General features: G+C 37.6%; 2 protein-coding genes and 1 pseudogene across 6 annotated transcripts; 1 reads left to right on the forward strand and 2 right to left on the reverse strand.

Annotated features, from left to right (window-relative positions):
* Window positions 1-52,438: 52,438 nt before the first annotated feature.
* Window positions 52,439-73,803, reverse strand: FAM76B (family with sequence similarity 76 member B). 4 transcript variants are annotated; one of them, XM_053560202.1, is made up of 10 exons: window positions 73,247-73,803; window positions 72,347-72,411; window positions 70,981-71,035; window positions 69,771-69,926; window positions 67,248-67,450; window positions 64,015-64,062; window positions 63,739-63,819; window positions 62,964-63,096; window positions 60,081-60,182; window positions 52,439-55,150 (listed from the first exon to the last, which is right to left on the reverse strand). In XM_053560202.1, the coding sequence occupies exons 1-10, from the start codon at window positions 73,331-73,333 to the stop codon at window positions 55,061-55,063; spliced, it is 1,020 nt and encodes a 339-aa protein (XP_053416177.1). In that variant the 5' UTR covers window positions 73,334-73,803; the 3' UTR covers window positions 52,439-55,060. The 4 variants fall into 4 exon arrangements, with proteins under 4 accessions (XP_053416177.1, XP_053416176.1, XP_053416175.1 ...); XM_053560201.1 differs by having other exon boundaries at window positions 62,964-63,099; XM_053560200.1 differs by having other exon boundaries at window positions 72,718-73,525.
* A 159-nt stretch (window positions 73,804-73,962) lies between these two features.
* On the forward strand, window positions 73,963-121,666 carry CEP57 (centrosomal protein 57). Of its 2 annotated transcripts, XM_053560197.1 has the most exons (11): window positions 73,963-74,581; window positions 82,329-82,485; window positions 93,091-93,270; window positions 93,612-93,733; window positions 96,120-96,236; window positions 97,179-97,256; window positions 112,345-112,452; window positions 112,763-112,840; window positions 117,728-117,969; window positions 118,975-119,119; window positions 121,161-121,666. In XM_053560197.1, exons 1-11 carry the CDS (start codon window positions 74,537-74,539, stop codon window positions 121,395-121,397), a joined length of 1,509 nt encoding a protein of 502 aa, XP_053416172.1. In that variant the 5' UTR covers window positions 73,963-74,536; the 3' UTR covers window positions 121,398-121,666. The 2 variants fall into 2 exon arrangements, with proteins under 2 accessions (XP_053416172.1, XP_053416173.1); XM_053560198.1 differs by lacking the exon at window positions 112,763-112,840.
* Window positions 79,989-80,556, reverse strand: LOC128564654 (40S ribosomal protein S23-like; annotated as a pseudogene).
* Window positions 121,667-121,896: the final 230 nt, after the last annotated feature.

Consider the following 121,896-nt stretch of genomic DNA (forward strand, 5'->3'; position numbering starts at 1 on the left):
ATATTCAGCACAGCAGCCGGGTCTCCTGGAGCCTTGGGGCAGCAGCTGCACTGCCATACAGCCCAGCTATGCAGGAGGCTGTGCCATGTGGGCTTATGTAAGTACACTCTCCGATGTTTTTCCAGAGTACTTCCCAAAATACTCCACTATTTTGTACTCCCATATCTAACTTATGAGTTCCTGTACCTCTACATTTTGTCAACATTTAGTATGGTCAATCTTTTTAATTTTAGTAATTATAGTTGTTGTGTGATTTCCACATAAATTCTATAATCAAATGGATAATTATACAAAAAAGTATGCCATGATTGAGATAAAATTCTACATCTAATCAGGTAGAATTTTAACAATATAGAGTCTTCCAGTCCATGAACTTGGTATATTTTACCAGTTATTTCGGCATTCTTTCATTTCTCTAAAAAAGGTTTTATAGTTGGCAGCACCTGTGGCTCAAAAGAGTAGGGCGCCGGCCCCATATGCCAGAGGTGGCGGGTTCAAACCCAGCCCTGGCCAAAAACTGCAAAAAAAAAAAAAAAGTTTTATAGTTTTAAGGTTTTATAGCATACAGTCTTAATATCTTTTATTAAATTTATCTTTAATTATTTTGTGCTTTCATGCTATTCTAAATGCAATCACTTTTGTTGCATTTTACAGTAGTGTACAGATAGAACATAAAAATACAATTGTCTACTACTTTGTGACCTTGCTAAATCCATGTGTTAGTTCCAATAGTTTTCATATCAATTCCTTGAGATTTTGTATATGCATGATCACATCATATATGAATAAAAACAACTTTACTTCTTCCTTTCTAATTTGTCTATTTGTTTTGGCCTTGCTCCATTTCATAGACTAGGACCCCTGTAATGCTGAACACAAGTGGTAAAAACAGACATCCTTGTTACACCCCCAATCTTACATCGAGTAGTTTTTTACAAGTAAGTATGATGTTAGCTGTGATATATTTTGTAGATGCTCTTCATTAGGTTAAAAATTTCTCTTCTATTCCTAGCTTTCTGAGATACCTTACCCTGAATATATGTGAATTTTCCCCGTTTTTTCTAATTCAAATGATGCTTATGTAGTTTATGTTCTTTATTCTATAGATTTAGTGAACAAAAATGAAAGTATTTAATTTTTTAATCTAAATCAACTTTGAATTCCCAGAATAAACCTTACTCATTTATTTTCTATTATCTTTTTATTGTATTGCTGGATTCCATTTGCTTATCATTTGTAGGGTAATTTTGTGTCAATATCCATGACAGACATAGGTATATAGTTTTCTCATGTTGTGTGGAAAATCATTTGTAGAAAAGACTGGTCAAGGGCAATTCAATACACCACACGCACGTGCACACACACACATATATACATGCACACACACTAATTGGTCTTGTTTTATTATCAAAGTAAGGCTCATGCTGTTGTTTGTTTTTGTCACCTCCAAAATTCATTGAAATTTAATCTCCAATGCAACAGTTATAAGACGTGTGGCCTTTAGGAGGTGATTAACTAGTTCCCTTATAAGAGGGCTTGACAGATCCAGCCTTATCCATCAGTAATCTCAACCATATTAAAAAAAAAAAACAAAAACAGTTCACCCCTATTTTTGCCCTTCTGCCTTTTTCCATATGAAAATGCAATCAGTTTTCAAGGCACCCTCTTTGAAGCAGAAACAGGCCCTCACAGATAGTCAACCTGTCCACGCTGTGTTCTTGGACTTTCCAGCCTCCAGAACTGTAGGAAATAAAGTTCTGTTCTTGAATGACGGTTCAATCATTCTGTCATGTCAGCATAAAAAGGACTAAAAGACAGCTGGCCTCATAAAGTAAGTTAAGAGATATTTCCTCTTCTGCTATTTTCCAAATAAGTTTGTGTGGGATTTGTATTAATTATTCCTTAAATGCTTGATGTCATTCATCAGTGAAGCAATCCAGCAGATCTGTAGCATTCTCTGTAAGAAATATTTTATTTTTGAATATATTTTTAATAGATATAGGGCTATGTAAATGTTCTCTCACTCTCTCCCTCTCTCTCATCAGCCAAACTTATCAATTGTATTGACTTTTTCAAAGCAATCACCTTGTGGTGATTTTCTTGGTCTACTTTCTATTTAACTATCTTTCCTTCTGTTTAGTTTGAGTTTTATTTGTTCCACGTATACAATATGCATTTTTCTTAAAATAAAAAATTTGAATTGTTTTTTTAATTCTGATAATAGTCTGTCCTGAGTCTACTTTAATATTAGTATAGCTACTCTTCCTTTTGTTTAGGGCTTTTTCTGGGTAATTTTTCATTCTATTCATTTTAACTTAGATTTTAATATTTAAAGTAGACTTCTTGCATGTATCACAGAGTTGAGAATTGCCTTTTTTATCAAATATGACAAACTTTGACTTTCACTTACAGACTTTAGGCCATTAACATTTCATGAACTATAGATATTGTTGGGTTTAAATCTATGTTCTTGCTGTTGTTCTTCTTGTGTGTTATTTATGCCAATCTGAATAAGTCTTCTTCCATTTCTGAAGAATATTTTTCTTAACATAAAATTCTAGGTGAGCAAGTCTTTTTATTTTTCTTTCAGCACTTTTCATCTATTGTCCTAGTACGTATTGGCTTGTATTATTTCTGACAAGAAGTCTGATTTCCTTTTATCTTTTTTCCCTTTTACATAATATAGTATTCTCTTTTCCTATGGCTGTTTTTAAGATCTTTATTATTGATTTTTCAAACATTTTATTAAGATACAGTTTGGTGGACTTTTTCATTTTGTTATACTGTTTGTACATCTGTTAATTTTATAATTGTATGTTTTTTTAATCAAATTTGGAAGTTTTTCTTCCCTTATTGCTACCAATAGTTTATCATTTATCCCCAAAGCCACAAGAAAAGAATGAGAACAAGTGGTTTGAGGACAAGAAAATAGAAGTTTACTGATTTGCTGGTAAATGAGGAGGTTGTCAGACTCCCATCTTAAAGTACCAATGAGCTCCCTCGGAGCAGGATTACAGAGCTTTTAAAGGGGCGTTTTTCAGCTTCAAGCTATTGTTTATATTTGACGGTTCTAATCCATCCCAATTGCCTTAGGCCATCTCCTGTTGTACAAAGAACAAAATTCCCCCAGAGTAGGAGAAGTTTTAAAGACACAGAAAACCTATATTCCCTTTTTTAGGTCATTCCCCTATTGCATTGCTTAATCAAATACTTTTTTTATCCCTTTCCTTTTTTCATGGATTTCAATTATATTCATGGTATGTAGAAAACTTAAAATTACTGCTGAGACTCCATTTATTTTACTTGTTTTCTCTTTCTCTGCTTCTATTTGAATAGTTTCTATTGCCACATCTTTAATAACTTATCTTTTATTCTACAGTGTCTAATCTCCTCCTGTGTCCACCTGATAATATTTTGACTAAAGATGTCAATTTTTTTATCTTTAGAAGTTTCACGTATTTTTCTTTTTATTTCTTTCCTCTTGAACTTCACAATTTTTAACAATCTTGAAGCACATTTGTTACAATAATTTTAACAAATACTTAAAGCCATTATATATTAATTCCATTGTCTTTTGTAAGTTTGTTCCTACTGACATTTTTCTGCTTCTTCACAAGTCCAGAAATTTTTATTGGATAGTAGGAATTGTGAGTGTTACACTGTTCAGTGTCTAAATTTTGTGGCATTCAATTAAAGTGTCCTAAGTTTCTTCTGGATCATCTCGATCTTTTTGAGGTTTGCTTTTAAGCTTTTAGGAAAGTCTAGAGTGACTTTCACGCTTGGGCTAGTTCTGCTACTAACGTGTGAGTCTTCTGAGGTCTCTAATGTTTAATGAAGTTTCACTAGTTAGGCCAGCTGTATCTCAAATAGATTTCAGTCAAGTATGATTTTATTTTACAGCTCCCTAGTAGTGCCTTGCTTGGCCTTGAGGAGTTTTTACCTCCACATGTATAACTTAGTACTAAGCAACAGGTTCAAATGGACCCCACACAGAGTTCTGGGGCTCTCTCTCTGCACAGCTCCCTACTCTCAGCCAGATGCCTCAGCCTCTCTAACCTTTTGTTTTCACATCTTCAACACAACATGGTCACTAAGCTCTGTCTGGGATCTCCCTATGTGTGCTAACATCCTTAAAGTATAGGAGGCTAGGGGCATCACAGGGCTCATAGTGTTTATAGTCTTATACTGCCTATGGTCCAAATTAAAGACAGATTAGACAGATTGTCCAATTTTCTAGTGTTTTTGGTGACAGGGCAAGTCCAATCTCACATCTAGAAGTGGACAACTTCCACCTCACTGCTACTTTACTTTAGGTAAAATTGCTTTCTGATTTTAGCAAAATTCATGCTAATCTATAAAAGACTCAGCTTTCCCTGTCAAAGACCATAATAATCCCCTTTTGCCATTGAACAGACTTTAAGGAAGAGCAAAAAAATAAATGATCAACAAAGCCAAAGGTGGTTGTTTTGGCAAGATTGTCATGAAAGAATGTTTTCTACCCTTTTCACTTAGCAACAATACCCTTCCTAACCACACTTACTCACATGCATCCTTGGTTTTGGATACCCCACGTAGGACACTGTGCTCCTACTTTTTTCAAAATGTCTCTCAACAGAATTTCCTGCCTAATTATCCATCTGTTCAGAGTCCAAATCCCCATTCAGGGACTACATAGATGGGCTGCTCTCCAGCAGCAGTGGGGAGACCAGCTCAAGGGTGATGGCTTTCTAAGGAGGTAGCACCTGTTCTTTCCAGCAAATGCCTTTTGGAGACAACAGTTTTGCCTTTGTTAACTCAAAATAGAACATCTAATCAATCTAAGTAGAAGATCAATCGATTCTCTTGGCCAGTCATTGGGAGTGAATATTGTAATTAGGTGAGGAATTAAGTCTCCAAGAAGGTAGTTAATAAAACTGGAGAACTTTTAATAACATTTAACCAAAATAAATCTCTCTCCTCTGGCCTCCGGAAGAGCAATAAAAGGAAATATTCGAAACAATTTCTACTTAATTGGCCTCTAAGGGATGATATGGTTATACTATTGACATGTTTTTTTGTTTTGGTTTGGTTTATTATTTTAATTAATTTATTAAATGGATGTCTGGAGATACTTATTTATTAATTTAAGAAATTTTTATTTCACTCTTACTATGTGTCATGCCCTGTGATAGCCATTCCCTAGTGATGAATGTATACAATGCCTATCCCCCAAAAGCTCACAGCCTCTTGAAGGAGCAAGATATATAATTTAATTATAAAATGTGAACTCATGAAGGAGGCGGAGCAAGATGGCAGCCGAGTAACAGCTTCCTTGCATCTGGGCACCGTGAGTCTGGGGAGATAGGACTCCAGGCATCTCTGGCTGGTGGGAACTGCCTATCATCACTCCTATGAAAATACAGGGAGTCAGCGAGAGACTTCTGGACCCCAAGAGGAGGACTAAAACAGTGGAAAGCCGGCAAGTGGTCGCGTGTGTTCAATCCGTCTAAACCCGCCCACAACTGTAAGTTCAGTAGCAGCGAGACTGCAAACCAGAAAGGCCTTACCTGTGAACCGTTTTGATGTCCTTGGACTTGGCACTGAGTTGAACTGCCTTGGGGAAGGCCTGAGCGGGAGTGCGGAGAACTTTGGCCGTTGTCTAGGGCCCCAGTCTGAGCCGCTGAGCCAGACGGAGCTGATAGTGTTTGGTGGTGGGTCACACGGATCCATTGTCAGTGATCTGCCCCGGCAAGCTCTGCCCTCAGGGTCGCAGAGCTAGAAATGGGTGGGAGCTGGTAACCCAGCAACCAAGTAGCCTAAGGGTGGGGTCTGAGCCGCCTTGCAGCCCTAACCCTCAGTGGCAGAGTGAGATCGGTTTTGGCACACTGAGTAAGTGCATAGCCACTTCAGCAGCGATTCCAGCGAGAAAGCTGGGAAAGCTTCTGCTCAGCAAGTTTACAAGTTCAAAGTGCCTTTTAAGTAGGCTGAAGAGAGATTTAGGGTGTCTACCTGCTGGGGTTTGAGAAATCAGCAGCCTCCAGTCGTATCAGAACTGTGACTAACATCTCATACCCCAGAAGACCACGTGTTGCCCAGACAATATTCAATAACATATACAAACTGCTTTGTTTTTGGTTGTGTATTTTTTTCTTCTTTTTTTTTTTTTTGGTTTGGTTGTTTTTTTTGTTTGTTTATTTTGACGTTGCTGATGTTCTTTTGTTTTTTTAATTTCAATCTTTTCCACACAGATCCCTTTTTCTTTCTCAATTTTCCTAGTTTAATTATAATTTCCCATTGCTGCCTTTTTTAATAACTTCAACTTCATTTTTGTTAGTGTTTCTACCGATATAATTTGGTTTTTCACCCAATTTTATCCCCGTAAAGTTTTCTGTTTGCTTCTTTTGGTTTGATTTATAGCATTTTTGTCTTTCCTCTCTACTTGGTGGAGGTGGGGTACTGTGTCTGATCAGGTTAGCAAAGAGCTGCTGACCTCAAGGGAACCACGCAACTGGGCACCCCCAGAAGGTGGGGTTTTTTTAAGGTTGTGTCAAAGTACCCTACTGTACACCTATATTGCCCTGTCTCCCTCTTTCTGTGCCTCTCTTCTTTTTGTCAATATTCCTTATACCCACCCCCTCTCCTTTCTCTATCTTTCTTTTTTTCTTATCACTCGGTCCTCCTTTCTTTCATCCCCTTTTTTTGCTCTTCAACCTTCTCACCCTTCTGGTCCTATAACCCTTAGTCCACAGGCATAAGAACTTAAAGAGCAAGAGGAAGTGAAAGGAAAATTAGGGCAAGGAAACAGATAAAAGAAATCACTCATGAGGAAGAATCAGCAGAAAACTCCAGGCAACATGAAGAACCAGTCTAGAACAACCCCACCAAGGGACCATGAGGTAGCTACTGCAGATGATTCCACCAGTATAGAAATGTTAGGAATGACAGAAAGGGAATTTAGAATACACATGTTGAAAACAATGAAAGAAATGATGGAAACAATGAAGGAAATTGCTAATAAAGTGGAAAATAACCAAAAGGAAATCCAAAAACAGAATCAAATAAGAGATGAACGATATGAAGAATATAAAAAGGATATAGCAGACCTGAAGGAACTGAAACAGTCAATTAGGGAACTTAAAGATACAATGGAAAGTATCAGCAACAGGTTAGACCATGCAGAAGAAAGAATTTCAGAGGTAGAAGACAAAGTTCTTGAGATAACTCAGACAGTAAAAGAGGCAGAAAAGAAGAGAGAGAAAGCAGAACATTCACTGTCAGAATTATGGGACTTTATGAAGCGTTCCAACATACGAGTTATAGGAATTCCAGAAGGGGAAGAAGAATGCCCCAGAGGAATGGAAGCCATACTAGAGAATATTATAAAAGAAAATTTCCCAAACATCACCAAAGAGTCTGACACACTGCTTTCAGAGGGATATCGGACCCCAGGTCGCCTCAACTCTAACCGAGCTTCTCCAAGACACATTGTGATGAACCTGTCCAAAGTCAAGACAAAAGAAAAGATTCTGCAAGCTGCCAGGAGTAAGCACCAGTTGACCTACAGGGGCAAATCCATCAGAGTTACCGCAGACTTCTCTAATGAAACTTTCCAAGCAAGAAGACAATGGTCATCTACCTTTAATCTACTTAAACAGAACAATTTTCAGCCCAGAATTCTGTACCCTGCTAAGCTAAGCTTCAGAATTGACGGAGAAATCAAATCATTTACGGATATACAAACATTGAGGAAATTCGCCACAACAAGACCAGCTCTACAGGAAATACTTCAACCTGTTCTGCACACTGACCACCACAATGGATCAGCAGCAAAGTAAGAACTCAGAAATCAAAGGACAAAACCTAACCTCCACACTGATGCAAAAGATAAAATTAAGCAATGGACTCTCACCAAATAAGACGAATAGAATACTACCACACTTATCAATTATCTCAATAAATGTTAATGGCTTGAATTCCCCACTGAAGAGACATAGATTGGCTGACTGGATTAAAAAACACAAGCCATCCATTTGCTGTCTGCAAGAAACACACCTGGCCTCAAAAGACAAATTAAAGCTCCGAGTCAAGGGTTGGAAGACAATTTTTCAGGCAAACGGAATTCAGAAGAAAAGAGGAGTTGCAATCTTATTTTCAGATACATGTGGATTTAAAGCAACTAAAGTCAAAAAAGACAAAGATGGTCACTTTATATTGGTCAAGGGAAAACTACAACAAGAAGACATTTCAATTCTAAATATTTATGCACCCAATTTAAATGCTCCCAGATTCCTGAAGCAGACCTTACTCAGTCTGAGCAATATGATATCTGATAATACCATCATAACAGGGGACTTTAACACACCTCTTACAGAGCTGGACAGATCCTCTAAACAGAAATTAAACAAAGATGTAAGAGATTTAAATGAGACCCTAGAACAACTATGCTTGATAGATGCATATAGAACACTCCACCCCAAAGATAAAGAATATACATTCTTCTCATCACCCCATGGAACATTCTCCAAAATTGATCATATCCTGGGACACAAAACAAATATCAACAGAATCAGAAGAATTGAAATTTTACCTTGTATCTTTTCAGACCATAAGGCACTAAAGGTGGAACTCAACTCTAACAAAAATGCTCAAGCCCACCCAAAGGCATGGAAATTAAACAATCTTCTGTTGAATAACAGATGGGTGAAGGAAGAAATAAAACAGGAAATCATTAACTTCCTTGAGCATAACAACAATGAAGACACAAGCTACCAAAACCTGTGGGATACTGCAAAAGCAGTTTTGAGAGGAAAAGTCATCGCTTTAGATGCCTACATTCGAAAAACAGAAAGAGAGCACATCAACAATCTCACAAGAGATCTTATGGAATTGGAAAAAGAAGAACAATCTAAGCCTAAACTCAGTAGAAGAAAAGAAATATCCAAAATCAAATCAGAGATCAATGAAATTGAAAACAAAAGAATCATTCAGAAAATTAATGAAACAAGGAGTTGGTTTTTTGAAAAAATAAATAAAATAGATAAACCATTAGCCAGACTAACTAGAAATAGAAAAGTAAAATCTCTAATAACCTCAATCAGAAACGATAAAGGGGAAATAACAACTGATCCCACAGAGATACAAGAGATCATCTCTGAATACTACCAGAAACTCTATGCCCAGAAATTTGACAATGTGAAGGAAATGGATCAATATTTGGAATCACACCCTCTCCCTAGACTTAGCCAGGAAGAAATAGACCTCCTGAACAGACCAATTTCAAGCACTGAGATCAAAGAAACAATAAAAAAGCTTCCAACTAAAAAATGCCCTGGTCCAGATGGCTTCACTCCAGAATTCTATCAAATCTTCAAGGAAGAGCTTATTCCTGTACTGCAGAAATTATTACAAAAAACTGAGGAAGAAGGAATCTTCCCCAACACATTCTATGAAGCAAACATCACCCTGATACCAAAACCAGGAAAAGACCCAAACAAAAAGGAGAATTTCAGACCAATCTCACTCATGAACATAGACGCAAAAATTCTCAACAAAATCCTAGCCAATAGATTACAGCTTATCATCAAAAAAGTCATTCATCAAGATCAAGTAGGCTTCATCCCAGGGATGCAAGGCTGGTTTAACATACGCAAGTCTATAAACATTATCCACCATATTAACAGAGGCAAAAATAAAGATCACATGATCCTCTCAATAGATGCAGAAAAAGCATTTGATAAAATCCAGCATCCTTTTCTAATTAGAACTCTGAAGAGTATAGGCATAGGTGGCACATTTCTAAAACTGATTGAAGCTATCTATGACAAACCCACAGCCAATATTTTACTGAATGGAGTAAAACTGAAAGCTTTTCCTCTTAGAACTGGAACCAGACAAGGTTGTCCTCTGTCACCTTTACTATTCAACGTAGTGCTGGAAGTTCTAGCCAATACAATTAGGCAAGACAAGGAAATAAAGGGAATCCAAATGGGAGCAGAGGAGGTCCAACTCTACCTCTTTGCTGACGACATGATCTTATACTTAGAGAACCCCAAAGACTCAACCACAAGACTCCTAGAAGTCATCAAAAAATACAGTAATGTTTCAGGATATAAAATCAATGTCCACAAGTCAGTAGCCTTTGTATACACCAATAACAGTCAAGATGAGAAGCTAATTAAGGACACAACTCCCTTCACCATAGTTTCAAAGAAAATGAAATACCTAGGAATATACCTAACCAAGGAGGTGAAGGACCTCTATAAAGAAAACTATGAAATCCTCAGAAAGGAAATAGCAGAGGATATTAACAAATGGAAGAACATACCATGCTCATGGATGGGAAGAATCAACATTGTTAAAATGTCTATACTTCCCAAAGCTATCTACCTATTCAATGCCATTCCTATCAAAGTACCTACATCGTACTTTCAAGATTTGGAAAAAATGATTCTGCATTTTGTATGGAACCGGAAAAAACCCCGTATAGCTAAGGCAGTTCTTAGTAACAAAAATAAAGCTGGGGGCGTCAGCATACCAGATTTTAGTCTGTACTACAAAGCCATAGTGCTCAAGACAGCATGGTACTGGCACAAAAACAGAGACATAGACACTTGGAATCGAAATGAACACCAAGAAATGAAACTAACATCTTACAACCACCTAATCTTTGATAAACCAAACAAGAACTTACCTTGGGGGAAAGACTCCCTATTCAATAAATGGTGTTGGGAGAACTGGATGTCTACATGTAAAAGACTGAAACTGGACTCACACCTTTCCCCACTCACAAAAATTGATTCAAGATGGATAAAGGACTTAAATTTAAGGCATGAAACAATAAAAATCCTCAAAGAAAGCATAGGAAAAACACTGGAAGATATTGGCCTGGGGGAAGACTTCATGAAGAAGACTGCCATGGCAATTGCAACAACATCAAAAATAAACAAATGGGACTTCATTAAACTGAAAAGCTTCTGTACAGCTAAGGACACAATAACCAAAGCAAAGAGACAACCTACACAATGGGAAAGGATATTTGCATATTTTCAATCAGACAAAAGCTTGATAACCAGGATCTATAGAGAACTCAAATTCATCCACATGAAAAAAGCCAACAATCCCTTATATCAATGGGCAAGAGACATGAATAGAACTTTCTCTAAAGATGACAGACGAATGGCTAACAAACATATGAAAAAATGTTCATCATCTCTATATATTAGAGAAATGCAAATCAAAACAACCCTCAGATATCATCTAACCCCAGTGAGAATGGCCCACATCACAAAATCTCAAAACTGTAGATGCTGGCGTGGATGTGGAGAGAAGGGAACACTTTTACACTGCTGGTGGGACTGCAAACTAGTACAACCTTTCTGGAAGGAAGTATGGAGAAACCTCAAAGCACTCAACCTAGACCTCCCATTCGATCCTGCAATCCCATTACTGGGCATCTACCCAGAAGGAAAAAAATCCTTTTATCATAAGGACACTTGTACTAGACTGTTTATGGCAGCTCAATTTACCATTGCCAAAATGTGGAAACAGCCTAAATGCCCACCAACCCAGGAATGGATTAACAAGCTGTGGTATATGTATACCATGGAATACTATTCAGCCATTAAAAAAAATGGAGACTTTACATCCTTCGTATTAACCTGGATGGAAGTGGAAGACATTATTCTTAGTAAAGCATCACAAGAATGGAGAAGCATGAATCCTATGTACTCAATCTTGATATGAGGACAATTAATGACAATTAAGTTTATGGGGGGGGAAGCAGAAAGAGGGATGGAGGGAGGAGGGTGGGGCCTTAGTGTGTGTCACACTTTATGGGGGCAAGACATGATTGCAAGAGGGACTTTACCTAACAATTGCAATCAGTGTAACTGACTTATTGTACCCTCAATGAATCCCCAACAATAAAAAAAAAAAAAAGAAAAAAAGAAAAAAAAAATGTGAACTCATTTGATAGAGACATGCATAGAGAGCTATAGGAACACAGAAGAGAGATTAATTATCCATGCCATAGAGAAAGCTTCCCTGAGCAGGTACTATTATGTTTCAGTAATAGATTGTGGATAGTCTACCCAATTTTCTCAGAAAGACAGTTTTGAATGCAAATTTGGTAGCGGATACAAGGGGCAGTAAATTATACATCGTAAATGGCTATCCGCGTGTCCTGTGAGGAACTGGTGACTTAAGGCCAAGTGTGGGCACCCTTGTGCTCATTGCTCAGATCGTTATCAGGAAGAAAGAGAGGAGGCAAGAGTGTGGAGTCAGGGCAGTTAACTGGATGAGGGAGTGACCAGCACTCTGTTAGAAGGCTGGGGAAGGACAGCCGACAAAGGAGAAATGTAATTGACTAACAGGCACACTCTTCAAGAGCAGCAACACTTAACCTGAAGTCCACAGATGGCTCCAGGAGTATTGGGGGAAATAAACCTCCCCACTCCTGAAATCGTCTCCCCGTTTTGGGATGTTTGCACATGAGCATTTTTCTGGAAAGAGTATCTATTGTTTTCATTAGTTCATCAAAGCATCACACACACAGCCCTACATTTTAAGACCCACTGCTGCGTAGTATGATAACTTACCATATGATGGCAATGGATTATAAAGCCAAAAGATTCAAATGTGAGACTTGGGTCTTCTGAATACTAGCTGTGTGACCTTGAACAAGTTCCTTTATGCCTCTGTGCCTACATCCACCATCTGCCTACCTTGTGGAATTACTGTGAAGGTCAAAGTATTTGATAAAATGTTAAGTGTTATACGGTTGTTATTTATAAAAATACTATGTAACAACCGACTTAAGGAAATGCAAACATAATTTATTAGAAGTTCCTTGTTGCTCTTTTAAACACAGCAAATCCACTCGATAAGCTAATATTTGTTTCCACGTGTGTGTGTGTGTGTGTGTGTAAACTTTCAAAAGTTTTTCAACGCAAAAGTTTCAAGCATACAGTATGAAGAACGCCCACCTAGCCCTCACTAATTTTCATATTATCAACATATGGTCAACCTTGTCTCACCTCTACCCCTTCTCTTCCTCTTTTTCTCTCTGGATTATTTTGAAGCAAAACCAAAACATCATATTACTTATGTTTCCTAAAAAGTAAGGACCCCCTTTTGTAAAAAAATAAAATCCAATTATCATTTTTAACATGACAACAGTATCATTATCAAACCCAAATATTACAGTAAATCCTCAGTTTCATCAGTGTTCAAATTTCTCTGGTTGTCTTCTTGAGGCGAGATCCAAAAGTTCACACTACACCTTTGGTATGTAGGGCTGCAGAGGGTCTGTCCATCCCAACCTTTCTAGATCCTCCCAGCTTGGCCCCTGAAGCTCATAATAGCCAGAAATTACAGCAGCAGCCTTGGCCACCAGCAGCTGGATTCAAAAATGCTTCTTGTTGCCACAGCCCTTAACAACTGGAGCTCAACCTTTTGGCTTCAACTGTGATTTCACTAATAAGCTCCTGACTCTGTGACTATTGCTCTCATGACTGTCTGCACTGCTTTTAAAACCTGGCTACAAATTCTTTGACATTCCTCCCATTGGGAAGTGATGTCTGTACAACTCGATCAACAGAACACAGCATAAATGATACAATGACTTATAAGCCTAAGTCATAAATGACCAGGGAGCATCTGTCATCTTCCTGGAGCAGTTCACAGTGCTGCGGGGAGCCCAGACCACACAGAGGGCCTGCAGATAGGCATTCAAGTTCCCAGTCCTTGCGGAGCCCAGTCTTCAAGCCATCTCACCAGTCACATTCAGACCATAAGCATTTGAGTTACCAAATGTTTGAGTCATCCCAATTGAGATACCAGGTGTTATAAAGCAGAGAAAAGCCATCCCCACTTAAGTTTTATTAGAGAGTATGCCATCTAAAATCCTGCCCTAAAAAATTAGCTTAATAAAATGGTTTATGTTTTATGCCACTAAATTGTGGGTTGGTTCATTATACGACATTAATAATGACCTTAGTTCTTGCCATGCCTCTTTCTTTGCAGAGATAAATCCCACAAACTCCTGCCTCAGCGCACTACACTAAGCATTTGTGATTTGGGAGTGCAGCTAGAAGCAAGGACTGAGAAACCTTATCAATCATTATAAAAAATTTTAACATAACCTTCATTTCTAACAAAGTGACTCACTCTGGCCCTAGGCGGGGTCTGTCATTACTAAGTTCAAGGAGTCTTGATTTAATTTGTCTGAAGAGTCAACCTTCAGATGGCTGGCTTTCTGGGGGAGGAGAAGAGGTCGATTGTTCTAAGTTTCAGCAAGCCTTCTTCCTTCAGCCCATTTTCACCCCTGGGTCTGTCTTTCCTGGGTCTTACAGAACAAGTTGACTGCTTTGTTGTTGTCACTCCCTCTGCAGACGCCTGTATTTTAGCTGTTTTTACTCTGCTAAGTGGAAACCACCCACCCATCCATTAGCTTTCTCTCTTCTAACATACGTGTTGGCATCTCACATCTACTGAGATCACTTACCTTCTTTTCTCTGTCCTTGTGTATTGTACGTTGGTTTATTTATTCTCAGGCTTTGGCATCTAGAACAGGATGAGGAAAGTGGCTGCAGGGCCTGTGATGTTTTCAGTATATGGACTTTCTTTTTTCTTTAAATTTCAGAATGTTACAGTAGTGCAAACGTTTTGGTTACATGCATGGCTTTTGTACACTTTGAGTCAAGGTTATAATTGTATCCATCCCCCAGATAGCATGTGTCCTCTCCATTAAGTGTGTATTTACCCACGCCCTTCCCCCTCCCTGCTCAGTCCCTGCTTCCCACCGGCCTCTCATCCTAGCCACACATTAGGCCTGCTATTGCAGAATGAAAGCTTTGTTTGGTACCTATGGTGCATTTTGCAAGGGTACATGGTAAATCTATTATGTGTAGAATAGAAATGTCTTAACACAATAATTAAGAAAGTGAGGTGAAGGGTATCTTAACCAGTGTGATGTAAGCATTCCAAATTGTATATAACACCAGCACATTGTACCCCATTAATACATTAATGTATGATTTAATAAAAAATAAATAAATAAAGCTTTGTTTGGTTTGTTACAGACTTTCAAAGGCACTTCCTGTTTCCAGCACTATGCCTCATTCCCACCCGCTGTGGTTCCTGACAGCTCCCGGTTGTGAGCCTTGCAAAGTGTCCAGGGTGTGGGGGAGCAGCTGCTGTCAGTCTCCCCCTCACCGTCTCCTCCACTCTGCTCAGTTGTTCACCCCCCCACCTGCAGCTGCCGACATTCCTGTTTTCTTCTTGAGTACCACTCTTGTGATACTCTTCAATATAATTGATCCAAAAGCTTGAAAGAGGAACCGTAAGAAATCTTCGTTATTCAGAGTTGACGCACAAACAACATCTAACATTGTTAGATGTTCCTTTTGAGTCTTTAGTTTTAGTAAGGTCTTGAAAGGAATAGGATATAAATTTGCGTGGTCAATACACCAAGTTTAACAAAAATCAGCACTGTTTACTTATAAAGTCACCAATGAACAATAAAGTTGACTCAGGTAAAAATCAGCGTTGGCAGAAATCATCAATAGCAGTTGAACAGTTGCTGTGTTGAATCACCCTCAGTCTCCGATTTACTCCTTTATTTTTATTGGATTGCAGAGTATGAAGAAACCTCTCATTCAAAGAGAGAAATTGTTGCAAATGATAATGTTTTTAACAGATTGCCTACCACTTTTGTGATACTCTTCAATATAATTGATCCAAAAGCTTGAAAGAGGAACCGTAAGAAATCTTTGTTATTCAGAGTTGATGCACGAACAACATCTAACATTGTTCACCCTTTGTCCTTTTCTCCTTGGTAAGTGTTCAGTTTGGATTGAGTTGACAGAACAATTTCTTAAGCAGTATATAATTGGCATCACTAAGAGATACCCAAAATGTTTCTTAAATCCTCAGTAAGACTTCTTTTTTTGAGAGAGAGCCTCCACTGGGTAGAGTGCTAGGGCATCATCACAGCTCACAGCAACCTCAAACTCTTGGGCTCAAGCAATCCCGTTGCCTCAGCCTCCGAGGTAGCTGGGACTACAGGTGCCCACGACAATTCCTGGCCAGTTTTTTGTTTGTTTGTTTTCTATTTTTAATAGAGACAGGGTCTCCATCTTGCTCAGACTGGTCTCAAACTCCTGAGCTCAAGGAATCTACCCTCCTTGGCTATCCAGAGAACTGAGATTACAGGCACAAGCCCCCATGAGCTGGGATTACAGGCTGAGCCACAGCTCTGGCTTCGCAGGAGGACTTCTGGTCAAGAGAATAAATGGAGCACACAGGCCCCTTTGAAATGACAATAAGCAAAAAAGGGAGGAAGTTCTCTAAGAGCTAAGACTGGGGGGCATCAACATATTAAGGTCATGGGTAAATTTCCCTAAGGCAGAAACTAGATAATGGGACCCTGGGTAAGCAAGAGCAGGCGCTGCTCCAGCAGTGTGCAGGGCAAGCAAGGCTAAGACAGAGGGGTACTTAGCTGTGGCTGTGGTGCCCCACAAGGCAGAAGCTGATGATTACCATGAGTTACGATTGAATGGTTATTCCATGCCAAAAACTTACTAGCTCTGATCGCGTTTCATGCTCACAGACATCTCATAAAACTGAATATATTTCAAATTTACAGCTGAGGAAACTAAGGTACAGAAGAGTCGAGTGGTGTGCTTGGCCTGCACAGCCAGGGCGGGACACTGCACACAGAGGTGGAGGGGTGTGCCTGGGGCTGCACGGCTCTGACAGGACACTGCACAGAGGAGTGGAGGGGTGTGCGCAGGGCTGCAGGGCTATGACAGGACACTGCACAGAGGAGTGGAGGGGTGTGCCCGGGGTTGCAGGGCTATGACAGGACACTGCACAGAGGAGTGGAGGGGTGTGCCAGGGGCTGCAGGGCTATGACAGGACACTGCACAGAGGAGTGGAGGGGTGTGCGCGGGGCTGCAGGGCTATGACAGGACACTGCACAGAGGAGTGGAGGGGTGTGCGCGGGGTTGCAGGGCTATGACAGGACACTGCACAGAGGAGTGGAGGGGTGTGCCAGGGGCTGCACGGCTATGACAGGACACTGCACAGAGGAGTGGAGGGGTGTGCGCGGGGCTGCAGGGCTATGACAGGACACTGCACAGAGGAGTGGAGGGGTGTGCGCGGGGTTGCAGGGCTATGACAGGACACTGCACAGAGGAGTGGAGGGGTGTGCCAGGGGCTGCACGGCTATGACAGGACACTGCACAGAGGAGTGGAGGGGTGTGCCCGGGGCTGCACGGCTATGACAGGACACTGCACAGAGGAGTGGAGGGGTGTGCCCGGGGCTGCACGGCTATGACAGGACACTGCACAGAGGAGTGGAGGGGTGTGCGCGGGGCTGCAGGGCTATGACAGGACACTGCACAGAGGAGTGGAGGGGTGTGCCCGGGGCTGCACAGCTATGACAGGACACTGCACAGAGGAGTGGAGGGGTGTGCCCGGGGCTGCACGGCTATGACAGGACACTGCACAGAGGAGTGGAGGGGTGTGCCCGGGGCTGCACTGCTATGACAGGACACTACGTGTGGAACTCAAGCCATCTGAATCCAGAATCTCATTATTGCTTTGCTTTGCTTTTCTCGAGTGATTATATTTATTTTGTTTAGCACATACATTTCAAACTTTAAGGTTCACTTTATCCTCAAAATGTTATCTGCACTTTTGAGGGAAATGCTGAAAGATTAAATTATAAAATTGAGTGTGTTCAGCTTATTAAAGACAGCATTAGAAACTCACAAAGGCTATATCTATCTGTAACAAAATTAAAACATGTGGTACCCATTCATGTTTTTCTTAGAAGTGTCTATTTCTCTATTAAAATGCCATGAACCCAAGGGAAGCCTCTGAGTGTTACATAACATTTAATTGAGGACAGCATTTGTGCATGCTTTGCTGTACTTGCTAGTATAACTTCATTAGACAATATACGCCCCCATTCTGAATTCAAAAAACACTTGGGTACCAACCTGAGCATATAGTAAGAACTCTGTAAGTTGGCTTGGCGCCTGTAGCTCAAGCAGCCAAAGTGCCATCCACATGCACCGGAGCTGGCAGGTTCAAACCCAGCCCTGTCCTGCCAAACAGCAATGACAACTACAACCAAAAAATGGCCCAGCATTGTGGTGGGAACATGTAGTTCCAGCTACTTGGGAGGTTGAGGCAAGAGAATGGCTTGGGCCCAGGAGTAGAATGTTGCTGTGAGCTGTGATGCCACAGCACTCTACTACCCATGGTCAACAGCTTGAGGCTCTGTCTCAAAAAAAAAAAAAAAAAACCTATGTAAGTTGACCACCCGAGGGACTGGAACAGACTAGTCAACATATGGAGGTGATCCACTTGGGCTTACTGTACCAATATGTCCATGGTGCATGTTTGGTCTATGAAAATTAGGTCAGTTCAAGGTGGGGATCATTGTAGGGAGGTTGTCAACTATGGAAGGTCCATTGTAACACATTTGCTTTTTCAAAAAGTACAAATATAAAAGCTATCAGAAAAATTTTCTTCCAAAATTTGCTCAAGATCAAGTTAAACTAGCTATCCCAAGTTAGCAGATAATTTGTGATCCCCAGATTACAAATTATGCAGGGTGTCCCAGTGCTGCTCAGAGCATCCCTTCTCCGTGGGTGTGGGATCCCAGCAGCCATGTTTACAGGGGAATCCCGGTGCCACTCACAGCATCCCTTCTCCGTGGGTGTGGGATCCCAGCAGCCATGTTTACACTGCGTGAGTCAGTGCTCTTAGCCACAGCTAGTTGTACCTGCAGTTTGCACTTGGCTCCCTTAGCCAGTTGATTTCCCTTTCTTAAGCATTTGGGATTGGGACCACAAGTTGAATCAGTCTCTGAAGATATATATGGACTCTAAGGCATAGGCCTGAGGAGCATAGAAAGCAAATCTTCAGAGAAAAAAATAAAGGAACACACAAAAACGAGAAATCCAAGGTCCTACTGTCCTTCATTACCTGGTTTAAATCCCCTCCTGAGATCTGGCTACATTGCAGCTCTTTGTCTATGAAAAAGTTTTGAGTCTTTCAAATAAACTGTTTTGCTTTAGCTACTTACTTAGAGTTGCTGTCAATTACTTGAAATCATAATTTTAATTTACAGAACTGCTATGTGTTAAAATTTGTTATATGTACACAGGTCTGTTTCTTGCTTCTTATTCGTTTTGAAGTATTCAAAGTATTTTAAATTAACTTTTACCATATTTACGGACTCTCTCAGCTTCTGCGGAGCACAGCATGAAAATCTCTAGTTAAATGCCCCCCAGAGTCTGTAAAAGGAGGGAAGAGTCTGACCAGGTCTGAATGACAGATACCTGCCCATTGGCAAGATGTATAAACTGAGCTTCCACTTGGTCAGATTAGCAAGGCATTTTGTCTTCTGGAGATGTTTTCTTGTATCTGTTGCTGCTTTGGGCTGAATGCAACTCAAACAGGAACCTAGAGACCCAAAGACTCTCCCTGCTGCCCTGGAGATTGGTGCCTCTGCCCTCCTTGCTGCAGACGCTCCCACCCCACCATGAGAAGCAGCTGCTGTCTTTACTGGCTTCTCCTGACCTGCCATCCTCACAGCCTGCAGCTTCTTTCTACCTGGGCTTCTTCAGACCCACCCCCACCCCCACTCCTCAGAGACCATGCTCAGCTTACAGCCCTGGAAGGAAGACCAAGCCCTTCCCTCTTCCAGACTTGGTTCCACCTGCAAGGGAAACCCCCTCCCTTCTATCAGGTTCCACAGGGTCCCATGGCCTCAACAAAACAATCACAAAATAATTGGCTCATGGTAGATTTTCCCAAATTTAGACTTTTCAGTTATGCGGATAATCATCTTGTCATCTTTAAGGAGTTGGATCTACTGGTTGATGGATTGGGATAGTAAAAATATAAAAATAAAATAAAATAAAGCACTTTCATGGGTTTCAGATGGCCAGGAAATTCAAGCTACTTATTAACATAGCAAAAGTAGAAAGAAAAAAGCAAATGTAAAAAATCAAAAATAGCAAAAAAAAAAAAAAAAAAAAAACCAAACAAAAAAAAAGAAAGAAAGAAAAAGAGAAATAAAAGATCAAAAAGAACCGGTCAGAGGGTGGGAATATCAGAGGCTAAAAGAAGCAAAACAGATAGTAGAGCTCCTGGGACAGGCTGACACAGTAGGAGAGAAGCCATGACCAGAAGAAGAAAAATCCTGTCGCGCCTGTGATCCCAACACTCTGGGAGGAGGGTGGATTGCCTGAGTTCATGAGTTCAAAACCAGCCTGAGGAAGAGCAAGATCCCGTCTCTAAAAATAGCCAGCATTGTGGCAGGCACCTGTAGTCTCAGCTACTTGGGAGGCTGAGGCAAGAGAATTGCTTGAGCCCAAGAGTTTGAGGTTGCTGTGAGCTGTAATGCTACAGCACGCTACCAAGGGTAACATAATGAGACTCTGTCTCCAAAAAAAAAAAAAAAAAAATCTGCTCCATGAAGATCACTAGAAGTGTTCTTGACATGAAGGCAGCCCTCGTAGACCTCTCTCTACGTTACTGAGAACTTGCTGCGTCTGGAAGGACATTCCCAGAAAGGACATGCAACCTGGTCACCTCAGCAGCTTCTTCCAGCACAGCAGAATCAGATGGTGCCATAGGTTCCCTGGAAAGCGTTTGCTGCACGGTATGTGATAACAACAATATTTGATGGCAATTGATGAAGTAAGGAATTTTCATAATCATGACCTTATTGGATCCTCCCAGCCCTAGGAGTTGATAGCTGCAGCAGGATTATTATGACATGTTAAAAGTGAAAAAACAAAATGCAAAAAAAAGGGGGGGGGGGTATTTTCAAGGTTTCCTGACTCCACACGTCGCATTTATTCCTCTCCATCACAACAGACTTCTATTCAATGATTAATTTAATGGACACTCAGCTCTGAAAATCAGGCAATTGCATGGATATTCCTTCTTTTATTGAAAGAGGCAAAAAAAGGAAGTAGATAGCAAGGAATTTTTGATCGGTGGAGCAGGTTACTGTGTCCTATTTAGTCTTACATTTTCCTTTGTAGGAAATAAAATCCATTTACCGAGCACTCACCCAGGCAATGGGATTAGAATTTTGCAGGCCTTATTTGGGATTTATATTCATTTTGGCAATGAGGAAACTGTGGTTCAGAGAGGTGAAGTGACTCTTCCAGTGTTACACAGCCCTGTCATGGCTGAGTCTGAGGCTCTAACCTGAAGCCTCACTTTTCAGCCCTCACGCTTGTGGCCTCTCTATGCAGCACTGTCTTAAGTCTAATGACAGGTGTTGTCTTTGAGTTACAGAAAAGTTAAATTCTTTCTAGCAATCATCACTTATAGTACCAAGAAGTGTTATATGTATTTGGGGTGGAAACTTTTCATTCAAAACTAGTTTAAATTTTTTTACTTTCAATTAAACCCTAGTGATCTGGAGAAATTACTTTCCTGAATTACTCCTTTCCCTGAAACTCTGCATGTTTGATTTGTTATTCTACCTTTACTTTGTATATCCTTGCTAAAGTTTATCATTATTATTATTATTATACAATTATCTTTCTTTACACAAAGGGTTTTTCAAAATATAAGAAGTTCTTGAGTAGTAGTTTTTCAGAATCCCCCATTTAATTTTTACGTATGTGTAGTGTGATTACATTCATGCTAGACACTTACAGCATAGCCCTGACTTTGTTTTCACCTTCCCTTTCCTTCCAACTACTCCGCGTCACTTGCCACTTTGTTTTTCCTGTAGTTGTTTTAATGGTGTTTCCTTTTCCTTATTTTTACTGGTTTGATCAAGCTGCTTTCAGTCCGGATTTTCCCCTGATATTTTGAAAGCTCTAGCCCCTTTTCATTTCATGAATGGCTACCTGCCCTTTCCTGTTCCTGGGATCACACTCATGTTTTTCTATTTTATTTGAAGAAATAATAGCATCTATTTTTCCCAATCCAGGGGGTCTTGTTTTCTAATTTCTCCTTATCTCATTAAGTCTAATCCTTTAAAACAGAGCATTTTCCCTGCTGCCCCTTCACTCACCACAAAACTCTGGAGATGGAATTATTTAGTCCTCTTTCCCATTTCTAACTCATAGATTTTGCCAAGATAGTTCCAAACCTTTGATATGTCCCTTGTTTTTTAAGAGTCTGTACTTACGCTCAGTGATCTTAAAAAATTCCAGGTAACATTGTTTGAATTTAAGGACATGTATATCCTGCTTCATTGCTCACCACTGTCTGCTCTTCCTTACCTCTCCATACTGAAGTTTTCTTTTCTATTTCTGTTGCTGGCATCCTTTCTAGAATACCTTCCTCATATGGACAACATGAGTGTCGTAGTCTCTGATTATATCCGTATCTACAATTTAAGCTCTTTTATTTTGATGGTATTTGGCCGGTGGAGGATTCTTAGGTGGCAGGTCTTTTTCTCTCAGTAGTTTATGGGATATTAGTTCACTGTCTCTTCTAGTGTTACAGACGAGAAGTCTGACTCCTTTTCCTTTGCAGGAAAACTATTTGTTTCTGTCCAGAAGCTTATAAGATTTTTATCATCAGCCTTGGAATAAACTCCCTCTTGCGATCCTGTCTTGCCCTCAAAGGTGTGGCACACACCAAGGCCCCACCCCCCTCCCTCCTTCCCTCTCTCTGCTCTTCCTTTCCCCAACGCTCCGTCCTTTTTCTCTCTCTGCTCTCCCCTTACCCCACCCCCACTGTGACCTTAATTGTCCTTAATTGTCCTCATATCAAAATTGAGTACATAGGATTCATGCTTCTCCATTCTTGTGATGCTTTACTAAGAATAATGTCTTCCACGTCCATCCAGGTTAATACGAAGGATGTAAAGTCTCCATTTTTTTTAATGGCTGAATAGTATTCCATGGTATACATATACCACAGCTTGTTAATCCATTCCTGGGTTGGTGGGCATTTAGGCTGTTTCCACATTTTGGCAATTGTAAATTGAGCTGCAATAAACAGTCTAGTACAAGTGTCCTTATGATAAAAGGATTTTTTTCCTTCTGGGTAGATGCCCAGTAATGGGATTGCAGGATCAAATGGGAGGTCTAACTTCAGTGCTTTGAGGTTTCTTCACACTTCCTTCCAAAAAGGTTGTACTAGTTTGCAGTCTCACCAGCAGTGTAAAAGTGTTCCCTTCTCTCCACATCCACGCCAGCATCTGCAGTTTTGAGATTTTGTGATGTGGGCCATTCTCACTGGGGTTAGATGATATCTCAGGGTTGTTTTGATTTGCATTTCTCTAATAGATAGAGATGATGAACATCTTTTCATATGCTTATTAGTTATTCATCTGTCTTTTTAGAGAAGGTTCTATTCATGTCTCTTGCCCATTGATATGTGGGATTGTTGGCTTTTTTCATGTGGATTAATTTGAGTTCTCTCTAGATCCTAGGTATCAAGCTTTTGTCTGATTCAAAATATGCAAATATCCTCTCCCATTGTGTAGGTTGTCTCTTTGCTTTGGTTGTTGTCTCCTTAGCTGTACAGAAGCTTTTCGGTTTAATGAAGTCCCATTTGTTTATTTTTATTCTTGTTGCAATTGCCATGGCAGTCTTATTCATGAAGCCTTTCCCCAGGCCAATATCTTCCAGTGTTTTTCCTATGCTTTCTTTGAGGATTTTTATTGTTTCATGCCTTATCCATCTTGAATCAATTTTTGTGAGTGGGGAAAGGTGTGGGTCCAGTGTCAGTCTTTTGCATGTGGATACCCAGTTCTCTCAACACCATTTATTGAATAGGGAATCTTTCCCCCAAGATATGTTCTTGTTTGGTTTATCAAAGATTGGGTGGTTGTAAGATGTTAGTTTCATTTCCTGGTTTTCTATTTGATTCCAAGTGTCTATGTCTCTATTTTTGTGCCAGTACCAAAGCTGTCTTGACCACTATGGCTTTGTAGTACAGACTAAAATCTGGTATGCTGATGCCCCCAGCTTTATTTTTATTACTAAGAACAGCCTTAGCTATATGGGCTTTTTTCTGGTTCCACACAAAAGGCAGAATCATTTTTTCCAAATCTTGAAAGTACGATGTTGGTATTTTAATAGGAATGGCATTGAATAGGTAGATTGCTTTGGGAAGTATAGACATTTTAACAATGTTGATTCTTCCCATCCATGAGCATGGTATGTTCTTCCATTTGTTAATATCCTCTGCTATTTCCTTTCCGAAGATTTCATAGTTTTCTTTATAGAGGTCCTTCACCTCCTTTGTTAGGTATATTCCTAGGTATTTCATTTTCTTTGAAACTATTGTGAAGGGAGTTGTGTCCTTAATTAGCTTCTCATCTTGACTGTTATTGGCGTATACAAAGGCTACTGACTTTTGGACATTGATTTTATATATCCTGAAACATTACTGTATTTTGTGATGACTTCTAGGAGTCTTGTGGTTGAGTCTTTGGGATTCTCTAAGTATAAGATCATGTCGTCAGCAAAGAGGGAGACTTTGACCTCCTCTGCTCCCATTTGGATTCCCTTTATTTCCTTGTCTTGCCTAATTGTATTGGCTAGAACTTCCACCACTATGTTGAGGAAAAGCTTTCAGTTTTACTCCATTCAGTAAAATATTAGCTGTGGGTTTGCCATAGATAGCTTCAATCAGTTTTAGAAATGTGCCACCTATGCCTATACTCTTCAATGTTCTAATTAGAAAAGGATGCTGGATTTTATCAAATGCTTTTTCTGAATCCATTCAGAAGATCATATAATCTTTATTTTTGCCTCTGTTAATATGGTGGATAATGTTTATGGACTTGCATATGTTAGACCAGCCTTGCATGGCTGGAATGAAACCTACTTGATCATGATGAATGACGTTTTAATGATAAGCTGTAATCTATTGGCTAAGGTTTTGTTGAGAATTTTTGCATCTATATTCATGAGTGAAATTGGTCTGAAATTCTCCTTTTTGGTTGGGTCTTTTCCTGGTTTCAGTATCCAGGTGATGTTTGCTTCATAGAACGTGTTGGGGAAGATTTCTTCATCCTCAATTTTTTGGAATAATTTCTGCTCTTCCTTAAAGCTTTGATAGAATTCTGGTGTGAAGCCATCTGGACCAGGGCATTTTTTGGTTGGAAGATATTTTTATTGTTTCTTTAATCTCAGTGCTAAAAATTGGTCTGTTCAGGAGCTTTATTTCTTTCTGGCCAAGTCTAGGGAGGTGGTGTGATTCCAAATATTGATCCATTTCCTTCACATTGTCAAATTTGTAGGCATAGAGTTTCTGGTAGTATTCAGAGATGATCTTTTGTATCTCTGTGGGATCAGTTGTTATTTCCCCTTTATAATTTCTGACTGAGGTTACTAGAGATCCCCCCCCCTCGGGAACTGCTTTTTTTTTTCTTTTTTATTGTTGGGGATTCATTGAGGGTACAATAAGCCAGGTTACACTGATTGCAATTGTTAGGTAAAGTCCCTCTTGCAATCATGTCTTGCCCCCATAAAGTGTAACACACACCAAGGCCCCACCCACCTCCCTCCTTCCCTCTTTCTGTTTCCCCCCCATAACCTTAATTGTCATTAATTGTCCTCATATCAAAATTGAGTATATAGGATTCATGCTTCTCCATTCTTGTGATGCTTTACTAAGAATAATGTCTTCCACGTCCATCCAGGTTAATACGAAGGATGTAAAGTCTCCATTTTTTTTAACGGCTGAATAGTATTACATGGTATACATATACCACAGCTTAATCCATTCCTGGGTTGGTGGGCATTTAGGCTGTTTCCACATTTTGGCAATTGTAAATTGAGCTGCAATAAACAGTCTAGTACAAGTGTCCTTATGATAAAAGGATTTCTTTCCTTCTGGGTAGATGCCCAGTAATGGGATTGCGGGATCAAATGGGAGGTCTAGCTTGAGTGCTTTGAGATTACTCCATACTTCCTTCCAGAAAGGTTGTACTAGTTTGTAGTTCCACCAGCAGTGTAAAAGTGTTCCCTTCTCTCCACATCCACGGCAGCATCTGCAGTTTTGAGATTTTGTGATGTGGGCCATTCTCACTGGGGTTAGATGATATCTCAGGGTTGTTTTGATTTGCATTTCTCTAATATATAGAGATGATGAACATTTTTTCATGTGTTTGTTAGCCATTCGTTTGTCGTCTTTAGAGAAAGTTCTATTCATGTCTTTTGCCCATTGATATAAGGGATTGTTGGCTTTTTTCATGTGGATGAATTTGAGTTCTCTATAGATCCTAGTTATCAAGCTTTTGTCTGATTGAAAATATGCAAATATCCTTTCCCATTGTGTAGGTTGTCTCTTTGCTTTGGTTATTGTCTCCTTAGCTGTACAGAAGCTTTTCAGTTTAATGAAGTCCCCTTTGTTTATTTTTGTTGTTGTTGCAATTGCCATGGCAGTCTTCTTCATGAAGTCTTTCCCCAGGCCAATATCTTCCAGTGTTTTTCCTATGCTTTCTTTGAGGATTTTTATTGTTTCATGCCTTAAATGTAAGTCCTTTATCCATCTTGAATCAATTTTTGTGAATGGGGAAAGGTGTGGGTCCAGCTTCAGTCTTTTACATGTAGACATCCAGTTCTCCCAACACCATTTATTGAATAGGGAGTCTTTCCCCCAAGGTATGTTCTCGTTTGGTTTATCAAAGATTAGGTGGTTGTAAAATGTTAGTTTCATTTCTTGGTTTTCAATTCGATTCCAAGTGTCTATGTCTCTGTTTTTGTGCCAGTACCATGCTGTCTTGAGCACTATGGCTTTGTAGTACAGACTAAAATCTGGTATGCTGATGCCCCCAGCTTTATTTTTGTTACAGAGAACTGCCTTAGATATACAGGGTTTTTCCGGTTCCATACAAAATGCAGAATCATTTTTTCCAAATCTTGAAAGTACGATGTTGGTATTTTGATAGGAATGGCATTGAATAGGTAGATTGCTTTGGGAAGTATAGACATTTTAACAATGTTGATTCTTCCCATCCATGAGCATGGTATGTTCTTCCATTTGTTAATATCCTCTGCTATTTCCTTTCTAAGGATTTCATAGTTTTCTTTATAGAGGTCCTTCACCTCCTTCGTTAGGTATACTCCTAGGTATTTCATTTTCTTTGAAACTATGGTGAAGGGAGTTGTGTCCTTAATTAGCTTCTCATCTTGACTGTTATTGGTGTACACAAAGGCTACTGACTTGTGGACATTGATTTTATATCCTGAAACATTACTGTATTTTTTGATGACTTCTAGGAGTCTTGTTGTTGAGTCTTTGGGGTTCTCTAAGTATAAGATCATGTCGTCAGGAAAGAGGGAGAGTTTGACCTCCTCTGGTCCCATTTGGATTCCCTTTATTTCCTTCTCTTGCCTAATTGTATTGGCTAGAACTTCCAGCACTACGTTGAATAGTAACGGTGACAGAGGACAGCCTTGTCTGGTTCCAGTTCTAAGAGGAAAAGCTTTCAGTTTTACTCCATTCAGTAAAATATTGGCTGTGGGTTTGTCATAGATAGCTTCAATCAGTTTTAGAAATGTGCCACCTATGCCTATACTCTTCAGTGTTCTAATTAGAAAAGGATGCTGGATTTTATCAAATGCTTTTTCTGCATCTATTGAGAGGATCATGTGATCTTTATTTTTGCCTCTGTTAATATGGTGGATAACGTTTATAGACTTGCGTATGTTAAACCAGCCTTGCATCCCTAGGATGAAGCCTACTTGATCATGATGAATGACTTTTTGATGATAAGCTGTAATCTATTGGCTAGGATTTTGTTGAGAATTTTTGCGTCTATGTTCATGAGTGAGATTGGTCTGAAATTCTCCTTTATGTTTGGGTCTTTTCCTCGTTTTGGTATCAGGGTGATGTTTGCTTCATAGAATGTGTTGGGGAAGATTCCTTCTTCCTCAATATTTTGGAATAATTTCTGCAGTACAGGAATAAGCTCTTCCTTGAAGGTTTGATGGAATTCTGGAGTGAAGCCATCTGGACCAGGGCATTTTTTGGTTGGAAGATTTTTTATTGTTTCTTTAATCTCAGTGCTTGAAATTGGTCTGTTCAGGAGCTCTATTTCTTCCTGGCTGAGTCTAGGGAGAGTGTGTGATTCCAAATATTGATCCATTTCCTTCACATTGTCAAATTTCTGGGCATAGAGTTTCTGGTAGTATTCAGAGATGATCTTTTGTATCTCTGTGGGATCAGTTGTTATTTACCCTTTATCATTTCTGATTGAGTTTACTAGAGATTTTACTTTTCTATTCCTCGTTAGTCTGGCCAATGGTTTATCTATTTTATTTATTTTTTCAAAAAACCAACTCCTTGTTTCATTAATTTTCTGAATGATTCTTTTCTTTTCAATTTCATTGATCTCTGATCTGATTTTGGATATTTCATTTCTTCTACTGAATTTAGGCTTAGATTGTTCTTCTTTTTCCAATTCCATAAGATCTCTTGTGAGATTGTTGATGTGCTCTCTTTCTGTTTTTCGAATGTAGGCATCTGAAGCGATGAATTTTCCTCTCAAAACTGCTTTTGCAGTATCCCACAGGTTTTGGTAGCTTGTGTCTTCATCGTTGTTATGCTCAAGGAAGTTAATGATTTCCTGTTTTATTTCTTCCTGCACCCATCTGTTATTCAACAGAAGATTGTTTAATTTACATGCCTTAGGGTGGGGTCGAGCATTTTTGTTAGAGTTGAGTTTGACCTTTAGTGCCTTATGGTCTGAGAAGATACAAGGTAAAATTTCAATTCTTTTGATATTTGTTTTGTGTCCCAAGATATGATCAATTCTGGAGAATGTTCCACGGGGTGATGAGAAGAATGTATATTCTTTATCTTTGGGATGGAGTGTTCTATATGCGTCTATCAAGCACAGTTGTTCTAGGGTCTCATTTAAATCTCTTATATCCTTGTTTAATTTCTGTTTGGAGGATCTGTCCAGCTCTGTAAGAGGAGTGTTAAGGTCCCCTGTTATTATGGTATTATCAGATATAATATTGCTCAGACTGAGTAAGGTCTGTTTCAAGAATCTGGGAGCATTTAAATTAGGTGCATAGATATTTAGAATTGAAATGTCTTCTTGTTATATTTTTCCCTTGACCAATATAAAGTGACCATCTTTGTCTTTTTTGACTTTAGTTGCTTTAAATCCACATGTATCTGAAAATAAGATTGCAACTCCTCTTTTCTTCTGAATTCCATTTGCCTGAAAAATCGTCTTCCAACCCTTGACTCGGAGCTTTAATTTGTCTTTTGAAGCCAGGTGTGTTTCTTGCAGACAGCAAATGGATAGCTTGTGTTTTTTAATCCAGTCAACCAATCTATGTCTCTTCAGTGGGGAATTCAAGCCATTAACATTTATGGAGATAATTGATAAGTGTGGTAGTATTCTATTCATCTTATTTGGTGAGAGTCCATTGCTTAGTTTTATCTTTTGCATCAGTGTGGAGGTTAGGTTCTGTCCTTTAATTTCTGAGTTCTTACTTTGCTGCTGATCCATTGTGGTGGTCAGTGTGCAGAACAGGTTGAAGTATTTCCTGTAGAGCTGGTCTTGTTGTGGCGAATTTCCTCAATGTTTGTATATCTGTAAATGATTTGATTTCTCCATCAATTTTGAAGCTTAGCTTAGCAGGGTACAGAATTCTGGGCTGGAAATTGTTCTGTTTAAGTAGATTAAAGGTAGATGACCTTGTCTTCTTGCTTGGAAAGTTTCATTAGAGAAGTCTGCGGTCACTCTGATGGAATTGCCCCTGTAGGTCAAATGGCGCTTACTCCTGATAGCTTGCAGAATCTTTTCTTTTGTCTTGACTTTGGACAGGTTCATCACAATGTGTCTTGGAGAAGCTCGGTTAGAGTTGAGGTGACCTGGGGTCCGATAGCCCTCTGAAAGCAGTGTGTCAGAATCTTTGGTGATATTTGGGAAATTTTCATTTATAATATTCTCTAGTATGCCTTCCATTCCTCTGGGGCATTCTTCTTCCCCTTCTGGAATTCCTATAACTCGTATGTTGTAACCCTTCATAAATTCCCATAATTCTGACAGTGAACGTTCTGCTTTCTCTCTCTTCTTTTCTGCCTCTTTTACTATCTGAGTTATCTCAAAAACTTTGTCTTCTACCTCTGAAATTCTTTCTTCTGCATGGTCTAACCTGTTGCTGATACTTTCCATTGCATCTTTAAGTTCCCTGATTGACTGTTTCATTTCCTTCAGCTCTGCTATATCCTTTTGATATTCTTCATATCGTTCATCTCTTATTTGATTCTGTTTTGGAATTTCCTTTTGATTATTTTCCACTTTATTAGCAGTTTCCTTCATTGTTTCCATCATTTCTTTCATTGTTTTCAACATGTGTATTCTAAATTCCCTTTCTGTCATTCCTAGCATTTCTGTATAGGTGGAATCCTCTGCAGTAGCTACCTCGTGGTCCCTTGGTGGGGTTGTTCTGGACTGGTTCTTCTTGTTGCCTGGAGTTTTCTGCTGATTCTTCCTCATGAGCGATTTCTTTTGTCTGTTTCCTTGCCCTAATTTTCCTTTCACTTTCTCTTGCTCTTTAAGTTCTTGTGCCTGTGGACTAAGGGATACAGGACCAGAAGGGTGAGAAGGTTGAAGAGCAAAAAAGGGATGAAAGAATGGAGGACCGAGTGATAAAAAAAAAAAAGATAAATAGAGAAAGGAGAGGGGGTGGGTAAAAGGAATATTGAGAAAAAGAAGAGAGGCACAGAAAGAGGGAGACAGAGCAATATAGGTGTACAGTAGGGTACTTTGATACAACCTTAAAAAAAAAGGCCACCTTCTGGGGGTGCCCAGTAGGGTGGTTCCCTTGAGGTCAGCAGCTCTTTGCTAACCTGATCAGACACAGTTCCCCACCTCCACCAAGTAGAGAGGAAAGACAAAAATGCTATAAACCAAACCAAAACAAGCAAACAGAAAACTTTACGGGATAAAATTGGCTGGAAAAACCAAATAATAGCGGTAGAAACACTAACAAAAATGAAGTTCTAAGTATTGAAATAGGCAGCAATGGGAAATTATAATTAAACTAGAAAAATTGAGAAAGAAAAAGGATCTGTATGGAAAAGGTCGAACTTAAAAAACAAAACAACAATCAACAACATCAAAATAAACAAAAAAAAAAAACCAACCAAACCAAAAAAAAAAAAAAAACACAACCAAAAACAAAGCAGTATGTATATGTTATTGAATATTGTCTGGGCAACACGTGGTCTTCTGGGGTATGAGCTGTTAATCACAGTTCTGATACTACTGGAGCCTGCTAGTTTCTCAAACCACAGCAGGTAGACACCCTAAATCTCTCTTCAGCCCACTTAAAAGGCACTTTGCGCTTGTTCACTTGCTGAGCAGAAGCTTTCCCAGGGAAGTGCTTATCGCTGGAATCACTGCTGAAGTGGCTATCCACTTACCCTGTGTGCCAAAAATGGTCTCCCTCTGCCCCTGAGGGTTAGGGCTGCAAGGTGGCTCAGACCCCGCCCTTAGGCTACTTGGTCGCTGGGTTACCAGCTCCCACCCAATTCCAGCTCTGCGACCCTGAGGGCGGAGCTTGCTGGGGAAGATCACTCACAATGGCTGCCTGTGACCCAGAGCCAAACACTATTAGCTCCGTCTGGCTCAGCGGCTCAGACTGGGGCCCTAGACAAAGGCCAAAGTTCTCTGCACTTCCGCTCAGGCTCTCCCCAAGGCAGTTCAGCTGAGTGCCAAGTCCAAAGACACCAAAACAGTTCACAGGTAAGGCCTTTCAGCTTTGCAGTCTCGCTGCTACTGAACTTACAGTTGCGGGCGGGTTTAGACGGATTGAACACACGTGACCACTTGCCGGTTTTCCACTGTTTTAGTCCTCCTCTTGGGTTCAAGAAGTCTCTCGCTGACTCCCTGTATCCTCTCAGGGGTGATGATAGGCAGATCCCACCAGCCAGAGATGCCTGGAGTCCTATCTCCCCAGACTCACGGTGCCCAGATGCAAGGAAACTGTTATTCGGCTGCCATCTTGCTCCGCCTCCCTGAGGTTACTAGAGATTTTACTTTTCTATTTCTAGTTAGTCTGGTCAATGGTTTATCTATTTTATTTGTTTTTTCAAAAAACCAACTCCTTGTTTCATTAATTTTCTGAATGATTCTTTTTTTTTTTTCAATTTCATTAATCTCTGATTTGATTTTGGATATTTCTTTTTTTCTACTGGGTTTAGGGTAAGATCGTTCTTCTTTTTCCAGTTCCATAAGATGACTTGCGAGTTTGTTGATGTACTCTCTTTCTGATTTTCGAATGTAGGCATCTAAAGTGATAAATTTTCCTCTCAAATCTGCTTTTACAGTATCCCACAGGTTTTGGTAGCTTGTGTCTTCATTGTTGTTATGCTCAAGGAAGTTAATGATTTCCTGTTTTATTTCTTCTTGTACCCATCTGTTATTCAACAGAAGATTGTTTAATTTCCATGCCTTTGTGTGGGGTCGAGCATTTTTGTTAGAGTTGAGTTCCACCTTTAGTGCCTTATGGTCTGAGAAGATACAAGGTAAAACTTCAATTCTTTTGATTCTGTTGATATTTGTTTTGTGTCCCAGGATATGATCAATTTTGGAGAATGTTCCATGGGGTGATGAGAAGAATGTATATTTTTTATCTTTGGGATGGAGTGTTCTATATACGTCTATCAAGCACAGTTGTTCTAGGGTCTCATTTAAATCTCTTATATCTTTGTTTAATTTCTGTTTAGAGGATCTGTCCAGCTCTGTAAGAGGAGTGTTAAAGTCCCCTGTTATTATGGTATTATCAGATATTATATTGCTCAGACTTAGTAAGGTCTGTTTCAAGAATCTGGGAATATTTGAATTAGGTGATAAATATTTAGAATTGAAACGTCTTCTTGTATTTTTCCCTTGACCAATACAAAGTGACCGTCTTTGTCTTTTTTGACTTTATTTGGTTTAAATCCACATGTATCTGAAAATAACATTGCAACTCCTCTTTTCTTCTGAATTCCATTTGCCTGGAAAATTGTCTTCCAACCCTTGACTCGGAGTTTTATTTGTCTTTTGAAGCCAGGTGTGTTTCTTGCAGACAGAAAATGAATGGCATGTGTTTTTTAATCTAGTCAGCCAATCTATGTCTCTTCCATGGGGATTTCAAGCCATTAACATTTATGGAGATAATTGATAAGTGTGGTAGTATTCTATTCATCTTATTTGGTGAGAGTCCATTGCTTAGTTTTATCTTTTGCAAGAGTGTGGAAGGTAGGTTCTGTCCTTTAATTTCTGAGTTCTTACTTTGCTGCTGATCCATTTTGGTGGTCAGTGTGTAGAACAGGTTGAAATATTTCCTGTAGAGCTGGTCTTGTTGTGGTGAATTTCCTCAATGTTTGTATATCCGTAAATGATTTGATTTCTCTGTCAATTTCAAAGCTTAGCTTAGCAGGGTACAGAATTCTGGGCTGGAAATTGTTCTGTTTAAGTAGATTAAAGGTAGATAACATTGTGTTCTTGCTTGGAAAGTTTCATTAGAGAAGTCTGCAGTCACTCTGATGGATTTGCCCCTGTAGGTCAACTGGCGATTACTCCTGACAGCTTGCTGAATCTTTTCTTTTGTCTTGACTTTGGACAGCTTCATCACAATGTCTTGGACAAGCTCAGTTAGTGTTAAGGCAACCTGGGGTCCAATATCCCTCTGAAAGCAGTGTGTCAGAATCTTTGGTGATATTTGGGAAATTTTCATTTATAATATTCTCTAGTATGGCTTCCATTCCTCTGGGGCATTCTTCTTCCCCTTCTGGGATTCTTATAACTTGTATTTTGGAATGCTTCATAAAGTCCCATAATTCTGACAGTGAACGTTCTGCTTTCTCTCTCTTCTTTTCTGCCTCTTTAACCATCTGAGTTATCTCAAGAACTTTGTCCTCTACCTCCGAAATTCTTTCTTTTTCACAGTCTAACCTGTTGTTGATACTTTCCATTGCATCTTTAAATTCCCTAATTGACTGCTTCAGTTCCTTTGGTTCCACTATATCCTTTCTATATTCTTCATATCATGCATCTCTTATTTGATTCTGTTTTTGGATTTCCTTTTGGTTATTTTCCACTTTATTAGCAGTTTCCTTCATTGTTTCCATCTTTTCATTCATTATTTTCTTCCTTCATTGTTTCCATCATTTTGTTCATTGTTTTCATCATGTGTATTCTAAATTCCCTTTCTGTCATTCCTAACATTTCTTTATAGGTGGACTCCTCTGCAGTAGCTACCTCATGGTCCCTTGGAGGGGTCACTCTGGACTGGTTCTTCATGTTGCCTGGAGTTTTCTGCTGATTCTTCCTCATGAGTGATTTCTTTTATCTGTTTCCTTGCCCTAATTTTCCTTTCACTACCTCTTGCTCTTTAAGTTCCTGTGCCTGTGGACTAAGGTTTCGATGAGTCCTTTTGTTACAGGACCAGAAGGATGAGAAGGTTGAAGAGCAAGAAGGGATAAAGGAAAGAAAAAGAAGGAAAGAAAGAGAAGAAAATAGAGAAAGGAGAGCGGATGGGTAAAAGGGAATATTAAAAAAAAGAATAGAGGCATAGAAAGAGGGAGACAGAGTAATATAGGGGTACAGTAGGGTACTTTAACACAGCCTTTAAAAACCCCAACCTCTGGGGGTGCCCAGTTGGGTGCTCCCTTGAGGTCAGTGGCTCTTTGCTAACCTGATCGGACACAGTACCCCACCTCCACCAAGTAGAGTAGAAAGACAAAAATGCTATAAATCAAAGCAAAACAAGCAAACAGAAAACTTTACAGGATAAAATTGGGTGAAAGGGAGGAGACAAGATGGCTGACTGAAGCCAGCTTTACACAGAGGTTCCCATCCAGTAGGGGAGTTAAAGGACAAAAATTCAGCAAATAACCTGGTGGATTTGAGCTGCACTAAGAGAGAAGGTTGAAGAACGCACGTCAACCCCGCTGAGGCAAGCTGCGACCACAAGGATACAAACAAAAGGTACAAAATCCATCACCAAGTGGATGTGAGTACCCTCCCCCGTAAGAACGGCTCAGAGTGCCCCACAAACAATCGGGCAGAGTTCAAAGGTCCTCCCACTACCTTCCATGGGACAGACTCTCTAAAAACTGGACCTACCTCCCCTACAAGGTTGCCACGGCAACCTCCTGCCAGGCATAAAACTGTGTAAACTGTATATAGTCTCCACCTGGAATTCTGAGCTCCCAGCGCTCACATTGAGGTCTGGAGACCAGTCCTCCAGGAGTTCAGAGTCTTGGGTGATTTCTCGAGGGGTGTGGATGGGGTCTCGGCTGCAGCTGGTTGGTGCCGGCTCCGGGGCATGGGAATGAGGAGAGGACGGTCAGTGGAGAGGGGACTGCACAGCAGCAGCAGTTCCCTGAGGCACAGTGCGACAGCCGTCTTTTTTGTATTGTCACAGCCAGTCATAAAACTGTCTAAAACTATGTGTGTTCTCTGCCTGCAACCCAGGCTCCCAGCGCTCCCCACGCTCCCCTCTGCTCTTGCTCCAAGGTCTGGAGGCCTGTCCCCCAAGAGTCCAGAGTCTTGGGTGATTGCTCAAGGGGTGTAGAAAGTGTGGGGCTGCAGCCGGTCAGTGCAGACTCTGGGGCACAGGAGTGGAGAGAGGACGGTTGGCCAGAAGGGAGCTACACCGGAGCAGCAGTTGCCTGAGCCATAAAACAGCAGCCCTCTTTTGCTAGCAATATGGCTCACTACCAAATATTCTGAAGCCACACCCCCTGTCTCCCTGGGCAACCAGAGACTCTGAGTATAGGATTTGCCTGAGGCAACTCCAACTTGCAAACTGGGGAAAAGCCCAGGGCTGAGCTGACCCAGAGGTCCGCTTTACTGAACCTAAGACGCACCGGGCCCTCAGGGGATCGTCAGCCTATAAACAATACAAGAGCAAAGACAAGCTGATTTGGAACTCAATTCCGCTTCTCTTCTGCAGGGGAACCGCAAAGTTGTCCTGTTCTGTTCTGTCAGTAACATTAATCAGGGGTGAGACTGAGTGAAAACCCCCCAACCTTCATCAATTTCCTGAGGTTGTCAGGCCTCACCTCCTCCTGCTAGAGATAGGCAGAGCACAGCGGCCTGGCAGACTTCCTTGTGATTCAGGCAGGTGCAAACTCCTGGAGTACCGAATCACTACTGGCAACTGGGTCAGCCAACTGCAGGGCTATCAGTGACTGGGTGTGACAGTGGTGCAAGGTGGGGAAGGAGGCAGCAACCTTCCCAGACTGATCTCTTGGCTGGGTGGCTCCTCCTGACTCCACACAGCACTGGAGCAACCACACCAGAGTAGTCACCAGACCCCTGTGATCCAGTTCCCAGAGACCTCTTAAACTCTCTCACCCGAGACAGGTGCAGACTGAGACAATTGATTTGGATGATTTCAACTGAAACAATCACCTGAGGACAAATCTGGTGGTGCCCTGGGTGCACAGTGGTAGGAAGGTTTTATTTTCCTTTTCCAATTGTTTGCTGGTGGGGGGGGCAGGGTGACTTAATTGCCGATATTTCTCCACAGCTGAGACTTCAATCCAAAGTATCTGTTTCACTAGGGTGGAACAGAAACCAGCTGAGAACAAGACAGAACCACTTAGCCCCACCACACCAGACAGGGCCCCAGTTTCTCAGGCCACAACACTGTACGGGCCCTCGACAAAGCCCCAGGGGAATAAATCAAAGGGAGTAAAACAACCGTGGGGCGGAATCAGCGGAAAAAATATGGTAACATGAATAACCAGAATAGATCAACCCCCCCCCACAAGGAAAGATATGGCCGATGTAATTGAAGATCCCATTCATAAACAACTGGCTGAGATGTCAGAAATCGAATTCAGAATTTGGATTGCAGACAAGATTAATAAAATGGAATTAGGAATTCAAGGAGAAATTCAAAAGTTGTCTCAAGAATTTAACGAATTTAAAGACAAAACTACCAAAGACTTAGACACACTGAAGCAAGAATTTGCAGCCCTCAAAGATATGAAAAATACAATAGAATCGCTGAGCAACAGAATGGAGCAAGCAGAAGAAAGGATTTCTGACATTGAAGATAAAGCCTTTGAACGCTCCCAAACTCTCAAAGAAGAAGAGAAATGGAGAGCAGAAATGGATCATTCTCTCTGAGAGCTCTGGAGTAATTCGAAGAAGGCTAATATCCAAATCATTGGAGTTCCAGAAACAGATGAAGTGGCCTCACTGGGCACAGAGGCCCTTCTGCATGAAATTATGAAAGAGTATTTTCCAGACATGCCTAGAGATTCTGAAATTCAGATAGCAGACAGCTTCAGAACCCCAGCACGACTCAACCCCAATAAGACATCCCCCAGGCATATCATAATTAACTTCACTAAAGTTAATATCAAGGAGAAAATCCTCAAAGCTTCCAGAAGAAAGAAAACCATTACCTTCAAAGGGAAGAATATTAGAATGACTGCAGATCTCTCTGCTGAAACTTTTCAAGCCAGAAGAGGGTGGTCACCGACTTTTAATCTCCTACAGCAAAATAACTTTCAATCCCAGATCTTGTATCCAGCTAAACTGAGTTTCATTTATAATGGAGAAATTAAATACTTTAATGACATTCATATGTTGAAGAAATTTGCCATAACCAAACCAGCTCTTTAGGATATTCTCAGACCTATCCTCCATAATGACCAACCCAATCCTATACCACAAAAGTAAACTCACTCAGAAACTTTGGATCAAACTCCAATTTCCACACCAGTGAAAGGATTAAAAATGCCCACTGGACTTTTGAAAATCTCGATACCCAAACTTCACCAGACTTATCAATATTCTCCATTAATGTGAACGGCTTAAACTGTCCTCTAAAGAGGCATAGGTTAGCTGGCTGGATACAAAAACTCAGGCCAGATATTTGTTGCATATAAGAGTCACATCTTAACTTAAAAGACAAATACAGACTCAGGTTGAAAGGATGGTCATCCATATTTCAGGCAAATGGTAATCAGGAAAAAGCAGGTGTTGCAATTTTATTTGCAGATACAATAGGCTTTAAACCAACAAAAGTAAGGAAGGACAAGAATGGTCACCTCATATTTGTTAAGGGTAATACTCAATATGATGAGATCTCAATTATTAATACCTATGCACCCAACCAGAATGCACCTCAATTTATAAGAGAAACTCTAACAGACATGAGCAACTTGATTTCCTCCAGCTCCATAATAGTCAGAGATTTCAACACTCCTTTGGCAGTGTTGTATCGATCCTCCAATAAGAAGCTGAGGAAGTTAACAACTTAATGGGACATCTCAAGCACCTGGAAAAGGAAGAACATTCCAACCCCAAACCCAGTAGAAGAAAAGAAATAACCAAAATTAGAGCAGAATTAAATGAAATTGAAAACAAAAGAATAATACAACAGATAAATAAATTAACAAGCTGGTTTTTCAAAAAGGTCAATAAAATAGATAAACCTTTGGCCAACTTAATCAGGGAAAAAAGAGTAAAATCTCTAATCTCATCAATCAGAAACAACAAAGATGAAATAACAACAGACTCCTCAGAAATCAAAAAAATCCTTAATGAATATTACAAGAAACTTTATTCTCAGAAATATGAAAATCTGAATGAAATTGACCAATACTTGGAAGCACGTCACCTTCCAAGACTTAGCCAGAATCAAGTGGAAATGTTGAACAGGCCCATGTCAAGTTCGGAAATAGCATCAACCATACAAAACCTCCCTAAGAAGAAAAGCCCAGGACCAGATGGTTTCACGTCAGAATTCTACCAAACCTGTAAAGAGGAATTAGTACCTATACTACTCAACCTGTTCCAAAAGGTAGAAAAAGAAGGAAGACTACCCAACACGTTCTAGGAAGCAAACATCACCCTGATCCCCAAACTAGGAAAAGACCCAACAAGAAAAGAAAATTATAGACCAATATCACTAATGAATATAGATGCAAAAATATTCAACAAGATCATAACAAACAGAATCCAGCAACACATCAAACAAATTATACATCATGACCAACTTGGTTTTATCCCAGGGTCTCAAGGCTGGCTCAATATACGTAAATCTATAAATGTAATCCAGCACATAAACAAATTAAAAAACAAAGACCATATGATTCTCTCAATCGATGCAGAAAAAGCTTCTGATAATATCCAGCATCCCTTCATGATAAGAACACTTAAGAAAATCGGCATGGAAGGGAAATTTCTTAAACTGATAGAGACCATCTAGAGCAAACCCACAGCCAATATCATATTGAATGGAGTTAAATTGGAATCATTTCCACTCAGATCAGGAACCAGACAAGACTGCCCAGTGTCTCCATTGCTTTTTAACATTGTAATGGAAGTTTTAGCCACTGCAATTAGGGAAGAAAAGGCGATCAAGGGTATCCATATAGGATCAGAAGAGATCAAACTTGAAAAAACAATACTTCGTTTTATATGGAATCAGAAAAAACCTTGAATATCCAGGACATTACTCAGAAATAAAAACAAAGCAGGAGGAATTACGCTACCAGACCTCAGACTATGCTACAAATCGATACTGATCAAAACAGCATGGTATTGGCACAAAAACGGAGAAGTAGATGTCTGGAACAGAATAGAGAACCAAGAGATGAATCTACCTACTTACCATTATTTAATCTTTGACAAGCTAATTAAAAACATTCAGTGGGGAAAAGAGTCCCTATTTAACAAATGTTGCTGGGTAAACTGGCTGGCAACCTGTAGAAGACTGAAACTGGACCCACACCTTTCACCATTTACTAAGATAGACTCTCACTAGATTAAAGATTTAAACTTAAGACATGAAACTATAAAAATACTAGAAGAGAGTGCAGGGAAAACCCTTGAAAAAATCGGGCTGGGCGAGTATTTTATGAGGAGGAACCCCCGGGCAATTGAAGCAGCTTCAAAAATACACTACTGGGACTTGATCAAACTAAAGAGCTTCTGCACAGCCAAGAACACAGTAAGTAAAGCAAGCAAACAGCCCTCAGAATGGGAGAAGATATTTACAGGTTATGTCTCCGACAAAGGTTTAATAACCAGAATCCACAGAGAACTCAAACGCATTAGCAAGAATAGAACAAGGGATCCTATCACAGGCTGGGCAAGGGATTTGAAGAGTAACTTCTCTGAATAAGACAGGTGCGCGGCCTTCAGACATATGAAAAATGCTCATCATCTTTAATCATCAGAAAAAGGCAAATCAATACTACTTTGAGATATCATCTAACTCTAGTGAGACTAGCCTATATCACAAAATCCCAAGACCAGAGATGTTGGCGCAGATGTGGAGAAAAGGGAACACTTTTGCACTGCTGGTGGGAATGCAAATTAATACATTCCTTTTGGAAAGAGATATAGAGAACACTTAGAGATCTAAAAATAGATCTGCCATTCAATCCTGTAATCCCTCAACTGGGCATATACCCAGAAGACCAAAAATCATACCATAACAAAGATATTTGTACCAGAATGTTTATTGCAGCTCAATTCATAATTGCTAAGTCATGGAAAAAACCCAAGTGCCCATCGATCCACTAATGGATTAATAAATTGTGGTATATGTACACCATGGAGTATTATGCAGCCTTAAAGAAAGATGGAGACTTTATCTCTTTCATGTTTACATGGATGGAGCTGGAACATATTCTTCTTAGTAAAGTATCTCAAGAATGGAAGAAAAAGTACCCAATGTACTCAGCCCTACTATGAAACTAATTTAGGGTTTTCCCATGAAAGCTATAACCCAGTTACAACCTAAGAATAGGTGGAAGGGGGAAAGGGAGGGGAGGGAGGGGGTAGGGGGTAGAGGGAAGGGGATTGGTGGGATTACACCAGTGGTGCATGTTATAAGGGTATATGTGAAACTTGGTAAATATAAGTGTCTTGGCACAGTAACTGAGAGAATGCCAGGAAGGCTATGTTAACTAGTGTGATGAAAGTGTGTCAAATGGTCTGTGAAGCTAGTGAATGATGCCCCATTATCATATCAATGTACACAGCTATGATTTAATAAAATAAATAAATAAATAAAATTGTGTGAAAACCAAATAATAGGGGTAGAAACACTAGCAAAAATGAAGTTATAATTATTGAAAAAGGCAGCAATGGGAAATTGTATTTAAACTAGAAAAATGGAGAAAGAAAAGAAAAAATCTGTATGGAAAAGGTTGAAATTAAAAAACAAAACAAAACAACAACAAAACAAACAAACAAACAAACAAACAAAAATAACCAAAAAGAAAGCAGTGTATATATCTTGTTGAATATTGTTTGGGCAACAGGTGGTCTTCTGGGGTATGAGATGTTAATCACAATACTGATACAACTGGAGGCCTCTGCTAATTTAGGCATCCACCCTAAATCTCTCTTCGGCCCTCTTAAAAGACACTTTAAACTTCTAAACTTGGCTAAGTGGAAGCTTTCCCAGCAAAGTGCTGTCACTGGGATCACTGCTGAAGTGTCTATCCACTTACCCAATGTGCCAAAACTGGTCTCACTCTGCCCCTGAGGGTTAAGGCTGTAAGGTGGCTCAGTCCCCACCTTTAGGCTGCTCAGTCACTAGGTTACTAGCTCCCACCCTATCCTTGCTCTGCGACCCTGAGGGTGGAGCTTGCCGGGGCAGTTCTCTCACAATGGCTCCTTGTGGCCCACAGCCAAACACTATTAGCTCCGTCCAGCTCAGCGGCTCAGTCTGGGGCCCTGGACAATGCCCAAAGTTCTCTGCACTCCTGCTCAAGCTCTCCCCAAGGCAGTTCAACTGAGTTCCAAGTCCAAAAACACCAAAACAGTTCACAGGGAGGACCTTTCCAGTTTGCAGTCTCGCTGCTGCTGTACTTATAGCTGCCGGCAGGATTAGACCGATAGAACACATGCAACTATTTGCCAGATTTTCCACTGTTTTTGTCCTCCTCTTGGGGTACAGAAGTCTCTTACTTACTCCCTGTATCCTCAAAGGGATGATTATAGACAGATCTTACCAGCCAGAGATGCCTGGAGTCTTATCTCCCCAGACTCACAGTGCCCAATTGTAGGAAAGGTGTTACTCGGCCACCATCTTGCTCTCACCTCCAACTATTTCTTGTTATTGCCTCTTCACATGTTTGTTTCTCTCCATCAGCATCTTTAGTTAATTGTGTATGTATTATTTGCTCTGGTGATCTTGTTCTGCCTAAAATCAGTCCTCGGGAAGTGTCTGCGTGTTCTTTGTTGCTCGCTGGGGCTTAGGTTTGGGTTGTTGGAGTGCTCTCAGGAATAGCTGTCCCAAGAGCTTTTCTAAGAATCTGCTGGTTTAAGATTCGTATCCCTGGGGTGTGCAGTGTGGGAGGGGAAATGGAAGAAGTTAGAAGTGAAAGAAGTTTAAAAGACGTATATATAAATGCAGGATATAGCTGTTATATAGATCTGAATTTTAACAAACTGAAAACTAATCTCAGAAGAATCTGTATGCTGATAATATTAAAAATACAACTTTTAAATGCAATAATGAAATTAAGTTATATTTTCAGAATGAATCCTTTTTGTGTGGAGGCAGAAACTAAAATATTTAGGAACAAAATTATATGATGATTAGGATTTGTTTGAAGATAATTGGGGGATGTGGTTATGGGTATGGGTACAAAAGAAATGAAATTGGCCTTGAGCTTGAGGAGGACAGCTGGTCTTCTCTGCCTCCATGAGTCTCAGACCCTTCCTCTCAATGTGATTTTGAGCTTCTTCTATGACAGTCTCCCATGATCACAAATTGGAAACTACCAGACCTTCCCAGACTTGGGCCTAGAACTGGCCCAGCATCACTTCCTCCGCATTGTATCCATTAAAGGGAGACATAGGACAACTGCAGCTTCAGTGTGGGCTGGAACTGAAGTTTCCATGGTGAGAACACTGGAAACCACAATTCAGGGGACTAATTTGAAGACTACTACCAGACCTGTGTATGAATTAACAACTCTACAGTTTTATAGCTGAGATGTCTTCTCTTTGCTGAGGACAGCTATATACCAGCTGTCTGTGCTGAGGACAGAGACTGTGATCTTTTCCTTCCCCAATTTGGCACATGGTCTCTTCCTCAAGCTCGCCAGTATTTCTAACTCAGCTAGTATCAATGCAAGGGGAGGGGGCGGCACCTGTGGCTCAAGGAGTAGGGCACCAGCCCCATACATAGGAGTGGTGGGTTCAAGCCCAGCCCTAGCCAAAACTGCAAAGCAAGGGGAGGCCAGAGCAGTAATAGGAGTGGAAGCTGTTACCATCATGGTGTCATGATAAGATGGCTTCGTTCTTTGGATTTGGCAAATCTTTTAGAGTTGATTCTTTTTCTTGTGATGGAAAGAGTGGCTGTGGCAGAGCTGGTGCTCTTAACATGTTCTTTTGAGGTCTCTCTTTAACTCACTAGAACTTTTTATTGTACTTTCTTCAACATGGACTAGCTACTTTCCTACCACTCGCTGTTCCCCTAAAGGCTCTGGTTCTCTTTTGACTATCTAATAAAGACTTCCTTCTGGAATGCCTCACTTCTCAGCTCCACCTGCCCAAAGCTCCACCTGCCCAAAGCCATCCTCTTGGGGCAAAATGTAGAACAACTCTAAGCTAGCTGTATCACAGTTCCGCACAACTGGAAACCCCATTCATATATGCTCAATCCAATAACTTCTGAGAGTGGAAGTTGATCTTGATGCAGTGGCATTTCCTTCACTCACACCATCAGAGAAGCCCTTATCGACCTCAAGTAAATTTATAGAAGATCTCCAAATGGGGAAAACCCCAAAACTACATTCTTGGGTGGAAAGAAAGGGCTTACAGCTTGGTTGTCTCCAAATAAGTCTTCACCATTCTCAACCTTTTTAGACCCCCATTGTTAACAAAGAGTTAATAATTATGTCCTGAGTTTCTAGGTACCTCCTTTTTTCAAGTCCCCAAGTGTGGTCTGTCTCACTGTGGTATCTAATACTATTTTCTCTTCGTGTCTCAGTCATGGCTTTGAATCTCCTATCCTGTGAACCTATTTGCAGGCACATGCTGAATTCACAGGCCTATTTCTGATTCAAATATTTGCTTTGAACACCTTTTCAAATGCTCACAAAGGTTTTCTTACTCTAGTACTTTGAGATGGGTGGATTGACACCCCAGCTATTTTAAGAACACAAAAGCATGCATTTTGTTTTAAAAATTATTTATAAACATAAAATCCTCAGGTTTCTTTACCCAACCCAAAAGAAAAACTAAATACTGTCAAATTCCCTTTTCTCCCTCTACTCTATACAGCTATGCAGATATTTATAGTTTAAGAAACAGGCCACTTTACAGACATAAATGGTCAGCAATTGTGGGCACGTCTTGGTAATCATTGGAGCAGGCAGCTGATGACCTCAAAAGCCTGTATTGCTGCTTCTATTTGCCCAGAGCTATGTTGACGGTAATTACAAGTTAATGTAAAGAAAATATTCTATTAAATGGCTTTCATTCTTTTTGAGAAGTACTTGGAAATGATATCTAAAATAAATATAGTAGAACACCCAAGGGACCACAACAGACAGGTCAACATACAGAGGTGATCAACACAGGAAGTAGGACTACTGTACTGATACGTACGTGTGGTGCTTGTCCAGTCTAGGAAAATTAGGTCAACTTAAAAAGGTGGTCAATGTAGGGAGGTGGTCAACTATGGAGGTTCTACCATATCTGAATTCTTGCAGCCATCTTTAAACTTTCAGTTGGTATTAAAGATATACCGCAAAAACAACTTACAACAATTTGAAATGACATAAAGAAGAAATATATTTGATTGTATATGTCACATACATCTATGTATATTTGCTAGTTATTACGTTTGTTTTGTTTTTTTTTTTTTTGCAGTTTCTGGCCAGGGCGGGGTTTGAACTCGCCACCTCCGGCATATGGGGCTGGCGCTGTACCCCTTTGAGCCACAGGCGCCACCTCTAGTTACTAGTTTTGACTATAAAAGTACCCAGCTAAAAGACGGCCATGCTGTGACCCCAGATGAAGTCATACTTGCATAAAAGTCATTTTAATGTGGAAAAAGTTGGATGCAGTAATTACACTGGCTTTTGATATTTGATTTATACCTGAACTCCATTTGTCCCAGTGCCCTGCCTTCCTTTCAGCTACTCTCCAGATTTCTCAGGTTACCTCCTCCTACCTGTCTCCCCCCTCCTCCCCGCCCCCGCCATTACTTTCAGTTTCACTCATTACTTTTCAGGAATCTTCTAAACTGTACAATTTTTCTAGTTGCATTGATATTAAGAATATAAAAACAGAGACTCACAACAGAAGCTGAATGGCCCAGCCCATAGGAGTTCCTAACGTCTTAGCAGGCACTGTCCCATTAATAATGAATAAGAGAGGTCTAATAACCCTCTCAAAGAAAAATCCATGTCACATGAAGCATACAAAAATGAGGAAAATCTACAATACGTGAACATTTAGGAGCCATTTAATACATGCAATAGCATGATTCAAAGCACACCATTTCCCCAGTAGTGACTCAGGCTGTCTTTCACCATGGCACAGGGCTCTGGAAGGCGCTGATAATACAAAGTTCAATAATGCAGTGTCCATGTCAAGTCTCTCTGGGAGGCAATGACTTAGTTGGAGACAGAAGGCTTCTGAATTCAGGCTGCTGATCCCTGAACCCACTATGTTTGCCCTGAGGGTACTGGATGCAGGAGCTACCTCACAGATAGGTGGAGGAGGGACTAAACCAGGGGTCCTCAAACTACGGCCTGGGGGCCACATGTGGCCTGCAGAGGACATTGATCCGGCCCTCCGGGTGTTTTTGCCACCGCTGCCTGCCCTGCTACAGTGCGCATGTGTGCAGCACTCCCTGACTCCCCTCCTCTCTTTCTCTCAACTCCTCCTCTGGGTCTTGGGATTAACTGATGCACACTTGCAATCACTTGTTACCACTATCAGTGACAAATATGGAACCAGACATTGACCATCTCATTAGCCAAAAGCAGGCCCATAGTTCCCATTGAAATACTGATAAGTTTGTTGATTTAACCTTAGTTGTTCTTCATTTTAAATATTGTATTTGTTCCCGTTTTGTTTTTTTAATTCAAAATAAGATGTGTGCAATGTGCATAGGAATTTGTTCAGTCTTTTTAATTAAAAAAAATTTTTTTTTAATTTTTAATTTCAGCTTGCTTGTTCATTCTTCTTTGTTTGAAGTACTCTTTTTTTGTTGTTGTTCATTTTCTTCTTCCTCTGGTGATGCTCTGTCCCGCTGTTTTTGATGTTAGTAGAGACGGGGTCTTACTCTGGCTCACTACTGCTCATACTGGTCTCGAACCTCTGAGCTCAGGCAATCCACCCGCCTCAGCCTCCTACAGCGCTGGGACTCACCACCACGCCAGGCCCATAGTTTTTTTCTTTTTTTTAAACTATAGTCCAGCCCTCCAATGGTCTGAGGGACAGTGAACTGGCCCCCTGTTTAAAAAGTTTGAGGACCCTAGGACTAAACAGTATGACTGGGTTTAGATGGAAAGAAATGTGAACAGAAATCCAATATAGAAATCCTTAAAGCAATGTTTAAAAATAATACTTCTAAGGTCAAAAACAACCCATACAAAAATAAATACTTTAAAACTTATTTTATTGAGCTAATTTTTTAAAATGTATGCCGGAATTGTGAAAAGCCAACTGCATCTGAAAATGCATTACCATATATAATAGCACTCTGTTACAAAAGAGAAACTGTGAGTACGCTTGCTTGCACTAATTACAGCGACGCCCACGCTATGCTGTCAATGAAAAGTGGTTAGGGTTATTATTTAGTAGTGAAGCGCTCCCCCTAGGGGACACATGTAGGAATTTTAACAAAAAATTCTAAGTAAATTTCATTTCCTCTTAGTATTTCCAGAACTAAGATAAATAGGGAATAGCTGCTTCACTGATAAGTCATATAAGAAATAGCATACTATAAAGACTCACCTTAAAGTCAAGGGATTACCATGGTACGAGTTGAGATGTAAGACAATTTTAGGGTGTTAAGTAGAGCAAGTTGGATGGTCTGAATGTTCCCCCCAATTTACATTTTGTATTCTAATTAAAAGGTATTAGAATGTGGGACTTTAGGGAGTTGATTAGGTCACGAATGATCTGCCCTCATGAATGCGATTTGTGCCCTTATGAAAGAGGCCCCAGAGAGCTGCCTTGCCCCGTTCACCATGTGAGGGCAGTATAAGGTGTTGCTGATGAGGAATGGGCCCTCCCCACACTTGGAATCTGCCAGTGCCTAGATGTTGGACTTTCCAACCTCTGAAACTGCAAGAATAATTTCTTTTGTTTATGAGGTAGAATCCCCAAAGAATGAAGATAGCACAGCTTCTCAACCTCTGCTGACACTGTTGATATATTGGGCTAACTTAAATCCTTTATTGCAGTGTTTGTCAACTTTTTTAATCTCATAGCACACTTGAACCTGTAATTAAACTTCTGTGACACACTTAAATTATGTTGATCAAAAAAAGTTAAAAGAGGGCTGGCCGCAGTGTCTTACACCTGTAATCCCAGCACTTAGGAGGCCAAGGTGGGTGGATTGCCTGAGCTCACAGGTTTGACACCAGCCTGAGCCAGAGTGAGACCTCATCTCCAAAAAATAGCAGGCGTTGTGGAGGGCACCTGTGGTCCTGGCTACTAGGGAGGCTGAGGCAAGAGGATCACTTGAACCCAAAACTTTGAGGTGGATGTTGAGCTAAGATGTCACGGCACTCTACCAAGAGTGACCAAGTGAGACTCTGACTCAAAAAAAAAAAAAAAACTTACTGTACTTTGAATTTGTTTTGAAAGTAACCTAATGACCTTTAAAAATTTTCACGGCACACCTAAGATCCTCTCAAGTAGCATCAGAGTGCCATGGCACACCAATTGAAAATCATTGCTTTATTGCATAAGGCTGTACTGAGCCCTGTAGGATGCTCAGCAGCATTCTTGGCCTTTACTCATTTGATACTAGAAGTAACTCCTCCCCAAGCCCACCAGTAGTGATAATAAAAAATGTCTCTCGGGGTGGCGCCTGTGGCTTAAAGGGGTAGGGTGCCAGCCCCACATGCTGGAGGTGGCGGGTTCAAACCCAGCCCCAGCCAAAAACTGCCAAAAAAAAAAAAAAATCTCTAGACATTGCCAGATGTCTTCAGGGGAGCAAAATTACCTTCAGTTGAGAACCACTGGAGTAGGATAATAACATGATACAACATCTTTTAATAGGATCACTCTCTTCTGTGTTAAGAATAGACATCAAACAACAGAGTAGGAGTGGAGATGGTGAAAAGTGGTCATATTTTGAAGTTAAGGCTGATGGAAATTTTCCAAGGATGACCATGTAATGAGAAAAAGAAGAGAGAGTAAAGGATAACATCAAGGATTTGGGCCTGAACAGCTAGAATTGAGTTGTCTTAACTGAGATGCAAAGTCAGGGGGTGGCGTGGCAGTTGTTTGGACTAGGGCATGTGCATAAGGAGCACAAAATTTTGGACATATTAAATATGACGGCCTTTGTTAGACACCCAAATGGAGATGTAAAATTGTGTTGAGTGTTAAGTCTAGAAATTAGAGGAAAGCTGTAAGCCGTTTACTGTTAAGTTTTAGAGTCCTTAGGGTTACAGATAATGCTTAATAAGCTTGCCTAGAAAGTGAATGTAATTTTTTTTTTCAGGTTTGAAATAATGATGTAAGTTTTAAATAAGAAGCTGAGAGCCCTGAGCAACTCTAACCATTCCATGAAGGGATATCAGAAGGAACCACAAAACAACATGAGCAGCAGCAAGGTAGGGAAAAAACAGGCAAATGTGAGGTTCTGAAAGTCATGAACCTTTGCGTATCATTTTTCTTTACACAAAATGGTTTCATCTTGGTAACTCCCTCCCCGAGGTGAGCACTTGTATCTGTACTTCATTATATTTTCTGTAATAATTTATTTACCTGGCTGTCTCTTCTAGATTATAAGCTCCTGAGAATAAGATTTCTCTTTGCATCTTTGTAACAACTAGCACAGTGATTAGACTTAGCACATATGTTCAATTGATACTGTAATGTAATAGGAAATTCATCCCTCTGAATGAAAATGTCCACACAGTAAGATGTTTATTGGGATTCTCACTTCAAAATTAGTAAAAGCTCAGATATAATTCAAGTAACTGTTGATTTTCTTTCTTTCTTTCCTTTTCTTTTTTTTTTTTTTTTTTTTTTTGAGACAGTCTCCAGTCTGTGGCCCTGGGTATAGTGCCAAGACATCATAGTAGCTCACAGCAACTTCAAACTCTTGGGCTTGAGAGATCCTCTTGCCTCAGCCTCCCGAGCAGCTGGGACTACAGACCTGTGCCACCACACCCAGCTAGTTTTTCTATTTTTAGAAGATATGGTGTTTCACTCTTGCTCAGGCTGGTCTCAAAATCCTGAGCTCAAGCAATCCACCCACCTTGGCCTCCCAGAATGCTAAGATTACAAGTGTGAGTCACCACACCCAGCCTGTGATGTTTAAATTATACAGCATTATCAGGTTTAGCCACCAGAATCTTCCCTGCTGGATCCTACTATGAAAGTGATATTGATTCTTGCCCTAACTTCAACCAGTGTCTCAGTGTCTTAACTTTATGTATTGAGACTCCAATAAGATTTTATTTTACAAAAGAAAATTGGTTCCAAAGCTGAAAATTATGAAACCATTCATCAACCCTAATATTCTACTGTTATCAGGTCTATCAAGAGACATGCTTGAAAGCTGGAGGCAGTTAGCCTTCATTTTACCTCTATATAGACTTTTGATTAAATAATTATCTAATCATATTGTAACTCTATGTGTCAGATTATGTAAAATGCTTTGTATATTAATACTTTGCCTTACTTAATGCTCATTAAAATGACATAATTAATTACGCAGACAAGGAAATTTAACTCAGAAATACTAAAAAGTATACTCCCAAGACATCTGGCTAGCCAATGGGAGAGCTGGATTTAAAACATATTTTATTCCAAAAATAATGGTATTCTAATAAATATTAAGCTCTACAGACTCATATGCATGGCTTTAACATGATAATAGTTTTTTTTTTTTTAACGTAGGGATTACTTTTGTTAGATCTAGGGAGGAAGAAAGGATAAAAATAGGAGCCAAAATTCCACTGTGGCATGTTCATAGCCACAGATCACGCTGGAAGCACACACATAGTAAAGAAACATGAATGTTTCTTCATAGAATTGTGGTCTTTTAAAAAATTTATGTTTTGTACTGTCCCTATTTTCAGGGAACGTTTGAGGTGTTAAGCTAAGTGTTAATTTGGCAGGGGTGATGGTAGTGATGTTACTTTTTATTACCAAAAAAACCCCTTAAACTTAACACAAGTTGAACAATATAATATAATGAACCACCATGTAAATATCACCAAGTTCCCAAAATCAACACATAGCCAATTCTATTTCATCCATATTCCTATCCATCTTCCTCCCTATATTACTTTCAACCAAATACCAAACATCATACCATTTCATTGTAAATATTTTAGTAGGTATCTCTAGGACTCTAAAAAAAAAAAAACATTGCTGCAATACCGTATCACATCTGAAAAGTTAACTGTAATTCCTTAATATGTTAAACTATTTTTTAAAGATTTTTGATTCAATATTCAAATCAGGTCCATTTACTGTGATTGATATCATCTAAGTATCTCTCATGCAATAGTTTCTTTCCCCTTCTTCCAACTTACTGAAGAAACAATTGCATCCTTTCGGTGTCATTCAACATGATCTTTTTGTTCTATTTCCTGTTAACTGGTAGATGCTTGATCAGATTTAGTTTTGATTCTTTTTGGAAAAATGACTTTATAGATAGCGCATTACACCATAGAAAGCACTTGATATCAGAAAATGTCTTTGTGTACTTTCAGATCTGAGGACTCATGCTAATCTCCATTAGAAGTTGCAAAATGGTGATATTATAATTTCATCCTTCCTTTTTCATTAAGCGGAATGCTTTTCTAAAGAGAAACTACCACTCATCTACTACTGTACTTACCCACCCAGGGGAATTTATGTAACTTGTATGGGAAATGCAGAAAATACTAATACTGGGTTCACAAATTGTGGGCCCTGGGCCAGAAACATTAGAATTACCTCAGAACTCAGAAATGCAAATTCTTGAGCTCTAACCCAGACCTACTAGATCAGAAAATGAAGGTCTGATTCAGCAACACATGCTTAAAAAGGCTCTCCAGCAAACTCTGATGCATACTGAATTGGAGAAACTAATGACTATACCTTTCCAATTCTTAAAATGCTCCTGGCAAAAGCTATTGGCTTCTTACTGCACCTTACAATACCAAAGTTAGGTTCTAGATTTTTTTCCTATGTGTATTTTTCCCAATTCATCTATAAAGTAAGAGAATCATGTCTTTTGACTTTTATCCTATCAAACCTAGCATTGTACTAGTCTATAAAGAATAAGTCTATAAATTAAAGGACCATTCCTTCAACTTTATTTGTCAAACATCTAGCATGGTACTAGTCATGTTCCAAAGTTTTCAAAACTTAATTACATATAGCTAGATTTATTGTTGCTTTGAAATAGCTCAATTAAATAAAAAATTATATCCTTATTAAATCTCCAGGAATATAACTTGTACTTAAAGTGGTCTAAATGAATAGACAGGAAAACAGTTTCTAATGTTAGGCCTGAATCTCTCATGCCTGTTGTTTTGGGACTTCACCCTGGAAAAAAGGCAGAAAATGTGCATGAAGGGCAGGGGGCGGTGGCTCACACCTATAATCCCAGCACTCTGGGAGACCAAGGTGGGTGAATTGCTTGAGCTCACTTGACTAGCCTGAGCCAGAGTGAGACCCTATCTCGACCCAAAATAGCCAGGCATAGTGGGAACTTACAGTCCCAGGTACTCGGGAGGCTGAGGAAGGAGAATCACTTAAGCCTAGGAGTTTGAGGTTGCTATGAGCTGTGATGCCACGGCACTCTTGCCAGGTTGACATACTGAGACTGTCTCAAAAAAAAAAAAAAAAAAAAAAAAAAAGAAACTGTAGATGAAGCCTATGGTAGACCCAATAATAATGGTCCCTCAAGGAGTCCACACCTTAATCCTTAGAACCTATAAATACATAACCTTAAATGACAATAAGGACTTTTGCAGGTGTGACTGTAAATTAAGGAGATGAGATGGGAAGATTATCATGTTCATCCAGGAGAAGGCAGATTTTAAGATGCTACACTTTTCATTTTGAACACAGAGGACCAATAAGCTCCCAGAACGCCAGGAACGCAGTTCTAGAAGCTGGAAAAGGCAAGTATTAGATCCTCCCATACAGCCTCCAGAAGGAACAAACCCTGCCAACATCCTGAATCCACACCAATGAATCTGATTTTCAACTTCAAAACTGTCTAAGAAAATTAATTTTTGTTGTTTTAAGCCACTTAAGTTGTGGGAATTTGTTACAGCAGGAATAGGAAACTAATACAAAGCCTTTGATAAGTTTTTATTGTGAAATGCTGGATTTAGAAAAAAGTACAAAATGCCAACAACAGTCAGATGTGTACAAGTACAGTATTTCAATAGTCTATACATGTGAACAGCTTACCATGTTGACTGCTGAATGCATATTTAAACCAATATAATCTAAAAAGGAGTGCAATATTCACAGGCTATTAATACATAAATAACTTGGAGCCAAAATGACCCTCACTGGTAAATGCTAATTAACAGTGGGAAACAGGCTAAGCTCACAATACAGCACACCAAAGTATCTCCTTACAGATCCACATTTAAAGAGTATCAGCTCATTATGTCAAAACACTACAGATCCAGAACAGGGACTCAATTGCTAGTTTATACAATTGCAAAAAGTTTAAGTTATAAAATAAGATCATTAAGTAAACGAGGGTATTTAATTGGGACTAAATACTGTGAAGCCACTAAAAGGTTTTAGCCTTGAATTTACAAAGCTTAAATTATTTAGATTGTTAATGTTAGCTAATATTAAAATGGAAAATTATTTACTTTTAATGTTAGAAGATAATTCAATTTTTATGTTAGCAAACATTAAAAGTAAATAATTTTCCATTTTAATGTTAGCTAAAGGGGAGGGCAACTTTGTTTTGTAGCATCTTCAACAAGGTATAAGAACTATTACATAGTAAAACCATTAATGACCACTGTGGATTGACACATGGCTATATAAAACATTATAAATTTTAAAGAAAGGTAATGACTATATTATGAATTTAGCAAATCCTAAAAACACCAAAATCCATGTTAAGGCATTATTTGTCATGGTTAAGAGTACTAAGTTTATTACATGAAGATCTCAAAAATAAACTGGTTTAATTTTTCCAAGATTCTGACCGAATCTTTTACTATCACTTGAAAATTACCCTATATTATGCTTCCAAATTGGACAAAGAACTATTTGGTATCATGTTATAATAAACTTATAGGAAGAGTCTACAGAAATACACAAATATCATGTTAAAAAGAATTGTTATATTCATGTGTTCTTATGAAAGCCAATCTTTCATGACATAATCAATGCTTGTCTAAAAAAACCCTCCAACACTGCTACATTTAATAATAGTTTATTTGAAACAAATCATCTTTGCCCATAAGCTCCTAACACAAGGGACTCTCTCATTCTAGATAGTGTACTTAGCAATGTCTGAGGTTTTAAGACTGTACTGCTATAAAATGTGAACTGATATCAAGTAGATCAATTCCATTAGAGGCTGAAAATCACTGGATCAGAATATAATTAGTCATTAACTTCACATAACCTATTCCACCCTACCTTCACCTTTTATAGACAATTTTAAAGTCTTTGAGATAATTTACTTATAAATAGTGCTAGAATCTTAAAGATTCCAATTTATTCAAAGATAATCACAGACTGGATTAAAAATTATTTAATATTTTTCAGATTTGCCTTAAATTTACAGATTAAGTATGGTATACATAAATATTAGCTTACATAACCACACATTATAGGGAAAGCAGAGAATATCATTGTAGAAACAGTATAATTTTTAAAGAATTTGTATTAAAAAAAGCAAAACAACTCAAAAAATATGAGTATGAATCCATACGACAAAAAAATAAAATTACTCTATTGGAAGTGACTTAAAGTTAAATCTTTGGGGAAGTATTTTGACATAATTAAATGAATTCAATAACCAAAAGCTTCCCTATTACAGAGAAACAAACCACAAAAATCTTCTAAAGTTGATATGCATTTTCAGTTAGTTCTTAATGCAACCTCAAACATTTCACTAGCAACTTTGATTTCCTTTTGAAATAGGTTCTGTACATATCCATTTATATACAAACATTTATTAAACATGATTTTAAAACAAACTGTATGTACAAAAGATCAGCATTCCTATAAATAAAAACATTAGGTGGCAAAAAGGCACTTGTAAGTAAAAAAATCTACAGTAGTCTTTACAATACCAACACATTTTACCTTGGATACTGTACAATAACATTAATTCCTATACCAATAATGAAAATGATAGGTTACTAATATTAATGATGTAGCTTTTAAAAACATATTTACATATATTCTGACGTTTACATTTAATAGAGCACCATGATTCTCTCCTAAATTCATGTTGATGCAAAGTAAAAACACTATTCCCAAAAAACCAGTGTTCACCACTTTGTTTAAAAGTTTTTGTATTTCTAAATTGAAAACTGTTTACCTGAAATTAGCATAGTGAAAAACAGAAAAACAACACAAAAAAACCCTGATGCTTTGATCTCTAAAAACCATATCTACTCTATTATTGCATGTTAAGTTTTACAAAGAGCACTACTCATGCACTCCTTTACAATTGCGTAATACTATTGCTGGCAAAAAAGTTCCTGGATATCAATTAATTAAAAATTCACTTCAAACCAGTTGAAGTTTTATTTGAATGTTTTACAACTTAAAAAATGCTGTATATCAGTTACAAAAGTGAATAGGAAACACGCCAATTCATTTGGTGTGCAAAAATATTTTTCCACTACACAGAATTTTAGGGCTTCACAGAATTCCCCACCCCCCAAATTTACACTTTAAGCAGAAACAATAAACAAATAACTATTTTATTCAAGGAGACGTTAGTATACTTCCACTTTTGTCAAACTTTTTACCCTTTGACAATGCTGCAACCTGTTTGAGTAGTTCTCTGTTTTTGGCCTGTGGGAGACAAAAATATTGAAGATTAAAAATGTTTAAAATATTATTGAGAGTCATGCCGAAGAAATACTTATTTCTTGTTTAAATACTTATTTAATACTATTCTTTAATGTTTAAATACTTATTTAATACTATTCTTTCCACTTAACGGAAGACTTTACCAAAACAGTAACAGATTAAATGAAAGAGTTGGTACATTTAGGTCATCTCTTTAAGGTTGAATATGTAAAAGAAAGTTCTAGATTGGTTTATTAGCCCCCCCCTTGTAAATGTCACTTTAATTGTTATCTAAAGATAATATGTATAATTGGTTGCAAAAAAAAAGGGAAACAAAGTGAACCCACTTAAAAGAAGGTTCAAATTTTAAAAAGAAAAAAAAATTTGCCCTGTCTTAAAAACATGAACTGAAAACTATAAAAAATAATCTGTATTTTAAAATGAAAAAAATCAAACACAAATCAAGTGCTCATTTGGGAGGAATACTTCCCAGCAAGCTATATGAAGTCTTGTAGAACAAGCTAAGAGGTCATTCAGGCCATTCTACAAAAAATACTCATAACTTATAAATTTGCCAAAGGCATTCTAAATGATAACTCATTTTTTTTAAAGTGCCTATCAGAACTGCCTTTGTCTGATCTTGCTCTTGGTCCTTCGATCGACGTACAGTCATTTTGCACTGGCTTTGGTGTCATTAGAGCAGTTCCCTGTCATCACTGTTCAATTTCATGGAAGCCTGAAATTTTTTTTTCTTGCCAAGATTCAATATTTCACTTTGCTAACCACCTCAACTTAATTTGTACTTCATTATCAAATGTCCTATCCATCAACAAAGACAAAGAGTTTGTCCCTGAGCCAATACACTAAGATAATCATTAAGTTCAGGGAAGATTTTCATATTCTCACTGCTTTTGCCACCTTATGTGGTCTCTTAACTGTGGAAACTGAGACAATAATGATTCCTGTATATACAAATACACTAATGATCAAGCATTTTTCTGATGTTTCTGAGCCAAAATGGGAAGAGTGATGATGATAGTTTAAAACCTGAACACTGCCCTAAAATTAACAAATTTTTGAAAGTTACCCTCTGACTTATGTTTAAAACCATTTTCCTTCACAAGTTTCAAGATTTTTTATTATCTAGACAAGACAGACATTTTTAACCTCCATGCTTCCTCTTCTAATTTGAGCTTGGTATGGACAGATACCACCATCTTCTCTGTGTGCCACCTTAAAGTAGTTTCATGAAATACCAACCTTCTACAGGCTTTGTACTTCCATTCCCCCACCCTTCTACAATCAAACTCTTCCTAATTAACACCCATGACCTCCAAAGTGCAAACATTCTCAGCACTACCTAATAGGTATAAATCAAATCATTTTTTATGTTCAAACTTCATGATATAGTTTCTTTGTTCAATGGTTATTAAATAACTAAGGTGGTAATGAAAAGCTTCTATTTTGAATTCAGTAACAATTTGCAACTTAGAAAACCATGACAAATTGCGAAGGACTATTCTCTCTTGAAAACTAAAAGTTTGAGAAACTCAGGGGACAAATCAAGTGAGAATGTACCTGGCAGTTAGAGGAATCAAGCAGCATACTCCTAAGCAGCTGGTTTATTACTCAGCTGTCTGGTCCTCGTCAGTGTCGTAGTTTAAAGTTTGTCTTTAATTGTTAACTACAGATTATTTAGTCTATAACTGTAATAAATCCACTGGCAAGTAAGAAATTTAGCAAACATAAATTTTAAAATACAAATTAATGAAGGGCATAATAAAGGCTATGTCTGTAATCTGGCCCTCAAAAGACCTCCACCAGATCTCTAAGTTACATTTATTATGCTGATATACTAAATGATTAAAAAAATGTAAATCTCCAAACTACCTTTTCTCAATCAAGAAATTTTTAAAAATGAGTTTATAATTTTCATTCTAAGTACAAAGTACAATAATTCAAATATTTTATCTTGAAAGCAGCTTTTCTATTTAACATAGCTATTTTCAATCTACACTTTAGTCCCCTAATCATATCCCTCCAATACATTTACTTTTTAACAAATAGGAAAAAAGCCTTTAAGACAGTGTATCAAGTTTTCAACGAATACAAATCCAAATCTTTCTTATTCTAATTTGAGTACATTATGAAAAAATTTCATAATGCAAATATTTAAATAAATGCACATGTAAATTCTTTTATCCTTAAATTATTTCGTTTTGCAACCTGAAAAAAAAAAATCAATGCAATTATTTAGAAATGTTGGTCTGAAAGAGTATGTATCTGGATTAAGAACTACACAGATCTTGCTTTAAGTCCTGCTCTGCCACTTAATCTGCTATGTAAGCTGGAGTATATTTTCTCATTTGTAAAATAGAAACTTCACCTCCTACCTCAAAATGAATTGAAAAAACTAAATGAATATATAAATTATATAGAAAACACTTAGCCTGACACACTGACTGTAGATAGAAGGCTCTCAAATGTTAGGGCCCCTTTCTCTTTTAGCCACTTACCTAATTAAACAGAATTTTTATTTGGTATTTTTAATATTTTACATAATTTAGGGAGTGTTGGGGGGATATTTCAGACAACTTTTTCTCATCATGTTCAGTGCTTATTCCCAAGTTTGATAGTTAAAAATATTTTAAAGACTGTTAGAGCAACATAAATTTTGTGTTGAGGAGTTCACTATCGTATAAAGCAAAATATTTTACTATGTTTATTTACCTCAGTAAAGAATCCTACTTGTTTCACTGGTTGCTAATGGGAGTTGGATAAAAAGACAGCACTTTGCTGTAACAGAATGTCTCTAGCCATAATACAAAAAAGATACACGGAAGTGGTCTGATAAGAAGAATGAAGTACCCTAAGGTGGTGGGAACACGCGTATATCAGGGGAAAGTATAGGTACACGTTAGTCAGAAGATGTAGGTTTCTATCTATGTCCCTACTTAATGTGTAACCACAGTCTCAACTATAAAATGGCCAGGCCACATAAATTGCAAAGAACAAATAGGACAGCATTTGTAAAATCATGCTAAAGATGATTCTATGTAGATATTAATTACTCTTACATTATATGAAACTTCAGCTATCAAGCAAGAGGTGAGCTTCATATACCAATCAGCTTGTCAAGAGGGTTTTCCCTTTGCTTCCAACTATGATTTTGAAAAACAGAAAATGAACTACTCTTCTGAACAGTAGGAAAAACTAAGTTAAATTATATTTAAGTACCACTCACAATTATATTGTTACCTCACTTTGGATTTACTTCAAACAGAGCTTTGGTTACATCACATTAAATCAGAGATCAACAGGTGATCTCTGATGATCTAGGTGATCATCTGGTATTAATAACTGAATGAGAAAAGTAAGAATATCCTCAATCTAAAATACTTGCTTGGTAGATGAAAAACAGTTAACATACAATAAGGCTGATATATGGCACAGGCAAGCTCTCAGGACAGAGGTTAGATAGGTATTTCCATAAATCACCACTTATTCAACAAATGATTCAAATGTCTACTATGTGCCAGGTCCCATGTGACATTCCTCTTCAAAATTCTTTGTAACAGTAAATCAGATGAGGTTTAAGACCAGGCCATCTGTATGTCAAATTTTCACAGGTTCCTAAATCCTTCCAGATTTAGGCTATTTGCAAAGAAGCACGAAGAATACAAAAACCAGAAGACAGAACAGTGTTCTCACTTGGTGTGTTTTAAAAAAACAGGGCAACCAGGATAAAGGAGAGAAATGGAGGGGGAAGAGAAGGGAGGAGGGAGGTTTGATGGAGGGTAAACAGGGGGACCACACCTTTGGAACATTATTACAAGGGTACAAGTCAAATCTATCAAGTATAGAACATAAATGTATTAACACAATAATCAAGTAAATGAGGGGAAAACTATATAAATTAGTTTGATGTAAGCACTCCAAATTGTATAAAAAATCAACACATTGCACCACACAAATGCATAAATGTATTTATGATCTATATGTTTATGACTTAATCAAAGGAAAAAAAAAACAGGGCAGTATTAATGCCTTCCTTCCAGAGCTGTAGTCTCCCATCAAATTTTGGTGGTTTTGTACTGGCAAGTTTTCCTTGCTTTTAAAAAGACTTAAAACTTCTTAATCTTAAAAACCTTGTTACTAAAGATTAAGTCTACAAAAGTCAGAACATAAAAGTCGAAGGGAGCATGTAATTAATTTAGTATGATCTCATTTCTAAATTCGTGAAGCCTAGGTGAGAATAAGCTTTAGTGAGGAAATAATCTGTATCTTTTTGTTGGACGCATGCCAGACATCAGATACTACCCTTTTTGTTACTGTGGTGACTCTTCATTTCACACTCACAGCTGTTCTGTGAATTTAAATCCTGCTGAATATACTTGGCAGTACTCAGAAGCTGAGGTGGATCACTACCCGCTGGCACGTAGCAGAACCCTATCTGGCACTGTGCAGACCACAATACCCAGATTAAGTTTAAGTCTTCTTGCCTTTCATCACTGCAGGTAGCATAAATGTCCACAACCTGAAATCCCTAAGCATTGGTTTTATACACCCAACACCTTTCTCCTTATCTGGAAAGATACAGCAAGAATGATTGCCACTAAAACCTTCTTTTCACCTTAGTTTCATTAATTTAATGTTTTTTTTTCTTTTTTCTCTAGCCAAACAATAAGTTGAACATATGTAATGTTCAAAACCCCATGTTTATGCAAAAATTTTTAGGATTAATGTACTAAATCACCTTCCAAGTGATTTCAAATAATAATTTTTAATGGGATCAGGACTAAAAACTACTATAAAGTCAAATCAAGACTGAAAGGTATAATATGTAGGAAAGAAGGACACCAACACCAATCAACATCAATGAATGTCATTACCCAAGATCAGCTGAACATTTTACATAAAAAATGTCATTTACCTGAAGTTGTTCCACAGTTTCTTTGTGAGCTTTTTCCATACTGTTCATCTTGGTTCTCAAATTTGACTCTTGGTACTGAAAGTCTGCCTTTAGTTCAGTTAACTGAGAGATTAAGAGAAATATACGTATATGTGTGTGTGCATGTGTATTGTGTACACATACACAAATGCCTCCCATTTTAAATATCCTTCATAATAACCTCATGTTTCATTATACAAGTGTAAGATGTTAATAGCAGTTTTCTGAGTTTTAGAACCTACCCAAAATTTGCTTTATGAAGAACTGTTTTACTATAATTTTACTAAGAAGAAATCAATAAAACTTGAGACATTGCCTTTTATTTTTCTTAAAAAAAGTGGCTTCACCAAAGAATTTGACAACTGGTATGCCAACAAAAAAGCTTAGTGGCTAATACCTTGGAAAATGCCTTAATTAAAATGTACTTCACACTAATATAAACAAAGTAAACATTTAAACTAGTTTCAGGTTAAAAACTATCAATATTTAAAACAAAGCTTCATACTGGGCAACTATAAAGAGGAATGATCTTATCAGCCAAAAACTGTATTATTTTAAAGTTCATGTCCAGAATTATGTACACAGTACTATCAAACCTCTGGGTATAAAAGGAAATATAATTAACCTGGCATGAATAAGGAAAGGGATACTATAAAATTTGGGCTAAATCAGACAAATACTAAGAAAAAATGAGTAGTTTGAGGTAGCAAAGAAGACTACATGACAATTTTTTCATACACATAAAGTGACATATATGAAAGTACAATCATCTCACGGCTTCAAACTAAAAAATAAGTTATACAATTCCATCATCAGAACCATGCAGGAGCAGCTTCAGATTATTTTTAAATGTCTTTCATTTTGCAAGCTTTAAACATTCGTATTTTTTTTTTTTGTAATTATCCAGGAGTTAATAAACTGAAAGACATATAAGAGCAAAAAGACAGAAAGTTGTGGTGTCTTATCCTCTTAATCTTTCCAAATTCTGTCAAATTGGAACCATGACTAAATTCTTTTTCTCTCAATTTTCTGAGAGAATTCCTGTTCCAAAATGCCACTCACATCAGATCACTTAAGACAATTATTCTATTCACCACACTTTGTGTTGCCTCCAGACTATGAAGTTCTGGAAAATAAGGATTGTGTCTTATTTTATCATCTTTGTATCCTCATGATCTACTACAGTGTCTGGCTGTAGAAGTCACTGAGTTACAGTTTATGAAATCAATTCAGGAAAATAACTTGGTTTCTTAGGTTTAAAAGAAAAAGTTGCAAATGAGTAACTATTTTAGGTTTATTACTTTCCTTACAACACTGCTTTTTTAATCCTCCTTAGTTTTTTTTTTTTAAAGAGGAACACTAAGAGCTTATTAAAAAATGCTGTCAATCAAAAAACTGTAAAACAAAGACACCTGTAATTATCCTATTTTTATCCTATATGTCAATCTGATTTTCATATACTGAATTTGCTTGAAGTGAGGTACAAATGTATTGAAATAAATGCAAGTCCACTAATGATCAAGGTGTGGGAAAATGTAACATAAAAGTTATTAGATGAAAGAAGGAAAAGCCAGATCAAACTCAAGCACTACCATGAACACTCAAGAGATGGATAATTCATATACATATTTCTAATCATGTCTTGTTCATAATTTTAAAAGTAATGCTTCTAATGTTCTCTTACTGCAAAATAGGTTAAACTACATCTTACGGGACCATAAACAAGCATATAAGTAGGTTCCACCCTTAAAGGTGACTAAACATTAATAATAGTCCCTAACAGTGCTTACGTATGCCAGGAACTGTAATAAATAACTTGCACTTTCACTGACTCATTACAACCATCCTATGAGATAGTATTAATGTTCTCGTTTTTTAAATGAGAAAACTGAGGCCTGAGGAAGTGATGAATTCAATTAAGGTAGCACAGAAAGTGTTAGAACTGGGATTTGAACCTAGGAATGGCTAAATAACTTCAAAATTGTTTCCTACTCTATGTGTGCCATACTGATTTCACAGTGTAAGAAAACTTTAAATCTGTAATTCTGTTAACATTCTTCTTTTCACTAAACAGACAATATATCTGATATTCCTCCTCACTGAACTGATAAACAACATCCCAATAAGTACACTTACTTCCTATGATCTTTGATATCTATTGCTAATCACTGTCACAGGAAATTCCCACACCATTTCTGGATTGATATCAGTACATGATCAGTATATTAAAGACTACTTTCAAGCAACATTCTTAAATAACAAGGGCTTTTAAATAATCCATTTGCATCTCATTTTTAAATTACAATATCAGACCTATTTTTTTCTTTTTTTGTAGAGACAGAGTCTCACTTTACTGCCCTCGGTAGAGTGCCGTGGCGTCACACGGCTCACAGCAACCTCCAGCTCTTGGGCTTATGTGATTCTCTTGCCTCAGCCTCTCGAGTAGCTGGGACTACAGGCGCCCGCCACAACGCCCAGCTATTTTTTTGTTGCAGTTTGGCCGGGGCTGGGTTTGAACCCGCCACCCTCGGCATATGGGGCCGCCGCCCTACTCACTGAGCCACAGGCGCCGCCCGATATCAGACCTATTTTTAAATTACAGGCTTACTAAAAACTAGGATTAAGAAATTACTATTCTAATTAGTTCTCAGTTAATTCTTAGAACTAAAATTATGAAAGATCATTTTTATTTATCTTCATCAGATAACTTGGACTCCAGTTGAGCTTTTGTTATTTGTCTCATTAAGAATCATGCACAATAAATATTAATTACCAAATTGTTATAGAAAATCTAATAAAAGGTACAAGGATTAAGCAAGAGTCAAGATGTAAATTCTACAAGGCTTTAGTGAACTGTATTCTTACCTTTTTATCTTTTTCTAAAATGGTCTGGTCTCTTTGCTGTAAGAGACGCTTAAGTGACATCACTTCTTCTTTCAGTTGACTTATAAGGACAAAATTGTCTGTTCCCCCACTATCTGCTGACTGATTTATAGAGCTACTAAAAAGAAAAAAGTAAAACACAGTTAAATGAAGTAGAACAAAAATTAGCAGTTGTTCAAATTGCATAAATTAGACAATTCCACAAACATCCTTAAGGCTAATGCAAAAAAATATGTACCTGACAGAAATGGATGCAACTGGCAAATTACCTTACTAATGGCACACATTACATACACCTGCAGAAATATAATTCAGTATTAGCTTTTAGGGGGTCAATATTTCTAGTGTTAAGCAATAGGCAGCCAATTTGTACAGTAACATCAGCAAACTTTGGCTAATGAACTAAAAATAAAGTCACGCTCATAATATTTTAAATCTAAAAACATTTCAAAGCAGGTCAATTTAAAATATCACAATTCGATTTGTGTTTCTTTGAAGAATAAAGATAATGTTCTCTATTCAGATTTCTTTTTTCAAAACCCAAATTAATTCCCCAAAAAAACTATATAGTTCAGTGCCACTTTCTTATTGCCAAAATTAAGTTAATTTTTTAACTATTATGTTTACTCTTCTCGGTGACTCCAAGAAGTCAATGTACAAAATATGTTTCTAGTCTCTCATCTAGTTATAACTGGCAATTGACCATAACTGTTCAACTGAGTTGTATTTTTATAACACTAAAGGAATTCATTTTTACCTATCTCCATTAGATGGCTTAGATTCCAATTTGGGTTTTTTCTTTGGAGTTTCATTCTGAATTGCTGCAGAGGATTTATGGCTGAAACCAAACATTAATAAGAATAATTAGAGTAAAAAGAGTAGAAAAACCAAATGGTAAGTTATTTTTCTTCCCCTAAAGTATTACTGAACATCACTAGCTCTTTTTAAAGCCTAATTATCAAAGTCAAAAGAATATCACATTTACAAAAATACACCTCCAAATATACTTTGGAAAATATATTAATGTATTTACCTCTGTTTCCATAGTCCCTGCTCTTGTTCTGGGCTTAGATTGCTGATTCTGAAAAATACATAAATGACATCTAATGACATTTATTTAATATTTAACAGCATTCGTTCTCAATGGAATCAAATTGTGTTTATAATCTTTTATTCAGAGAAGGGCATAGTTAAGTTTTCAGGCTAACCTAACACATTTAATTAATCACATTCAAATGAGATAAAGTCTAATCAAATAACTACTAGCCATTTTGAAGTCCCTCAGAAAGATGCAATGATAGAAATTTAATCTTCTTTTTAATCAGGATCTCCATAATTCTATTTAGTATCATACCAATGTTAGGGTATATGACCATGAAAATAATCACAAAAGGATTCTATAAAGTCTAGAAATTATTGTACTTTGGCTGCCCTTAATATTTCAGACAAAAAATTTCTGTCTTTAAAGTTAAGGCTTTCCTGATAACCCTAAGTGGAGATTCTTCCTTTTGAGTAATTCCCATTTCTCAGACTAGTATGCCAAATTAAGCAACAAGAAAATGTCTTTATTTCTTTGATTCTTTCCCAGTTTTCTTAAGAATCCCATCCAAAGTCTCTCACTTTAGTTCTCCAGAGAAGTGCTGAAAATAATGAGAAATTTCATGACAAATGATTTTATTTCACTTAAAATTAATACTTTAACACTTTTTGGTTTTTCCATGTAATACTAATAGCTACCTTATAATTCACTATGAATTTCTGCTCCTATTCTTGCGTGTCAATCTTTCACCAACCCCTAGTTTGTTCATTCTACATGTAGACAGCCTCTTCAGATACCACCTATTTTTATAATTTAAGAAGATGCTGGAAGACCTATAACCTTGTGCAAGTGACTGAAAATCCTTGAACCTCAATGAGTTCTTCATATGTAAAACGGATATAATGCATAGCTTATAAATGAACATTAAATGAATTATATACATAAAAACAGCACAGTGCTATCATATATAAAATAGATATATGTACATGTTTGTGTGTGTATAAAATTTACTATTGTTTTAGCTGTGTAAGTTTAATCAAAAGTAAAAAACACACCAAGTTAAAGAATCACCTGTAAGTAAATATTAAACTGGGGAAAACAGTAGCTGTAATTCTACCAACCTGACTTTCTCTTTATTTGTAAATGAATGGTAACCCTATTCAGGAATTCAGTTGTCCATGAGTTTCTTTTGCAAATTTAATTATAAGCTTTAGCAAACCTTATAATCACATATGAATTAACAGCACTAACCAGATCTTAAAAGTGAGAACGATGACATTAACGATTTACCAGAAACATTTAATTCACATCTTAGCATTCTGAGAGTTGTCCATTTCTAGATTTAGACTGACCTTAGTGCCACTCCCTCACCAATCACCATCAACCACAGCATACTCCTTATATTCTACATTCTAATCTACTGAATTAATAGGACCCTACATTATCTGCTCATCACATGATCTATAGCCCTCAAATACACAAAAGTATTTGTACTTAAGTAACCAAAAGGAAAGAAAAACTTAAAGTTAAAACTGTGCTCTCTGCCTTTATTTTCAAACCTGTCAATTCTTTCAAAAAGATTAGGTTACTATCATATAACTTGATCTTCACATACTCCAGTTGTTCCTTCCACATCATGCTACAACAAATTTCTCTGTACAGGACAGAGGAGAAAGATATTCCAGTGGCGTCTTAGGAGCAGGTCTGGCATTTGCCACTATGGCAGGCATATACTTACTGTATCATATATGTGTATATATATACACACACACATACATATATACATATACATATATATACATATATATATATTTTTAAGTAAGAAACAAAAAGAAGGGAGATTTATGCTCCTTTGTTTCTTAGATGCTCCATCAGAGCTTTCTCAATAAAACTTCATAATCTACTTGGTGCTTGGTATGTGCACACAGCTTAGAATCAATCTAATTAGACAAAAATGTATTATACTCCAAAAATAGCATGTGTTCCAAAACTTAGTAGGCATAGGTTTCCTGTAAATAAAATTATGTTTTACAGAACAATCTGAAACTTTGAAGATTCATAGAAACATTTATGAAAACACAATGAATCCTTCTAAAAAAGGGGGAGGCATCATGTACCTGTTTTTTCCATTTTATGTGTTTACATGTATTTAACATTGATTTTTTGCCATGAGGACTAAAATCCTATTTATACCACACACATTCAGACTTAAGACTACTATTATATAACCTCCACCCCTACCTCAAGTCATTGTGGAGGGCTCCTATAGTCCCAGCTACTTGGGAGGCTGAGACAGAAGATCGCTTGAAGCCAGGAGTTTGAGGTTGCTGTGAACTAGGCTAATGCCATAACACATTCTTGCCTAGGCAACAGAGTGATACTCTGAATCAAGTACAGTTGACCCCTGAACAACTGGGTTTGAATTGTGCGGGACCAATGTATTGATTTTTTTCAACCACAGATCAAAAATACAGTATCTGCAGGATATGAAACCCACATACCTACATGGTATGGGCAGGTTGATTTTTCACACATACAGGTTTCCTAAGATGACTGTGGGACTTGTGTATGTGCAGACTTTGGTATACTACGCAGGTAGTCCTGGAAGTGATCCCCCCTATAAATCGAGGAACAACTGCAGTTGTATTTGAATAGTGTTCCTAACGATATGTTTTAAAAAACAGTAAGTACAAGTAGTTAAAAATACTATTGCTCACATTTGGGGTACCTCCAAGATTAAAAATGCTTCTATCATGGTAACAAATAATAGTGTTATAATCTGTTTTCCAAAAAAAAGCTAAATGTATATTTCCCCGTCACAGTCTTAAGTTTATTTTACTAGAACAAATTAATGATAACTGAGGTAAACATAAATTTTACAAGTAAAATTCTAATAATTATCAAAATAAAAAAAGAATACTGAGGCTTCTGATGACTTAAATCACTGAAGCATTAAATCTGAAGTACTTGTATTTTGACTTCATGATACGATCATAATTTTATAGATTAACTCCCTAAATGTCCTTTTTATTATGGTAAACAGTTAAATACATTCCATGTGTGCAATTTTATGCACTGATTAAAGTGAGGCCTTAGACACTTAAGAAGCTTACAACATACAATGGAAACCAGACTAGCATGCAGTCAGTATTTGTAAGAAGGAAAACCAAAAAATGACATTAAACCGCCAGGAAGGATTTTAGAAAATATAACTTCAAATTACTTACTTGTGATGGCCACTACTACTGTGACGATGGTGATGGTGATGGTGATGGTGATGATGTTTTGTATGATGCTGGTCTTTCTCAGTAAGAGAAGAAGAAGATGAATTTGAATGTGAAGATCCCAGGCTCTTCCTTTGTTCTTTTGTCTTCTGTAAAACTCTCTTATATGATAAAGTACAAAGCCAGCATAATAATTTTCCATCAACCTTTAAAGAAAATATTTTTATTGGATTAAATGTAACCATATATTGGTTGTTCAGTTATCTCACACACAAGCAGGATACGTGAGCACATACTTTCACAGATTTTTGCAAAATGGAAGTAAAATTAAACTTTTCTGAAATTTGGTAAAATGCCAGTTTGGAGGATTATTATAAAAGTGGTGAGAATGAGACACAAGACCCTCCATTAGTTCTGAGGGTTTTTATCTGAAGAGAAAAAAATACTACCTTTGTTTTTATTCCTAGAAAGTAAGTGTAAATTGATATACTTCCAGGAATTACAGCTGGAATTCTTAAATCACTATGTAATTACTAAAATGATAAGGTCTTTCCCACTACAGTAAATACTGTGCATTTATAGAAGAAGAGAACCTCAATGACATATATAGTTGATTCTCATTATTCTTGGGTTTTATGTTTGCAAATTTGCCTACTTACTAAAATGTATCTGTAACCCTGAAAATTAAGACTTGCACGCCACTTTTGTGGCCATTTGCACATATGCAAAGTGGTGAAAATGTGTGTTACCCAACAATACATGTTCCCAGTTGAGGTGGAACAAGGTGATGTTCTCCTTTTCTTGTTTTAGCTCTCAAATATCCTCAGTCCATTTAGTGCCATATTTTTTCAAGTTTCTGTGCTTTGGGGGGTTATTTTAATGTATAAAATGGTCCCAAAGAGTAACACAGAAGTGCTGTAAGTTCAAGAAGGCTGTGATGTGCCTTGTAAAGAAAATGTATGTTAGATAAGCCTCATTCAGGCATCATTAGTGCAGTAGGCCATGAGTTCAATTAAATCAATCAAAAGTATAGTAAATAAGGTGTCTTTAAACAGAAAGATGAATAAAATAAGGTTACGTACTGATCGACTGACCAGCATGTTCTCAAAGGCAAGAATCTAATCCTGTATGTCCCTTAAGGGCAATGATTCAATACAGTAGTCCCCTATTACCCCCAGTTTCAGTTTCTCACAGTCAACCTCAGTCTGAAAATATTACAAACAATGAGATATTTTCAGAGAGAGAGGAAGAGAGACACCATGTTCACATGACTTGCACTACAGTTTGTTATAACTGTTCTATTTTGTTATCAGTTATTGTTGTCCATCTCTTTTTTTTTGTGAGACAAAGTCTCATTATGTTGACCTCAGTAGAGTGCTGTGGCATCACAGGTTCACAGCAACCTCAAACTCTTGGGCTTAAGTGATTCTCTTGCCTCAGCCTCCCAAGTAGCAAGGACTACAGGAGCCCACCACAATGCCAGGCTATTTTGTTTTTGTTGTTGTTACCACTGTTGTTTAGCTGGCCCGGGCTGGGTTTGAACCTGCCAGCCCCGGTGTATGTAGCCAGTGCCCTACTCACTGCATTGCAGGCACTGAGCCTGTTGGTCATCTCTTATTGTGCCTAATTTGTAAATTAAACTTTATCATAGGCACCTATGTATAGGAAAAAAACATAGTATAAGTATATATAAGGCTCAATACTATCTCCAGTTTCAGCTACCCACCAGGTTCTTAGAAGAAATGTATTCCTCTTGGGTAAGGGGGGAATAATGTATTCACTAATTCAGTGTTTGTGCTAACTTTATAAAACATAACTTCCCTAAATAATAATCATCAATTGGGAAAGACTTCTTTTCAAAATTACTAAGACTAAATCTGTAATAATAAAATCAAGTTTCTGTCTTTTGTTTGTCACACAGGAAGTGCTGGAGGGACATGTCTTATAACTAGGGTACATACACTGCTGTGGGAGGACCTAGGGGAGCCCCTCAAAGAGACAGTCATCCTCCAAATCAACTGAAACTGATAGATTCCTGTGTGAATGCTGATCAGCAGAGGAATGCCACATGCATACACATACTTATTAAGTCACTGTAGGTAGAGAAAAACAAACAATGGATTCAAATATAACCCCGTATCAGAAAGGCACATCACTACCTTTAATTTTATATGCTAATGTGCCACCAGGTATTTTATCACACCAGCAACTTCAGGTAACCAACAAAAGAGTAAAGAGGTGAAAGGATTTATTTAACAGTAATTACATTTCCCAATTAAATTAGAGATGACCAAATAATATACAATAGCCATCACAGAATATTTTGTAGAGTATAATAATCCTACTTGATTGACATAACTGCACATAACAAGGAAAAAACTCACTCTTCCTGTACTGTCAGCTAATTCTCTGCTTTCAAGGACTCAAAAGCTAGAACGTGTCTCAGCAGTATATTAAAATTGTAATAATTTACAACTTGTTTGGTATTTAATTTCCAAATGATGTCGTAACATAAACTAAACATACCTTTCTTCTTCCTTCCTCCTTCCGATCAAAAGCACACTGCTGTTTGCACTGTTCACAAGTCTGTGGTGGTCCATATTTTTTTTCTGAATTTGTGCAACGCTGACACTTGGTACCAATAAATGCTGCAATTATGTTACAGTACTGACAAGGTTTGGGCTGAAAAGATACACATTTTCTTTGAGACTTTTAAAAACAGTAAAAATTTGCTACATAAAATATAACTAGTAATACAGGCATGTTTCTGGGATTAAGAAAAATGACAGATAAAAAACTTTTCTGTCAAGTATGCTGCCCTGTCACATTCAACAACATTTATCACGTTTCTGTTCATTCAACTAATCTATTTCTAAAGGCATGAAACTCACTGTTATTCAACTGGAACATTTACATGAAAAACCATGAGAAATATATATGTGATTTGCATAGTATGTTATGTTAATACAAAGGCTACACATGAAAAAGTTCTCAAAGAAATGAAAATAAAGACTGGATAGAAAAGATTTATGTATCCAGAATCTAGGGAAATGGAACTTCTAATTTAATTTTCTGGTCAATTTAATAACCATATCACATATTCCAAAAAATTTCAACTTTTCATAATATACCGGTTATGACCATACAAGAAATACATGTGACACATGATTTTTCAACTTAAAAAAATTGACACAGCATATTCAATATAAACTATAAAATAAACACTTGATTTTCTTTGATACTCAAAGGACAATTCAAGATAGTATGTTATTGGTATATTCACCAATAATGACTATAATATACAAGACAATTTGCATTAGGACAATATTATGACTTTCGTGAGCAACTAAATTGTGCTGCTGCATAAAAATAATTTTGAAGAGAGAATTCTGAAGAAGAGGGGAAAAGTCTGATTATGCAGGACTTGTGGATAAGTAGATTCTCTGCAACCAGGAATTTGCTATATTTAAATCTTTCAAGAACATCATAAATTTCACCTTGAAATTCAACATACATAAAACATGTACATAATTTGAGTGTTTTTAAATGTTGTTACTTTCATATTAGACTGTGATTTGTGTAGTATGTTATGTAATACATACAGAAAATTTCTTTTATAAAAAATATTAATATATTGAAATATTTAAGAACATAGCAATACATAAAGATCCAGCTCTGTAAAAATTATTACCTGACCGATAACAGTAGCATGAATGAAAATATAAGACATACTTACTGTCCCAAACTGCTTCACATTTTGAGCACACTTCTTACAAATTGTGTTAGTTTTGCTGAAAAAGAAATTGAATGTACGTGATCGCATTTATGTAGTTTTCTGGAGCATGATATTGAACTAAGGTAAATAGGTGTCAAAGATTTGTAGTTCTTGGCCGGGAATAGTGGCTCATGCTTATAATCTTAGCACTTCAGGAGGCCAAAGCAGGTGGATCACCTGAGCTCAGGAGTTCAAGACCAGCCTGAGCAAGAAAGAGACCCCTGTATCTACTAAAAATAGAAAAACTAGCCAGGCATAGTATTGGGCACCTGTAATCTCAGCTACTTGGGAGGCTGAGACAAGGGGAGCACTTGAGACCGAGTGTGAGGTTGCTGTGACTTTAACACCACCCACACTACACAGGGCACAGAGACTGTCTTATGAAAAAAATATATTAAAAGAAAGATTTGCAGTTTTTTTTTTTTTGTAGAGACAGAGTCTCACTGTACCACCCTCGGGTAGAGTGCCGTGGTGTCACACAGCTCACAGCAACCTCTAACTCTTGGGCTTACGCGATTCTCTTGCCTCAGCCTCCCGAGCAGCTGGGAAGATTTGCAGTTCTTAAAACTTACTCCTAACATAGCCTGAAATTTTTTTCTTCAAAAATACAGATATAAGTCTTTTCGGAGTTGTTGTAATCTGAATTTACTTCCCTACCCATTATCTTAAGACAAATGTTTTTGTACATTTTTGTGTAAAAAAAACTTTTTTGTAAAGGAAAAAAAAAATCCTATCCTGTTCTTTAGTTCCAAAAGCTCCATACTTGTCACTATTAACACACTGCTTCACCTATCAGTGCCTACCAAACATTTCACTTGGCCATTCTCCATTGTTATCAAGTCCCAACTTCCTTATGAAGAAATTATTTGTTCTTCTCTTAGGCTATTTTCTGTGTCTGATTCCAGAGTGGAATCACCTGTTTAAAAAAGTATGTGCTATTTTTCCACAAGTAACAAGTTGCCAGATTTCACCCTAGAAGGCAGTTGATAACTCTACAGATCTTACCTCGGGTCCATTAGTAATTTACCATTTTTTTATAGCTTAATTGTATTTGTTTATTTTTGAACTTTCATTACCAAAGCTGTGCATCTTTCATAAAATAATTTATTCTCTATTTCTTCATTAAAAAGGCTCATGTCTAGTTCATAATAACCACTGCCTTTTTGGCAACATTCTCTCTGCTACCATATAAGAAAGGTTTACAATTTAAAATTACAGAGGCTAGATCATTTTTAAAAACTAATATAAATATGACATTACAATCCCCAAGTATTCCCTACAGACAACACTTTGTCTTTAACAATCAAAAAATGTTCAGCATACAAACCTCTCTTGCTGAAATTCTGATCTGCAGTAGGTACATTTTACAATAGGATGTGCAATCCGACATTCCTGTAATAAGATAATACATTAGTCAGTATGTTATCTCAAAGGTCCAAATCTCACTTTTCTGGTAGAAAACTATTACCGAACCCAGTCAAATTTCTAAAACACATCAATACAATCTGGCCCCCAACATAAACAATTGGACGACTTATGTAAGTAGCCAATCACAGTATAATTCCTTAGGGAAGGCATAGGTGTCTTTGTCATTATTAGATATGGGGGTTTATTACAGATGCATTAATAAAGCTGTCAGGGCCAATTTCAAAGATTGGTTAAGTGTGAAACTACTTATTATTTTGCACCGTTGCTCACAGACAGCATCCCGGCTTTAATGGGATGGGAGGAGCTCCAAATCTTAGAGCATTCTGTTCCCAAACCAGTCGCTTCGCTTTCCTGGACAGGGAAGAAGGATGCCATCAGCTTTGCGGCTTCGGATTCCTAGCAAGAAAGTGCAAAAACCGTCCCCTGCCTCCTGGTGGAAGGAGAGGACAGACCAGGCAGAAAAGAGAGATGAAAACATCTCCACCCCAGGGTCTCTGCGGCATAGACAGGTGGCTGCCTCACTATGCCCCACCCGAGACCCCCGGACGCTGAGGGGGCGCGGCCCCCTAATGGGCTGTCTGGAAGAGGACAGGAAGATTCTACCTCCCTCTTGGGGGCCTTCCCCAGTTGAAACCCAGGCCCTCAGAAAAAGGGGTCCCCGGATAGGGAGGCGAGAGCTCCAGACTCCCAAACCCCAGAGGCGCCGGGAAAGAGAGCGGGGCTGCAGTGCAGCGGCCACCCAACCCCTCGGGTTACGGCCGAAGACACCCAGCCCGCCCGCCGCCCGGCACCTACGGACCTTGCAGAGCTGCTGGCCCTGGGAGAGCTCCTCGAAGGGATAACGCTGGGTACACTTGGTGCAGGCATACAGGGCCGAGGCCGCCATCCTGCTCCTCAGTCTCCTCCTCCGCCACCACCCGCTCCGAGGCGGGGCCCTACGGGGAACTCGCGAGCCGCCGCCGCCCCGGCCGCGGACTCCTCCTCCTCCCCCTCCCCCGGCCTCGCGCCCACCACGGCCTTGCCGCCAGAGCCCAAGGCCCCGCGGACGCCGCCGCCGTCTCCCTCCGCCTCCACTTCCGCCCCAGCCCACCCAGTGACGCCGTCCCTGCCGCTCCCGCTTAGGCCCCGATAGCGGCGGAGGGAGACGAAGCGGATAGTTAGTGGCGGTTTAGCTGTGCGGCCGCGGATCCGCTTCCTTCTCGCCCTCCCTTCCCCATACCTGATTGGCTGCGGAGACTATCGCGTCACTCGGACGCTCCGCCCAAACCGAAATGCGGCTACGCAGGGAGCGCCCACAAAGGAAGGAAGTCACCGGCCAATGACAGCCCGACCCTCGCAGCGCGCGAAATCCCCTTTAAACCCGCCCCGCCCCAAAGTCTGGATCGCGGCTAGTTCTAGCAGCCAGTCCCAGGATTAAGAGAGTGCCCCGATCCAATTGAGCAAATGTTCGCAAAAAGTTCGCTCTCTGCCGCTGGCTTTTTTCCCTTTGACTTCTATTGGACCATATTAGCTCCTCCTAATGGTATTCGTTATTGGCCAAAAGGTAAGTACTGCACCTGGAGAGGCGGCCCCCCCACGTCAGACTCACGCACTCTCCAGCACGTAATCCGAGGGAACTGATGGAATATTTGTAGTTTGCATTCGATTTTATTCTACTTCAGTCTTTCCACTCAGTTGCCTCTGGCGACAACACTACGCCTCGTCCAATTTTGCTCCTCGAAAAGGCCCACCCCTTTGTAGAATGCCCCAGAGCCGACGGGTAGCCCGCGGCGTAATCGACCCCCAACCAGCTCAGCCGCGCGCTACCTTGTGACGTCACCGGAGGAAGAGGCGGGTTCTCTCCTACTACAGGAAGACGTCTGCTTTTTTGATTGGATATTGAAAACGTCCGTTAGGACGTGTCGCCCTTTCTGTGTGCTCGGGGAGCGTGGGCGTCCTGAGGGATTGTGTGGCTGGGGTTTCTAAACCCGGCGCCAGCACCCGTACCCCTTCCATCAGGGGTTGGGCTTAGGGTCGCCCCTGGGGGGCGGCTCTCGAATCTTGAAGAGCAGGGGAACGCAGGCTGCCCCCAAACTGGGCGGGCAGAAATATGGCGGCGGCGTCGGTCTCTGCGGCTTCTGGTTCTCAGTTTTTGGTAAGAAGCAGTCGGCGTTCTAATGGGCTCCGGGTGGGTCCCAGCACCTCTTGGCTTTTTGGGTTTCCGGGCGCTCTCGGTCCAGTGTCTGGCCCCGTAATGAAGGACTGCGCTGGAGCGCCCGGCTGAATCGCCCTGCGCTACACCGGCTTTCGCTCACTGCTCCTCTGTAGAGGCTGCACCTTCTGGCTTCCCGTGAAACAGTTTAGTTTTGCCCCTTTGTATGCCCCAGCCCTCACTGACGTTTCGGCGTAGCAGCCCAGGTTGGCAAGCATTGGTGAGGCTCGGGTAGGATAAATGCCCACTTGCTGGCCTGGGAATACATAGCTCCTTTGGTCACGTGAGTGTGTAACGGCCCCTGTTGGAAACTCGCCGAGACCAGGTAGGCGCGCCAGTTTATTCAGTAGACAGCCGTTGAGTACTCTGCAGTCTCTCGAGCATTCTGGTCGTTGCTTGTGCTGTTTTCTTTGCCTTCAGTGCCTCCCCTCCCATCGTCTCGTTCACTTAAGTGGATGATCGGGGAGCGCATTTTCCAGAGCATTAACAGAACTGCGATATGGAGATGCGTTTTGGAAAGGAGACCGGGAGTACTGGTCTTAAATAAATATTGTTTTTGCCTCCCCACGAGTTATCTGTCCAATTAACAGTCTCGACCGCTTAGCGTTCGGGGAACCGCGCGGCATTGAGGAGAGTTAGGAAGTCAATGTGACAAATTGAAGTGGAGCTGTTACATGCGCCTTTTAGCGAGTGCTCGGTGCCTAACATACTTTTAGGCTTTAAAATGAAACAGATGAGTAGGAAAGAACAAGTAGCCCACAAGTGCTACCAACTAGAACAATTTCTAAGTAGTAGTATTAGCTGTGCTTCAGTAAGCTAGTCCTCGCTTTAAGGAATTCCAATTTCTTGTCACAAGAACAGTGGAAAGATAAAGAGGCACTGCAGGCATTTGGGATATTTGCCAAGACAATAGGTGCTTTCAGAAATTTGACATGTTTTGGAATTAGCAGAGGTAATTGAGGTGCAGTTGGGTGAGATGAATTAAAAAGTAGGTGGAAACACTAGAAAAGAGGAGTAGTGAAGGAAGAAGCCAGGAAAATATAAGGATAAAATGATTTTTCACAAGCTAGTAGTGTAGGGAACACTTAAAGACAGCATGGTCACCTTGAGGAAGTCACGTTTCCTCAGTTTCAGCTTTCAGAGGTTAATTTGAATTTGGATAATGAGGCCAAAAATGTAACAGGGTCTGAGCAAAGTGAGGGTAACAAGTTTGCAGAGAGGTCTGGGGAGTTTAAGGAGAAGAAATGAATGAAACAGTTGGAGTTCACTGAAGAATTAGGTCAGTAAAAGGAAAGAAAAATAGTGGTATTACAAGAGTCAGTAGATTGAAAAGATTACACGGGATAAACAAACTTTGGAGAAGAGGACTTTTTACTACTGTCAGAACTTGAAGACTGAACAAGGAATGTTATATTGAGCTGCTATGCCAAGGTCATGTAATGAGCAGTGGTACTGGGATATGTTCAACCCATCTCGATCCCACCAGGACATCCCAGGTAGTTTTTTTATTTTTAGTAGAGATGCGGTCTAACTCTTGTTCAGGCTGGTCTCTAACTCCTGGGCTCAAGCAGTCCACTCTGGTAGGCCTCACTTGAGTGCTAGGATTATGGTAGTCCTTATGGTAGTCTTAAAAGAAATCCCAAAAAGTGTTAACTAGAAAAGCATACATATCTTGTGTGTTAAACTCGGCTTAAAGTTGATTAAGAGTACACGAAGAACATCTAGATCAGCCTTTCTCAACCTGTGGGTGGTGACCCCTTTCTAACAATAAAAATACATCAAAGCATTAGGAAGGTTGAGAACCACTGGTCTAGACCCTTTACAGATCAAAGCATAACAGCCTTCTTAAGTTTTAACTATTTACTACATCAAAATGTCTAATTTAGATGCTACTAGTTCTCAAAACAAAAATGACTAAGTTTAGTTTGTTTCCTGGTGCATAAACTACCGTTTTCAATAGAATTGTGAAAGCACTCTATAAACTGCAACATGAACTCCAAAGACTTCATTCAGATTTCAGTCTTGAAACATTAACAACTCCAGGTGTACATGTTTTCAACTGTATCTAACATTTGAGAAGACATTTATCAAATGTCATGGACCTACCCTGTTTGCCCGAAAATAAGACAGTGCCTTGTTTAAGGTGTACTACCAAAGATGCGCTAGGTCTTATTTTCAGGAGACGTCCTATCTTTCCTGTAAGTAGGTCTTATTTTCGGGGAAACAGGGTAGTTGTAGTAAATGGAGGTGTTTTTACTAGGCAAGGATTTTTTTTTTTTTTTAAGACGTGGCCCTGGATAGAGTGCCATGTCATCATCATAGCTCACAACAACCTCAATTTCTTGGGCTTAGATGATCCTTTTGCCTCAGCCTCCCCAGTATGGGACTACAGACTCCCACTAGAACTTCTTGGCTAGATTTTTTATTTTTAGTAAAGATGGAGTCTCCTGTTCAGGCTGATCTCTAACTCCTGGGCTCAAGCATCTACTCTAGGCCTCCCTGAGTGCTAGGATTATAGAGGTGAGCCACCAAGACCAGCCTATTAGGCAAGGATTTTTATCAAGTAGATTTTAAAATGATCTTTAGGGTGCACAGACCATGTAAATCTCAAAATGTAAACAATATGGAAATAGATAATAAGTTTCAATTGGTCTTTTTAAGTATTTCTGCTGTTACTGCAATAGCAAGTAGCATTTATTGATTACTGTGTATCAGTTCACTGGTGGAGAGGGCAGGAAAACAACTCCAGGCATAATGAATTTAATGCTGTATAGAAATATATGCAGCATAGTGTTGAAATATATAAGAAAGTCTTTTATGCCTGCCTTTTAATGTTTTTCCCCAAACCAAAAACCCTTACAAGATTTATTCTTGAGAATAATAACCCTCAAGATTTATTCTTGAGAATAATAAAATGAAAATCTTTGTGTCCCTTTTTGCATCTTCCCCCCATAACCACCCACTTTGACATTGTAGTAATATATAATATTAGGTATTTCTGAGACCCTCACAGGAATTCTGCGAGAGACCTCTGTATCCAACAGCATGTTTGTGGGAGCCTGATTTCTTTCAGATACTTAACCAAAATGACATCTAACAGAGTGAATTTAGCAGCAGATAAGAGAATGAAGTATCCTTTTAAGCCAAACCTTAAAGAGATTTACTAAAATAAAATGTAAAGCAATGCTACTCTTCACTAAATTTTTTAAAGAGTATTACGGGGTCCTAAGTGAAAAGAGTTGTGAGGAGTAACTCTAGAGCAGTGATTTTTCAAATTGCAAGCTGGTCTGTGGGGGTTCTAGAATGTGTTTAGTGTCTCAGTCCATAGCATTTTCAAAAAGGGGAGAGAGAGAAAACAGTTCATCAGATAACACATGCAGGAGAAATTGCTTCATCTTAACTTGGTTATACTAAATTGTTTCCCAAAGCGATTATACCATTACACATTTCCACAAATTAAAGTCCTCTTTAATTCTACATCTTAAATGGGTGAAATCAAATCATCCGACTTGTGGGACAGTTTTTGCTGAGTGGTGGGTGTGGCATGATATCTTGTTCTATTTGTTATTTGTGCTCCAGGAATCATTGGTGAGATGTGCCTTTCCCCCCCCAGACTTTCAGGAGTTTTTTTGTGTATTTCTTCTGTGAAATTCCTATTTATGTCTTTTGCTTCTTTTTCAATTGCATGCCTGTTCTTTATATATATATATATATATATATATATAATATTTATATGCATTCTTTTATGTATTCTGTATGTTAATCCTCAGTCTGTTAGGAGTACAGATGCACCTTGTCTTTCATATCTTTTGCTTAATAGGGATTTTTAATTTTAATAAAAATTGTAGTAAAATTTTAATAAAATTTTGGTCCTTTTTAATGATTAGTGATTTCTGTTTAAAAAAATTCTTCCTTTGCTCCAAAGCCTTGGTTATATTCTCCTGTATTTTCCCTACAAATTTTTTAATTGCAGGGTTTTTTGTTTGTTTTTTTTTGAGACAGTCTTAAGCTGTCACTCTGGGTAGAGTGCAATGGCATCACAGCTCACAGCAACCTCAAACTCTTGGGCTTAAATGATTCTCTAGCCTCAGCCTCCCAAGTAGCTGGGACTACAGGCGCCCTCCATAGCACCTAGCTATTTTTGTTGTTGTTGCTGTTGCTGTCATTGTTGTTTTAGCTAGCCCGGGCTGGGTTCAAACCCTCTAGCCTCAGTGTATGTGGCCGGTGCGCCCTACACCTACCCACTGATCTACAGGCACCTGTAGCTATTTGAGAATGACTGGTATTTTTAATATATTAAACCTTCTGTCTGTGACTGTTAATCCATTTATTTAGAACTTTAACATTTTTATAATTTCAAATCTTTATATTTATTAAATATATTTCTAGTTGTTATTATATAATATGTATTTTCATAAGTTGTATTTTCTAACTAGTATATAAAGTTACTGATTCTTACTTATTGATTTTACCTAGCAACCTTGTCAAATTCTAGGTAATTCTAATAACTGAAGATTATTTTGTTTTCTGTTTAGACATTCATAATCTTTGAAGTTTGGGTTCTTCTCTGTCTTAATATTTGTTCTCGCCATTTTCTTAATGTGCAGACTAGGAAATGCAATACATTGTTAACTAGAATTTGTTGTGTAAATAGCTTTGTCTTCATTTTAAAATTAATGTCGCACGTTTTGCACCACTGAGTATGTTTACTGCATTTTTATGTAAAACTTCATATTATAGAAAATAGTTGTTTTTAATAATGGCTGTTGAATTTTATTGGATGATTTTTTTACATTTGTTGATAATCATGTGGATTTTAACTTTACTAGGATAGCTGTTAAAAAACATAATGTTCACCCAGTTCTGCATCACTAGAATAGCCCTACCTTGATCATATTGTTTTATCCTTTCTATATAATTGATAAGATTTACTCAATTTTTTTTTTAAGATGATGAAATTTATTTGTGAGGAAATAATGGCCTATAAGTTTATTTTTTATATTGTTGCCTGGTTTGGGGATCAAGATAGCCTTATAAAATGAATGGGCTCTCTCTTTTTCTGTTTTTTTAGGGTGTTTGTGTAAGGGTTGAAACATTCCCTTGAATGTTTTGTGAAACTCAGTTGATTATCTAAAACTGTTGGGTTGATTACTCGGAACTGCTTCAAGCTCTACATTAACAAGTTCTTCTACCATTGGCCTTTGACTTAATTCTCCAATTTTACATTCTTCAACTTGTGTGCACAAACCTTTTTTCAGCTAGTGTATTCATTAACCTGGGAACAGTCGCTTTTAATACCCATTTCTAGTTTGCCTATCAATACATCAGATAGACCTATAGGTCAATCTGTAGGACTCAGCATTGATTTAAGCACTGTTAGAAATCTTCCGTTACTACAATAATCTTTTTTATTTTTTTGGCATATGAAAATTTATTACGGTTTTCATCAAAATTTATGATCTTGGTGGTTCTTCTTGCCTTTGTAAAGGGCCGAAAGAGACATTAGCTACTTCGACAACCTTGAAGCGGACTCCAGGAATCACCAACAATATGACCTTTTCGACTAAACCCAGCAACCAGAACTTTGTTTTTCTCAATAAAGTTCAAGCAGCCGTCGTTGGATACAAAAGTTGTGATTTTAATGCCATTCTTGATCAGCTGGACCTGGACACACTTCCTAATGGCAGAATTTGGCTGTTTGGCTTCAACTCTTAACTTTTTCCAGCACAGACCTCTTTGCATGGAAGCACCTCCAAAAGGGTTGGCCTCAGGGCTGTGCCCAGATGCCTTCTTGTACTGTTTATCATGCCACTTCTGGTCTCTTCTGTGACTACGGAGCTTCCTAGCAGTTCAGAGTCCATGACACATGCCCATGCTGCCGGCACCGCAGGCCTACTTGAAAGAGCTACTACAATAATCTTAAGCAAAGCTTTTGTTGCATGCATCTGAATTTAATTTGCACTTAGTCTCTGTCAAGTCGTGTTTGACATTTTCCACCTACTCTTTGTATTTGAACTTTACGTACCTAATCTATTCTAGCCATGTTGTACCTTCCACTTAAGAAGGCAAAACACATTTTTTAGTCATCCTTCATACTTAGCATTGTCATACAGAGATGTTCAATAAATATTTGAATTTGAATGTATCTAAATAGGATATTTGCCTTAAGAACATAAGCCATCAGGAAAGACAGTGATCAGGTTCTTCATTTTGCTTTTAATTCTGAAAGTGTATTTTAGAAACATATTACTTACAAAAATTTTAGTTGTAAACAAGAGAATTGCACATTATTATTATTGCACAAAAAAATTATCCTTTTCAATAAAATGAAGACCTGTAGTTCTGTGTGACAAATTATATTTAAAATCAAATTGTGCAGTAATTCCTGATCCTTTGAGAGATCTTTGACCATATTACAAAGAATTGAAAACTAATCCTGTTTTCTGGTTGCCTCTAATACTAGACGTCAGTTTATTCTAAGTTTGGAGATGACAAATACTAGGCCTTGTTGCATCTGAACACATTATAGTAGACTTTGATTTATTTGACTATTTTTGAGACTTATAACTCCTACTTATTACTCCTAAGGTCTTTGTGTTCACCATCGGTTTTCACAGCCATAATATAAGTTATACTTACATAAATATAAAATGTTTCATATTCAGTTAACTGGAGATATGTACAGCTTTTAACATGGAAGTAGAATCTTCAGTTTTTAGTAAGATTTAAATTCATGTAGGTATTTTGATAACCTTTTGTTTATTTCAGGAGTTGCTTCCTGTTATTATAAATATTTGTTCTTTTGAACTTTACTGATCACAGATTATTCTGGAACTTTATAAGCATATATAGTTCTCCACAGGTTAGAATTGAAAAACGTACTTTGCTCCAGGGGTTAGAATTGAAGAAGAAAAATGGATGTCTGGGAATTTTGAACAGCTGACACTGGTAGTCATATCTTCCGCAGTAGCCCTCAGCTTTTCTGTTACCGACTCTAGGTCCATCTAATTAATAGGATGTCGCCTTCAACAAATAAAATTCCAACAGTTAGCGTCTCATGGGCTGAGACTTAACATGTGGAATCTCACATTTAACATCTTATTCATAACAAAATCGTTTGTGGAAATGAAGTTTTATATTTGAATGTTGATAAGCCTTAATGTTTTCTAATTAACCCTTTTCCTAACTAAATATAAATTCTTTGAGACAAGGATAATGTTTTATTTTCTTTCTGGAGTTTTGGACACTATAAATATCCAGGCAGTATATTGTTGATTGAGGGTATGGAGATTTGATCATTTGTAGCAGTTTCTGGCCCTATAAAAAGACAGTAGTGACTTTTCTGAATGTATATTTCACAGTGCATAATTTAAAGATGTAATTTTTGAATTCACTGTGATTACCATATCTAAATATTTTTGCACATTATTTGTATTCCAGTTATAGGAGCATTATTTTAACAGTATCTGGCATATATATACATTCAGGCAAAGATAAAACAATTTAAAAATTATATTTCTTTAAATAATGATTAACTTCTATTTTGTATAATCAGTGGGCTCTGTTTTTCTGTTGTCTCTATTTGTGTTCATTTGGACAATACAGTTCTCATTCTTGAATATTTGTTATTTAAGTGCACTATTTGTGATTTAAAGTTTTGAAAAATAATTTGTATGTTCTTATTTTTCAGAACACCTTAGCTGAACCATCAAAGGCTAGTGGAGGTATGGTTCGCCATTGTACATCTCCATATGTAGTGTATCCATCTGATAAGCCTTTCCTTAATAGTGATCTACGACGCTCCCCAAATAAGCCTACACTTGCCTATCCAGAAAGCAACAGCAGAGGTAATGGTGCCTAACAAAGTAGATGTTATCTATGTCTGTTTACTTCTTTAAAATTCTTAATTTTGTCCTCTATTTTGAAATTAGGGGAAAGTTATTTCTCCCTTTATTTCCGGTTTTTAGCCCCCTCAAAATACTATACTTTTCTTGTGTTCCGTATATTGATTGTTGAACATCATCTTCCATGAGCTCACCAAAGCTAAAATGCTTGGTGCCTCATCTGTAATTGCTATTGGTTCTTCTTTTTGTTCTCATTGCTTTGGTTCTGTCACTCATCATGTGTTGCGTAGATATTCATAATAGACTCTAATTGATCTCCTTATCCATTTTCTCCTTCTCATCCCCAGTTAGCAACATTTTTATTGTCATCCATCAACTCTCTCACTTCAAACAAAGAAGTTTTAGTCCTCTGCATGGCTTACATAATAAGTTTTTAATTTTTTTTATAAACTGGACCTTCATCGTGGCCTGTATTTTTTTTTTTCCTTACCCATCCTTTGCTCTGACTCTTTGAAATGTATTTGCTCATGGAACCTGCCATATAGGTTGGCTTTCCTGCTGCCTTAACAAATTTACACAAACTTAGCTTTAAATAAGACAAATGTATTTATTCTCTCACAGTTTTTTGTAGCTTAGAAATCTGGGTGGGCTTATCTAGGTCCCCTGCTTAGGGTCTTACCACGCTGAAATCAAGGTGGAGTTATGTTCTTATTGGAGACTCTGGGGGAAATCTACCAGGCTCATATAGATTCTTAGCCGAATTCAGTTGCCTGTATTTGTGGGACTGAGATTCTTTTGCCTTGTAGGCTGTCAGTTGGAGACAGTCTTTGCTCCTAGAAACTGTTCTTTCTTGTTCTCATGCCTTCCTTATGGTGACCTACAGAGACAGTAGGATATTAGAGTAATCATTGAGATGTGTTTTTCATCTGTAGCCTTTAAAATATACCTATCTTACACTTTTTATATGAATGAGGGATTTAAATGAAATGTATTTGCTTTATTTGAAAGGCTGATCTATTTCTTTTTTTTTTTTTAAATTATGTCTAATACTAATGTCTAAATAATTGCAGCAATTATTTATGTTAATGATTCTATGGGATGGTAAAAGACATGTTATATAATTTTAGCCATGTCATAAGCTAAACAGGCATTTGTAAATTAGGAACTTTTTGTTTCAAATGGGATGTGTTATGAATATCTTAAAAATTAATCTGATGAAACTGTTTATCAAACTGTGGACTGATTGTATGATAAAATCCAGGTGGATTATAATATCTAAGTATAGTTACCAGTATAAATCTTAGCTCATAATGGGAGCTCAAAGTTTTTGCTGAAATAAATTTAAGCAGACAGTCTGGTATCTTTTAAGAATTTCAATACTTGATATTCACTAAGTAGAAACCTCTTGCCTCTTTTTTTTTTTTTTTTTTTGAGACAGTCTCACTATGTCACCCACGGTAGAATGCTGTGGCATCAAGGCTAACAGTAACCTCAAACTCTTGGGCTTAAGCGATTTCTCTTGCCTCAGCCTCCAAAGTAGCTGGGACTACAGGCGCCCACTACAACACCCAGCTATTTTTTGTTGCAGTTGTCATTGTTGGTTAGCAGGCCCGGGCTGGGTTCAAAACCACCTGCCTTGATGTATGTGGCTGGTGCCGTAACCACTGTGCTTTGGGTGCCAAGCCAGAAACTTCTTTTATTTATAAGATACTGCATTTCAAGGATAAAATGTTAATTTAATGGCTAAAACAATTGATAAAGGTGCTGCTCTTTAGAATGTAGAAGTTAAAGGCTTTGGCAGCTTAAAAAATAATAATTGGACGACGTTAAGACAGCGTAGATTAAAAAAGCAAAACATGAACAGCTGAATGCCACAGTGGAGCAAAAGACAGTAAGTTTCAATAATTTCTTATTTAAAAATAGGCACAAGGTAAAACAACCATATAGTAAGAGTTCAACAGGAACACAGAATGTAGGATAAGATAGTAGTCCTTCCTTTACAATGTTACATTGTAGTCCTAATCTTTACATCTATGGAAAAAAAACCTTTTAAAAAAGTTCAGAGATAGGCAGTTTACTAAAGAACAAAAAAAGATTAGGTGGGCAGATTAATTCAAAGTCAATAAATGTTTAGCCCAGTGTTTTACTAATAAAGCTAAATTTTTTTTTTTTTTTTTTTTTTTTTGTAGAGACAGAGTCTCACTTTATGGCCCTCAGTAGAGTGCCATGGCATCACACAACTCACAGCAACCTCAAACTCCTGGGCTTAAGCGATTCTCTTGCCTCAGCCTCCCGAGTAGCTGGGACTACAGGCGCCCACCACAACGCCCGGCTATTTTTTTTTTTTTTTTTTTTTGGTTGCAGTTCAGCCGGGGTTGGGCTTGAACCTGCCACCCTCGGTATATGGGGCCGGCGCCTTACCGACTGAGCCACAGGCGCTGCCCTTACTAATAAAGCTAAATTTTTGAGTGTGATACCAATAGTTTTAAGGAATAGAAGAGAGAAAGGAGAAAAGGAGATAAAAGAAAAATTAATAAGAGAAATAATAAACAGGACCATAAATAAACTTTTATGCTCTCAGAGCACAGGAATGTGAACTGTTTAAGCAGTGCCCCAGGATAATCATTACTGTTCATTACACTTCTACAGCTTTTCTTGTATTAATCCTTTCAAAGTCAGAAGGATGGACACAGAAACTATCATCGTCTTTCCTTCCACAAAAGAAAGAAGGCTATAAGGTGTGGGCAAAGGGCCAAGAGAGTTCAGAAAAGATATTTGGGGAGGGCCAGGAGAGGTATGTGTTGGGGAAACTAGAGGAGAGAAAAGATTTTCGGAGGAAGAAAGAAAAACTACATAATGTGGGCTGCAAAGATGGAGTAAAATTCTATAAGAAGAACATTTCTGTAAGAGTATAGATGCAAAAAATTTATAAACTTGACATTTTTACTACTTTGTCAAAAATATTGTTTTCTTTTTTCTTTCTGGGAGAGTGTAACAGTGAAGAACATAATGCTTACAATTGTAGTTTAGTGCCACTTCATTAATTTGAGCTAAAATTAGCAGTTTTACTGAACATTGATTTTGCATCATCATTAGCAAACATTAACACAGTGAAAAGAGCAAAAAGTCTTACTTTTTGAATGCAGAGTGCTCAGAAACCAAACATGCCCACAAGTGTTTGCACCAGAAAAGGATCTTGTATTGAAGATCTGTAGACATTGTTCATAGTCAAAAGGTTATATTATAAAAATACAATGCTGACCTCACAGACCCTGGGAAAGATTGCATGAACTCTGATTTTCATGGGTTCATGCATTTGAGAACTGCTGTAATAAAGAGTTTGAGTACAATCAAGGTAGTGTTTTGTTTGTGTAAACATTTTTAACAGGTGTAGAAGAATGTAGCTAGTACCATCTTATCTAGAATCTCGATGATAGCTCCTCGAAGGTAGGGATCATCTCAGTTGTCTTCATCTCATCTCCTTACAGAGTACATTGCATGACATATGTGGTCTATAAATGTTTGTTGAACTGAAGTTTATATCAGAGATGAGTCTAAACTAAAGCAGTGGCAGCATGTGAGCAGTGAGGAAGATGGAAAAATCTTTGAGTCCAATGTTTCTATTCTAGGATGGATAATTCATGGTATGATTAAGATAGATCACAGAAAAAATAGAGTATTTCAAGGAGATATAATTCTGACTGTATTGAATGTGAAGGGCCTGTGACAGTGAATGGAGGTAAATACTAAGCAAGTGAAACTGTAAGTCTAAGGTGTAATAGAGAATGCTGAATAATGAAATTAGACATTATTCTATCAAGGATGCAGTAGTAGATGAAGCCCATGAGGGGTTTCTCAAAGGAGGAAGTAGAGGAAGAAAAGAGCTCTGGAAAATACCACCATTTGACAGTGAGCCAAAAAGTAGGAACAGCCAGAAAGGTAAATAACTACCAAGACAGCAATTTGGGGGAAACAAAAGATGGCAAATATTTTCACTCCTTTAATCTACAACAAACTCGTATTGATGTATTAATTATAGCAATGTCCCAAACAACAGGTAAACCTGACTTTGTTATTAACAACAGATAACATTGAGATCTGATAAGCTTAATGTACACCATGCACTGCAGTCTTTTGAATTAATGACATACTGGACTTGACAAGTGGGTAGAAAGTCTTCCATTCTTTTAGTGCTGCCTGAAGTCACTTAAAGCCGTTTCTAGCTGGGCGCAGTGGTTCACACCTGTAATTGTAGCACTCTTGCGGGCCAAGGTGGACAGATTGCCTGAGCTCAGGAGTTTGAGACCAGCCTGAGCAAAAGGGAATCCCATCTCTTAAAAAAGAAAAGAAAAAAAATAGCCAGGTGTTGTGGTGGGCGCATGTAATCCCAGCTGCCTGGGAGGCTGAGGCAAGAGTATCACTTGTGTCCAAGAGTTTGAGGTTATGGCAACAAAATGAGACTCTTGTCTCAAAAAAAAAGAAAAACAATTTCTAGGTTTCTTCCATTAGATTGGCCTAAAAATCCTCTTGGATCCCTGGCTTCCATTCAAAATATTCTTTTAGATATCTTTTAGTTTTTGTATGGGGTATGTCCTAGGCTTTGTGATTTTTTAAATGTTCCTCAATGCTGAGTATAACGGCCTCATTCCTGTAATCCTAGCACTTTGGGAGGCAGAGGCAGGAGGATCTCTTGAGGCCAGGAATTGGAGGTCACGGTGAGCTATGGGGATACCATTGTACTTCAGCGTGGGTGACAGAGTAGCCCCTGTCTCAAAAATAAATGAATAAATAAGTGCTCGTCAAGGCATTTCAGAAATACAGTAAAGTAAGGGAACCACTAAGTATGTTAGCTAAAGGATGAATTAGAAAGATGTAAAGTTCTGCCAGGTAAAGAGTTAGGGAGAAAGAAATTGTTGCTAATTGTCTTCTAATTGATCTTGGAGACTTTCTTTCTTACAAGTTTATTAAAATGTCTGAGTGGGCCCCTCACAGCAGCTCCTGCGTCTTAGCATTCTGGGAGGCCAAGGCTGGTGGATCACTTAAGCTCAGTTCGAGACCAATCTCAGTGAGAATGAGAACCTATCTCTACTAAAAATAGAAAAATTCAGCTAGGTATTATGGCATGCGCTTCCAGCTACTCAGGAAGATCACTTGAGACCAGGAGTTTGAGGTTGCTGTGAGCTAGGCTGACACCATGGCACTCTAGCCTAGAGCAAAAGAATGATACTGTGTCTCAAAAAAATAAATAAAAATCTGACTGCCAAAAGAATAAAGAGGAAAAGCATGTGCAGTTGGCTGTTCATACCCACAGGTCCTTATCCTTTACCTAAACCAACTGAGGATCAGAAATGTAGTTGTATCTGTATTGAGCATGTACAGACATTTTTCCCTAAACAAAACAGTATAACTGCTGTTTACGTAGCATTTACACTCTTATTAGGTGTTGTAATATAGAGAAGATTTAAAGTATACAGGAAGAGGTGCTACATTATATGCAAATACTATATACCATTTTATATAAGGGACTTGAGCATGCTCATATTGTGGGGTGGGGACTGCCCTGGAACCAGTCCCATGTAGATACCCAGGTTCAACTGTGTTTATATAAATTCTCACTTCACTAAGAGCTAACAGAACATATGCAAGTACTAGGGCAGCCCTCAACATCCTAGGTTTGACGTTCTTTTCTAGGGAAAACCAGAGAGAATACTGACTCAAATGAATTATTTTCATAAGAACAAATAAATGGTACCCTCATCTTTATTTTACAAATTATCATGGACCCTCTGTAAGTTGACCACCCAAGGGACTGGTCAACATATGGGGGTGGTCAATGTAAGAAACTAGTTCTACTGTACTGATATGTACATGTGATGTATGTCCAATCTATGAAAATGGATCAACTTCAGGAGGGGGTCAATGTAGGAAGTTAGTCAACTATAAAGATTACTACATATGAAAAAGATCATCTCCTTCCCCCAAGGAGCTCATATTTCAGTAATCAAATGAAGTTTAGGATCTCCCTTTATGTCTGATTTTCCAGAGGCATTCATACTTCCATATGTGACTAACCAAAATATATTTCATTTTAAATGTGTGTTCAGAAATTGTGGGTAATGTGGAAGATAAAAATTTTAAATCTGATATTTGCTATGCACAGTCCATTTCTGAGAAGAAAAATGCAGTATTTTCAGTATGTTACTTTTTTCTTTCAACAAATATTTATGAATTTGCTTCTTCTAGAAATATTTTCCCCACTGTCTCTCGCCCTGGTGTACACATATGAAGTTAAAAAATCTCTGAATTGTTCATTTCTGCACAGAGTATTTTTCATTTAAGGGTAATATGGTAACTTAAGCATTAATGGCACGGTACTTCGTGAACTCAAAGAAGAGAGGACAATTGAAGGGGGAGAGAAGCCAGGAGTTCACTCTCATGCCTTTTTAGGGAGAACATGAATGCTTATCACTTGATTTACCCAGGAAGTTTTTTAACTCAAGAAAGCAGACATGTTTGTAAGAAAAAACTACTCATATATATAAAGCTGAAGACTTATACCAAATATGGTAACTCTTAAAATGAAGATAAAAAATGTAAATTGATCACCTAGATCCAAAAATCCTAATTAGAAAGCTAGACATTTCATAGAAATTTATTTATTCATGGGCGGCGCCTGTGGCTCAGTGAGTAGGGCGCCGGCCCCATATGCTGAGGGTGGCAGGTTCAAACCCAGCCCCGGCCAAACTGCAACAAAAAATATCTGGGTGTTGTGGTGGGCGCCTGTAGTCCCAGCTGCTTGGGAGGCTGAGGCAAGAGAATCGCGTAAGCCCAAGAGTTAGAGGTTGCTGTGAGCCGTGTGACACCACGGCATTCTACCTGAGGGCGGTAACAGTGAGACCCTGTCTCTACAAAAAAAAAAAAAAGAAATTTATTTATTCATTAGAAAGCTATATATCATAAGAGGATGAAATATAATCTTGCTATACTTATTAACTATCTTTTATAAAATTGCATTTTTGACGTAGAAAATAATGTTTGGCAATGTGTATAAAAGGGCAGACAATTAAGTTCATGAACTTATCCTAGAAAAAGTGCTACATACATCATTTGCTGAATATCACTTAGGGTCACCTTGAAAGTACTCCCCTTGGGAACCTACACACCAACACCAGCTCCATCATATATAAGCCATTCCAGAATCAGAACAGGAAAGCGCACACTCCATCTTTTTGTTAATCCCACATAGTTCTGTGACACTACAGTTGCTAAAATACAGAACAAAAATGTAGTGTTCCAGCCAGTTTGGGTAATATAAATGTAAAAAATAAAATACTAGCAAAATTATGTACTACTGAACATAATTTAATGAAGGAATGCAAGAAATGTTTGATACTACAAAGTTTTAGTAAATATGCTTCAGTGGTTCAGAAGATGGTAAGAAAACTTAATAGATATTTAAAGGACATTTAAATTTTTTTTCTATTACATTTATCTTATTACAGGTATAGAAAAGAATTGCTCCATTTGATATTAATCTTATGTCTGAGTTTCTTATTCTCATAGTCTTTCCAGTCAATTTTTCAGATTTCTACTTGTATATATTTCACATCTACATTCCTTGCAGTCATTGTCTGATGGAATATTAGCTGGCTATATTGTAAAATGTATCAGTCTTATTTGGGGCCTGTCACATGATATGTGCTGAAAATTTGTTGAATGTATGATGTTAATAAATGGACAAATGTGACTTGCACTGACTCAAAACATTCAATTCTTAAAACGATGGCAGCTCTCCCTACCTAATGTATGATTGAAATCAGCATTTAGGCAAAATGATTGTGAATAATTAATTGGTTAAAAATAGCATTGAAATGTTTAAAGATTTATATAATGTAGGAACTAGCAGGATTCATGTTTATAAAGTTTTCATAATTGAAATAATGGTGTAGTATTAGTGAAACCAGAGTAGAAGGAAAGAATGAAACTGCCTTGGGGATGTGTAAGTAATAATTATAGTATCAACATGTTATTATATATCAGTATATATGAATTTACTATGTGATAAATTGGGCATTTAAAGTTGTTCCGTTAGTACAAAAAATACTTTTGACTTAAAAAATAAAATGTAAAATATTTGAAACTCTAAATGTAATAAAAGAAAATGCAAATTCTATCTGATCCTGAGACTCAGAAGAACTTTCTAAGTTTTAAGAAAACTTGATGGGAAATAATTTTAGGTATATCTTTGAAAAATCAAGCATCTGTACATCAAAACTAGAATTAAGGACAAACTGCAGGGAGGGGAGCTTTTTTCCATAGGAAATTGAGCAGAGGAAATTTATGAAAGGGAGATAATTGTCCAATAATGTATACAACAGATTTATTTAAACTTGAATAGATATACAAAAGAACCAGAAGTAGCATTTTTTTCTTATCAGAAAGACAGAGATTTTGTAATTTATACTGGTCTGTGTTGGCAAACATGTGCTTTGGATGAAAGTATAATTTGATTCAACCCCTTTGGAAGGTACTTTGTTTCAAGAGCCTTTAAAGATATGAATATTCTTTGACTCAGTAACATTTTAATTTTTAAATATTGATCATAAAGAAATAATCTTTAAAGACTGATGTGAGGGAATGCTCACTGTTAAAGCTAAGATGAAAAACAGAATTTAGTTATATTTAGATCTCTTTTACGCAAATAGAAAAGATTGAAAGAACTAAAAATGACTGTTATCTCGGAGTAGTAGGATAATTATTTTCATTGTATTTTCCTATATCTTCTACATTTTCTACAGTGAATAGATACTACTTTTATTTTTTTCATGATTATAACTATTTTACTTTATATACACATACACACATTTTTTTCTTAACAAGGAATGCATGCACAACTTATATATCGCATAAGATCACTTATTTATCACAGTGTAGCGGCTGTAACCTACTTAACTCTTGGCATAGATTTTGCTTTGGGCCCTCGTAAGTGCTTCATCAGAAGGTATTTAAGATTAGAAGTGGAACTCACTCACTCAGGTATTAGTTTGGTTCAGAAATAGTATAAATTTGTGGAGTTAAAAGACCTAGGCTTTGAGATAGCCAAAGCCTGGGCAAGGCCTGTTCTACCCTCTTCCTGTGTAACACCATAACCACAGTCATCTCCACACAAAATATTTTACACAGAGAAAGACAAGGTCAAAGCCCACATTTTAGAGCACCTATTCAGTGTTTGTGGAAGGTGAGGAAGTATCTTCAAACCTAACCTTTTTTTTTTGAAAGACATCAAACTTTTCAGTCCAGCAGGAAATCAATTGTCTCCCACCAATTGCCTCCTCATATCACTGCCTATCTGCTGGATCCCACGACAGAAAGAAAGCACAGAACTGTAGAGCCTGCCAAACGGGCCTCGTTTCTGGTCCCACCTCACTAATTCAAAAGGAAAGTTAGATTATGCTTCTAGTCATACCTGGTGATAGAGTATCTTAACCACCTGAAATGCATCAGTGCTTTGAATCAAATTATAACCAAGGGATCAGCACAAAGAAGATGGGCACAAGGTGAGATGCACACAAGGGGAATCCCTGCTGAACATCAGGGCTGCCTTCCTGGAAGGCCCTGGGAAATTCGTCTGAAGAACTGTATTCCACAACAACATCCCTGAATGAAACACAAAGGTTCCTCCCTCTATGCCTGGCACGATGAGGAGAGTAGATTCCCATAGCAGAGCCTTTGAACTCTAGGCTCCCTTGATTCTTCATTGAACTAGATTCCTATTTAGAACCTTTCCACAGGATTTGGAGGTGAGTGATCTAAGGATGGCATGATTCGTGGCTGGCAGGAAAATAAAATAGGTGTTGAGTCACAGATTTCTCCTTTTGTTCCTATTTTTAGAAGCTGACAAATTTCATTGTTGCATACAGGCGAGAGAGAGGGACCTCTTGTGACCCAGCGTGAGGAGGGAAGAGCTGACCTGAGTGGAAAGGCGGGAAATGAAGAAGAGGGACACACACGAGAACAAAACACATACAAGACGGGAGATAGGACGGCATTGGGAGGACTGACAGAGCTGATGGCTGCAGCCAGCTAGATACTACTTTTATAATTAGAATTTTTTTTTTTTTTTTTTTTTTAGACAGAGTCTCAGGCTGTAGCCCTGGGTAGAGTGCTATGGTGTCATAGCTCACAGCAACCTCAGTTGGGTTCACCCCATCTTCCTGCCTCAGTTTTTCTATTTTTAGTAGAGACGGAGTCTCACTTTTGCTCAGGCTGGTCTCAAACTCATGAGCTCAAGCTATCCACCCACCTCAGCCTCTCAGAGTGCTAGGATTACAGGCATGAGCCACCGTGCCTGGCCTATAATCAAATTTTTGAAGCAAGGTTTAGTGCGTGCTTAAAATGCAGATTTAAAAATAGTCTTTCATGTTCACTATTTTTAACTTTACAGTTGGATTCTACATATGATTCTTGTTAATAAAAATGATCAAGACAGTTATATATATTTGGGGATAGTTTTGTGAATTTTGTGTGATTAACAAATGGTAAAATTTTTTTTTGCCATTTTATAAAATCTATATATGTCTTGACAGTATCCATGCTTGTATTTGGCAGCCATATTTTCTGCTCTGAAAAATCTTCAAGATAAGATTCGACGCTTGGAACTTGAAAGGATTCAGGCAGAAGAAAGTGTGAAAACCTTGTCTAAAGAAACAATTGAATATAAGAAAGTACTGGATGAACAGATACAAGAAAGGGAGAATTCAAAGAATGAGGAATCAAAGCATAATCAAGGTTTGTCTAATTATGAAGAAAATTAATTTCTATCAAGTATTATGAAATTATTCTAAAATTCAGTGTTAGCATTTACTAGTGGTTAGTGTCTTAGAATACTACAAAATTACATTGTTCTCAAGAGCATTTTAAGAAGCAGATGCTCATGTCATTCATTAAATTTAGCAACTGACTCCAAGGCGATTTTTCTAGCACACAGAAATGATTTAGACAACCTAGGAAGGTTTCTAGGCCATGGAACATGTGCAATTTGTATACACAGTAGATTCAATTCTGTTAACAGCTTGTTAAAAACTATTCTCTGGGTAAGCTGATTTCTACTTTTTTAATGTATTTTTTAGAACTGACATCTCAATTGTTAGCTGCAGAAAATAAGTGTAATCTTTTAGAAAAACAGCTGGAATATATGCGAAATATGATAAAGCATGCGGAAATAGAGAGGTCATCTGTCTTGGAGAAACAGGTAAGGTACCTCACGGATTGATACTCAAGAACAGTTAGTTGTGGGGAAAATTGACCTTTATTCTCAGTGAGGACTAATGATGTTGGTCATTATAGGCCATGACCAAAATTTTGGGGGATCAGTTATGGAATCTGAAAGTTTGATGGGCTTTATTCATTATTATTGTTGTATTTCGTGGAGTTTTACTTAAATTGGGAAAGAAGTGTACCATTAGTTGTGGGATATTTTAAAGTCGTGAACTTCTTTGAATCTACATTATAAGAAGTATAAATTATACACCTCTGTAACTCTTAAATTTGTTTAAAGACTAAAGTGAAATAGCTTATTTGAAGGTTCTTTATAAAACTCTTCACAATTATTTTAGCAAAGTAGTTTTCTGCTTTGTTACCCCAGAGGTCTTTGTATTTAATTAGCCACATCTGCTCGAGAGCATCACCATTAGTCTTGAATATGTTTTTAAAGCATTTCCTTTTTCCTGTTATCTAGAATTTGAATTAATCAAAAATACTGCAATTTCTGGGCATCTCTGTTATGCATCTCTGTTTGAAAATTTATGTGCTTAACATGATGCTAAATGCAGTGTAAAAGAGAAATACTGTGCAGCTTTTTTCAGTACTTTGAGGCGTCTCAGTAATTCTCGTATATGTTACAGGTCTTTTCATATGTTACTGAGTTTATTTCAGTGACCATATTTTCAATTGGGTCTTTTTCTGTCCACTGAATTTTGTTATTTTAATGAGTTAACTCTGGTTTTTATTCCTTTTCTCTCTTTAAACACTAAGTCAGTCTCAATTTTTTTGAATTATTTGATATTTTTAGTGTTCATGCTCTCATTTATTTTATTCTTTTCTGTTATTTTAGGGATTTTTTGGCAATTTTTTTTAATGGTGAACTCATATTCTTTAGAATTATTTTTATGGACATTCAGTGCGTTCCGTAGGTAGAACAATATTACACTTACATCAGTCATCAAACAGCCTTATGAGACAGTATGGATTTGCCTTTACTGAGTCTTGGTGGGTTTTCCTGGTTCTGGCCCAGATTTATGTTGATACTGGCTTGGTATTCTTGCATCATTGTGGATTGTACATTGTCTGAAGTTTTGTGTCTTGTTCCTGCATGTCAGATATAGCCAGTTTCCAGTACTGCCTCATGTAGTATTTGACTTCAGGATCCCTTCATCTGCCTTCAAGTTCCTTTCTCTTTTTTGCATCTGGAGATTTTTTCTTTCTTGATTTCAGACATGCTGTGTAATTATTACTATTCTTATTGTTACTTTCTGTATCATTTTTATGGTAAATGACTTGAAGAAAAGAGGGGGTCAGTTCAAAGAGATAACTTTAAAATGTCTTGACTACAATATTTAGGAGACAACTATTAAACATATGTCTTTGGATTATAGTCCTTGTTTCATTAGTAAATTTTAAATAGCACTTTTAATAAGGATAATTTCTTAAAACTGGCTTCAATACTGGAAATAAAATAATAGTTCATGCAAATTTTTAAGTTAGCAAATTCAGAACTATGAAGTTCTACTAAGGTGTACAAAAAGGAATTAGTACTTCACACAGATTTGTGATAAAATTATTGCTTTGTATTGGTTTGCCAAATTCAAATTGCTATTACTGTGATACCTATTGTTATAGTCTTATACAGTAGAACCTCCCTACATTGATAATCATTTTAAGTTGATCCCATTTTCATAAATGAAGCATGCACCACATTTATGCGTCAGTTTAGTAGACTTTATTCTGTATGTTGACCCGTTTGTTACAATCCCTTGGAGGGTCAACTTATAGGTTCTACTGTATGTGGAAATACACTGTTCATAAGTCCAATTATTTAGTATTTTGTCTTTTTTACTAATACACCCCAATTTATTATATTTTCACTTCGAGTTCAGTGGTTTATTCTGTCTTTAAGTCTGTACAAGAGGCAGTATTTTCAAATATGTGACTCTAAACCTGAAGATAAAAAGTTAAGAGTATTTTACATGGCATTTGAAGGAAATGTAAACCAGACATTAACTACTTAAGAGGACCAAACTAGTTGAAAGTATGTGTGTGTGTCTTTTTGTCTGTGTGTGTATGTGTAGTGTCCATGTCCAATAAGTCCCTGTTATTCCAGGGCCTAAAGGTAGTCTCACTATATGAAACACATGTTATGTAAAGTAGTATGTATAGTTAGAACAATATTACACTTATATCAATCATTTATTGATGCCCTGGTGTTTCGTCATAAGGTTGTTTTCTTAGAATTTCTCTTATGTATGTAAGTAGTTGTACGAAGAGCCAGACAGTTGCATATAATGTCTTCTCAGGTGTGCTCAGTGTTTTCTTGTTTTTAATTGTCAAATGAACATGTTATATTTAATGCTGTTTTTCAGGTTTCCTTAGAAAGAGAACGGCAACATGATCAGACACATGTTCAGAGCCAGCTTGAAAAACTGGATCTTCTTGAACAAGAATATAATAAACTTACCACAATGCAGGCTCTTGCAGAAGTCAGTGCATACATCTTTTACTCATTAATGCATATCAAGGTTGTTTATATCACTGGATATTTATAGCAATAAAGGTGGTCTTATAGCAAAGAAGTACATAGGCGTTTTAGGCATAGTGCCTATACATACAAGCATAGTGGCTCGTGCTTGTAATCTCAGCACTTCAGGAGACTGAGGTGGAAGGATCACTTGAACCTAGGCATTCAAGACCACCTTTGGCAATACTGTGAGACCCCGTCTCCACAGAAATAAAAATATTAGCTGAGTGTCATGGAATGTCTTTAATCCTAACTGCTTGGGAACCTGGAGCAAAAGGATCACTTCAGCCTAGACATTGGAGATGACAGTGAGCTGTGATCAAGTCACTCTGCCTGAGTGACATTGAGACCACGTCTCCTAAAAAATATATTCATTAATTTTTAAAAAGTAGTTTTAAAAAGAAGAATTATAAGCTTGGAGAGAATGTTCACATTTTAATCTTGATGGGCATGAGGGTATTCTTTAAAAATATTTAAAGATTAAATGTTTTTGAGTATCCTTAAGGCTTGTATCACTGATCTATGTTCTCAAAGCTAATTTAAGTTTTAATTGTTGTACTTGGGAAGTATTGAATACCACTAAGTTCCACATTCAGCCTCCATATTGCCTATTTGCCTTTACAACTAATAGAGCTGTGCACTAAGAGCTGTGTTCTTTAGTTGGAGTTTTTTACCCATAATTCTACCCAGTTGTGTCACAGCTAATCTCACAAATGACTTCTAATGGAACACATGGAGATTGTCATGAAGGCTGTCAAGCCCAGAGGTCCCATTACTATGGTGAACAAACAAGTTTGTTTGTTCCAATATCAAACAAACAAATTCCTGTGTTGTAATATTAAAACTTTACAAATAGGTAGTTAAGACTTTTCACTATTATCTCTTTTGATATTTTTGTCACTAGAAAAAAATGCAAGAGTTGGAAGCAAAACTTCATGAAGAAGAACAGGAAAGGAAACGTATGCAAGCTAAGGCAGCTGAGGTCAGTAAAATGTGAGCAAAGAGGCTCCTAGTGTTTGTTGTTACCACTCTTAACATTTGGGCATCTTATGTTATTTCTATTTCAAAATAGCCAAATATATATATTTTAGATACAGCTTAATGTGGAAAATTACGACAAGTTATTTTTATAGACAAAGTTGATTTGAGCAAATCTTTTAACATATTTCAAATTGTGGCTTTTCAAAAGCCAGCATGTAAAACATAATAGACTAAAAAATATCAGATTATATACATAATAAACTTAAGTAATTACGCAAACCTTCTTATTACTATCAGAAATGTTCAAAAATCATCATTTAGTATCCTGCTTTTAGGTAGGACTTCTTTTCTTTGGTGGTGTCAAGATACCTCAAGTTGAGGTTAAAAGGGGAGCCACTATTCCAAATCAGGTCAACCTAGACCAGTTCACTGAAGCCACCACATCTGAAAAATAAGCCCTACTTTCATCTAGCTTTTTATTTTATCCTTATAAGCTGGCCACCAGATATTTCAGAAAAGGTAAAACAGTGTAGATTCACAAAAATGTTGAATTTTTTTAAGTATATACTAACTGGAACTGCATTTCTAGGAGATTTAGCAAGACCACTGAAGCAAGTTTTATAGATTTGGTAAAATAAAATCTTCGTGTTTTTAACTGAAGATTGTCCTTACTATGAGCTTATTTGCTTAAATACCTCCTACAAATTCCCCCTTTCCTTGCAGGGTCTTTAAGTTTTATGACATTTGTTTATACCTTTTCTTTATAAGCAGGAGATATTAATCCCAAGGAATTGAGTCTCCACAGTTGAATCTGTGGCCCAGTTCCTACAGTGACCTGGGCTCATCTCATATATGTGACCACAAGAATTTAAACATTTTACTATATTATCTCATCTTTGTTAGCTTGTCTATTTCTTCTAATGCTTCTCTGAACTCATTTGACTTATGATATTTTCTTTCTGTTAAGCCTAATATTTCCCTCACAAATATTCACCTTCTGATCAATTTTTAGATTCAGAATTTCCTCCCTTAGTGTGCTTCTTGAGTCATGTAGCCTTGTGGCTTTATTCCTAACCAACAAATGTTCTCTGTCCATTTCCACTTTGTGGTAGGCCTCTTTACTGTGTATTCATAAACTTGTAACAAGACGATTGTGCTTTATATATATTGTGTTCAGTCCATTATATATGAAATGAAAAATAACATGTTCACTATTTTATGAATTCCAAATATTAATCTATGCTATCTTTGTTTTGGGGTTGTTGGGTTGTTTTTTTTTTTTTTTTTTTTCTATTTAACAGGCAATAAATAGGGACCAAATCAGCTATTGCTGGTAATACGATATGAGTAAAGGTTTTGAGTTTTGATAGTGAACACTGTTGTACTAGAACAATGTGAAGGGATATATGCTTCCAAGTCTGGCCTTAGGGAAGTTATTTTAACCATCAGACCCTGGATTTTACCATTGATAAAGTGGTCTTCATTTTACATCTTCTCAGTGTTAGGGAGATCAAATGAGATTTAAAAATAATGGAAGCACTTAAAAATGTTAAAATTCTAGCAAACAAATATAATACAACTACTGAGAAGAACTAGATAAGCTTGAAGTTAATAGAAAATTTTTTCATATACTGTTCACATTCATTGACATAAGTCTTCCAGAGTAGTAATTACTGTTTTCTGAGTTATGTCTAGTCCATTTACCGTGTGTAAAGGATTGTTGGGTATATGGGAGTGTATAGATGCTCCTGAGGGTACAGATCCCTATATTTCCTTTGTCAATGAATAGAATCCTTCCCCCAAAGAGTACAATTATGTTGGAAGTATTAGTAATGATTTCTATATTTCTTTTTAGTGAATTCATTGGCTTTCTGTTTTAGCTCATCGTCATTTTCAATACTTTAAAATACAAATTTCCCCAGCCTACAAGGCCCAAAATTGTGAGGTCTGGATAGGAGCCTGGCAATTTAGATTTTTTTCATAAACTCTACATAGTTTTGATACATAAAGGCAAATTTGAAACAACCACTATTTCAAACAAGTTTTTTGTTTTTTTCTTGTTTTAGGAAAGATGAGAAAATTGGTTTAGGGAAAGGACAGTTCTTTTATGAAATTCTTAGTAATTACTTATGAGATTTCTGCCATGAAGATAGGATATTACATTTTTAGTTTTATTTGTGTATTTTTTAATTTCAAAATATTAAAGGATACAAATGCTTTTGTTACATGGATAGCTTTTAATGATGCTTAAGTCAGGGCTGTAAGTGTGCGCATCACCCAAATAGTGTTCATTTGTACTCATTTTTCTCTCTCCCCCTTTCTTGATTTCTAGTGATTATGACTTCTCTCTATCCCTGGGTGTCTGTCAATTATAATAGTTCCAAAATTATTGGAGAGTACATGGGATAATGCTTACTCGTTTCATTTAAATTGCTGCAAAAAAAGTTAATTTATTCCTTTTTATGTAGTATTCCATGGTATATTTATACCATATTTTCTTAATCCACTAATGAATTGATTAGCCCTTGCAATTTTGAGTGCAGGTTTCTTTTTGATGAAATGAATTCTTTTCCTTTGGGTAGATACCCAATAGTGGGATGGCTAATTGAATGGTAGGTCTATGTTTAATTCTTTGAGAAATCTTCATGGTGTTTTCCACAGAGGTAGTACTAATTTTAAGTTCCCCCCAACAGTATTTAAGTGTTCCTTTCTCTCTATATCCACACCAGCATCTATTGTTTTTGGATGTATTACTAAGAGCCATTCTGACATGGGTAAGGTGATATCTCATTCTGGTTTTGATTAGTGATGTTGAACATTTTTTCATGTATGTTAGCCATTTGTCTTATCCTCTTCTGTTTGCTTTTACCCATTTTTTAATGGGATTATTTGGTTTTTCTTGTTAATTTGTTTTATTTCTTTATAGATTCTGAATATTAGCCTTTTATGAGATGGATAGCTTTAGCCTGCAAGGTATTTTCTCCCATTTTGTAGGTTGTCTGTTTGCTGTATTGATTCCCTGGCTGTGCAGAAACTTTTTAATTTAATCAAATCCCATTTATTTTTGTAGTCATAATTGCCATTGGGGTATTATTCATAAATTTTTTGCCTGGGCCAATATCTAAAAGAGTTTCCAACATTTTCTTCTAGAATCCTTATGGTTTCATGTCTTTGTTTTAATTAAGTCTTTTATTCATCTTGAATTTTTTCATGTGGCTATCCAGTTTTCCCTGCATTATATATCATAGGACTTCTTTTCCCCAGTGTATATTGTCGGCTTTGTCAAAGATCAATTTGTTCTAAATACATCGAGTTCTCTTTTTGGTCCCATTGGTGTACATTTTGATCTCTATTTTTGTACAATACCATGCTGTTTGGTTACTATACCCTTGTGGTATACTTTGAAGTCTGGTAATATGCTGTTTGCAGGTGTGATCTTTTTCCTTCCTTGCTTTTGGCTATTAGGGCTCTTTTTTGGTTCCAGACAAAGAGTAGAATTACTATTTCTAGATCTGTGGAATATACAATGTTGGTAATTTGATGAGCGTTGTGTTAAATTTGTCAATTACTTTGGTCAGCATGGGAATTTAAAAATGTTCATAATGTTGATTCTACTCATCTATGAGCATAATATGCTTTTTCATTTGTTTGTGTCAACTGGAATTTCTTTCATCAGCATTTCGTAGCTCTTGTAAAGATTTTTCACCTCCTTGGTTAAGTATATTCCTAAGTATTTCATTTTATTTTTTATAACTATAGTGAATGGTATTGAGTCTTATTTTTTTATTTTATTTTATTTTTAAATCATAGCTGTACACATTAATGCAATCATGGGGCACCATGCACTGGTTTTATATACCATTTCACGTACTTTCATCACAGTGGATAACATAGCCTTCCTGGCATTCTCTTAGCTATTGTGTTAAGACATCTATATTCTATATTTAGTAAGTTTCACATGAACCGTAGGGGTGATACCACCAAGTCACCCTCCACCCATCCTCTACTCTCCCCTGCCTCTTCCCCATATTCTTAGGTTATAACTGGGTTATAGCTTTCATAAGAAAGCTATAAATTAGTTTCATACTAGGGCTGAGTACATTAGATACTTTTTCTTCCATTCTTGAGATACTTTACTATGAAGAATATGTTCCAGCTCCATCCATGTAAAACATGAAAGAGGTAAAGTCTCAACCCCCCCCAAGGAAAGATATGGCAGATGTAATTGAAGATCCCATTCATAAACAACTGGCTGAGATGTCAGAAATCGAATTCAGAATTTGGATTGCAGACAAGATTAACAAAGTGGAATTAGGAATTCGAGGAGAAAATTCAAAAGTTGTCTCAAGAATTTAACGAATTTAAAGACAAAACCACCAAAGACTTAGACACACTGAAGCAAGAATTTGCAGCCCTCAAAGATATGAAATATAGTAAAATCCCTCAGTGACAGAATGGAGCAAGCAGAAGAAAGAATTTCTGACATCGAAGATGAAGCCTTTGAACACTCCTAAATTCTCAAAGAGGAAGAGAAATGGAGAGCAAAAACAGATCATTCTCTCCGAGAGCTCTGGGATAATTCAAAGAAGGCGAATAACCAAATCATTGGAGTTCTAGAAACAAATGAACTGGCCTTGCTGGGCACAGAGGCCCTTCTGCATGAAATTATGTAAGAGAATTTTCTAGACATGCCTAGAGATTCTGAAATTCAGATAGCGGACAGCTTCAGAACCCCAGCACGACTCAACCCCAATAAGACATCCCCCAGGCATATCATAATTAACTTCACTGAAGTTAATATGAAGGAGAAAATTCTCAAAGCTGCCAGGAGAAAGAAAACCATTACCTTCAAAGGGAAGAATATTAGAATGACTGCAGATCTCTCTGCTGAAACTTTTCAAGCCAGAAGAGGGCGGTCACCGACTTTTAATCTAAAGCAAAATAACTTTCAACCCCAGATCTTGTATCCAGCTAAACTGAGTTTCATTTATGATGGAGAAATTAAATACTTTTATGACATTCATATGTTGAAGAAATTTGCCATAACCAAACCAGCTCTTCAGGATATTCTCAGACCTATCCTCCATCATGACCAACCCAATCCTGTACCACAAAAGTAAACTTACTTTTAGAAACTTCGGATCAAACTCCAATTTCCACACTGGCGAAAGGATTAAAAATGCCCACTGGACTTTTGAAAAACTCGATACCCAAAACTTCACCAGACGTATCAATATTCTCCATTAATGTGAACGGCTTAAACTGTCCTCTAAAGAGGCATAGGTTAGCTGACTGGATACAAAAACTCAGGACAGATATGTGTTGCAGATATGAGTCACATCTTAAAAGACAAACACAGACTCAGGTTGAAAGGATGGCATCTGGGAGGAGGGTGGGGCCTTAGTGTGTGTCACACTTTATGGGCGCAAGACATGATTGCAAGAGGGACTTTACCTAACAATTGCAATCAGTGTAACTGGCTTATTGTACCCTCAATGAATCCCCAACAATAAAAAAAAAAAAAAAGAAAGAAAGGATGGCATCCATATTTCAGGCAAATGGTAATCAGAAAAAAGCAGGTGTTGCCATTTTATTTGCAGATTACAATAGGCTTTAAACCAACAAAAGTAAGGAAGGACAAGAATGGTCACTTTGTATTTGTTAAAGGTAATAATATGATGAGATCTCAATTATTAATATCTATGCACCCAACCAGAATGCACCTCAATTTATAAGAGAAACTCTAACAGACATGAGCAACTTGATTTCCTCCAGCTCCATAATCGTCGGAGATTTCAACACTCCTTTGGCAGTGTGGATCAATCCTCCAACAAGAAGATGAGCAAAGAAATATTAGATTTAAACCTAACCATCCCAACATTTGGATTTAGCACACATCTACAGAACATTTTATCCCAACAGAACTGAATACACATACTTCTCATCAGCCCACGGAACTTACTCCAAAATTGATCACATCTTAGGTCACAAGTCTAACCTCAGTAAATTCAAAGGAATAGTAATTATTCCATGCATCTTCTCAGACCACCATGGAATAAAACTTGAGCTGAGTAACAACAGGAATCTGCATACTCATACAAAAGCATGGAAATTAAATAACCTTACACTGAATGATAGCAGGGTCAGAGATGAGATTAAGAAAGAAATCGCCAATACTTTTGAACAAAACAACAATGAAGACACGAACTATCAGAACCTCTGGGACACCGCAAAGGCAGTTCTAACAGGGAAATTTATAGCACTGCAAGCCTTCCTCAAGAGAACGGAAAGAGAGGAAGTTAACAACTTAATGGGACATCTCAAGCAACTGGAAAAGGAAGAACATTACAACCCCAAACCCAGTAGAAGAAAAGAAATAACCAAAATTAGAACAGAATTAAATGAAATTTAAAACAAAAGACTAATACAACACATCAATAAATCAAAAAGTTGGTTTTTCGAAAAGGTCAATAAACTAGATAAACCTTTGGCTAACCTAATCAGGAAAAAAACTGTAAAATCTCTTAATCTCATCAATAGAAACAACAAAGATGAAATAACAACAGAGGACTCAGAAATCAAAAAAATCCTTAATGAATATTACAAGAAACTATTCTCAGAAATGTGAAAATCTGAAAGAAATTGACCAATACTTGGAAGCAGGTCACCTTCCAAGACTTAGCCAGAATCAACGTGGAAATGTTGAACAGGCCCATATCAAGTTCGGAAATAGCATCAACCATACAAAACCTCCCTAAAAAGAAAAGCCCGGCACCAGACGGTTCACATCAGAATTCTACCAAACTTTTAAAGAGGAATTAGTACCTATATTACTCAACCTGTTCCAGAAGGTAGAAAAAGAAGGAAAACTACCTAACACATTCTATGAAGCAAATATCACCGTGATCCCCAAACCAGGAAAAGACCCAACAAAAAAGAAAATTATAGACCTATATCACTGATGAATATAGATGCAAAAATATTCAACAAGATCCTAACAAACAGAATCCAGCAACAGATCAAACAAATTATACATCATGACCAAGTCGGTTTTATCCCAGGGTCTCAAGGCTGGTTCAATATATGTAAATCTATAAATGTAATCCAGCACATAAACAAATTAAAAAACAAAGACCATATGATTCTCTCAATCGATGCAGAAAAAGCTTTTGATAATATCCAGCATCCCTTCATGATCAGAACACTCAAGAAAATCGGTATAGAAGGGACATTTCTTAAACTGATAGAGACCATCTACAGCAAACCCACAGCCAATATCATATTGAATGGAGTTAAATTGGTATCATTTCCACTCAGATCAGGAACCAGACAAGGCTGCCCATTGTCTCCATTGCTTTTTAACATTGTAATGGAAGTTTTAGCCACTGCAATTAGGGAAGAAAAGGCGATCAAGGGTATCCATATAGGGTCAGAAGAGATCAAACTTTTGCTCTTCACAGATGATGTAATAGTGTATCTGGAAAACACTAGGGACTCTACTACAAAACTCTTAGAAGTGATCAAGGAATACAGCAGCGTCTCAGGTTACAAAATCAACATTCATAAATAGGTAGCCTTTATATATACCAACAATAGTCAAGTTGAAAAAACAGTCAAGGACTCTATCCCATTCATGGTAGTGCCAAAGAAGATGAAATATTTGAGAGTGTACCTAACAAAGGATGTGAAAGATCTCTACAAAGAGAACTATGAAACTTTAAGAAAAGAAATAGCTGAAGATGTTTAGAAATGGAAAAACATACCATGCTCATGGCTGGGAAGAATCAACATTGTTAAAATGTCCATACTACTCAAAGCAATATATAATTTCAATGCAATCCCTATTAAAGCTCCACTGTCATACTTTAAGGATCTTGAAACAACAATACTTCATTTTATATGGAATCTATAAAAACCTCGAATAGCCAAGACATTACTCAGAAATAAAAACAAAGCAGGAGGAATTACGCGACCAGACCTCAGACTGTACTACAAATCAGTAGTGATGAAAACAGCATGGTATTGGCACAAAAACAGAGAAGTAGATGTCTGGAACAGAATAGAGAACCAAGAGATGAATCCAGCTACTTACAGTTATTTAATCTTTGACAAGCCAATTAAAAACATTCAGTGGGGAAAAGATTCCCTATTTAAGAAATGGTGCTGGGTAAACTGGCTGGCAACCTGTAGAAGACTGAAACTGGACCCACACCTTTCACCATTAACTAAGATAGACTCTCACTGGATCAAAGATTTAAACTTAAGACATGAAACTATACAAATACAAGAGGAGAGTTCAGGGAAAACCCTTGAAGAAATCGGTCTGGGTGAGTATTTTATGAGGAGGACCCCCCGGGCAAGTGAAGCAGCTTCAAAAATACACTACTGGGACTTGATCAAACTAAAATGCTTCTGCACAGCCAAGAATACAGTAAGTAAAGCAAGCAAATAGCCATCAGAATGGGAGAAGATATTTGCAGGTTATGTCTCCGACAAAGGTTTAATAACCAGAATCCACAGAGAACTCAAACGCATTAGCAAGAATAGAACGAGGGATCCCATCGCAGGCTGGGCAAGGGATTTGAAGAGTACCTTCTCTGAAGACCAGCGCGTGGCCTTCAGACATGAAAAAATGCTCATCATCTTTAATCATCAGAGAAATGCAAATCGAAACTACTTTGAGATACCATGTAACTCCAGTGACACTAGCATACATCACAAAATCCCAAGACCAGAGATGTTGGCGCGTATGTGGAGAAAAAGAAACACTTTTGCACTGCTGGTGGGAATGCAAATTAATACATTCCTTTTGGAAAGAGATATGGAGAACACTTAGAGATCTAAAAATAGATCTGCCATTCAATCCTGTAATCCCTGAAGATATACCCAGAAGACCAAAAATCACATCAGAACAAAGATATTTATACCAGAGTGTTTATTGCAGCCCAATTCATAATTGCTAAGTCATGGAAGAAGCCCAAGTGCCCATCGATCCACGAATGGATTAATAAATTGTGGTATATGTACACTATGAATATTATGCAGCCTTAAAGAAAGATGGAGACTTTACCTCTTTCATGTTTACATGGATGGAGCTGGAACATATTCTTCTTAGTAAAGTATCTCAAGAATGGAAGAAAAAGTACCCAATGTACCCAGCCCTACTATGAAACTAATTTAGGGTTTTCACATGAAAGCTATAACCCAGTTACAACCTAAGAATAGGTTAAAGTGGAGATGGAGGGGGGAGGTGGGTAGAGGTAAGGGGATTGGTGGTATTACACCAGCAGTCTTGGTAAACTAACTGTGAAGCTAGTGAATGATGCCCCATGATTATATCAATGTACACAGCTTTGATTTAAAAAAAAAAAAAGAATTAAAAGATTGTGATTAAAAAAAAAAAAAAGATTTAAGTAACCTCATATCAGTTCTCTGGACATTCTGGGACTCAATACAGTTTTTAAAATTCTCCCTTAACAATTTTTCTGCTATGAAGATAAAATCATGGAGTAAAAATAAGAATAACAGACTGTGATGAAATGAGAGTATGTAAAGACCATGACATTGTGCTCTGTGCTTGTGTGTGTTTACCTTTTACTAAATGAAATAATAAACACAATACGGTAATAAATTAAATCACAGTGACATTTACCCAAAATAAATGAATATTTATTTACACTGTAAAAAAAAAAAAACAACAAAGATCAAATAACGGTAAGTAGCTGGGTTCATCTCTTGGTTCTCTATTATGTTAAATACATCTACTTCTCTGTTTTTGTGCCAGTACCATGCTGTTTTGATCACTATCGATTTTTAGTATAATCTGAGGTCTGGTAGCATAGTTCCTTCTGTTTTGTTTTTATTTCTGAGTAATGTCTTGGTTATTCGAGGTTTTTTCTGATTCTATATAAAACGAAGTATTGTTCTTTGAAGATCATTAAAGTATGACAGTGGAGCTTTAATAGGGATTGCATTAAAATTGTATATTGCTTTGGGTAGTATGGACATTTTAACAATGTTGATTCTTCCCAGCCATGAGCATGGTATGTTTTTCCATTTGTTAACATTTTCAGCTGTTTCTTTTCTTCGCGTTTTATAGTTCTCTTTATAGAGATCTTTCATGTCCTTTGTTAGGTAAACTCCCAAATATTTCATCATCTTTGGCACGACTGTGAATGGAATAGAGTCCTTGACTGTTTTTTTTAGCTTGACTATCGTTGGTATATATAAAGGCTACCAATTTATGGATGTTGATTTTGTAACCTGAGACGCTGCTGTATTCCTTGATTATTTCTAAGAGTTTTGTAATATTATCCCTGGTGTTTTCCAGATATACAATCATATCATCTGCCAAGAGTGAAAGTTTGATCTCTTCTGACCCTATTTAGATACCCTTGATCGCCTTTTCTTCCTTAATTGCAATGGCTAAAACTTCCATTACAGTGTTAAGGTATTGAGTCTTAATTTGACTCTCAGCTTGATTGTTGTTGATATATAGAAATGCTACTGATGTGTTTCCTGTTTTTTTTTTTTTTCTTTTTTTAACTGAGACTTTGCTGAATCTATCAATTCCAAAGTCTTTTTGGAGGAATCACTGAGATTTTCTAAATATAGGATTATATTGTCAACAAAAAACAATAGTTTGATCTCCTCTTTCCTGATTGGGTACCTTTATTTCTTTCTCTTGTCTGATTGCTCAGGCTAGGACTTCCAGTAGTACCTTGTGGTGACAGTGGGCAACCTTGTCCTGTTGTGGTTTTTAGGAGGAATGCTTTCAGGTTTTTCCCATTCAGTGTGAGGTTTTGTGTGGGTTTTTCATATATAGCTTTTATAATTTTGAGATATATTTCTTCAAGGGTACTGGATTTTGTCGGATTCTTTTTCTACATCTTTGAAAATAGATGCAGAATGCTTTTTATCTTCATAGATGCAGAAAAAGCATTCTTACTATTCATGTGGTGAATTACATGTACTGATTTCTGTATGTTCATTCATGCTTGCATCCCTGGGAATAAACTCGGTTGATCTTTCTGTCTTTTAGATGTAGGCATTTAAGAGTATAGATTTTCCTATTAGGACTGATTTTGCTGAATCTCATAGTTTTTAATTGATTGTTCAAACTGAACAACAAAGGAGAGACAGTCTTTTGATTTCCATCTGAATTTCCTTATTGAGGCAATAGTCATACAGTAACATGTTGTTTAATTTCCGTGACTTGCGTATTTTTTAGGGTGTTTCTTTTTAAGTTGATTTCTAGTTTTATTCCATGGTGATCTGAGAAGATCCATGGTATGATTTCAGTTTTTTTTAATTTGTTGAGCTTTGGTTTGTTGCCTAAGATATGGTTGATCTTGGAGAATGAACTGTGTGGTAATATGAAGAAGGCATATTCAGTAGTTTTGGGGTAGGTCCATTTGTTCTAGAATACTGTTTAAGACTAGAGTTTATTTTCTGCTTTTTTGATCTGTCCAGTTCTGTCAGTGTTAAAGTCCCTGGCAGTTATATCTTTGGTTATATCAAGTACTATTTGCTTTTTGAATCTGAGAGCTCCCATGTTAGGGTTAGGTGCATTTATGTTTAGGATTGGTATGTCTTACTGAATTGCTACCATTACCAACATATATAACTGTCTTTGTCTTTCTTTACTGTTACCGTTTTGTTGATATGAGAATGACTACCCCTGCTCTTTTTTGCTTCTCATTTTCATATTTTCATTTGTTTCCATCCTTTCATATATTTCCTTACATATATTTATATCCTTTCACAATGAGTATGTGAGTCCTTGTAGGTTAGATGTGTTTCCTGGAGACAGTAGATAATTAAGTTACATTTTTTTAAAGATCCATTCAGCCAGTCTGTGTCTTTTGAGTTTGGTATCCAGATCCTTAATATTGTGTCATAGAATTTTTAGAATTTTTATGTGGGAGGCTTTTCTGTTCATCATGTTAAGTAGTACCTTATTGATTCATTTCCTTCTTTTGCTGTTGTTTTATATGAGCTGTGTACTTTAGCTTTGGGACGGTTTTACACCATGCTGATCCATGTGTAATGTAATTCTGAGTGCTTTATACAGGGCAGGTTTGGTCGTGATGAATTCCTTCAGTTTGCTTATCTGGAAAAGTCTTTATTTTTCTTTCATATGTAAAACTTAGTTTTTTAGGATACAGTTGCCCTGATGGGTTTTTCTTTGTTACGTGATGTTTTTGCATCATGACTCTTGGGTTCTTCCTTCATGTTGACTTTGGCCAGTCTGATGATGACTATGTGTCTTTCATGATTGCCTCTTTGCAGGGAATCTCCTACATGTCTGTTGAGCTTCTTATACCTGGATGTCTCAGTCTCTTGACAAGACTAAACTAATCCTGAAGGGTTATCTTTGAGCTCTGAAATTGTTCCTTCTGTGTGGTCTAATTTAGTCTTAAAGTTTTCACTGTGTTTTGTATTTCTTTAAGTAAATTTTTCATTTCCAGAAGTTCTTTTTTTTTTTTTATGTGTCTCTTCAGTGAAGTTTTTTTTTCATTTCTTGACTTGTTTCTCTGGATTCTTTGATTTGTTTTTCCATTTACTCTTATATTTCATTGAGCTTCCTTTTAATCTATATTTGAAATTCTTCATCTGTTATTTTAGTATTTTGATTTTGGTTGTGGTTCATTGCTAGAATACTTTTATGCTCTTTTGGGGGTGTCTTTTCCTGATTTTTCATACTTCTAGACGCGTGCTTTTTCCTTCTTCTCGTCTGCTTCTTGTTTTGTCTGTAGCGTATATTGGGTAAGAACCTTTGGCTTTGCTGTGGGTGCTTTGATGAGGTGTGGGTTCTGAATGGATGCCTTGGTTATCCTTAGTGTCGTGTTTTTTTGACTTGCTAGTTATTTGTAGGCTGTAGCAGTGGTATACTATGTGTGCCTGTTCCATATCTCTTGATGATGAGGGAAGGTTAGGTCTTTGAAATCATTTCTCTTTCCCCAACCCTGTGGTCTTCTTAACAATACCCTGTATGATTGAATCAGTAAATGGTGTAAAGGGCTGTACAAGTGTCCTCTCTGCCAAAAGGTGGTGTTTTCTGTAAAGAACAAGCTGCAGTATTGTTTTCCATAGCCTGGCCCCTCAGTAGAAGCACTCAAGTGCTACAGGCATTAGATGGGACCCTGGAGTTCCCAGGGGATTTATTATTCTCTACCACTGTAGAGGCCAGTGTAGAAGGCCACAGAGACAGGCAGATTAACTCTCTTTGCATGGATGGAGGGACCACTCACAGCCAGCTGGAGAAATTCACCAGGGTGGGGCTGAAGTGGTGCTGCCAAGCTAGAAAGTCAGCTCTTGGTGGAGGGGCAGTCTGGGATTCACAGGCTGCTATCAGAAGTGGATTTTACTCACTTTCCCCCTTTTCTGAAGTCTGCTTCCCTCATCTGGCAATAAGCAAGTGCTCAGACTAGCTGAGCTCACTGGCAGTGGTACTTTAGGCTAGGAGCTTCCCTGTCAGGATCCCTGTCCAGGCAGAGAGCATGGCCATTTTGTAGGGGTACCGGTGTTCCACAGCTTGGATCTACACTCCATTCTCCTCTCAGTTCATTTTGGCTCCCTCACTTCCCGAAATTAATTCACAGATCTCCCATCTGTACTCACTATGATCAAGTCTTGAGCAGATGGGATCTGGTCTCCAGGTTCCCATGTTCAGTCTTGGAACATGGCCAGGGAGAAACACTGTGGTCCTGAGTTGCCTGTGGGGGCAGGTTTGATGTCCCTCCACCTGGGGTATGCCCTGCTCTCCTGGAGGAGCCCGTTGAGTAGCACCAGGGAAGCCAACAGTGAGGGAGCTCACAATCCAAGCATCACTTGGTCTGCTAGGTCTTGAAGAGGAAAGGTATGAGCCTCTCTCTCTTTAGAAACCTCAGTGTGGAGGGCGCAGCAACAGAAGGGCCACTTCTGAGAATTCAGGTTCAGTTCTTCTGGGGCACTGGTGCCTCTCAGCAGCAGGCGATGGGGAGGAAAAGAGTCTGAGTGGAGGGTAGCTGGCACTCTGTTAGTCTCTGTTCCTCTGTCTGGAATGTTCAGTTCACACAGATTGTCCAGAACCCACTGGCTCCTGGGCTAGAATTGGGAAATACTTGTGTGGGAATGAACAAAGAAACAGAGAATCTGAAGCCCTTTGCAGGAGGACAAAGGCACATAGTGTCTGGGAAGCAACATGGTGTCTGCCATCTCAGCTCAGGTCCGTGGTGAAGGGAAGTGACCATCGGGACTAGCAGCCTGTTGCTTTTTCCTTAAGAAGCTCACAGTTCACTAGTGGCAGCAACTTTTGGACTTGAAAGTGTAGAAAAGATCTCTAGTAACTCAGTAGCCTACTGACTTCCAGAGATGTGAGGGAAGGAGAAAGAAAGTCCTCACCTACTCTTTCTGCGAGGCTCCAGCCCAGTATCTTCCTCTTCCTCTTCTGCCTCAGAACTTCTTCCCATGGACTCTCTAGTAGGTTTGGGCACTTGTCCCTTGTAATTACATCTAGTCTGTGTTTCTTCCATCTGAAACTTTTCCTTCTTTCTGAGTCGATCTGGCAACCCTTGTATAGTCAGCTGTTTTTGGATATTTACTTTTAAATGAAGGTGGTTACTGAGTTTTTAGAGAACAAGGCTTGGTAACATTTGCTGAAATATCTTCCAGCTTTTCTTAGACATAAATTTTTATTTTTATCATAAGTATAAAAGGGAGTTTGTCAGCTATTTTGTGTCTAGCATTGTGATAGCTGCCAGTTTTGAAAAGAAAAAATATTGAAGCATTGGTTTGGAGGAGTTATATATGTTGTATTTAACTCATTAGAAAGAATTTATGGAACAATTCCAGATACATGGAGCTAATATATAGGCCAAATTATAACATAGGCATTCAAGATAAAATGAGAGACTGGCATTGATTTAAAATAGTTGACAAATGTTAATGCATTGGTTGAAGACATATTTACACAGCCATGGTGTGTTTTTGAGATATGTTTCTGATACTGTTACTGGTTTTATAGGCTTTCACATAGCATATCTCAAATGTGAATGATAGCTTTTATTTCTATAGCATTAACTTTTAGGGTCTCATATTTGTCTTAGTTGCAGACTGGTCTAGAAACAAATAAACTTATCCTTGATGAAAAGGCAACTCCATATGTTCCCAGCGCAAGAAGAATTAAAAAAAAGAAGACTAAATCACCAGAAAAGGTATGAAAACAGAGCCAATCTGGCAAAATACTGATTATTAGGTAAAATTTATGTGAAAACACTCAAACCATGTGGTACCATGAGAGTAAATGTCTTTCATTCTCAGTTTCTTCATTTGGAAAGTGAGGATAAGTAATAACTACTCCTAAATTTATACTATGATAGTAAGAAAAAAATACACACACAGAACATATATACACATTTTAGAACTACAAAACATCATGCAAAACTAGCATTATGCTCTATTACATAAATGTGTGGTCTGTTGCTATCATATGAATAAAAGAAAATTGTTTTCCTTTTCATTCAGAAGAGTCCTAGGAACTATTTTGGTGCCCAGCCGCATTATAGATTATGCTTGGGTGATATGCCATTTGTAGCTGGAAAGGTGAGTTAATCAAACTAGTTTTTTTTTTTTTTTTTTTTTTTTTTTTTAACAACTTCAGTTTTTGAATTGAATCTCCAAGTCTATAAATGGTAGAATCATTTTGTTTTTCTGCCACCTTTAACATTGTGTATCACAGTGATATGAGAATGAGATGTGGGGTAGTTTTATGGGATTGAGAGAGCAAAGAGGAGATGAGGAAAACTACCTTATGTGGAAGGGAAGTGGTAAAAGCAAAGACCTTGGGTTGAAGAAGCTGTCACTGCAGATAGGAGTCAAGGAAATGTGTTTGTAGCATCAACTTTTTAGTTTCAATTCTGTTGGTTTATATAGATAACTTAAATACAGTAGAACCTCCATACATTGTCCACCTCCCTACATTGACCACTTCTTTAAGTTGACCTAATTTTCATAGATAAACTTGGACATGCACTGCAGGTATGTCACATCAGCACAGTAGGCCTATTTCCATATGCTGACCAGTTTGCTACACTCCTTGGGTGGTCAGCTTACAGGGGTTCTATAGTAGATAGCACATCCTGTTTGTCCTTGCATCCAGATCATTTCTAAGACTAATTCTCCCAAGAATCAGTCATACATTGGCTTGAACCTTATATTCCCATAGTACATAACTGTAGGTATGATGATGATGTCAGATATCAAGCCCTGAGTGGTTTTTAATGAGTGCTCACCACTGTGTTAGTTTACACTGCTGTTTCATGGACTGTTAGTGCTCCTGGTTGTTCTATGTATTGTGGACTATTATTGCTCCTGGTTGTTCCACATATAGATGGCTTGAATACCCAACTACATTGTTACTTTTAGCAGCTCGGGAAGTAAGCATTCTTTTGGATTTTAATTTAATCTGCTTTTTTCCCCCATGTTTGTTTATTTTAAATCCACAGTAATCCCCCAGTGAAAGCCTGGGAAATATAATACATTAATGGTAACAAATGTTTTCTAAAAATATAGTTGACCCTTGAACAACATTAATTTGAACTGCATGCGTCTACTTATACATTAATTTATTTTTAATATATTGGAAAATTTGGGGGGATTTGTAACAATTTGAAAAAACTCACAAACCACCTAAAAATGTCAACGATATCATGCATGTATAAAATATATGTATTTACTAGTCTGTTTTATCATTAGTTACCATATATATCTATTATAAAAAGTTAAAATTTGTCAGTAATTTTGCCTACAAACACATACCATACATGGCACCATTTGCAGTGAAAACAAATTTAAACAAATGTAAATATGCACCATTAAATCATAATTGCATGAAGTTAACTGTGGTACCTATTGTACTAATATAACATTTGGTAGCTACTTCTTAGTGCTATTGTAGTGAGCTCAAGTGTTGGAGTATTTACTTAAATCTCTGCATGAGCAATTCATGTCTTTAGTAAATTGAATATCACAGATAAAAAGGGATCTAAGTTCTATCTTATTTTCCATCATGTTTAGTACAATACCGTAAACCTTGAGTAACACCATGGGACCCCTAGAAAGTACCCTTACAAATGATAACATTAGTCCATACTAGTCCTGTTGGACTTGTTCCTAAGAAGCAAAGAAACGTCATGACATTACAAGAAAAAGATGAATTGCTTGCTATGTATTGTAGGTTAAGGTCTGCAGCTGCAGTTGCCTGCCATTTCAAGGTAAATGAATCTGGCATAAAGACCATTGTTTTATTTTAAAAGAAAAGGACATTTTTGAAGCTATCCTAGCAGGCGTGAAAACCTTGCACTTTTGCAAAATACCTTTTTATATAGTATTGTAATAGAAACTTTTATGTGAGTGCAGGATTGCTGTAAGAAACGTATACCTGATCTGTAGACCAACGTGATTTGAGAAAAAGGTGACATCATATGATAACTTAAAGCAAAAGAAAGTGGAAGCATCTAAAACTGGAGGATTTACTGCTAGCAAAGGATGGTTTGATAATTTTAGAAAGGGGTTTGACTTTAAAATGTTGAGATAGCAAGAGAAGCAGCAGCAGCTTCTGCTGACCAAGAGGCAGCAGATGAATTCCCAGATGTCATTAAGAAAATTATTGAAGAGAAAGTATATCTGCTTAGACAATTTTTAATGCAGACTAAAGAGCCTTACTCTGGGAAAAGAAAAATGCCACGGAGGACATTTATTAGTCCGGAAAAAAAATCAAGCACTAGGATTTAAGACAAGAAGGGCTGAGCAAACTATTGTTTTGTGCAAATGCGGTTCACTTGTATGATTGGGAGTGCCCTTAGCTAGAAAGCTGCTAATCCTCGAGCCTTTAAGGGAAAAGATAAACCCCAGCTTTATGGTTGTATGATGAAAAGGCCTGAACATCCTTTTTCTGGATTGGTTTCATTAATGCTTTGTTCCTGAAGTCAGGAAGTACCTTGCCAATCAGAGACTGCTTTTTAAAGTTCTTTTGATATTGAACAATGTCCATGGGCACCTTGAACCTCATGAGTTCACCATGAGGCATCAGAATGGTCTAATTGCCTCCCCAGAATAGCATCTTGTGTTCATCCTCTAGATCTCTAGATCAGGGATTATAAAGACCTTTAAGGCCCATTGTCAGTGCTCTAAAAGAGTACCTCAGTAGAACATCATGAAAGTCTGGAAGGATTACCTCGTTTAAGATGCCATCATTGTTATAGAAAAAGCTTTGAAAGTCATCAAGTCCAAAATAATAAATTCCTGCTGGATAAAACCATATCCAGATGTTGTACGTGACTTCACAGAATTAACAGTTAGTCAAAAAAATCTTGTGAAAGATTGTAGATACTGCAAAAAAGGTATGGGAGTTGAGGGATTTGAAGGTAAGAATCTTGGAGAAATTCAAGAGCTAACAGACACCATGGCAAATGGCAAAAGAATTAACAAGATGACTTGATGGAGATGAATGCTTCCAAACTATTGCCACACAGTGAGGACGAAGATGTAGTAGTGTCAGAAAATAAGTTGGCATTAAGACAGATTGACACAGGGTTCCAGTTGTTCTAGACTGCTTTTGACTTGCTTTAAAACATAGACCTTTCTTTGGGTGGAAGCATGGAAACTAAAGTAAATGGTGGAATAAGGATTGGTGCTGTATAAAAACATTTTTAGGGAGATGAAAAAGCAAAAATCAGACAAGTTATGATGTATTTATGTAAAGTTGCACTAAGTGTGTCTGCGTCCCCTTCCCCTTCGCCACGCCTGAGACAGTGGGACCAACCTCTCCTACCTGTGCCTCCTTAGCCTACTTAACGTGAAGACAGTAATGAAGACCTTCGTGAAGATCCACTTCCGCATTTTCTTAGTAACATGTTCTTTTCTTTAGCTTACTTTATTGTTAAAATGCAGTATGTAACATAACATAAAAACATTTTATGTTAACTATTTATTGGTAAGGCTTTTGCTTACTGATAGGCCCTTAGTTAAATTTTAGGGAAATAAAAAATTATATGTGGATTTTAGACTGCATGGAAGATAAATGCTTCCTATTCCTCCTATTTCCTATGTTGTTCAAGGGTGAACTTTACATTAATAACCAGAAAAATAACAGGAGCAAGATAATTTTAGAAACTGTTGCATATTTCATGTGGAAAGTATCCTTATAGGCAGTTAGTGTACTAAATACATATTACAGGTTATGAGCAAAATAATTTACATTGAGTGATTTTAGAATATTGAGCCAGCCTTACAATCTTGTAATAAACCTCACTTAGATGTGGTTATAATACTGTTTATATATTGCTGTTCTCAATTTGCTGACTAACGAGAGAAACTTAAGAAGTGCATCTGTTTAGCTAGCATAGAGGTTTCCAAATCTGGCTTATCAGAATCAACTGGAAAACTTACAAATACAAAATTTCCAGGTCTTGACCCCACACTGATTGAGTTTGGAGTGCTGCTTAGAAATAGATATTTTTTTTTTTAATTTTTTTATTAAATCATAACTGTATACAATGATATGATTATGGGGAGAAATAGATATTTTAAGTAAGGAATCTACTAATGTTTGTGGAGCCGAAGTAAGCCTAGCTGTCTGCTTGTAAACTGGAGCAGCACATTGAGATTGTTGTTTAGTATCCAGAACAAAAACACAGTTTTGAGCAGACTTATCAGGTGTTGCTTCTTCATGTGACAGACATGTACTTAGTGCCTTCTGCTATTCCACTGTAGAAAAATGAGTGCAACAGTAGTCTCTGCCACTCGGATGTACACTGCTTAATTTTGAAATAGGCAAACACAGTATATTGTGATAAATACTGAGATAGGGTTATGTTAAAAATGTTAATACATTATCTGAGAATGGACAGTTAATTACCTGGCAGTTTTAAGGAAACCTTTTAAAATAATATATTTTAATCAGATTTTAAAGAATGATATAAAGTTGCCACACACATAAAAATTCATCTGCAAATATGATTCGTCCAAAAAATGGAGAGAAAGTAAGAGATGGTAGGACATGAGATCAGAAGTATAGGCTCCAGCTCAATGATGTAGGGTCTTATTTCCCATGCTGAAGGAATCTGGATATTGTAGTCTGGATTTTCATCACAGCATTTCAAATAGGAGAACATGATTAGAATAAGATTTTAGGAAGATAAGTGATAACAATTAGGAACTAGAAGAGAATGGGAGCAGAAAGACCAACTGAGATGTTCTTCCTACAGCTAAAGAGATGGGTGAATAAGCCAAGTGAATATCAGTATGAGGTGGATTGCAGTTATTTTGGAGGTTGAATGTATGGGACATTCTTTGCCACTGGTAAGAATGAGGATATTTCTAACAAAGGCGGGGGTTGGAATCTTTTTACTCAAATTAAGGAGTAAAAGGAAAACAAATGCAGAGGAGGTATCTTCAAATACTGCTTTCTTTCATCATTTTTCTCTTTAGTCCACCAGTCCTAGTCATGCTGTGGTGGCCAATGTTCAGCATGTCTTGCATCTAATGAAGCAGCACAGTAAAGCTTTGTGCAATGATCGAGTAGTCAACAACGTTCCTTTGGCAAAACAAGTATCTTCCCGAGGTGCTAAAAGTAAGAAGTTATCAGTAACACCTTCCTCCTCCACCAGCATTAATGAGGAGTTGTCAGAAGTCTTACAGACCTTACAGGATGAATTTGGGCAGATGAGCTTGTGAGTTCTAGTTTTCATTTTTTTAAACCTTACTTTTAATTTTTGATGCCTTTATTAATCTTACTTTCATGTGTTCAGCAAATACTGTTGAGCGGTCTTTGTATCAGCCAGTTTACTGGGACTTAACAAATACACGTGTTAATGGTAAAGATCTCTCCTTTTTTTAATACCGTTAAATGCTTTAAAGAGCAAGGCTTATATTTAAGTTTTATTTCTTTGTTTGAGAGGCTGATATACAGTCATCCATTACTTAACAGTAGGGATATATTCTAAAAATGCATAATCAGGCAATTATGCTATTATGCTAACATCATAGAATCTACTTGCACTAACTAAGCTATATGATATTGGGGCCACATGTGGCCTTCTGGATCCTTGAGTGCAGCCTTTTGACTGAATCCTAATTTTACAGAACCAATCCTTATTAAAAGGAAGTGAAGTTTGGATTGGTCAAGGCTACACTTGGGGATCTGGAAGGCCACAGATTCCCACCCTTGGTATAGCCTAGACTACAAAATATACCATGTTACTCTATGTTACTACAGCCAAATACTGTAGGCGTTTGTAACACACTGGTAAGTGTTTGTGTACCTAAACATAGAAAAAATGCACTAAAAATACAGTATTACAATGTTATGGGACCACCATTTTATATTAGTCCGTTGTTGACCAGAACATTTTTATGTGGTGCATGGATATACGTTAAGTTAGGATATAACTGTGTGAAGAACAGCCTTTAGAATTTCCTTTCTATGTGTGTAATACTCTCGTTGGGGAAATAGGAATGTAAGTAGCACTTTGAAAATAGAATTCTTTTGCATTTGTCTCTAGTGTCTTTGTGAACTTTTTAAAATTGTCACTGATAATTTGAAAACTTGTTGCTCTGTTCAAAAAATTGAATCTCTTTGACACATAGAGCAGTGACCCCAAGGTGAGTGAAGTATAATAGACATAACCATGAAATACAGAAAACTTTATTAAGCTTTACTTCTGCTTTATATATAGTGATCATCAGCAGCTTGCAAAACTTATCCAAGAGTCGCCAACTGTAGAACTGAAAGAAAACTTAGAGTGTGAGCTGGAGGCACTGGTGGGAAGGATGGAGGCAAAAGCCAATCAAATAACTAAAGTTCGAAAATACCAAGCCCAGGTAATGTAATTTTCCTTCATTCACGTTTCCAAAGATTGAAGAACTAAAATAAACACTTTTCTTCAAATACAGTAGAACTTCTATTCATCCAAGGGACTGTAACAAACTGGTCAGCATATGGCAGTGGTCAACATAAAGTTCTAGATGACTCGACTGATACGTGTATGTGGTGCATGTCTGGTCTGAAAATTACTTCAGCTTGAGGCGGTGGTCCCTATAATGGAGTACATTAAAGAACTACATTAAGTAGTGACACTGAGTGTATCATAGATAAGAGCAACAGAAGGTATTTGTTTACTGAAGACCCTCATTAAGTGCATTAATTATTAAGAATTGATGTGAACACAAGAATGGAGAAGCACGAATCCTATGTACTCAATTTTGATATGAGGACAATTAATGACAATTAAGGTCATGGTGGGGGGGGAGGAAAAGCAGAGAGAGGGAAGGAGGGAGGGAGGGGTGGGGCCTTGGTTGTGTATAACACCTTCTGGGGGGCAAGACATGATTGCAAGAGGGACTTTACCTAACAAATGCAATCAGTGTAATCTGGCTTATTGTACCCTCAATGAATCCCCAACAATTAAAAAAAAAAAAAAATGGAAAAAAAAGTGAAAATAAAAAAAAAGAATTGATGTTAAGTGGATTAGGAAAGACGATGTCTTTAGTTACTTAGAGTAGGTTTCGTCTAAAATAAATCTTTGAATTTAATATTCTTTATGAAAACTACCTTAACATCTATGATAGGTTTAGATAGTTCAGAGTTTATCCAAGTAAGTCTTGTAAAAAGTACCTAAAATTCTCGATTTATAAAGGAATAAGTCAGATATAAATATGTGAAAAAATCTTATTATATTTGTTACTAATTATATTTAATTAATTATTACTAAGTTGTTACTAAATAATTACTTTATTTAGTATTTTACCAAGTGCAGTGGTGAAGTTTCTCTCAAGGGTTTTCGTCCAGAGAGAAACACAGTTCATATATTTAAGAAATGACTGACAGCTAGGAGGTAGGTAGGCAAGTAAGGTCAAGACAGGCTGTAAAACCAGCTAGGCTGTTAACACTTAGCAGAGGTTCATCAGGTGGTTGGCATTGTGTGGAGACAGTGATTGGAGTAGGGAGAGGAAGACAGATTTGAGTTATGTTTTGGAAATAGAAATATCAGGATTGTTTGCTGCTGAATACCATATAGAGGAAGAGCAATTAGGAAGGATTGTTGAATGACTAAAATGGAACAGAACAAGTTTGCTGACGTGTAGCCATACAGTAGACAACACAGCTTCAAGTGCTTTCAGTATATCTCATTTAATTTCCATGAAAGGCTTGTAAAGTGAATATATTGTTCCAGTTTTCTGGGAAATGCACATATATCCTCAAATAACTTGCCCGAGGATGGAGTAGCTCATAGTAAATGGCAGAGCTGGGATGCATACTTGAGTCTTTTTGACTTTAAAATGTGAGTTTTTTTTAAAGTACTTTTTCCAAATTTCATGTTGTAAATGATTCCTGTAGGAGTAATGGTCTAATTTGTTGCTTGTACTGATTAAACTATTCTAATGGAACGCAAGCTACTTCATATATGCTAGCACTTCAGTTAAAGTAACAGTAAATCTCCCTTCTAATTAAATTATTCTAAAAAAATAACAAGAATAAAATGAAAACTCCTTTTCATGGCTTTGTCCATCTGGAATGTGCTTTGCCTGCTCATACTTGTTTCTCAGAAGGCTTTTCCCCTTTGTCCCCAGAGTCCCCTCCATGAGTCCTTCCTCCTCGCCTCTCACCCTAGCTTGTACTTTGGTAACAGTACTGTAAGATACCAGAATTTACGTGTTTCCTCTCACTTACGTTCTTATGTATTGTTATATATTTTAAGCCCTGACTGTTAAATGACTAGTACAAAAGACTTTTGAAGCTTTTAAAAATATAAACCTAGATCATATTAGTTGAGTTCAATAAGTACTTTTTAACAAGTACCAGGTGGCAGAAGAGAACGTTTTCTTTAAATTATCTTTTCCCTGTCTTGATTGTTTGGTACAGCTGGAGAGACAAAAGCTAGAGAAGCAGAAGAAGGAATTAAAAGCTACGAAAAAAACTCTTGATGAAGAAGGGAACAGCAGCAACCGTTCTTCTGGGATCACAGGAGGGACCACAAATAAGAAGGATTGTGCCAAACCCAGACCTGGAGAAAAAAGCAGGAAAAATCTTCAATTATTGAAGGACATGCAGACCATACAGAATTCATTACAGAGCAATAGTTTGTGTTGGGATTACTGACTTGGACCAGGTCATAAATTTTATTCAGATAATCTGTACCTCATCAATCAAATTTTGACAATTTTACTTTCCAGACCTCATGTTTAGTTGGAATTAATGAGTAGCAGGTATTAAGAAACCAAGCTTCATTACACTGAATTTTTGTGTATGCGGCATGACTAAATGTTAAACCAGGGGAGTGTTAAGCCTAAGAAGCCACATATAATCTGTTTCTTGTAGATAAATTTGCTGTACTGGTATATTGCTCTTTGTAAATTACCAATTTTTTACTTGTGGATGTGATTTTTTAAAATAGTTCAGTATACAATAAAATTAGGTTTAAATTTTCAAAATATGAGGCTATCCTGTAGGCAATGTTTGCTTAAAAAGGTCTCATTTTTAAGTCTTCCCCTGGCATGAAGTGCCCACTTCCCTTTTCCAGTATACCAATTAAATATTGTTTCTGCTAATGATGGAGGTTTATCAATATTTCTGTATTCGATGTTTTCTACATGTAAAT

Source organism: Nycticebus coucang, chromosome 14, assembly GCF_027406575.1.
Source record: "Nycticebus coucang isolate mNycCou1 chromosome 14, mNycCou1.pri, whole genome shotgun sequence".
NCBI classification, from domain to species: domain Eukaryota; kingdom Metazoa; phylum Chordata; class Mammalia; order Primates; family Lorisidae; genus Nycticebus; species Nycticebus coucang.

What these genes read in the sequence shown, in the direction of transcription:
- CEP57 (XM_053560197.1), top strand. Translation starts at nt 74,537, where the DNA reads ATGGCGGCGGCGTCGGTCTCTGCGGCTTCTGGTTCTCAGTTTTTG. An exon ending in CATCTGTCTTGGAGAAACAG is followed by an intron (nt 93,734 to 96,119) that starts GTAAGGTACCTC and finishes GCTGTTTTTCAG; the next exon opens with GTTTCCTTAGAAAGAGAACG. An exon ending in CAATGCAGGCTCTTGCAGAA is followed by an intron (nt 96,237 to 97,178) that starts GTCAGTGCATAC and finishes TTTTGTCACTAG; the next exon opens with AAAAAAATGCAAGAGTTGGA.
- FAM76B (XM_053560199.1), bottom strand. Translation starts at nt 72,822, where the DNA reads ATGGCATCCTTCTTCCCTGTCCAGGAAAGCGAAGCGACTGGTTTGGGA. An exon ending in TTAAAGCCGGGATGCTGTCT is followed by an intron (nt 72,412 to 72,717) that starts GTGAGCAACGGT and finishes ATCTTATTACAG; the next exon opens with GAATGTCGGATTGCACATCC. An exon ending in AAACTGTGGAACAACTTCAG is followed by an intron (nt 55,151 to 60,080) that starts GTAAATGACATT and finishes TGTCTCCCACAG; the next exon opens with GCCAAAAACAGAGAACTACT.